The sequence below is a fragment of the Muscardinus avellanarius genome, assembly GCF_963383645.1.
Source record: "Muscardinus avellanarius genome assembly, chromosome: 6".
Taxonomy (NCBI): domain Eukaryota; kingdom Metazoa; phylum Chordata; class Mammalia; order Rodentia; family Gliridae; genus Muscardinus; species Muscardinus avellanarius.
Window position 1 is genome coordinate 8,512,617 of NC_137791.1, and position 144,179 is coordinate 8,656,795.

Here is a 144,179-nt window from a genome sequence, read left to right on the forward strand (position 1 = left end):
AAAATAGTGAGAAACAGAGTGAAGATACAAGTTTGCTTCAAGAGACAGTGGTAGGCATAAAACTACAGTCATGTCAGAAAAAATGCCAAGTCCTATCCCAAGAGGACATAACCTGGCATTGTCTAAGGAGGCCACCCCATCAGCCAGCCAGCTTCTAGAAACCTAAGGTATAAATTAACTGCACATTGGCTACCCTTTGATAAGAAAGACAACAACAAACAAACAAACAAACATAAAACATCCAGAAAGGTCTATGGATGTCTACAAAAAGCTACATCCAATGGCCAGCTGTGATACCGCTTTACCCCATCCCTTGCAGCTCATTGTAGACCTGCCTTGATGATTTGTGGGGAAGACTTGGAATAAGGTAAGCTTCCTGAGTCCTGGTGTACCTTAATGACAACATACCAACAATACCAAATCCCACATATACGGTGGGTTTTTTTTCCCGATGCATAGATACCTTTGTAGGCACAATACAATGCAAACATCTGTTCTATTTTGTTAGAGCCAAATGATTATTCAACAGTGTTCATAATTGTCTAATTTGTATCATCTTTCCCAGATTTTAAAATCTGCTATAGAGTTGGACATGGTGGCTCACACTTGTAATCCCAGTACTGGGGAGGCTGAGACAGGAGGATCTGGTTTCAAGGCCATCCTCAGCTATTAGTGAGGCACTCCAAAACTTAGTGAAACCCTCTCTCAAAATAAAGAATAAAAATCAGGGCTGGGGTTGTAGCTCAGAGGTAAAATGGCCCTGGGTTCAATCCCCAGCACACACACACACACACACACACACACACACACACACACACACACACAATCTGCTCTAGGTATACTTAAAGTGGACCATTTTTGGTTGTGAAATGTATTGTTTTCCCACCAATTATTCTAAAGAGAAGCTGTGAATCTTTATGTTAGTGAACTGTGGATTTTCCCCTCGATTTCCTAAAAAAAAAACAACAATCCTTGAAGATGGTTTTTAAGTGTAAGATCTGCCTATTCCGAAAGCAGGAGTAAGTTTGTACTGTTAAAAAATAAAGTCCTAGCCGGGCATGGTGGTGCACGCTTGTAATCTCTGCGCTTAGGAGGCAGAGACAGGAGGATCATGCAGGTTCAAAGCCAGCCTATCTGGCTCAAGTGACCCTGTTTCCAAATAAAAATATAAAATAGTTCTGGGAGTGTATCCCAGAGGTAGAAGGGTTTCCAGGAACGCCAGTACCACCAATAAATAAATAAATAAATAAATAAATAAATAAATAAATAAATAAATCCCCAATAAAACTTGAAATTTTCTTTTAAAAAAGGAGGTCTCTCGAAAGGAATGCAAGGAAAAAAATCAAAAGAAAGAACCCAAAATGGATGCTCAGCAGAGTCACCAGCCAAGAACACATGGACTCCACTGAAAATGATCTACAAAAATTTCTCCTAAATAGACTCTTTCTGTCTTATTGATGACCGACATATTCCAAGACCCCTAGTAAATGATGGAAACCACCAAGCCTTATCTATACGGCGGGTTTTTCTGTGCGTACATACCTATGACAAGGTTTCATTTATAAATTACAGGAAAAGATTATCCGATTATATGATAATATAATCGGAAATAGGATTGTTGTCACATTGTACCTTAACAAAAGTTATGTAAATGTGCTCTCTTTCTCAAAATATCTTACTGTACCGCACCCCTCCTTCTTGGGCTGGTGTAAGATGGGACCTTGCCTATGTGGTGAAATAAATCAAGGTGACTGATGTAGGCGTTTTGATGTAATGCTGGGTAAATTCTGAAGGCTTTTGTCTCTGTATCTCTTTAGTTCCTCATCTGCACTCTTTCCATAACCCACAAAAATCTGACTTAAAAATCAGGATTTTTAATATACTTGTTATGGTTCATATACATCTACAATTTAAAATGAAGTCTGTTTGCCAGTGATTTAACTTATACCTGCCAAGTATATTATCCATCCTCCATCCCTCTCATTTTTATCTTAGAAAGTCAGATTTTAGCCTTTTATGTTACCACAAACAATAGAAGACTACATTTCTAGAGCCTCTTTGTAATTTGGTGGGATATGACTAAATTCTTACCAGAGAGACCAAAACCGATGGTGCTAGAGGTTGCCAAGTCCCATTAGACCTCAAGGCTGTGGTTTCTTCTTGTCTTCCTTCATTTTACTACAGAGAACACCATTGTGTTGACCCATTTACATCAGAGCTTTTGGACCTTGTGGAAGGGAGCCCTCACCTCTAGAAAGCAGAGAGGACATCTAGAAGGAGCTGGATTATTCTGATTATTCTGGTGGCCCTCCACCAGCCTTCTGCTACTAAAGTAAAATGAACTTTTATTTCATTTAAGCTCTTGTGACAGGGTGTGTGTGTGTTCCATGTATCTGACCTGACCTGACCGTTTATATATGATTGGCCCAGGTATCTCTGATGAGCTCCTGTCCTGTATTACAGGCTGCTATCACATACCTCAAAAGAACCTCAAGTTGACCATGTCTGAAACCAAACTCAACATCTGTCTCCCCTTCACTTCCCTTTCTTACATTTCTCATATTAAATAAAAATGAGGGTATCTATCCACTTACTCAAAAATTCCATTGTCCTAGATTTTTTTTCACTTGTAACACAATAGGCAAAGATCTTGTGAATTCCTGTCCTCTTTGAGTCTACCCCCATTTCAATAGTTCGTTCTTTTATAATCTCAGTTTCAACTTTATGTTATATATTGATATGCTTACTGAATTTTATCTATTTGAGTAAAATATTTTATAATATTGGTCATTGACATCAGTGTTTTGAGAGGCATTAATTCTCTCTGTAACTCAGTCATTAATAGTGGAAATAATTCTACTAATAGACTTAAACACAACGTGTCAAGCTATTGATAGGCTATGTATCCAATTGACTCTACAGGAGACATGTATTCTGGTATATTTGTTGATATTTATTTATTGGCTAAGGAAATTCAATCAGGTATAGATATGTTCATTTTGAAATTCATTTTATCTCAGAGGAGAAAATATCAAATATGAATCCCATAACTAGCACATAATCACACAAGAATATTTTGCTATCTTAATTAATGAAAAGTGTCATTAATACAAAGAACCCAAAATACAATAATAAGAATTTGAATTATAGAACACGTCTACAAGCTGGGTGTGGTGGTGCATGCCTATAATCCCAGCGCTTGGGAGGCTGAAACAGGAAGATCGCACAGGTTTGAAGGCAGCCTCAGCTACTTAGAGAGGCTCTTAGCAACATAGAGAGATCCTGTTTTCAAATAAAGTATAAAATAGGTCTGGGAGTATAGCCTGGAGGTAGAAAAGCCCCTGGGTTCCAACTCCAGTGCCATAAATAAACAAACATACAAAGTCTACAAAACTGGAATTGTGTTCATTGAGATCTGGCTGAATATGGGTTTTCTCTGTTATTTCCCCAAACTGCATTCAAAGAGAAATTGAATGAATACGAAATAAACCTCCCCACTATTATCACACACACATGAGAAGGAGAAGAAGCTACAACAGATGAGAGAACTAAGGAAAATTTTTAGTTAAAAGAAAGTAGGTGGCCACTTGATTACCAGTACAATGCAGCAAAGAAAGTCACTGCAGGAGCATCCCCAAAGGAAAACAACAGCAGGCATCCCAGCCTTCCCTTGCTGATCACTGCATTACTCAGAAACTGGACTTTCTAGTCCTTTTGAAGAACTAAAGCATAATGGATACGACTGAAGAAATGTGTTGAAAGGCAGGATGCTGCTCTGATCTCTTTTAACCTTCCCACCAATCCTAAATGTATTCCTCCCTCCTAAAATCCATTAATTCTATGGAGATGTTAAGAAAAAGAGGGCTTTAACTCTAGGAAATGACACGGTTGGCAAAGTTGAAGGAGGCAAAGTAGCCAAATAAAAACAGAAGACCTCATGGGAAGAGCTCTAGAGCTAAAAGTGGAATTCCAGGCCTCTTTTTTCCTTTTTTTTTTTTTTTCCCAGTACTGGGGATGGAACCCAGGGGCATTCTACATCCCAGCTACACTTCCACTTCCATCCCAATTATTTTATTATTATTATTATTATTATTATTATTATCATTATTATTATTATTTATTTGTGTGTGTGTGTGTGTGTGTGTGTGTGTGTGTGTGTGTGTGTGTGTGTGTTACTGGGGATTGAACTCAGGAACATTCTACCTCCGAGCTATACCCCCAGCCCCATTTTTTATTCTGCTTTTGAAACAGGGTCTCACTGAGTTGCATAGGGCCTACGTAGCTGAGGCTGTCCACAAACTGTTATCCTCCTATCTCAGCCTCCCAAGTGCTGGGATTACAAGTGTAAGCCACCACGCCTGGCTTCCAGGTCCATTTTCTATATTCATCTACAGGAGATTAGAAAACTCTTCCCTATGGAAATTGGGCCAGATAAGTTAACTCTAGAAAATGGTACTAAAGAAACCTCCATTATGTGACTCCCTATTCAGAAGAAGAATAACTCAAGAGAAAATGTTAGTTATTTTAAAACACAACAAAGAATGCCTCTGTTTAAAAAGCACAATAGATTAGTAACAGAGTAAAACAAAAAACTCTCAGAATGCAAATATATCATAACACACATAAAAATATCCAATAGAAAATTTGGAAAAGCAAATTGAGAAAAAAAAAAACTTTAGAAATGCAATTCTGTAACGTACATGATGTACATATACTAACATATCAAAGCCAATCACTAAGCCAAACATGAGAAGGAGGGAGGGGGAGGGATGGGGTGGGAATTAGGAAGGGCTAAATGAGTGATGTGTGCACGTATGTCTCCACCATCTTGTACTCCATTAAGGTGTATGACTACACTGCACCAATAAAAACTTTTTTTAAATCACAGGGATGGAAAATAAATAGAAAAAGGTAATAAAAATAGGTCAATGATTTAATTAAAGAAGCTTCAAGGAGAAATATGAGGAAAACAGAAAGAAAAGAGATTATAAAAATCAATATATTTCCAAAAAATTGGGAGATATTTATTTTTCAGGATGCACAAAGATATGCTGAGTATCCAACCACACCCCCCCAAAAATGTGTTTGTTTTGTGTTTTGTGTGAGTGCCTCAGGTATGCTGTATTATCTTGAAGTTTAAGCATAATAAAGGTAAGGAGATGATCCTAAGATCTTCTAGGTCCAATTGTACAGCTCTTTTAGGACATCACAGGTCACACGATGCAGTTCTGGATTTAGGAAGGGAATATCATCAGATCATCCAAGGGACCCAGGAGAGGTGGAAATAGGAGACCATCAACCTTGAGAGGAATAGCAAATCCTAAGCTAGGAATCTATGCTCAGCTAACTGTGAGGTTCAGGACTGCATCCAGAGTAGAATTCTTAGAGCTCCTCCTCATAGCCTTCAGGAGAACACATGCAACTAAACTAAGGAATGACTTAGAGGAAACACAGAAGAAAACACAGAAGACTGGGGAGAGACGAATCCGTTAGGATGCTCGTGGAGTCCTGGGTTGGCAGCTGTGTGGTTGACCTGGAGATCCGCTGGTGCAGTAAAGAAGCTGACAAGAGGAAAAAATGAATGAGACAGGAGGATCGCAGGTTAAGGCCAGCCTCAGCAACTGAGTGAGAGCCTGTTTCAAAATAAAAAATAAGATAGGTAGAGCGGGGGTGTGGGGAGAGGTAACATAGAGGTAGAATCCTGCTGGGTTCAACCTCCAGTACCAAAACCAAAACAAAAATTTTAAAAAATGGAAAAAAGAGTCCTCATTACCTATGTGATGTAAAGTCTCCATCATCTATATGATGAAGAAACACATAAATGTAAACAAACACATGAGGCCTCCTATTCTGCTTGAGCATCCTCAGGAAACTTCCTACTGCTGTCCATATTCCTATTGCGTGAATTTTAAGAAAAGCGACTCTTCTTCACTCTTTCCCTCTGGAGAGAGGGAAATGAAAACATCATGGGATCGGTGTGGTGTAGTGCATCTGTAAAGGTGAAACCTTAAAGTGAAATCAAACGGGACACAGGAAATCAAATGAGCTTAAGGTTTTAACTCTAACTGTGGCATAAAAGGTTAGTCGGTTTCGCACATTCAAAGCAGTCTCCGAGGAGTCTAATTAATGAATGAAATTCTTGTTTCTTTTACAATAGACCTTTAAACTATTTCTACTCAGCAGTCTCAAAATGATTTCACTAGGAGGTACCGGAGTTACTGAGCTGAAATAGCAACCGCTGTTTTTCTTGGTTTTCTGTACGCCGTAAAAGGATTGGTAACTTACATTTGGCTCAGAAAACACTTCTCCTCTGGCTACTCCCCTCTGCTTTGTTTCTCCCCAGAAAAGTTTAATCTAATTTAGAGTATTCAAAGAGGCAAGATTAGGTTCTTTTTTTAAAGTAATTAAAAGCATGATGCCTTTTATTCCCTGGCTTTCCAAATTGGGATTTGCCTTTCAAAGAATTATTAAACTGAGAAGGTAAAGTTCATTTTAGTAAAGACTCCAATTATAAGGGGAATAAAGCATCCACATGTAAATCAAGATCCTTAAGCCTACACTTTAGAGAAGTTCACCAGAAAGGAAGAATAGGCAGATTTGGGGGGGGGGGTTACCAGTGATTGAACCCAAGGGCATGCTTTCTCCAAGCTATACTCCCAACCCCCCCCACTTTTTAAAAATTACTTCTTCATTGTTCTTGTTTTGTTTTGTTTTGAAACATGGTCATACTACATTGCTGAGACTTTCTGGGAATCTGAGATCATCCTGTCTCAGCCTCCCAAATACTAGGATGACAGGAAGGTACCACCACCCCTGGATGATTGAACAGCTCAATCATCCAGGACTGGTGGTACTTCCAATTTTAAAATGTTCCATGGGTGTCCCCTACATCAAATCCCTTCCTCTTAGAGATCATCACAAAACATCTTCATATTTGAATTTGCCTTTGTTGTAAAAACATATCTAGTGTTTTTAGTTTATTCTTTTTTTTTTTGTCTGCTTATTTTTGTTCTGTAACAAAACAGAGTTGAGATGACCATAGATTTGAACACAGATATTTAAGTTTCAACACAATACTACTTCTTCATAAGTGTAGTCTGGGGTTTTGGTGAGTCATTTTGAAGTGAACAAAGTTAAATCAAATACATAGGGAGAAATGTAAATGAGTAAAAAAAGAAGAAAAAAACTGTGATTCAATTAGCCAAGGGGAGTTCTCTCTCATTTTCCTCTACTGAGGATTCTTCTGAGGATACAAATAGGCTAATTAAATAGGTAACACTGTGCTTTAATTACTTTCATTTCTCCCAGAAAGATATTATAAGAAATTTAACAATCTTCCTATAGAAACTAAGACATATAATTCCAACTTGATGTGGTGAAATTAAGTTAGAAACATAACATTTACAGGTTACTGTACAAAAGTAATTCTCTATATATTCTACCGACACACAGCTCATTATATAGAAAGGAAAGAATGATTTAAATATGATTCCTCAAAAATTTAGAACATAATTATATATACATTCATTGCATTGTGAATCTATAAACAATAAAGTCTTTATTTAAAAATGTAGTATATTGGGAAATGTCACTCTCATTTAAATGTATATAAAGTACATTTTAGAAAAGATAAAAAATGTTATGATATAAATGTATCCATCAAAGTCTAAAAATTAGGTAATGCATAGAAATTAATTTTTCATAAAAACTTTAAAAATGATTGAGAATTGTGTCACCTACTGAAATTAATATGACCATTAACGTGAATTGTTTTTAACTTTATATAAATGTGGGCCACTGTGTTGAAACTATCCTAAAATTCATTAAAAATGCCTTTCCCCTATTAAAAGGACTATAGACAGCCGGGTATAGACAGCCGGGTATACTGACACATTCCTGTAATCCTAATTCTTGGGAGAATAAGACAAGAGGATCGCAGGTTCAAAACCAGCCTCAGCAAATGGGTGAGACTTTCAGCAACTTAGTGAGACCCTGTTTCAAAATGAAAAATAAAAGGGGCCAGGGGGAAAGCTCAATGGTAGAATTCCCTTGGGTTGAATCCCCAATACCACACACATGCAAAAAACAAATAAGTACATAAATAAATAAATACACAAATGCATAAATAATATAAGCCACATGATTTAATTTTTTCTTACTGTCATCATTATAAACATCATATATCATTGTATATGTCACGCTTCGCTGAATTTATCCAGATTTCTGCTTGATACCACACCTATTGACAGCGCACCTTATATTCTCAACATCTTTTCTAACCTAAGTTGAGCTGCAATCAAGGAAGAACAAAATTGCAGTTCAGAGATGGGATGCCCAGTTCCTTGTTTCATCTGACACTTTTCCTAGAATTTTTTGGGGGGAAGCAAAAAAAAAATCTGAAAACATCTAATACGATGTCTCACATATATGGGTGCTTATTTCGTTTTTTTTTTTAAATAAGTATATAATTACATGCATGAAGAGAGTAAGCCAATAGATAAGTAAGCTTGTTTGATAAGCATGCTGGTAAAATAATAAAGTTTCAGCCGGACGAAATTTTCCAGAGCACTTCATATAGTGAGCAATCTCTAAGTCTAGATTTTGAATGCACAGAGACTGACTTGTTCTAAGAGTATGGCTTATCTAACCACCTAACTGAATGGGTGGATCGAAATCTCATAAAGCAGGTATGGAGAGCACATCTGTAGGTAAAGCACGTTCCAGCAGTGTCCAGCACAGGGACATCTGGCATCTTGGGCATCTTTAAGCATCCCCACTACCACTTGATGACAAGTCTATGAGTTTTGCAAGGCCTACCAGTGCGGCCTACCAGTGCGGGCATGCTCTTAGAGTTGTCAGGTTGGACCCAATTTACTGCCATCAGTTTCTACGTGACATTTATTTGTGCAAATGACAATAACTAGACTTTTCTTAGTTTTACATGGTGTACTTTTATTTTATCCTTTAGCTACTCCTGAAGGATGAGAAGGGTGTTGTTATGGTAAACAAGAAATTCCTGGAAGATCTCCTGCGGGGAACTTAACATCCTAAACCATTGTTTTGCCTCTGCTTGACACCTTCTTAAATACTACTTACATTTCTGCCAAAGATAAAAGGCGACTATCAAAAAAGTGGAAACCTACTCTATATCCAGACATGCCTTTTCTTTAAAAGCCAGAGTTGTTTTAGTGGTTGTCCCACTAATTTAGTGTTTGGGGCAAATTGCCTTGTGGGAAAACATTCAATTTAGTGGCTAATGAGAAATCAACTTTAAAGCAACTCCTGGAGGAAACCTTAGAAAAGAACAGCCAAATTTTTGTCTTTTCAGGCTTTCTTTCTCCTCCTTTAGTATTAAAACCGTTATTTAATAATAAACAACTCAACCTGATAACTGAATTCTGAAACCCTCCCAAATTTAGAGAGAAAAAGTACTTAATTTTAAATTAAAATATATCCCCTAAGGGGATACATTTATGTTCTTAATTTTTCTATTCTTTATGGCATATTCAACTTGCTAGTACACTAGGTGATGTATTTAGTTAATACACTTATTTCTTACTGCCTGTCTGCACACACACGCACAGACACACACATGAATGAGGTCAAGAGTACAGTTGATTAGTACATCTTAAGCCCGTTGAAGGTGCCCATTACATAGTTACTGAATAAATCATTTAACTAATCAAGCAATAAAAATTCCTTGCAATTATTCATTTCAAATTGCAGTCACAAGTTATTAATTTCTTTATTATATAAACATAAAATCATAAAAATAAAGGATCAATATTAGAATGTTACATAAGTCCATGCAAATACAATATAAATAAATTATTATTTTCCTAGGCATAGCCAAATATGTGGGCGCACACACACACACACACATACACACACACACACACACACACACACACACACACACACACACCGATCAGGTTGAATTATATTACAATATCTGTATTTCCTTGAAGATTTTTTTTCTAATTAGACCTAGGCAAGAGTGATGAAAAGGATTAAAAGTTCAACCAGTATAGTCATAAATCCATTCCAGAGCCATATTCAGTGAGAATCTGGTAGCTTTGGTTATTATATTTGTTTCAAATGAAAAAAAAATGTACATTCTCAATTTACTATTTGACCCAAAAGCTATCCAGGAATGTAAATTATTCCAAACTAGGGAAGATAAAACCTGGGCCCATGTCATGATTTCCAACCCAAATAGGAAAGTTTTGAGTTGATCTCCTTTTTTAAAAAATTTTTATGGCTTTACTTTATTTCTAAGGTGAACTCATCTCAACATATTTGTCTTCTTAGGTCTCTACAAGGCTGTAACTCTTTCAAACTCCAAACACTGAAGACTTCCAAATGCTACAAAAGTGTATCTTCTTACAAAAAAAAAAAAAAAAATGTATTGAAAGTACCTAAGAAAGCTATGATTTGAGAATCTAGCTTTAATGTCCTTGAAAACGAGCAGGAAATAAATTTGAAGAAACAATTTCAATCTGGACTTTAAAATATCTTTTTTAACATTAGAATCAATAAGGTTTATGTATCTGCTTGTGTTAATAACAAATAGCCCAGAATAATTGATCAGTATGAAAAAGAGCATACGCAAACAGAAATAACACTAATGTACTGCAATTTTCTTTTTTTGGTGGTATTCTACCTCCGAGCTACACTCCCAGACCTATTTTATATTTTTATTTGGAAAGAGGGTCTCTTAAGCCAGGGAGCTGGCTTCGAACCTGCACCATCCTCCTGTCTCTGCCTCCCAAGCGTAGGGATTACAATCGTTCCATGCCCGGCAATGTACTGCAATGTTCAAGCAGCCAGAATCAAGGATTTTGAATGTTTTCACCACAAAGAAATGATAACTATTTGAGGAAATTGATGTATTTAACTTGATTTCAGCACTACAGAATGAAGACATGTACTGTCTTCATACAGTGTCCTATAAACACGTTCAATGTTTACTTTTTATGTTATATAGGTACCAGCTAAAATATAAATTTAAATTAAAAAAAATGATATTTGAAAGTTGTAAGCTGTATCGGAGCCCAAAATGTATTTCACTGAGTGCGTTAAAATTAATAAGTAAATTATGGTGGAATTATGGTGGGGGAGGAGTCAAAGAAAACAGAATGAAAACCCATAGTCACAAAAACTAAGTATTAGGGAGATATCCTGTAATGACAGCTTTACACTAATAATACTCGGGTTTCAATTTCCTTCTCAAGGAAATTGGACTAGAGTTTGGACTAGATGAAAGGATTTCAGCTTGTAAGGGAAAACGGATGAGACATTTCCCCCAGTTAAGTATTAAAACAACATAACAGGAACGCTGTAAGGGGTGGAGTTTGACCTGTTTGTCTGGTTGGTTCTTACCTGGCCCCTCTGGCCCCATGCTCTCAGCCCATGTCTCCCCAAACGCTCCAGAGAATCTTTAGGTGCTCTCTAGAATCCATGGAAGAAATAGTGTCAATGGATTCTCTAATGCCTGAAAGTCTTACACTCCAGGAGATGCCTCTGAGCAGCTATCAATCACCAACTTAAAGTTTATTCTGTTTCTTTATACCATAGTTAATGTTATCAGCGTTCTCATAAGTAGAATGCTTCATGGATGCGTATCAGGTATAAAGAAGAGTGGTTTTGTATTTGACTATCTCAAAAATGGATATCACAGCTCAGGATAGTAAATCAGGGAGGTAATGCATTATTACAAATGAGCAATCTGAGCACATTTGTTTATAACCTTTAAACAGAAAGTAAAATAATAAAAAAATTGTCACTACCTTGATTCACAGTTCTACGGCTCTGTTTTACTTGAAATGCTCACATTATGATTAAGTTAACTGGTTTGAATATGACGCTCTTTCTACTACATCTTTATTTGCTAAACTAAAGTAACTACTTCTTAAATACCTTTCAAAATAAACTTGAGATTTAAAATACCTCCCAGAAGCACACTCTCATCTGTTGGAGGATTTTTGAAGTTCTTATATTAACAACAAGAGGGAAGACTGAAAAGAAGGCTAGAATTGTCATAAGCATAGGTACTAAATAGTTACCAGGGTTGAGGATGTAGCTCACTGGTTCAGCATGTGTTTAGCACATATGAGGCCCGGGGTTCAATCTCTAGGACCAAGAAAAATAAAGCAAAATCATATAAACATTAACCAGCTGAACAATCTTGCATCTACCTGCTGTAACACATAGAATTTAGCTGTGTATACTGCCACCTACAATTCACTGAAATATAACACTTTCTTCTCAGCTAAAAAAAGAAAATTTCACGAATGTTCCTGAACAGAATACAAATTACACAAGGATGAGGTGAGCATTAGCAATTTAAGACAACAGCACCATATTATTAAATAGCTGTCTTTAATTATCATCTCCCTTATTGTTTCTTTATTTAAGTCATTTAAAGTTATGAAACTCAGTAAAACTGTACGGCATGGTCTCAGCTTTTGGCATGCAAAATTCTTTTGCACATGAACGAATCCAATTCATTTACTATTTATTTATTTATTTATTTATTTATTTATTTATTTACTTATTACTGGGGATTAAACCCAGTGGCATTTTACCTTCAAGCTACATCCCCACCCCAGATCTACTTTTTATTCTTTATTTTCAAACAGGGTCTCACTAAGCTGCAGAGGGCCTCACTAAGTGCTGAGTCTGGCCACGAACCTATGATCCTCCTGTCTTCAAACTCCCAGCTACCAGAATTAAAAGCATGCACCACCAAGCCAGGCCTACGGATCCAATTTAAGAGCAAGGAAATAGAAGTGTCCCTGCAATTTGCAGCCTAAGAATCAAATCTCATGCTTCTGAGCAGGCTCTCATTTAAAATATACACATATTATATAAATCATGAGAATGCCAGCGAAACTCAAATTGCTAACTCTAAGGGGAAAGAGGAAGACATTTTTATTTTTTGTAAAGAAGCATTCATTCTAAATTTATAATGAGTTTTTTTTTTCCATTTCAGCATAGCTTAATCCTGACATGCTATTAAAAAGAGTAGTGATAAAGATCCACACACTTTTAAAAATAAACAAATCATGTTTTCTAGGCTGAATATGCACTCTTTCTTTGCTCTTCTGAGATAAACATAATCTTATATATTTTATTTCTGGTTAAAAGACCCATATAGTAATAAACAAGCAAAGCTTTTTAGAAAAATTGCAATGTGGATTTCAATGAGAAATAAGTAACCGGTAAACAGTAACTGTAGGGGATGGAGATGGTGTTTGCCTAAAATCCCAGTGATTAAGAGGCTGAGACAGGAAAATCACAGGTTCAAGGACAGGCTCAGAGAGACTCTTCGCAATCTAGCAATACTTTGTTCCAAAACAAAAACAAGAACAGGCTTGGTGGCCGTGCTTGCAATCCCAGTACTTGGGAGACTAAGACAGGAGGGTCCAGGTAATTGGCCACCCTCAGCTACTTAGTGAGGCCTTTTGCAACTTAGTCAAACCATGTTTCAAAATAAAGAATAAAAAATAGAGCTGGGAGTGTAGCTCAGAGGTAGAATGCCCCTGGGTTCAATCCCCAGCACCACACAGGAAAAAAGAAAAAAGGAAATTGATTTTTAAACTTATTAATTAATGTCATGATACATATTATTTTATGTAAGTTGTATTTCAAAATAAAAAATATCAGAGGTAGAAAAGAAATGACAAAAATAATATATTTTAAAATAATGTAATATACATAAAAATATAATGAAAGTGGCCCTGGAAAAAAAAAAGCCAAAAGTAAGAATTTTGACTCTGACACTAGCTGTTAGCCTTAAGCTCAAGTCTGTATGCTTAAGAAAAATGTCCATCTTAAAAAGTACTGATGGAAGCTGTGCATGGTGAAGAATGCTTGCAATCCCAGCATTTGGGAGGCTGAGACCAGAGGATCATGGTTCACGGACAGCCTCAGCTACTTAGTGAGGCCCGTTGCAACTTAGTGAGACCCTGTTTCTGGATGAGGTATCTAATTTTGTATATTTTATTCTGTTTCACAGATCTGATTCAGTTTTCTTATGTCAAAGGCAGAGTTTAACTACAATGCGTCTGTCTGTCTGTCTGTCTGTCTGTCTGTCTCTCTCTCTCTCTCTCTCTCCTCTCCCTCTCCCTCTCTTTCTGTGTGTGTGTGTGTGTGTGTGTGTGTGTGTGTGTGTGTGTGTTGACATTTGTACTTAGACCTTTTCTTTTTTGTCAACTATCTGAGACAACTTGGAGAAATCCTCCCAAGATTACCTAGTCTTGCCTCCATGAAAGAAGCACTAGTTTAATTACAGAGGTGAGTATTTCCAAACTCCGTAACATCTAAACTACAAAGAACATGTTTCTGTCAGTTATGGAACAAAGAACCTGGGTTATCCATCAACACAAGGGAGAGAAGCTGAAAATACCCGATGGTAGCCAACAGCCCCCTTGTGAACTGAAATATCTCCATTTCAGAAAGAAGAACAGAGAACATAGAAGTTCGACTGTATCCCTTCTGGCTTGCAATTCGGGCTTTGCTTTGAATCTACCAAATCAATCAGGCTTTCTTTTAACTCAGCCCTGAAATATAATTCAAAATTATAACATCTTCTGATTCCGCCTAAGACATCTCCTATCTCAGCCAGATTTAACATCTAACACTCTAATCCTAGGAGACTTGTTCTTGGCATGTTATCGTGGTTTTGTGAGAAGAATAAAATAGTAAGAATAGTGGGCATTGTGTTCTGCCTCCTTTATTTATGTTTAAATATCCAGCATAGCAAAAAAGTAAGAAAAAACTTAAAAAAGGAAAGTATACTATAAGATGGTATGTTGCTTTTGAGTAGTGATAATTTGGAGAGATTTATTAGTTGTGAAAGGAAAGCAAGTGTTTTTAAGAAATTTGTAATAAAGTCTCGCGAAATTTTAACTTAGCTAAGGTTTCAAGGAAATAACCAACTCAAAAAAGACCTTTCCTGCATACAAATTATTAAAAACATAGATTATGGGGTGTATTCATTTCGAGTCACCCTTTCATGCCATTTTGGCATGGGGCTGTATTTCTATTTTCTGTATTTCTATCTTTCTAATAAACTTCTTTAAATCTTCAAAAAAAAAACATAGATTATGGAATTGAGTATGACATCCTAGAAATATATTTTACAATCCACAATATTAGAAAGTTAAAAAGCCAAGCATTCATTTTCCTGGCGCATCTTTATTAAATATTAATTATGTGGCCTACAAATCCTTAAGGAGTGTGACCATAAGGAGTGGAGCTAGCTAGATTCCCCGGGTTTAAACAATACATTTATCTCTTGTCCTGTCCAGCAGAATATAAACGAGTTCTTGCTCAATTATATATTTAAGTAGTAGGACTAGGTGAGGGTGAAAAATTTTTTAGAAAATCAGCAATCATCACCCTACTATCACATTAAAAGCAGCCAACTTTCTCAAATATGTTAATGAGCATGCAACAATATCAATTTTTTGTGGTACTGGCGATGGAACCCAGTTTTACCTCCGAGCTCCAACCTCAGCCCTGTGTTTTTAATCTTTTTATTTTTGAAACAGAGTCTCACTGAGTTGCAAAGAGCTGAGGCTGTCCTCGAACCATGATCGATCGTCATGTCTCAACCTCCCAAATGCTGGGATTACAAGGATGCGCCACCACGTCCAGCTGGGTGCATGCTTTTAAAGTCTTTCACTTTTAAGTTGTAAAGAGTTTCTAAAAGAAATTGAGATAAATTGAGATGTGGGCGGAAAGTTAAATACAATTAAGGTTTAGGTAGAGGTCTTATAGGACACATCTGTAATCTCTGTACTTGGGAGGCTAAGACAAGAGGATTGCAAGATCAAGGTCAGCCTCAGCAACTTATCCAGACCCTGTTTCAAAATAAAAATAAAAAGGGCAGGGGGTGTTGCTTAGAGGTAGGACACCTTTGGGATCAACTGCCAGAATAAACAGAAATTTAAAAAAAAAAGTACAATTGAGGCTTGAAATTCAGAATTGAAAAATGCAATAAGCTCGTTCTATTTTCAGTGACTGATTTTTCCTCCACTTTTTTTTTAAAGTGGAGAATTTTAGTGCTAATAAGCATGAATAGAGTATTAAATGCTAAGATATTACATTAAAAATTGGAAGAAAAATGACTATTGTAAGAGTCCTTTAGTCTTAAAATTTCAAGAGAAATAAGAAAATAGTATTTTGACAGTAAAGAACTATCTTACTCTCAAAATGATTTTAAAGCTGCATCTCCGTGTCAGTTTTATTGTGTAAATTGTAACTTAAAGAGAATTTAAATTTGGTAGAGAGCAATTAGAATTGTTAAGGAAGCATGATCATGGAAAAAATTCATAACTGATTTTTATGGTTTGAAACTTACATTAATTAATGTAATCTTCATTTATTACTTATATCTGGTCTTCAGAATTGTATCATAAATTTCCATAAAATAGAGATGATATAAACTTTTTTTGTACCTGCTCAGTAAATAGTTTTTATTTGATACAGGAAATAAAATCTCCATGAAAATCAATGTCAATTATTCTCAATAAATATCTATTTAAGGACCACCCCACTGAAAACACCTTGGTGGTAGTGAACATTTACTGAGAGTCTACTGTGGCCCAAGAATTTCATGTCTACCATTGCGTTTTAAGCCTCACAATGACTAAACAAGGCCATCATATTTTAACAGATGCTTAGAACATCCAACACACTTTAGCATGGTTTCAAGAAGGGAATTCGGCCAGATTCAAGTATTTGGAGAAGTAACAAACTGAGTCCAATTTGGTTTAATTCTCAAGGTTAACACCTTCATAATTTACCATATCTACTTCTGACACAGTTGTGTTCCATCAGAAATTATATATATATATATATATATATATATATATACAATCCATATTACATATACTCTGAATTACTGAGTATACTTTAAAAAATATATTTTGTATCAAAATATTGATACAATTTTTACTTATGGTAAATATGATGTTATAACAACTTTTCAATTATTTCTTTACAAATTTAAAATTATTTGTTTTTTTCTTCCAATTTTCTCTCCCATCACAAAATAAATTGAGTAATTGAAGCAATTTTTCCAAAAAGCATTGAAAAGGTAATTAGTATAAAGTAATACAAGGATTTCTCTTAACAAAACACATTTCCATTTTTGAAGACCAGTTTAGAAAGTTAGACAAAACAAACACCTATATTTGCACCGCCTAGTGGGTACATGTCTTGTTTTTCCCTCGCTCTAATGGCCAGCGAACTAGGAAAACAAGTGAATAATTGAGGGACCTTTGATCACCACAGTGACCTTAAAGAATAAATAACACAGAAGTGCTTTTTTTGGACCTGATTATTTTTAATCAACGTTCATGTTCCTTCATTAGAATCTATCATTAAGAAGTCACACACTTCTGCAAGAGAAAGAAATGGCTGATTATTGCATCACTTTCTTGTAAGGAAATATACTCAACATTTAGTGGAGAGAGGAAGGAAGAAAGGAAACCAACCAGCCTCAACTGTGTCCATAAATTCCTCCATGGCTCCACACAATGTGGTAGAAGCCATTCTTGAGTAGGATGAAACCAATACTCCTGTCAGTCCAAAATGGGGATGAACCACATCTCTAAATTAAATCACATTTTGTTATATGTTCTAAATAAATCTAATCCAAATAACCAGAAGAAATAGCATAGCGTAGTAAAAATAAGTCTAGACATAAACATCCAAATACCTTAATACAAATTCTGTAGGAATCTGGGGAGTCATTTAAATTCTGAATGTTCTTTGTGGCTTATCAGTAACGTTGGGATAATAACACCTATAGAGATGGAGAAGATCAAATATTATAACATAAAATAATTCTTATCACCCAATCGCTATTTTAAAATATTAGTTTCTTTCATTTAAAATACAAAAAATTGAAATAAAATACAGAATTTTTGAGTATGGTATTACAAGATCATTTAAGTAAAATAACATGGCAATCAAGTTAGTTGTCCTATACAATGATTTATACTAACCAGGCAGTAAAACTGAGAGTGGTATTTTTATTGTAGTATCCATTTTATTATTTGTTCTGGTTAAGTATCCTAGTTTTAATGTAATTCTAATTATAGATGCAATTCTCAAGCTCTGTTTGGTATTCTTTCCAAGTGCCTGTCTTCAATAATATTTTAAAACTCTTCAGAATATAGCTGTATGGCTCATAACTTCAATCACAATTTGGACAATCTCGTCTTGCTTATCTTTATAAAATCAAGAGGCTTCCCTTAAGAAAACAATTTACACTTGCCCGACAGACACTACCACTAAACCAGTTTTGTATCACTGTCAAATAAGAAGTAAAACTGCTGCTGCTGAAGACAGAACAGAGCTCTTTCTGGACTTCTTGCTTAATCATATAAACTTAATCAGGACTCGCAATTAATTTTTGAAATTGTTCTATATCGACCTCAATGTTTGAAGCTTCACCTTCTGTCTCTGGGCACCATCAGTAAAACTCACACATCTCCCCGTTAGCAAGGCAGCTGGTTTTTTAAAAGTGATGTCTCTTGTAGCTCTTATTTACAATCCTAATCACATCATTGATTTTTAGTAATCTTCCAGTAAGAGTGGTTATTAATGCTGTCAAAAGCAGAAGCTGGGATTCAATGTTTTTATTCTTTATTTTTATAAAAGTGAATAATTAAAATTACGTCTAATAGAGTGACTCTAAAGGCCTTTGGGTCTAGAGTAAGCCACAGGTAAGCCACAGAGTAAAGGCACTACCTTCACTTAAAAGTGTATGCATCTCCCAAACATCCAATAAACAAATGGCTACAAACAGTTAAATAAAAGTGCTAGAAGTAGTCACTCTTCATAACTCAAAGGTAACTAGATATTTTTTATTTTTACAACTCAAAACAGAGGCATCACATAAAATTTTATTTGATTGATTTTCTTTCTGTAATTTAAGACAGCCCATAGTTTCTATTTTGTCCACTAAGGCAAAAAGAAAAAAGAAGAAAGAAAATGAAAATAAGGTACATGATCTTTTTATTAATTCAAGTATGTCTCTAATACACTACAGAATAAAACAGTGTTCTGAAAAACTTAGAATGAAACAAATATAAAGAGGTTAAGAGACACATTGGAGAAATGCAATTTTTCAATATCCAAAAACAATGGAAGAAAAGAGTAAGATGAGGTAATACGTTTTGATTTTCAGGAAAAGAGGTCATGAGGCAATAAAGATTGTCTTTCCAAATCAGATCTATTTATTTGCATTCTGAAAGATGATGTGGAATAGCATAAGTTTTCAAAAGACTTTTTTACTACCAAAGTCTTCTTGGCAAAAATGCTTTTTGGGCAGGACAGAATTGAAAAAGAAGGTATGTTCCATGTTCATTACTCACCCCCAACCCCTATACCCAGGGCAAATATTTGTATATATACATATGTGTTCATGAGAGGATATATATATATATATATATATATATATATATATATATATCAGTATCAAAAGCCACTGCCTAATTTTAAAATATTCTTATTGATCCATGTCTTTTATAGAAAGGAGGAGAGTCTAGTATCTGAACTAAAATGGTATTATTAGAAAATGATACCATGACCATTAGGATGTATAATTCATGTGGCTTTCATTTGCTCAGGCCATTGTAAAAATCCATAAATCATTTTCTTGTTCATGTATTGCTTAAGTGCAATTTGTCATTCTGCATTAGAGGGATGCTCCAGCTCATTCAGTGCTTTTAATTCACTGTTTAGAGTTTAACAAAACGCTGGCCCTGTTTGATAACTGGAAAGACACTGAGATGTGAGTCCTCACCAATGTCAGCTGGGCTGACCCCAACGGAGGAACACATTTCTACTTTGACTATCAAGATGAGAGTACTTAGTGGAATACCTCGCATTCTCAGCCCCCCAAAACAAGGACTGACTGGTTTGTTCTTCTGGGCTCAAAGCATTTTAACGCAGTAACCAGACAAACCTGAGTGTTTATAATAATATAAGCTATAAATATGTTCCAGAAATTCCACTCAATACTCAACTCTTTACTATAAACAGAAACGAACATGGTGTCTGTAACACTGGACTCAAAGCCTTCCCTTCCCTTCTCCAAGTAGGGTTAGACTTCAACAAACCTAATTCATGGATACCCATAAGAGATGTAATGCAGTCTGGGTCCAGAAAATCTGTTGCTGCATTTTCTGGGAACGCCAAGTGGCAGCGACCATCTAGCTTAATCCGGGTCCAGCCTGACTTCTGAAATTCTCCTTATTGATAAATTGTATTTTTTTTCTTTCAACTCCAGGAAGGAAGGAAAAATAGACAATTTCTCTCTTAAAGCCCTGGTGACCCCTCAATAATAAGAGGATTTCGAAACAAATTGCTTTCTAGTCATGTTAAATCAGTGCAAACACTCATTTATCCAAATGCTGGCTAATAAACATGTTTCTCGCCCACCCTTTCCAGCAAAGGATAGGAAAGAAGACAACCCACTTACCTAGCTTCAAAGTTTGTTAAACGCCCTTGAGGGATCCCTAGCGCCCCCTTATTTCCGCGGCACTTAGATTCCAGTGAAACAGACAATTATGCGTTATCACACTCACATATAAACCGACTTGCATGAAAATTGATGTTTATAATCCCCCTCCAAAGGATGAAGACAACTTCTCCCCCTCGTCCTGGGATGCAGTTCCTCCCGGCGCAGATAGCGGGCCCCCCTGGGGAGCTGGGAGCGAGGGCCGGTGGGTTAGTGAGCTAGGTTTGCAGCATCTCTTCTCAATCCGGTAGCAGGGCGTGGAAAACACAGAAAAATGTGTCCTCCGCTCTGCAAAGAGGTCGTAGCCCTCACCATCGAAGCTGCTGACTATGTAATCACGACTTCACTACATTCTGGGGTCCAAGAGAGGGAAAGACCCCACCCCCCAAAAAAAAGAAAGAAAAAGAAAAAAAAAGAAAAAGAAAAGAAAAAAAAGCTAAGGGGGGAGTGCATAATAGAAGGAAACCTGTTACATTTAAAAGGTATTTTGTAAAAGGCAGATTCAGCGGGGCGTGGTGGAGCACGCTGGTAGCCCCAGCATTTGGGAGGTTGAGAAAAGAGGATCCCAGTTCACAGACAGCCTGTTACTTAGTGAGGCCCTTTGCAACTCAGTGAGACCCTGTTTCAAAATAAAGGATTAAAAAAAATAGCGCTGGGGTGTCATTTGGCGACAGAATGCCCCTGGGTTCCATCCCTAATACCACAAAAAATAAAAATTAAAAATTAAAATAAAAAGGCAGATTCAAAATATTGCTTTGTTTCTTGGGTGGGATAATTTTAACAGCTCCAGAGTAAGGAGGAATAGACGGCTATTAATGCGAGTATACAAATTTTGGCTCCGAACAAAATGCCCCTGCAATCATCCTTGGCTGGAGTTACCTCGCGGAGGGAGGGCTCGGTTCGGTTTTGCCCAAAAGAACCTGTCATCGCCCCTTTGATCCCCAGCCGACGCTGCAGAGGCTAGAAGCCAGAGGGGTTGGACCTATGGTCGCCCGAAACCTCACGCCGCTGGCGGGGACTCGGGCCTGGGTGACCCAAGATATCTGGCAAATCCCCCAATAGGCAAGCTAAGCCAAACCTGGGCTCCCAAGCAAAATTATGTATAGCTTGCCCTGTGCTGCGTTCGCCGCTAGGAGACGCCTCTAACCCACGTTTGCAAAGAGAGTTTCCATTCAAATACATCTGCTACCAAAAAAAAAAAAAAAAAAAAAAAAAAAAAAAAAAAGCAGCTCAAGTGTTACAGTGGATGCAGTGATTATTTACAGGGAAATCTGGCCATCTCTCCTCGCCCCCATCGCCACCTCTGGAAGCTCCCTGGTTTTCAGCAAACGCCCTAAGTCCGCTCAAAGTTACTGTGCATTTCGAGAAGCCCTCTTCCCCAAATTCTGGATCTGCACCGTCATTCAGCCGCAGGTCTCACACAAAAACACGCGCGCGCACGCACATGCACACTCACACATACACAAACACGTTTCCATCCGTACAAATGAACACATTAGAAAATTAGCATCGATTTTTACAAGACTCCAAAATTCTGATGAGTCAGCTTGGGAAGCTCAAAACATTTCATCCCAACCCTGCAGACCCGAAGAAAAAGAGAGGGAGCGGAGGGGGAGGGAGTAGGGATGCGATGCCGTATTAATATTCAGATACGCTCTAATCTCCTCATTGATCCACAGGTCCTTCGCTACACTGCCGCTCCGGTCTCAGCCGCAGACCTGATGCTAAAATCTATTTTAACTGCAGCGGTTTTCGCTCGGCTTGGGCCGGTCGTCAATTTACTGCAGCTGGAGAAGGATTAGCCATTTTTACCGCCATCCCTTCCCTCTACCCGCTCAAAGGCAGGACCCATCTCCCTGAAAGAGCCAGCTGGAGAGGGGGCGGGGAGCAGAGCGGCAGGCGCCGACTCGCCCGACCCGCTGGAGCGCGTCTCGGGCTACACTCGCGGTCCTCGCATCCCTGCCCCGAGGGAATGGCAACCTACCTCGGGGTCGGAAGGGATTCTCCTTTCCCCGCAGCTGGTGGTGGTGGTGGTGGTACCCTTGGGTCATTCATTAGCAGAAAAGCCGCTAGGGAATCTTCCTATCCTGTAGCTGGAGAAGGAAACCGAATGGGGGCTGCTTTGGTGGATCTACAGCCACCTGGTTCCTTGCGAACGGCCCCCTCATTATTATCACATATATGTTTATCTATCTTCCGCGGGCGAATTGGCATTCGATCCACTCGCCAGCACTGAAGAGTTCGCGCTGTATTTTAACTTCCCTAGAATGGGGGTGTGGGCGCGCCGCGTCGCCCCTGCCTGGGGAGTGAGCACTCCGCGCAGCTGGTCGAGCGCATCCCTCGGAACCCGGTAGGGGCTGCCGCGGACAGAGCTGAGCACCTGGCCAGGAAGGATGGGGATGGGTGCGGGCACCGTGGGTGTGCAAACGTGTTCTCAAATACCCGCAGCGGTGCACACTCGGGGCCCGGAGTGTGCACCGCCCCAGCTCACCGCCCTCCCGCCTTTGCGGTCCTCACCGGGCCAGCTGAGCCGGAATCCGTACCCCAATCTAGCTCGGGGGTAGGGTGGGACCTCCAATTGTCGGGCAAAAAGGGGAAAAAAATAGAAGAAAAAAAATCAAAAAATAGCCCGCGCTCGCGGCCGCTGCGTGGCACTGGGCCAGGCGAGGCGCAGGGATACCGTGAGCGCCTGGCAGCGCTGGCTGGTGCTCGGGCACCAGGCTGGGAGCCCGCTCTAGGATGGCGGGCTTGCAGGCTGCAGCGCAGATGCAACTCTTCGATCTTTGGTGAGTGCACTCACGGCTTAAAGCCTTGTCACACCTACCAAAAAAAAAAAAAAAAAAAAAAAAAAAAAAAAAAAGGATCGATCTGTTTGGGAAGAATTCTATGGACATATTTCGGGAGGGGAGACGCACGTCTAACGCGGAGGCACGTCTATAGGAGCTGTCAGTCCCAAATCCCTCCGCTTCTCAGGACCCACCTCCGCCCCCAGCCCAACAGGCCAGCTCTTTTCCTCGCCGCCCCTTCAGACCCTCAGGCTTTGATTGACGCACGCCATATTACATCTACTTTTTTTTTTTTTTTAATGTCCTGCCCATCTCTGCTACGAGTTTCTTATTTGGGTGAACCCTGACAATTAGTGGCCCCGGTGCAACTTTTTCCCCTCCTCGACGATATTTCTCTCCTTGATCCGCAGCTGGGAAAATACCTTAAAGGAGAAAGGAATGTTTGTGTCACTGGAAATCCCGCTCCTTGGAGAGGATGCCGCAGCTGTTGCTATTATGTTTTCGCAACTGCTGATGCAAACAGGGGAACCTCTCTCTTCCCTCCCCGTCACCTGCGGCAGGGGACTGGGAACTTTCCGCGGCAGAGTCCCCAGTCGGTGCCTCGGGACCTGCCGGGCTCTTCTCGCTCTCACACTCGCACTCACCCGGGCAGCCCGGGCGCGGGTTCGGTCCCGCCCCGCCCGGCTGCCGCGTGACGTGTTGCTTGACGGCCGGATAGACCAATGAGCAGCTGCTCAGTGGGTGGTGCTCCTCGGCGATTGGTTGGCAGAACGAGGGCGCTGCGCAAAAACAGAGCAGCAGAGCGCTCGGAGCTCAGAAACTGCCAGCCAGATCACAGGCTTGGAGGCTGAAGCAGGAGGAAGGAAGGACTGGAAGGAAAAGAGACAGGTTAGAGGGAAAGAGGCTTGGGAAGGAAATAGCAGGAAAGAAACTGCTCGTTGCTCTAACAGAGAGGCAAGTAACGGTGGAGTTGAGGACAGAAGGGGACCAGACTATGAAAATCAAAAAATACAAATAGAGAGAGAAAAAAAAAAAAAAAAAAGAAAAAAGATGTCAAGAAGAACATCCAGCCGGAGAAATGAAGAGGATGAAAGTTTTATGCTCCAGAGCCGTTCTGTGTTTTTCCGGCACAAGATTCTCTCGCTGCTTTTAAGCCCTGTCGCCTTTGCCAGCCGTTGAGATTAAGAAGAGGCATGCTCAGCGGTGCCGGCAGCAGCTCCTCTTCCTTCTCCTCTTCCTCTTCTTCATCTTCCTCCTCCTCCTCCTCCTCCTTTTCCTCCTCCTCATTCTCCTCCCATCAGCAGGAAGACAAACCGAGGACAGTCTTGAAAGATCGAAATTTCCTCCTTGGGATTTGCCAGCGCCGCGTTGCGCCAAGACTGTCGGAATAAAGGACGCTGACTATTGTATTATCATTATTTTATTAATTGGTCAGTAGGAAGATTACAGATGAAGAAAGGGGGCATCTGTCACCCTCCCTGCGCCAAGATTGGAAAATGAGGCTGGATCGGAGAAAGCTCTAGCATGAAGCAAAAAGAATAAGATTTTTCAAGACCGAAAGCCCCAGGAGCCCCCCACGTAGCACACTTTTATTTTTATTTTTATTTTAGATTTTTTTTTTTCGTGGTGGTGGGGGAGGTGATTGGGTGGCTGACTGGCTCGGGGAAGCTGCTTCCTTTCCTTTTGGAGATGATTGTGTTATTATTCTTTGCCTTGCTCTGGATGGTGGAAGGAGTCTTTTCCCAGCTTCACTACACCGTGCAGGAGGAGCAGGAACATGGCACTTTCGTGGGGAATATCGCCGAAGATCTGGGCTTGGACATTACAAAACTTTCAGCTCGCAGGTTTCAGACGGTGCCCAACTCACGGACCCCTTACTTAGACCTCAACCTGGAGACCGGGGTGCTCTACGTGAACGAGAAGATCGACCGCGAGCAGATCTGCAAGCAGAGCCCCTCCTGCGTCCTGCACCTGGAGGTCTTCCTGGAGAACCCCCTGGAGCTTTTCCGGGTGGAGATCGAGGTGCTGGACATAAATGACAACCCCCCCTCCTTCCCGGAGCCAGACCTGACCGTGGAAATCTCGGAGAGCGCCACGCCTGGTACCCGCTTCCCCTTGGAGAGCGCGTTCGACCCGGACGTGGGCACCAACTCCTTGCGCGACTATGAGATCACCCCCAACAGCTACTTCTCCCTGGACGTGCAGACCCAAGGGGATGGCAACCGCTTCGCCGAGCTGGTGCTGGAGAAGCCGCTGGACCGCGAGCAGCAGGCGGTGCACCGCTACGTGCTGACCGCGGTGGACGGGGGCGGAGGGGGAGGAGGAGGAGGGGAAGGAGGCGGCGGCGGCGTGGGGGGAGCCGGCCTGCCCCCCCAGCAGCAGCAGCAGCGCACCGGCACGGCCCTCCTCACCATCCGAGTGCTGGACTCCAACGACAATGTGCCCGCTTTCGATCAGCCGGTCTACACTGTGTCCCTACCAGAAAACTCGCCCCCGGGCACGCTGGTGATCCAGCTCAACGCCACGGACCCGGACGAGGGCCAGAACGGGGAGGTGGTGTACTCCTTCAGCAGCCACATCTCGCCCCGGGCTCGGGAGCTCTTCGGACTGTCCCCGCGCACCGGCCGGCTGGAGGTGAGCGGCGAGCTGGACTACGAAGAGAGCCCGGTGTACCAGGTGTACGTCCAGGCCAAGGACCTGGGCCCCAACGCCGTGCCCGCGCACTGCAAGGTGCTGGTGCGGGTGCTGGACGCCAACGACAACGCGCCCGAGATCAGCTTCAGCACCGTGAAGGAGGCGGTGAGCGAGGGCGCGGCGCCCGGCACCGTGGTGGCCCTGTTCAGCGTGACCGACCGCGACTCGGAGGAGAACGGGCAGGTGCAGTGCGAGCTCCTGGGCGACGTGCCGTTCCGCCTCAAGTCATCCTTTAAGAATTACTACACCATCGTGACCGAGGCCCCCCTGGACCGGGAGGCGGGGGACTCCTACACCCTGACGGTGGTGGCCCGGGACCGGGGCGAGCCCGCGCTCTCCACCAGCAAGTCCATCCAGGTGCAGGTGTCCGACGTGAACGACAACGCGCCGCGCTTCAGCCAGCCGGTGTACGACGTGTACGTGACCGAAAACAACGTGCCGGGCGCCTACATCTACGCGGTGAGCGCCACGGACCGCGACGAGGGGGCCAATGCCCAGCTCGCCTACTCCATCCTCGAGTGCCAGATCCAGGGCATGAGCGTCTTCACCTACGTGTCCATCAACTCCGAGAACGGCTACCTGTACGCCCTGCGGTCCTTCGACTACGAGCAGCTCAAGGACTTCAGCTTTCAGGTGGAGGCGCGGGACGCCGGCAGCCCCCAGGCGCTGGCGGGCAACGCCACCGTCAACATCCTCATCGTGGACCAGAACGACAACGCCCCGGCCATCGTGGCGCCCCTGCCGGGGCGCAACGGGACTCCAGCCCGCGAAGTGCTGCCCCGCTCGGCCGAGCCCGGCTACCTGCTCACCCGCGTGGCCGCGGTGGATGCGGACGACGGCGAAAACGCGCGGCTCACCTACAGCATCGTGCGCGGGAACGAGATGAACCTGTTCCGCATGGACTGGCGCACCGGGGAGCTGCGCACGGCGCGCAGGGTCCCGGCCAAGCGCGACCCCCAGCGGCCTTACGAGCTGGTGATCGAGGTGCGCGACCACGGGCAGCCGCCCCTGTCCTCCACCGCCACCCTGGTGGTCCAGCTGGTGGACGGCGCCGTGGAGCCCCAGGGCGGGGGCGGGGGCGGAGGCGCAGGGTCCGGGGAGCACCAGCGCCCCAGCCGCTCGGGCGGCGGGGAAACCTCGCTCGACCTCACGCTCATCCTCATCATCGCGCTGGGCTCCGTGTCCTTCATCTTCCTGCTGGCCATGATCGTGCTGGCCGTGCGTTGCCAAAAAGAGAAAAAGCTCAACATCTACACGTGTCTGGCCAGCGACTGCTGCCTCTGCTGCTGCTGCTGCGGCGGTGGGAGTTCGACCTGCTGCGGCCGCCAAGCCCGGGCGCGCAAGAAGAAACTCAGTAAGTCGGACATCATGCTGGTGCAGAGCTCCAACGTGCCCAGCAACCCGGCCCAGGTGCCGGTGGAGGAGTCCGGGGGCTTCGGCTCCCACCACCACAATCAGAATTACTGCTACCAGGTCTGCCTGACCCCAGAGTCTGCCAAGACCGACCTGATGTTCCTTAAGCCCTGCAGCCCTTCGCGGAGTACGGACACTGAGCACAATCCCTGTGGGGCCATCGTCACGGGTTACACCGACCAGCAGCCCGACATCATCTCCAACGGAAGCATTTTGTCCAACGAGGTAAGGCTGAAGCGAAAGGACCACCATCTCTCATCTCCTCCATCCGAAAGCCTCCTCTAGCCCGGCCCTTGTAATCTCGGGTGTGCTCTGTATTTATTTTTAGAATATTAGCTTATTTGTATTGTTGTGGGGGGGGGCGGGGACGTGGGAGTCACCTTCTCTCTCCCACCCCTTCGTGTGTGTAACCTAACTTTCCCGCGGTTCCTAATTCTCTGCGCTCCTCTTCCCATTGATTTTCATTTCCTCCTGTTTTTGCCACCTTGGAGCTATTCTTTCTCCTCCTGCTCCCCGGATTTCTTTTAAAATCTTAATTAACCCTCTGTGGGCCTCTTCCCTTCTCTGAAACCTGGGGCTTGGAGAGAGAGAAAAAAAAAAAAAAAATTCGCGGAGGGAGAGGGAAATGTGGGGGAGGGGCTTTCTAGTGTGGCAAAGGTCTTTTCTCTTTGCCTCTTGTCGCAGGCATCAATAAAAATAAAATGATTCTATTTTGCTCTGTTGATCGCTGCTTTCAGTCGCGTGTACAAGTGAGCTACAGATTGTTTAACTCTACACAGTTGTCTAAACTCGAATGCATGTTTTAGTGAACAAGTTATCAGATCTTTATCCTCTGAACTCGGGTTGCAGGAAAAAAAAAAAAGCCTTCAGTTCTGCTCTGGACAGCATTCACAGAGGCTCTTGAAGCTGAACGCCCACACAGTGTGAATTTGAATGAAGTTGCTTTGGCATCGACCCCTGTTAAGAGTAAACTAAAGAATGAAGAGCTTAAACAACTATTGTCTTAAACATATCTCTTTGGCTAATGATCACCTTCTTGCCACTGTTTTTGATAAATCACTGCGGTTGGCTTTCTTCATCAAAGAATTTGCCCTGTCGATTCGAATTTCTTTTGAAAAGATGGGAAAGTGGCAAAGTTGGAAAAGAGGGGTGGTGGGGAGAAAGGAGTTGGTTTATGTAGACCAAAGTTTGGACCTGAAAAGGTGTGTGGGTTGTAGAGTCTGGGAGAAGAAAGCAGAGGGCCTTTGGAGGGGGCAGAGATTGGGGCAGTGGGCAGCAATATCAACTCCTTTCCTGGCAGCTCCTTCTTTTCTTTGAGTCTTAGATATTACTTACGCATTGACTTTCATGGATATTTGTACAGTTCATTTGTATCTCCAGCACATTTTGAAAATAAACAACAATATAATTCCACAAAATATCCAAACTTTTTGCTTATTGAGCGTGCCGGTTTTGTTTTTGTTTTTCCCCCTCTTCTTCTCTGTGTCAACCAGTATGCACCTAAACACTTTTTCAAGCCACTGAAGGAAAGACTGGAGAGTATAACTAGGTTGACTCCATTAGAGACGTCATTTATGAGCCCTAGAGCTAATGAGGTCCTTTGCATTCTCTTAAAAAATAAAAATAAAAACCCAACACACCTAAAGCTGGCTAATATTTTTGAAACCTGACAGAAAGATAAAACGTCTCCACATCATCTCCCTGACTGCCCTCACCAAGCAATCACTAGGCCGAGGTCCTAGGAAAGCTTGGAAGTTCATTAAAAGGTACACAATTTCTTAACCTAGACATAGTTCCTAACCTCAAAAACAGACTAAGTAAAACCCTCAGCATCCAAATGCTCTTGATTTATTTACTTTTTTTTCCTAGACTAAACACCAGAGAGCGGAGCTCAGCTATCTTGTTGACAGACCTCGCCGAGTTAACAGGTATGGACCTTCTCCCAAGCCCCAGTGTGGTGTGTGGACCATTTACTTACTAATAAGAATAGGAAGTAGATATATTATTCGATATTAAATCATAAAATGAATCAAGTAGTGTAAATCAAGGAAGGACACAAATGCTGATCATATGGTATTTTCTATACAATACATTTTAAAGGAACTATTTCATTTATATCCAAATCACAAAGTATTTTTGCCAGTGTACACTCCTACCTACATGGCTCATGGCAATTTTCCGGACTCTTAAATGTCTATGTATATCTGTTTATGAATGCATTATAAACACATTCTGAGTTCCAAACATAGAACTGTGCCTCAACTGTACATGTCTTAAGTGCTCAAATTGACTGGGATCAGTTTCCAAAGAGTTAGACTTAGGGTTATGAAAACTAGCTTTCTGCAGAAATAAAGCCAACCAAGAGGTCTATGAGTCTGCAGCGCACATCTGCGACCATGTGGTGGCAGAAGAATGTTTTCTGTGTTTCTTCCCCTTTTTGATTCTAATATTCGCATTTTTGTACTTGTAGTTCTGCATTCCAGGAAGCCGACATAGTAAGTTCTAAGGACAGTGGTCACGGAGACAGTGAACAGGGAGATAGTGACCATGATGCCACCAACCGCGGCCAGTCAGCTGGTAAGTGTGACCCAAGGCAATCTAAGTGCTACAGCTTATGCTTAATGACGGAATCTAGAAAAGATGATGTCCTAGGTGACATTTTGCCAGTTTAATGCTAGCAACTTCACGAAAAGTTAGGGTCATCCTATGTTGATCGCTGTATACTCCAAAAGGACTACAAAAATGTAAAATTCCTTTGGAGAGTTAAAGTTAGAAGATAATTGTGGAATGCATTAAAATACTAAATATATCTTCAGTAATGGGATTATATGACATTAATCTTCCTTCAGTACCTTTCTTTAGTTTAAGTATATTGCATAAGAAAGCCATAGACCTCTCACCTGGTCCAGTGCTCAGTCTGCAGTTAATTTGACTGTTATTAAACTTATTTATAATTAAGGTAACTGAAGGTTTGTTGACATATATACGGTTACAGGAGGGTAAGTGGATGATTGGGGTCTAGAATCAAAATGTCTTGCTTTCTAGAGCAATGCATTGTGCATACCACCAAATATTGAAGGAATGGAGGCCCCAAGTGATGCGTGGGTTCAAAACAGGCTTCCCAGTCTTGGGTCTTTCAGTTTCAGGACATTGGGAAACATGTGATAAATGTGTATTCTCTAAAGTGTCCTAAGTTTCTTCATATTTTAGACAGAGCTTGTCTTCCATCAAAACTTGAATCTTGAGTATATTTGAATGTGTGCTTACTGCTATTCAAGGATGGGAATTGCAGTGTAACATGATATATATATATATATATACATATGTGTGTGTGTGTCTTCAAATTTCCTCTATATAAGTTCAACCTTTGAGTTTTCTGATATCTCTGAATTCTTGCTAATTCTAAAATAAATAAAATATGTACCTTAAATTGAAAAAAATAGCTCCATAAGCTTCTAGTTTACTCTCTGCTTCATCTGGATTTCTCCTAGAAGGGTGCTTATGGACTTTTTTTTTTTTTTTTTTTACTTTTTCCTCCATGTTTTCTGTTTGACACAGGAGGTAAAGGAAAGGCTAGTCAACCATTGTAACTTCAGAAAAATGCCCAATCACTGGGCTACCTCTGGGTGCCCCTCTGCTGTTTTGAGATTTGGCCTTTATTTCGGGTCACACTATTAGCAGAGAGTCCTGTGGTCCTTGTTTCAAGATAATCTTAGTCCTGGACAGCATTCATTCCTTAACACACTTGGTAGCGCTCCCAGCGGTGCTGAGGCAGTGTGTCAAAGGGCAGGGTGTACCCATGCTGGCCTGCCTAATGTGTGCCATGTCTGAGGCTGCCTTAGCCTTGGGAAATCCAGGCAGAAGGAAGGGAAAAAAGGCTGCTCAAGGGTCTCTTTATATTGCTGTAAGTCATTAATATGCAGACCTAATGAGACTTGAGAACTGCCAAGAATCCCGGGAGGTCCCTGCCCCTTGCGGGCCTTCACGCTAAGTGAACAGAGCATCTATTTAGTGTCTGGGAACCTGAGAACAAATCAGATCTTGCCAGAAGTTTATATGTGAGTACAAAGTCCCTTTCATTTTTGCCCTATATATGGTATATGATTTATTGTCATCTTTAAAAGAAAAAAAAAACCCTATACATTTAGAATGGTTCACTTCTACTCTTTGTTTGGTCGGGGGTTCCAGTTTAACAACCAGCCCTTTTGGAACTCTTTAGAACAAAACGTTTGATTGAAAGAAAAGAATATTCGCTACATGTTTCTTTGGGCGCATTTATTCTTTCTCCTCCCATCTCTCATTTGTTTTTGCCGGGACTACAGCTTCAATCTCATTGGACATTTCAATTGCCTTAGTACCTTGGACATAATGAACCGTGATAACCTGACCAAAGGAAAAGGATACACATCTGCAGAAAGGGTTAAGTTTGAAAGATAAATGGGAATAGATTCTCACCACTGTCCCTTTCAACCAGTTCTTTTACTTCACAGGCGCTTGCTATTTCCATTTTGGTAATGTTTCTTTCAAATTCCTTGAGATGTTAAAGCATTCAAAGGAATATTAAAGCGTTGAGATGTGGCACTGGAAAACATTTTTGAAAACCAAGGCAGTTTTTATTCTTCTTTATGAAAATGGTGAAATTTGTTCCTATCTCCAAGTCCTTTAACATCTAAAAGCACTACAGAGTTACCAATCCATTTGTATATTTCAGTAGTCCTTGCGGGGCAACCACAACATATTGGGCACATTAATAGCTGTTTTAGGATGATAATAAAACACTTCCAGTAAGAAGTAATTGCACCTTTGTGTGTTGAATAGCGATCAGATTTAATATATTTAACTTTCGTGTAAGAATGATTTTAAGTGGTTTCTTTTCAAAGGAAGAACCCTAAATGCAGAGAATTAAAATGCAGCTTCTTGACGATGTGTTTCAGTCCATGTACACGTTGTGTAGTGTAAGCCTTCCAGCAGGTGGCTAGGAGATTTCAAGAAAGTGGAGCCTGCTTCAAATAATCTGTTTCATTTCTTGGTAAGGCCAGGTACTAGTGATATCCCAAGTGTATTGCAGATTACATAGTATTATTCATAGCATATCTATTTCTAGGATGGACATACGGGGGGGGGGGAAATCATCCTAATAAGAAAATCCCACTTAACTGTGATTCAAAAGAAGGAAAGCTAAATTATAAAAGAAAATAATATTAGAAAAATAGAAATCACAAATTCTGTTTTCTCAGCTTATAACGCATTCCCCACTGCAGTAAAAACACCATTCAGCCCACTGCTTCACCTGTTTAAACTTCCCAACATTTATTTTCCCACTTTCTGTGTTCGCGTTACTTGACACTTATTTATCTGGATATGCCTTCTGTGGATTCTTTCTGAATAGCATTCTTTTCTGTTCTCTCTCTCCTGTCTTTCTTTTCTCCTTGCTAAGGCATTCGCAGTCACCCATCTTGTTCACAGGAGGGCTTTAAACACTCAGGCAGCTGCACAGAGAACCACATAAGCTTCTTCAGTTTCCACTGCACCTGGCTCCATGTGTGAAATTCTCCAGCTTAACCACTGCTCTGGGCCACTGTTTTTTTTCTATAGCCGTGTCAAGGTGCTTTCCGTTTTTTGTTTTTTTTTTTTCAGTGCACTATTGATGTATCGGTCAGCTATGGCAGCAGTCCAAGGAGATGTGGTAAATGCATACATAAACTGTCACAAGAGGAAAAACTGATTAATCACAGCTTACGAAACCAAGAAAGTAGATTTTTAAGGAAATATATTTTCAGTCTTACTAAATCATTAGATTAAATTTTTTTTGTTTTGGAATATATATATATACACACACTGTTTACTTTTCTATTCTTAAACATTTTTAATACTATTGGTAGTATGTATTAGAAGATCTGTTAGTACTAAACAGTCTTTTTTCTAATTTGTAAATGCCTATATTGTATATAATACTAGAATGAATTAAGAATGTATACTTTTTAAAAAATATATTGAAGAATAGAACCTTAATAAGTGATTTAATTACTTGTTACACTTTGCCTGAAAATTGTCAAATTTCTCTTGTAAATTTTTCTCTCAGTAATAGGGAATTTATCATCTAAATGTGCTTAGTACTTAACCAATTATGAGATTGATACATTAAGCATGGTCAAAATTTGGCTATAAACTTAAAAAATAAAGTGATTTGAATTCTCAGTATTTTTAAATTAATTGATAAAATATATCAACCCATATTAAAGCTATTATATTACTATAATACCGGCAAGAACATTCTTGGTTTATTGTTGAATACATATATTCCTTTTCCAATACCAATAAGAACGTACCTATTGGCAAGTTGGCTTTTGCTTTATAAATAAAAAGCATTTACACCAGTTGTTTGCAAAAGCTTATTTAGATTTCTGGTGAATCTCTGAGCTACAACTTGATAATGTGGAAAGATATATTAATGGGAAAAATATATAAGTCCAAGTATTGAGAAAAAATGAGATACTATAAGTATCTTATAAGATAACTAGGGATAACATTTTGATGTGCATTTTTTCATGAGTGAATTATATTGATAAATATCTGTGCCAAACAATATTTTTTAAAAATTATGGCAGTTTTATATTATAATTAATATCTCCTAGCTGCCCATTATTGAGTATTTAAAAGAATACTGAAAACTTTCACTTTTTCAAAAAAGAGTGTTTTTTAAAATTGACTTATCATATTTTAATGAAGGTTTATTGCATCAGAAAGAAACATATATAATTTTGTATTATTACTTTCCTCAGAAACTAGCACAAATTGAATATAATTTTAACATATTTGAAATTGCAATTTATCGTCAATGGAACTATCCACTGTCTGACTATAAGGGACAAGTTTTAAAATATGTACTTTAAAATTTATCTAAATATATCTTTGCATAACAGGCAGTCTATCACATCAGCTGTCAGGCCTCGCAGAACAGATTATTTCTGAGAACTGGAAAAAAATAAATAAGTAGAAAATGAGATCGAAGTAAAATATATATGTTGAGACAGTCTTTGGATATTACTTAAATTTCAAATACAAGGCTTGGCCTGCATTTTTCCTGTTGTAAAAATCTCAGTCTCAATAGTAATTGCACTTAAATAAAGAAAAAAATCAAGGTAAACATTCATTCTTAAACCTGCAATTTGGGTCACTAAAACATTGTAAAATCAATGAGAAGGTATGTATTTTAATGTGTTATAAATACTACAAGAGCTGGTATCCCAACCTATCATGTAATCATTTTTCAAACCCAAATTTAAATATACCCCTACATATTTGGTAATTAAAATAATATATTTAATGAGATTAGTGATAGATGATAAAATAATATTAATAATATTAATCATACAAGAGCTCCCTGCGGTGAGGATCCGTAAGGTGATGATGTATTTATTCGGTTCTCCAACTCTATCTAAAAAAAATCCATAACAAGTGAAAAAAACAATTTCAATTAGTTTTTCTGCTATTTGTTTGAAGTTTATTGATTGTGTTGTTTCTTATTTTCATTTCTATGTCTGATTTTTCCTCATGAGAAATAGACCCACTTGTTTTATCAATAAAACTCGTGAGACCTTCAGGCATAATTTTAACTACCTAACCTTTCAATCTAGTTACATAAAGCTATATCAATATTATCAGTAAGGTACTTCTCTAAAAGAATTCATAAATGTACTAAAAACTTTATTTGAAAGTTTTTCCCTTTTGTGAAGCGACATTCTTCAGGCAGCAAAATGCTTTTTATATTACTCACTGGTTTGTTATTGACATGCTACTTTATGTTATATCGCCGGGTATTAAAACCAGCCTCTAATAATTAAGAGAAATAGAAAACCATATGCTTGCAAGAGAAAAACAAAACATGTGCATAGTTGAGTTTAAACTACCCCACAAACATTATTTCTGCCTCAGATTCCATCTGATGTCACCAAGCAATATTTAAATGTTGGCATACTAGTTTAAAATGTTCTGATTGTAACACTCAGAGTTAGTAGAGTACTTGGGTATGAGTTCTGGAAAGGAATGAAAAGACTGGTCCATGGTCTTAATGGGAGTATTTAAAATGATATGTATCAGTCATTCACCAGGAGCCAGTAGAACTATCTTAAGTGTGACTGCAGTTGAATCAGCTTGGCAGATTTAAGATCCCAAATTTATTTTTATAATGATTAAATATTTGCTCATACTGATTTTATTCTCCCAGATATTTTAAATATCGTCTTTCTCCCATCGCATTATTAAATAGGCAACATTTATAGTGTAGTATGTCAAAATATAAATCTCTTCCCTGGGTCTCTACCCATGTTCGATGCAATTTGTATGGAGGACATCCTTCTTCCGGTTCCCTTTTTCTTTCTACCTATTTTCTTACAAAAATAGAATAAATGACAGAGCTTCTCTGGTGTTTGGTGAAACACTCACAGGTTTTACCTGCTGTTCTCAGGCAGACTCCTGAATCCCTGCTTCAGCTCACAACATTACTGTTACTTCAACAGGTCTCTGATCAGAATTTATTTCCAGGCTTATTCATGGCAATTATCAATGGATTTTTATAATCTAAGTCAGACTTGGCATTATATGCAGTTTAATTTAAAACAAAAAGTCATTATAGTGAGACTAATACATGATAAGAGACTTGGTGTTATTTCCTTAAAAAATTTACGTAATTAACTATTCTTAACTCAAATATTGGTAGATAATTTAGAAGGCTCATAATTTTGAAAAATTATTTTCTTTTATGTCTAAACATTAATACATACTCACAGACACTTATAAACCAATAGATAACAGAATACTCAACAGGAGATTAAAAACTAAAACTTGCTGAAGAGCTCCAATCATTCATTATGTTTATAGGAATAATATTGAAGTATGTTTATTAAGTAAATATTATTCATTGGTTAAAATATTCCCTTTTTTTCTAATTCGGCATACATTCAAGAGTTTCTTCTGCAGAGATTAATTATACTTTGCTTATTTCAAATTAATCTTGTTTTAAAACACTTTTGATAAATATGTTACTATGCTTAGGAACACATTAAACTTCTATTTTTATTTATGTCCTATTCTTCGTGGTGCTATATATCCAATGAATATCAAGTAATAGTATGGGGCGCTCAGAAATTCTATGCCTGCTTACGGAACCGGATGAGCTTGCTTGATCAGTTCTTTAATAGTTCTTGTGAGTCCAAGGAAGACAATTAAATTTGAAGGTGTCATTCCAAATCTTGGTAGTACGGGGTTAGTAAGCAGTTTTGTGTTGACCAGGACAAGTATTTACAATATAGAACAAGTAATCAGGTATTTGTCAATAGTATCTTCCGCTGATTCACACTGCATTCAGTTACCTTGCTTTCGCTAATTACAGCCATTTGTTCTGGGTTTGTCGAAGTGGTAAATAATAAGTGATTTGTAGTAATAGGGACTACCAGAGTGTCAATGAGAGAAATACCCTTGGCAAATCATTTCCCAGGAACCTGAAAAAAAGCGTGCATCTAGCCACTCATGGGGTCTCGTTTCATATTTGTTATTTACTGATTTATCCACCTATCTGCTGTATTTTTGTTGATTTTCACTCTCCATTTCATGTCTAGGTACTGTCATCTAAATATCATTTTTGAACCATGTATGGTGGCACATACTTATAATCCCAGTATTTGGGAGGCTGAGAAAGGGGATTGCAGGTTCAAGGCCAGACTCAGAGACTTAGCGAGTTGCTTAGCAAGACCCTGTTTGAAAAAAAAAAAAAATCAACAGAGCTAAGAGTTAGCTTACCCCTGACTTCAATCTCCAGCAACCCGCGTGTGCACGCGCGCGCGCACACACGCACACACGCACACGCACGCACACGCACACACGCACACACACAATCATTTTTAGCATTTGGCATCTTTCCTTTCTGTCTTTAAGAAAAAACAATCAGATGATTCATGATGTGAGGAATAATGGCTCCTGGACCTTTTACACACCTGGATTGTTTCTTTGCTATGAACTTCACAAGAGATTTTTTTAAAATATGTTCATTTTTTTTAATTTTTCTTTTTTACTTGCTATCTCCTAGTGGTTTAAAGTGTTAAGAGCCAGCACTTCCCCCCTGGATATCCTGAGTAAGTTTAGAAACATCTATTGCAGAGACATCTTTGCCAGCAGAGTCTTACCCTTTATCTTTCCAGATCATCTGTCTTTTTAAAGGATGAGGACGATGATACCAAGAAATTCTGGTTCCTATCAGTTTAAGGCAAGCAAGATTTGTAAAGATACCTTCACCCATCTCTCTCTCTGCTCCCTGTAATCTTTCACTGCTAAGCAGCTGGTCATGTCGCTGAAGGCTGCACCTGTAAGCTACTTTCTCTCTCCTTTCTTTACTCACAGGTATGGACCTCTTCTCCAACTGCACTGAGGAATGTAAAGCCCTGGGCCATTCGGATCGGTGCTGGATGCCTTCTTTTGTCCCCTCTGATGGACGCCAGGCTGCTGACTACCGTAGCAACCTGCACGTTCCCGGCATGGACTCTGTCCCGGACACTGAGGTGTTTGAAACTCCAGAAGCCCAACCCGGTGCAGAGCGCTCCTTCTCCACCTTTGGCAAAGAGAAGGCCCTTCACAGCACTCTGGAGAGGAAGGAGCTGGATGGTCTGCTGTCTAATACACGAGCGCCTTACAAACCACCGTATTTGAGTAAGTATCAAACCAAAGGCTGTAGCAAAATATTCCCTTTGAGGAAGTGAAGTTCGGCATTCTTCTTAGTAGAAAGAGAGTTCAGGTTGTGTTTAGAAATGAAGATAAAAGTGACTTTTGGATGCAGGCAGCACTATAGTATGGAGAAATGGATATGATTAAGAGGAAGAGGTGTTCCTATATTAGGACATTTGTGGGAAACTGGCACACAATGCTTACTTTCATTGAAAACATTTCGGATGTTCTAGTTTTCATAGGGTATGGAGCTACTCACTTGATTGCTGTGTACTTTGAAGGGTTAAACAGAGGTGTAAAAACTTATCTTTGATGCTCGGGTCACTGAGAGTTCTTCTTTTATCTTATTAAGGATAGAATTTTCACCGAATCATCCTTTTACCATAATGATACCACACGCTTAAGGGTAAATCTAGAAAGCAGTGTAGGCATGATTTAGACCGTGTGACATGATTTTATATTAGGTTGGTATGGATTCAAATGTCTGGTCACAACCAGAGGAGCTCTGATGGGAGAATATCAATGCAGCAATATTCTTTACTAATTTTCAACCATAGGTTCTTCTAACATTGGGACATTGATAATGGCATTCAGCTCTTTCCATATTGGGGCCATATTCTCTAAGTGAATTACTTTATGCAGCCATTAGGAACAATAAAATGCATTGATATTCTGTAGTATAATTCCTTTGAGGATCTTGATTATGAAATCATCCCATTTATTCTCTGCTATGTAGAAATACTTTCTTTTTAGTTAATGGATAAATACTACTGGTAGTTCAATGTCTTGGTCAAACCACATAAATAATAATTGATGGAGGTGAAACTCATAACAACTTAATCAAAAGATGATTTTTATCTTGTATTGAAAATCTATCCTACTTGATGTGTTCCTTCATTTTGAGTGCAAACACCCAGATACTCATAAGCGAGAAAGAGAAGAGGGAACAGGTTGTAGATGTAGTGTATCTTTTATGACTGATGAAGTGGGATGGAAAAAATTTAAAAACACAAAAAGATATCACAATATTTTAGCCCCTTATAAGTTTATAAGGTAAAAGGTACAGACTGAATGTGGCTGGGTCATGGCTACCCTTAGTACTGAGAATAGACAAGTGACATATGATTAAAAATGATGAGCCTTCTGTCAGATACATAAATGGTGATGGCAACAGTGACCATATGGTGTTTTTTGAAGGACTATGTTCAGATTTTTCAAATGATTTAGAAGCATCATTTACCTTATGATGATGTAGTACTTCAACACTTCAGAACCAAAAAATAAAAGAAAATAATTATGCCTTTTTATATACCATTGGTATGAGTTTAGCTTTATTTTTTAATGTTATAATACATAAAGAGAGCACAAATACATTATTGAGATATCTATGATGTAATTTATTTTATTTTATTTTATTTTTTCTATGATGTAATTTAGATGTTAAAATCCTAAAGTTAAACTCAGACATTCACACATATCAGTGGATGAATATAGCCTAAAATAAAATTTTAATATGTGAAGACTCTGATATGGTCTTGGCCCTTCAAATTAAATTCTGGGCTTAAATTTTTATTTGTTATTGAAAATAAATTTTTTCTAATATTATCTACCTCTTCCACTATTTTTTTTTTCTTAAGAAAGAATATATATTAAGCTGGGCCTGGTGGTACATGCTTGTAATCCCCATGCTTGGGAGGTGGAGATAGGAGGATCACGCAGGTTCGAAGCCAGTCGTGCTGGCTTAAGAGACCCTGTTTCCAAAATAAAAAGTATTAAAAAAATAGGTCTGGGAGTGTAGCCCGAAGGTAGAAGGGTTTCCAGGAACCCCAATACCACCAAAAAGAAGAAGAAGAAGAAAAAAAAATATATATATATATATTATAGTATATATTATAGAAACACATTACCAATACTTGCAAGGCAAAAAGTAAAAGGACATAAAGTTTATAAAAATCAAACTTTGTATTTTCAAATAAATATAAATATTTGCTTTCAATATTTATAATCAGAGAAATCTACTTCAAATACAGCAAAAAATCAGCTTCCCCCCTTTTGCTTTGAGTGAGTACTGATCTTGGTAAATTACACTTACGTGAACAAATTGGAATTTTAAAATTCCAATTTTCTATACTGACTTTTTTCTTCAAAAAATCATACTACAAATATTTATCAATGAAATGACAATGATACACATTGGTTAGTGTGAATTTCTCTCCTTTTTTAGAATCCAGCATTTTTATTTAGGACACTCACTTCAGGGATTATGAAATTTGTCAGCATATATGTGTCATTAGAAATCAAAGATGCATCTATTTTTATCAGGAAAATTTAATTTGTTTTTATATGGTCCAGATATATGTAGAATAAATTCATTTTTAATAACTAAATCTTTCTATCCATTTTAGCAAGCTCACAGTTGCTCAAAATTTAGGGTTTGGGTTGAAGTGTAATCAGAATGGAAATTAGCAGAAAAATATCTGAATCTACACTACCTTTGGTTCTTCATACAATTTTAATCATGCTTTTTAAAATATAATCTTTTTAAAATATAGTGTCATCCTAGTCTCAAGCAATTATCCTTAAAATTATATCTTGTCTCTATCTTAATAGCCATAGTCAATTTTAACCTAATTAGTTAATCTAATAATACAAACTATAATCCCAAACTATTCCTGTCCATTTTCTACCCACTGATTCAAATGGTACTAGGTTTTAATACTTGTGTCATTTATCATCAGGGATGGAAATATTCTCATCTACTAAATTAAAAAGCTTGTCCCTTATGTAATTAAAGAAGCTAAAAATTGACACTCATTACTTGCTTTTAATCAGAATGTTTAAATAATTATTGAGGTTGCTGTTTTCCCTTTTCTAAACATGTATTTCATTTTAAAATGAACATCATATACATTTTGACATTCAGAAAAGTAGGTGTACATTTAATTATTTTTTTTAAGCTCTGAAACGGCCTAATAAGACTGTCACTGTCGTTTACACAAAGATGACAAGGAAATGGCGATATAGCTAAAAATATAAATGAGATTATTGTCCATACTATTAACTTTCAATTTCTATACCTCAGTGATAGCTGAAAACTATAAGAAATGAACTTTTAGATTAAACCCAGTACACTTGCACATTTAAAACATGTACCTTATGTTTAAACATGTTTAAGTACAGTAAAAATATCCATGGAGAGTGTACATGATGCATTTAATTAAATGAAACATTCTTTAAAATTAGGAGTCTTTTTGAACACTTCCATCAGACTTTTCTGAGTTAGTCATAGGCTGGCAGTCCTCTTATTTTTGTTACAATGTCATAGTGTTCATAGCAGTTAGCAAGAGAATACACAGACAGACCAAGGAAGTAAATTTAAATATCTAGACTATCATAATACATTGCAAACACTGATGTTTATATATACCTAAAAATGTTATTTTAGCTTAGTTTTACCTCTATTTTTATTAGTGTAATAAAAATACTAAACCACTACATTAACTTTGAAGTAAAATAATCATTCTTTGACCACTTTAAGTAATAATTTTAAAGGAAAACAATATTCTCTGGAGTTTTATATTAACACTGGATTTTCATCAGGAAGTTCCCAAGGATTTGTTCAGAATTATAGGCATCTTATTTAAAATAATTTAGTCTTTCAAATCACACAATACATTACATGTAAAATAATCTAAAGAGTCTCAGCAAATAAGAAACATAAAAATTGCTTACATTGAGGTCTGTAATTGATAACAGGTATGTTATTTATGTAACCTAGAATAACCCCAATAATTAAAAAAATACTAAAATACTTTATAATTATTTTCTCACATAATTTGGCTTTGAGTTGCAAAGGGCCTCGCTAAGTAGCTGAGGCTGTCTGCGAACCTTGATCCTCAAGTCTCGGCCTCCGGAATGCTGGGATTACAAGTGTGTGCCACCATACCTGGCTTTGGCTTTATATTTGAACATAATTTCTTAAAAATCTTGTCTATAAATTATCATGTTCAGTTTCAGTAAGCCTAAATAATGTAGTAAAGGCAGAAAGGTCTGTTATCTGAAACTTGTTGACTTCTTGCCAACAAACATAATCAGTTCCTCGATATAGAAGATAATCCTGAAATAACCAACAAAATTTCTTTTCGAATACATTTGTGAAAAATTTCAATTTCTTAAAATAATAAATCGTATTGAATAAAGTAAAAAAATTGACATGATTTTTAAAAAATTTCTAAATCCATAGAATTTTCTAGAATCATAGGACGAGAGGGAACCACTTACTGAAAAGTTTCTATAGTCCATTCTGCCTTTACATCACACAATATTTAGACTAACCCATTTATACCAAAATATCAATCTATCGGTCTGAACTTTATTTTTGCTAATTTGCGAGCACTTTCAAAATTTTATCACTCACGCATATCATGACAAAACAATGTGTATAATTTTTGCAACAGTGCCGGTAAAATATTCCTGATAATTTCCCTAGATGTCTTCGGTAAATCTCACTCTGTGAAAAGTCTTTTAGGCATCTATCTGTATTATGTCTAGGAGCACTTCAAGCCTTTGGTTGATTGGAATTGTAGAACATGTTTTGTTTGGTAACATTTCTTCCAATCTCTTCATTATCTCAGTCTGCCTTCTGTGAGTTTTCATAATTTGTTGAACTCAATCGTGTGACAGGAACATATATAGAACTCAAAGTGTAATGACTTTTCTTATTGATACGCATGACTCTCCTCTCTGTACCCTCCCTTGGAGTCTGTCTCTGGGATGTGTCTACTCTCTAGTGTTATAAATACAGCATTACCACACAGTGTTAAAGCCCACAAACTATTTAACATCTTTTTAACATAGGCTCATAAAATCAAAAGAAACGGACATCCTTTTGGAGAGTTTTTTTTTTTTTTCTTTTCAACTAGATAAGTTAATTTATTTATGCTCACTTGACCTCCAGTTTTACCACTTACTTACAATCTCCTCTTTCTGGGAGTGTTCCGTCATTCTCCTCCTTCTCTGGCTCTTCCTTATAGACCCCTAAATTCATGGACCTCATTTTCTCATTCTTTTAGTTTATCTCTTTGTGACAAATCCCAGGTCTTAGAATCATAGTAGTCATTCTGTTTTTCCATTAACTTCCTTTATTCGGGGATTATGAGTAAGTCTCTCATAATCAAAAGAGTTTGCGCAACTCACTCTGTGAAAAGGAAACAAATGGTAATGAAGGAGAAGTCAAAACACCCGGACCCGGTTCATCTTCTCTGTATTTCTGCTGTTAGAATATAATCTTCACTGAATTGTATTTTCTTTGAAAAATGGTAATCTATTCTCAGTTGATGACTTCAGTTAACTGTTAACAGCAGCTGCCTGGAGCTTCCCTATAACTCTAGATAAATGAGATATCATAATATTATTTTGTTTCTTCTTTAGTTGTTGGGTAATGATCTATCTCACCTAATACAATTTCAAGTGACAGCTATAAATAGTCTTCTGAGATACAGAATGAAACAGAGCCTTTTATTGCCTATCCCGATTTCCATCCATCTCTGTAGGAGTTTATTTTTCCTAATTTAAACACTGGAGCTTCCCTGTAACTTATGTCATTTAAAATTTGTAGCTTTAAATGATTTAGAACTAGTTCTGTTCCTTTTTCTGAAAAAACATTTTTACAGTTTCTTCTATCAAGATGCTTATTATCTTAATATTACTCTGCTGTATTTTTATCACCTTAATATGACATCAAATTGAATTGGCATTATTTTGAAAATTAGCCCTGTGGTTTATTTACTCAAGCCTTCACATTCATTTTTATACTTTTATTGGTCCTTCATAGCCTCACATCGGAATGTAGTTTCTAGTGAGGGTCACATACATGCACACAGTACTTGGCAGGCTTTTCCCCAACTCCTTCCAAGTCCTTAATGTCCTGTGTGTGGAAGTTAAGGACATTAAGACTGACATTGGTTTTCTCAATGTCAATCATTATCTGCCCATCTTGTGAAAGGAAGCCCAGTCTTTCCTTGATCCTCAACCACCTCCCTGGCTCCACTGGAGTTTCTCCTCCATTATCTGAAGTTTTTTGGTATTTCAGTTATTCTTCATAAGACCCTTCAGTTTCTGTGACTGGCAAATTTTACTTAGCATAATATTCTCCAGGTCCAACCATTTTCCTGCAAATGACACAAGCCTTCATATTCTAAAAACAAAATCATTGCCTCTCTTCCTCCTCCTCCTCCTCCTCCTCCTCCTCCTCCTCCTCCTCTTCCTCTTCCTCCTCCTTCTCTTCCTCTTCCTCTTCCTCTTCCTCCTCCTTCTCTTCCTCCTCCTCCTTCTCTTCCTCCTCCTCCTCCTCTTCCTCCTCCTCCTCCTCCTCCTCCTCCTCCTCCTCCTTCTCTTCTTCCTCCTCCTCCTCTTCCTCCTCCTCCTCCTCCTCCTCCTCCTCTTCTTCCTCCTCCTCCTCTTCCTCCTCCTCCTCCTCCTCCTCCTCTTCCTCCTCCTCCTCCTCTTCCTCCTCCTCCTCCTCTTCCTCCTCCTCCTCCTCCTCTTCCTCCTCCTCCTCCTCTTCCTCCTCCTCCTCTTCCTCCTCCTCCTCCTCTTCCTCCTCCTCCTCCTCTTCCTCCTCCTCCTCCTCTTCCTCCTCCTCCTCCTCTTCCTCCTTCTCCTCCTCTTCCTCCTCCTCCTCCTCTTCCTCCTCCTCCTTCTCTTCCTCCTCCTCCTCCTCTTCCTCCTCCTCCTCCTCCTCCTCCTCAGTCTCCTCTTCCTTATCTCCTTCTTTTTCTGTGGCACCTGGGGACTGAATCTAGAAACATTCTCAACTACACCCTTTCAGTCCTTTTTACTTTTTTTTTACTTTTTGTTGTGAACTAGAGTTTTATTAGGTTGCTGAGAGTCTCACTGGATTGCTGAGACTGGTCTCAAATCTGCCATCCTCCTGTTTCAGCTTCCCAAGTACTGGGATTACAGGTGTGCATCACCATGCCTGACCCATTATTTTTTAAGAACTATTTTTTACAAGTATTTTTGCAAGTGTATCCTCACAAATTATTCTCAGCCTCCCAAGTGCTGAGATTACAAGCGTGTGCCACCACGCCCGGCAGAACAAAATCTTTTAAAAATATGTTTTAAGTGAGTTGCATTCTTCTACAGCAGAACCTATAGGTTTTATAAAGGAAAATATAATTTGGACTAATTCAGGGATTGAAATGCACCCAACCTAAGTGTTTAAAATATGATATGCTTTTTCAATACCTTGAGATTTAAAATTGTTTTGATTTGTTTTGAGAACTTTTACATTCTAGGAAGGGGCTAAATTTGTTCATATTTCTTAAGGGTCATAGGATTTTAATTACTTCCCTCTCTTGCCTGGTCTATATGGCCATCTTTCATTTGCATATTTTATTTATCATTAATTTCATAGATGAGCTCTCATCTTTCAACTTTTTATGAAGTTAACTGATATATATGCTTTACTTTGTTTAGTCATTTTTTATTCTAGCTTAATTCCCATGCAGGAATTATTCATCTGCATAGTTCTTACTTACATTTTTGAGTTCACAGATGGTTAAATAAAATACTGTCAAATAAAAAATAGATTAAAGTCATATTTTATGTAACATGTTGTACTTGTGTTTATCTGTTTTATCTACAGCAGGTGATTTCATGAATGCTTTTCATTTTAGTGAGTTACCACTTAGCATATTAACATTTTATATACCTCATTTTATATTACAGATCACTTCCATCCTCTTTCTTATTTTGTACATTGGAAGTAAACTCATGTAAGCATTTGTCCATCACATGAGCCTATCAAAAGAAGACTGTCAATTAAGATAGAAATAGAATTATTCAATGAAAAGGAATGTCTACATGGGGATTTTTTTCCTGTCTCATCATACTGAAGATTTATGAGTCAAAATTTAAATGCATTAAGTTATAAAGCTATTGTAAATAAGTCTGGATTATACAAATTGAATTGCCTACAAATACCATTAAATATTATTCAATACTCACTGGGCTAGACTTTTTTTGAGTGAGTCTGTGTCTTCCGAAATCCATTTTATAGCAATTAAATAGCACCGTTTAAATCATAGAGCTAAGAAACTGATTTGAACTGTGATATCTGTTTTTTGAGATTAAATAATACTATCAAAGGAAAACTATAATCAGCCTGTGAGTCATTTTAATGTTATATACAGAATATAAAATCTTTATACTGAGGCCCAGTAATATTTTCTATTCTTTCACTGGAAAGTTTGAACTATGCCAGTGTAGAGGAGGAGAGTGCAGGAGACTGAAAAACATTGGTAGAGAAATTTTACAGATTGAAATCAATTTTATATCTGATTCTATAATTGTTATATCACCCTATGTCGTGAACAGATAGCATGTACATTTAACAGCAAAGCACTGTATTTGAGAGAAAGAATACACTGGCTGTGTATTCTGTCTTTTGCAGGTACATTTCTTTAATGTATAAGTTTAAGAGACAACATTTGACATTAATTTTTACAAAGTTTCTTTAAAAATATATAATAGAGTGTAAACTTAACTGACCAGTGAAAGCTTAAAGTTATTAATTTCAATGAGTGATTTTAAATATATTTGTATGTTCTTGTTTAATGATTCTGTTGTATGGATACTTTCACATACAGATACATCCCATAGGGAAGTATCCTGTTTTAACCCATTATATTTAATTTTTAATTATACCCATCAATTCCTAGAGGAAAATAACAGACTGTGATTTTTGACAAAAAAATATATTTATTTCAGTAGTGACCACTTTGTCGTCAGAAGTTGTTAACATGCCAATATGGTGCTGGTTGAGAAAACGACATGGAATACAGTTCATTTTAGTCTGTTCCCTTATTTTTTAAGATCTGGGTTGTAATTTTTGAGGACCAGTTCACAACGATTAAGGGCAGCAAAGTTGCCATGGCCCTAAAGAAGAAATAGGTTTCAGGTCCCAGTACTTACATATTACAAGGAAGACATTATTTTGAGTAGCTAGTATAAATGTTATAGTCAGCAGGGAGTTTTCTGCATTTTAAGGTTTTCACTAGCCAGAACCTTACACCACATTGCAGTTATTACCTGTGTTGGATATTTAATTATCATACATTTTATATAAATTAGAATATTGACATATTTATACTCATATATGTAGGCTGAAAGTAGATACTACTTTATTTCATAAAAGTGTATTTGTAAATGTTTTTGTCATGATTTTTTGATAAATGTCTTTTAAAAACATGTAGTCATGAAAGGAATACACAGGTAAAATCAAATGTTGCAAATGTATATTTTTGTGGATTAAAATTTGAAGCTCCTTAGATAAGGAAATAGGACAGTGGGATCCTTCTAAAAATAAACTAAACGCATCATGAGGCTGTTGTTTCTTCAAGTGTAGCACATCATAAACTCTCAAGCCAACAGTGGCATCAGGAGACAAAGTAGATATAATGAAGTTATTTCAATGATTCATCCAATTGTGTATGCAAACTCAAATGTTTCATAAATAGGTTTAATCTAAATGGTGGAAGTTTAATCTAAATGGTAGATCCATAGTCATGAGAGTTAATGTGATAGTTTGGCAGTTCCCATTCACGACATCATTAGAAAATGTATAGAAAACCTAATAGTGTAAAATGCTAATCATGCCATTTTGAGATTTATTTTCTTTTGAATTATACATCCGATTGTTATATTAGAGGTCATACAGGAGAAGTATGTTTTGTTAACTCTACCTTAATTCTTGATTTATCTTAATCTCTTAAAAATCAATGTTCATACTTTTAGACAATATTATGCAGAATCTATAGAGCTCTGCCAAGTTATATTTTTATGTTTTAAACATTAGGTAGTTCAATCATATACAAAAGGAGAGAATAGGGGACTAAACTTCCCATGATCTTGTTTCATACAAACAGCAACAAAATAGCCCATTCATCTAGTTATTTCAAAGTAATTCAGATATTCTCTTGTTTACTACTATTTTAGTGCTTTTTTTTACAGTTTACTTCTAAAACAATTAGCTTAAGTATGAATTTATTTAGTATCATTGATTTTCTGTTGTTAAAATTTCCATAATTTTCTTCTAGAAAATTAGATGTATTTTATAGAAAATAGATGTTACTTAAATTTACAGTGAATATACTTGATCCTTAATTGAAATAAGCCTGACAGCAAGCAATATTTATTGTTCATTTTAAAACTTTTTATAAGGGTATCATGCTTTCAGCAAATGACAAAAATCATGCATCTATAGCTCAAGAAATGTCTACAGAACCAGAAAGCTTGTGTAATCAGTAACCAAAACAAAAAACTTGTAGACACTCTGTCCAATAGGAAAAACTTAGAATTATGTAAAAAAAAATCCATTCTTCCAAATTCCAGTTCAGATCATTACAGGGTTAGTACTGCTCTGAACTCTAATGTTTAATTTGCCATTATTTTAAGCTTTATATTATTGGGATAAATTAGATAATAGCATATGTTTTAGTTCCACTAAATGGATAATAATTTATCTCTCTGACAATATTAGGAAAACGGAGCCTAATATATGCAGATGTATAAGCTAAAAAGATAAATTAGTATGTTTCTTCTATGGGTCTTATCAATGTTGTTTTTTTTTTTAGTATCTTTGGCGCTGTCTTCAGGATTAGTCCATCAGAAATGCTTGATGGTTGCCTTTACATTTTATTGATTGAAACATAATCTTCTTTTAACTTATTAGTTGTAGAAGCAATATTTAAATATGTTAACTTGAATGCTGGATTCGAGTAGAAAAGAGTAGGAAGAATTGAGCCCAAGGTAGAGAGTTTTGGTAAATCATGAGTTTGGTGTTTAAAGGAGACTTTTAGAGATTATCATTTTGGTAAATAGCTCATCTAAAGAGACTTTAATGGGATTGAGGAAGTATGGATTAAGGAAGGAAAGGAGAGGAGACCCAATGAATATTAAGTATTAAAACAAATGCTACACAGATAAGAGAGTGTTCAGTTAATTTGACCTTGAAGGAAAGCAGAAAAGAGGAGAAGAATCTACTCAGCATCATGAAAAATTAAAGTTACACACTATAGAAACTATACTCACCCTGTTACTGGTATTTGGTCTCAAAGGAGAAGGAAGCATTTTGTTAGAAAGCTTTACAAAGTGCATAGGCATGCAGATGCCGACTGTGATCTGGTGGAACACACTTTCCTGCCCTTGGATGTTGCATTTCTTACAAAGCGCACTTCTCAAGCTCTACCTTGAGAAGTGAAGAGGCTCAGTGGACCAGAGGATGCAGGCAGAGAACTGAGAAAGGGTGGATTCTGTCTCTGCCATCTTTCCTATGGTTCCCTAGATGACGTCTTGTATTACTTTCTTTAGAAATGTGAAGAGGAAACATTTTGGTTGTCTTTAAGCCTGTTTTTTCTTCTCTACCTTTCTCATTGAATTGCGATGAAGAATGAAGTGTCCAGAAACAAAAATTAAGAAATCATAGTTCCAGATAAAGATTTGAAGAGTTGTGCAGAGTGCAAAAGCTGAGTGTGCTGATGCCAGTTATATACAGAGGCAATAGATAATATTAAAGTATGCACCAGAATTTGGAGGATTAGGATATAATATTATATAAAAATCATCGATGAAATGAAAACAGATGAATAGAGATTTTAAAAATATTACTTTGTCAAATATTTAGCCCTATCTTTGTTATGTTTATTATGACACTTATTTATCATGAGTATTTTCCACTGTTGGTGTCATTTTATCTTCTTTTGAATTTTAAGAAAAATTCCTGGTGGCAGTGTGAAATGACATGCAATTAAAAAAATGAAAATCATTTATTAATGTTCAAGGTCAAGATTCAAGGACAAGTTGGCTGGTATTCTTAAACCTAGTAGAAAGACATGCTTTTCTCATTATTTTGAAAGTTATAAAACAAGCCATATATGCCATATATGTCCATTAGGTTTGGGTTCATATTTTGGAGAATCAGTTGAAATGTAGTTATATCTTGATAATGTGGGAGCTTGAATTAATTGTGTGTTTAAGAAAATAAAAGTGACAAAAATCAAATGAGGAATCGTGTTAGCTAAACTTCAATGATAAATTTAACAATAAGAGTAGTAGTTACCTATTGAGTGCCCATTTTAGAAGTTTAAATAGATAAATATAAGGTGTAATAAAAAACTAATTTCATAAATTATTATAAAGTGATAGTCTAATCAGTTAAGGATCATGGAATAAGACCTAGAACAATCAGTCTATAGCAAATAATTTTGAAATCAGATATATGAATATTTTATGTAATTATCTGTTTGTGCATAATTATATAAATACCATGTTATATAGATAAAATAATTATTTAGAATAAACAATATAGAATTTCCATTAATTGATAAGGTAGAGTGAATTATAATTCCTTAGACTTTTCATTAAGCTAAGGATTTGGGAAATTTGCACTTTTAAATTATGTTATGAAGTGGTATGAAACTAATTATTTATGAAGTCATAAAAATTAACTCACAAATCTACTAGGAAATTTTTTAAATTTGTGCTTGTCTTAGAATAATTTTTAGGAAGTGCCTGAATTGAAAAATTTAATTGTCATCTCTTAGGTAAAATTGAGCTTGAGATCTTGATAGTTTTAATTGCTCACTTTGGAATAACTCTTCATAGAAAATTATGTTTCTATAATGTGTATAGAAATTGTGATAACATATCTAATATGTAGGAAGATTACCTTCTCTTTTAATGAAACAGGTAAAGTAGTGACATAGAGCTCTAAAAGTTAAGTCATTGTCATTTTTTCTTATACTATCAAGTTCTTTTTAACTTGCCTTCCTATTTCAGAGGATATCAATAGATACTTTAATTTTTAGTACTGTTATTTATCACGAAGGAGCCTCATAATAGCTATAAACTGTAAAAATTAATATAAACTGTTTCAGGGAGGTCTTTCCAAGATGCTGCCAAGAGCAAAGTGACTCTTATTCAGAACATCTTAGTGTCGGACACTACCGTATTCTAGGTTCTGTGATCTTTTGTTTTGTTTGACCTAGAACTACGTTATATAATTGTTCTCAAGACCTGGTATATAGGAAAATAATCAAGACTCACGAATTCGCCATGGTCTGATGTGTAAATAAGAAAATCAACAACTTGATTTAGGATACAAATGTCATAAATAAATGGACTGAAATACTTCCTAGAGATCCCTAGGGGAAAATTAAGAATACTGTCAACACTTTGGTTGAGAATGTACAGGGACTTTGATGCATTGAATTTCTAGTGGTCAGGCAGAAGGCCAGGGCATTCCCATTCTGTGTGAGCTAGCAGTTCTGACTGTACAGTTCAAACTGCCCATACTCGGGGAGGTCATCCTAAAAACATGTTAAAATGTCTTTTAATATCTGTATTGCCTTCCTCTCTCCAAGACCTTATGCAAAACATCAGTCTTCCTTTGGGATCATTTTTTAAAAATTAATAAATCAACTTTTTTGCATATTATAGTACTAGTGAAGTTTTCATATTTCTTTACAATGTACCTAAAGCATGATCTCCTCACCTGGTTGGAGTGGGCATCCTTCGTAAGCGCTTGATGATACTTTAGTATTATTTTCAGAATAGATTTTCCTAAGCATCACTACTTATATCCATCTTAACGTTATTATGACTTGGAACCTTTAATATTAGAATATAATATTTTAATTTTTTTCAAGTGCGCATTTAATTTCTTTGGACTTGCAGCCTGTTGTGTATTTCTAAGAGTGGTCTTTGCACAAGTTCTATTAGAAGGTTGTGTGGTGCTTTGAGAACTCTTGTTACGGAGGCAGTCTGCCAGGGTTTGGACCCAGCCCATTAGCAGCTGCATGACCTCTAATTTCTTTAGCCTCCCTGTAACTCATTTTCCTATTTGTGACACAGATCCTCAAAAGCTCATTGTAGAGATTAAATTATTTAACATATTTAAAACAGTGAGTGTCTGGCCCAAAGGAAATACTCATTAGGTGCTGAAGACAACCATATATTCATTTTAAAATTGGAACAATGATATCAGCCTGAGTATGGACAAATTAAAATTCTAGGCTTAAATAGAACTAATTATGTTCCCTTTTACTCCCCAAGTAACATCAGGCTCCAAATGATTTTTTTTCACAATATATTCTTATTTTGCATCAGTAAGAGATGTATTCCTTAATATATCACATTTTTAAAAAATACAGTTTCCCTATTTATTCTTTTTATGCATTGAGCCAATGGAATAAATTTTATGGCTTCAAATACATCATAATAAATAGGCAAATATTAAGCTCTATTTGTTTATGATGATGATAGTCACAGAGAATGACTATAACTTAAAAGTTCAGTCATTATTTTTCTTTATTTGTATATTTACATTGAATGAAGTTATTTGATTATGTAAACAAACAGCAAAAAATAATCTGACAAAGAATATTAATTTTTGGAACAACATATTTTTAATTGCAGTATACAGAGTTGCATATTATATTTGATGATTCTAGAAGCAGAAAGGATTTTGTTTTTTCCAGGCCAAACAAGTTTAAGCAGTGATACAAATCAGTGTCTTCACACAATGTGATTCATTTATATTTTGACAATTGTACTTGTCCATTAATGTAAATTCTGGCCTCAGGCAGGATAATCTTAGAGCAAAGAGTTCTGGCATCCCTGTGTAAGAGACACAGGTGCCTTAAAATGATCAAAGTAAAGGAAAATAGATTGCAAGTGTGGAACATCGTGTCACTCTGTGAGATATACCGAGGATACCTGTGTCTACCTAAATCAATATTTGAACATATAAAAGCCAAGGGATGTTTTTTGACCCCACTTTTCTTCACTAAATTCTTATTATCTAACAAACTTGTTTCTTGCAGCCTTATTATCAATGTTTGTGTGTCTTTGTCTTTCAAAATCAGACAGAACTAGGAAAAGTTGCTGCCACAGCCCCTTTTGAAAAACCCAAAGAAAATGCCCAGACTTCACCTTCTTCTTATGGTTTATTCATTTGTGGTTTATTCATTTATGGTTTATTCATTCGGTTTTCTGTGTAATTCTCATGATTTTATGATTCTGTGGCTTCTCTCTCCTACTTTTGACATCAATTTTGCATATAGATCGCTATTTTGTCCAAATAACAAAAGAGCTAACAACTGAATTTCAGTGCCCGATTTCTTTTCAGAAATCCTAATATTCTTTTGTTTTCTTATTTACATTCATTTTTCATATGAAAACAAAAACTTTCCATTTTCAATAAAATGGTGAAACTTTCCACTTTTAATAAAATGATGAAGCGTCCTGCATTTAATAATCCTGCTTCCAAGCATGGAAGAAATGCAATATAGTGCACATGTAATTGTTTTTAAATTTAATATGCTTTCCAGAGAAATTGCTGTAGTCAACTGCAATTAAGAGTTTCTTTTTGTCACAAAATGCACTAGTTTTCAATGATTCTGTCTTGTTTTAGATTTCTCATCGAGTCAACAGAGGAGAAAATACTAACTTTATTAAGATAATATGTACTTGTTGATCTACGGGAAAGACTTTTTACAGTATAGTCACGGAAAAATTTATAGAGCTATACTTTTGTGCCAGCATACAATTATTTGATAGAGACAGAGGCCATTTGCGGTCTAGGCAACTGTGTGAAGAATAGTGCAGAACTGGAGAAGAAATAATAAATATGTAGATGTGGATATTCCCAGTTGCCTACTCTATATGATAAATCCATAGGTATCATGAAAATTCAGGTTTGAAAGTTGCGTTTCATATACATTGAAGCATGTCTTAAATGAGAATACCAATGGAAATAATAGCTTCCAGTTATTGAGAATTTATCAGCCTGACACTTTTTATGCACATTTCTGATATAAACCCATCTTACCCTATGAGTTAGAAAATCCTACTGTCCTGATCATCTAATTCAAGAGTGTATGTCTGCAGTCAGTTTAGTCCTTGAATTCCATGCTTGCAAAATTGGGTGCTATTTAGGTAGAGCTCAGCAAGGTCATGTTATTAGGGTGCGCGTGTTTGTCTGGACTGAAATAAGCATGATCACAGTTATTAATCTTTGAGGCAGTAAGACATGAGCAAGAATGTGGAGAATAAGAAGGAAGAAGGGGGAAGGAGAGGAGAGAGGGAGAGGAAAAACGGGTTGGGAGGAGAAGAAGAAAAGGATTAGAAAACTAGCAACACAAAAGTATTGTTCTCTAGTCTGGTACTTGATTGAGAGAAAATTGCATCAATAACAATAATAACAACAACAACAATACTAAGAAGGGTGGTGTGCTGGTAAGAAGCCAATTTTGATAATAATTGAGGAACATATTTGGAAGTACATTTCAGTAAAATGGAAATGATAAGATGCCAAATTATATCTAACTCTTTTTTTTTTGGTGAGATAGCGTTAAAAGCAAATGTACTTTATTTAAAATCAAGATATTTGAAAGTGAGAGGTGGGCATGAGCAAGGATTATAACTGAAAATACTAGTAGACTGAGATATAGCAGAGATCGCTTTTGGAAAGATTTCATCCGATGCACATGATGATTGTAATCTCTTAAAATATGTTATTTGAAATGTTGGAATCAAACAGTTCCTGTGTCTTCACTAATCTGAGTTACAGACCAGAACTGCACAGGGTAATATATACTTGTGTCTCTCAGAAAGGATAAACCCAGAAGCAATCTTTTATGAGAGAAAAAGGTTCTGTCTCACAGTTAGAAAGTGAATTTAATATTAGTCTGTGATCATTATCTGCCTTATTTTTCTTCATTAAAACTTATGGGGAAAAATACCCAGTGCTTTTCCAGTAGGCTTCTGGCTTTTATTGCTGCTGACATTACTCAGGGTTCCAAAAAGTGGAATGGAATCCCTTTTTAAGTAACTCATTTCAGTATTATTTTTTTCACAATTATCCTTCAAATTAAGCTAGCCACAACCTCACCTCCCCCCACGGCAATGTTTTGAGGAAAGAGTGTTTTGTTTTGTTTTGAAGATTTGGTGGTTGAAAATCAAATTGTTTTTAGATATGATAAATATAAACCCTGAGTTTTCTTCTGGGTGCAGGGATACCTTCTTACACGTATTCCAATCCCAGTCCTTTCTGTTTGAAATCTTTCACTGAAATTAATGAAGACCTCTCTACTTTTCCACCTAGCTGGTCCTGTCAGAAAATTCAAGTGTTGCTCTAAGTTGTTAGACTCCAACATCTAGTTTTTGAGAGGGTCTGTGTGATAGCCACAATGATATTCCTATCCACACTGTTTTTTAAAGCCTTTAATATATTCGCCATGCCTACATTTTTTCCATTCATGTCACTTAATGATTTTTATTGAACATCATTTTTTCTCAAGCTCTTGTATGTTTGTGTTTGACTTCTGGAAGGAACACTGTTATTTCCAAAACCGCTTCTTTTCTCATCTGCCTAAGCATCTTCCCTTCATCAATTAAGAAGAAAGTCATTCTGCCTTTTGAGGAAGTCCTCCTATTGAAAGGGCTATGCCCATTCTCTCTGTAACTCTTTACAGATCCTTATACATAATTGCTGTCTTTAAAATGGTCTGTAAAAAAGCATTCGTCTACTGGACTATAAAACCTTTAAGAGCAGAATCCATGGACATTTATTTTAGAGTCCTTTGTCTAGAGCGAAGTGAATTCCCATAGATGTGTCAAGGCTGTGTAGTGAGTCAATAAATGAAGTGTTTAGAAAGAGCAAGATGCTTTTCTTTTTAAACTAGGATCCCTAGGCATCTACCTGATTTAGATGCGTTCTGTTATTAGCGTATTCTATGAATTCCAACAAGCAAGCAAGCAAGCAAACAAACAAACAAACAAAGCGTGCCATTTCTGATCCTAAATACTCTATCCTGAATTTCATTGTCTTTCATATTTCCTAGATTTTCATGTTTTGATTCTGACCTTAACTACACTAGTGATTTTTTTTTTTTCCTGTACTAGTACTGGAGATTGACCCCAGGGCAGTCTACCTTTGAGCTACATTCCCATTTCCCACCTTTCTTTAAAACAACAAACAAACAACAACAACAACAACAACAACAACAACAACAACAACAACAACAACAAACAGGGTCTTGCTAGGTTGTTGATAATCTCCCTAGGCTGCTAAGGCTGTCATCAAACCTGCCATCCTCCTGAATCAGTCTCCTGAGCATTGGGATTATAGGCAGGTGCCACCAAGTCTGGCTACACTATTTTTTAAAATTCCTTTTGTTTTCCGGATACGTCCTTTTCTCTTTCGTAGATCCTCAGATTTCATTTCAACATTATCAACTGCTAATTTTGCGAATGTATTTCTCTTTATTATCCATAGCATATCATTTACAAACATGCATGCATGTAAGGTAGAGTTTAACATGTGGAGAGTTGTGGTCTGTGGGAAATAGTTATGAGGAGGAGATTGTAGAAAGTGCTAGATAACCGTGGCTGGAGGCAATTCACCTAACTTGAAGTGTGTGAGAGTTTCATGTAAGAGTTTTTAAGTTTATAGTATTTTTATCATTACTGAATATTCAATTTTTCTTAGATTTTTTTGTGACAAGATAACTACTGGGCATTTTTAGATGCATATTCATTTAAAATAACATTACAAAACATTGATCTTTTGCAAAACTATCATAAAATGAGCATATGGTTTTGTACATTTTTCATACTTTAATAATGATGTTGATTTTGTATATCAATACACGTTACCAATACTGTTTAACCAAAATTCTTTCTGGCCCTGTAGAAATCGATTACTTAAAACTCCAACATTTTCTTGAATTTATTGTGATAAGTTACATAGCCAGTAAATATATAATGGCATTTTCACTTTGTTATGTAGTGTAATATTTTCAATAATTAAAATGAACCCTATTTCAACACAGAGTTTAAGGTTACGGAAAGTAATGTAATCACTTAGAGATCTAAATCTTGGCATCAATTAGAATGTAACTGAAATGAATTTTAATCTTTAAGGGGCATTGTATAATCTCATTTCAACAATTTAGCATTTGTAGATGTTTTATAGCATCTTGTCTTAATGCCTATCCGTTCTAATCTCTTATTGCCTAATGCAATTTAAATGAAAGGGGAGAAGGAGGTCGTTTAATGAATGTAGGCTAAAGCTAAACCTAAATGTATACTGAGGCCCGGAATTCAGAATAGATAATTAAAAACTCTATTTGTTATGCAAAGAAGAAAGCATTTTATTGAATACGCTGTAACTTCCTCCCCAAAGCCAAGATTTCACTCTAAAACTAGGTTAAAATTTTAATTGTGACACATAGAAATAACTTACTTTTTCTTCCAGGCTTATACACTTTAAAAAAAATTAACATTAATTTAGAAAACAGAATTGACCTAATACACAACTGAAAGTAAAGACTAGATTTCTTGAAATGCAAGAGCTAAAAAAGAAATCGTGGCTACTTATTGTGAAACACAGACATACTAAATGGTCTGACTGGGGATATTCACAGTTTTAAAATAGGCAAGCTGTTGATACACACTGTTCTAGAAATGATTTAAATACCGATTAAGATTATATTCTTAGGAGATAATCAGCCAATTGGTCATTAAATACAAGTTTACATTCTGGATAACAATTGTCTTTCTTTATCTCCTCTGAACTCTGATACCGTAGATTTACGTTGTTTTGGATATAAATACAAGGGCAGAGGGCCCCTTCATACACAAACTTTTTTTTTTTTTTTTTCCGATATTGGGGATGGAACCCAGGGTCATTCTACCTCCAGGCTACACCCTAACCCTATTTTTCATTCTTTATTTTGAAACAGGATCTCACTGAGTTGCAAAGGGCCTCACTTAGTAGCTAAGGCTGCCTGCGAACCATGATCCTCCTGTGTCAGCCTTCCAAATGCGGAGATGACAAGCATGTGCCAGAACACCTGCACTTGTTTAAAAACATTTTAAATATATCATAATTAGGTTCAAAGTAATACAAACAAGCATCCACACAAATCTGGCTGCATTTCCCTTCAGGTCACAGCCCACTAGTCACCTCTCCCCATATATAACAGTGAGATGGGTAATGGTGATACCTTTGGTATCCTTCCAGAAGAATTAAAGTCAGAGCACTATAGTGACCCATGTATGTCTATGCTTACAGCATAAGACGCAATACATACTGTTTCTAAGTTGTGTCTCTTGCATGTCTTTTTAAAATATGTTTACATATACTGTTAAAGATGTTTTATTTACTAACCCAAGAGATTTTTCAGTTATTTTCGTTGGTTAATTTACTGTTATGGTTGAATTATTTTAAAGACTTAGTCCTATTTAAGCAAGCTGTTAGTGGTTATTAAAATAGGTACATGGCTATATATTTTTAAAAAGTCTTACTTTTTGTTTTCCCCATCTTACGTTGCTAGAAATTGTGCTTGTTTTTTATATGAAGATGAAGTTGTGCACTTTTTGAGGAGTTGATGTATAGATATTCTGAAATTCTGTTGTTAGGCTCAGATAGGTCATTACAGAGACCAAATCTCTATGTTTACAGGAATGACCAATCATGTTATGACAGTTTTCATTCCTTCTGCTTTGAAATTTAATGCTAATTCAACTTTACCAAATAAATTACTAATTTTCTTTTTTGTTTTGAAGGAACTACTTGAAATATAAGTGTCTAAATGACAGTACATATTAACAGCTCCATCATTTTTTAAAGGAAAAGTATTTTTAAAGGAACATTATGGTATCTAGTTAGAATCTTACATATTAAAAAACTTGTGTTTGTCTGACTTAAATGAATTTTTTCTTGGGGTTATTAAAGCAAGATACACAGTGTGGATTTTTTTCAGAAGACATTATAAAGGAGTTTTTTAAAATTGTCAGTGCAAAGGATGTGATCTTCAAATATTTCTAGAACAAATCAGTTTTTATATTTTATTGCAGGATGAAAACATGGCCCTCCCCCCCAAAATTTTCACTTTTAAATGAACAGCAATATATGCTACATTTTCATTTTCTAAGATATTTGCCAATATGTGGTCAGAATATATAAAAAATAATTCCATCTCCACTCTTGACTTTAAGATAGAACCCTGAGTAGGGTCCTGTCTTTATATCACCCCATTACCTGGGAAATAAAGTTCCTGAGGCAAAATTTTTTATATTTTTTTATAGAAATGTGAATTAGATCTCTGCCTATAAAATGCCCTATAAGCACCATGTCTTGGAGATTTTTAGAAATATTATTTTTGTTCAAATGTTTAATACTTTTAGTATTTAGTAAATAGACCTTTAGAATATTGGCAATTATTATTTCTGGATGGGAAAGTTATAAATGATTACTGTGTGTTTTTAGATATTATGTTCAGATCAATTTAGATGATCGTATTCAGAGGGAATTGTCTTATGTAGAGTAGTATACCATTGCTACTCTTTTACTCATAGTTTAAAGCACTCCTTGTCAATATGACTAACTAGATATAAGTAGTTTTAAAGCAAATACATGGAGTTGTTGTTGTGGTATCTATCCTGTTATTATTAACATTAGAGGTGGCTGTGTTGTGGCAGTAACTCACAAAGTAGACATTTTCTAGCAAACCAATTGCACATGTGCTATCACTGCCTTTGTGAGAAGGTAATTTTTACGTGCACACAGACTGCAGGGGAATTTCTCATGGATCTTCTGGAAGGAATCCAGATATGTCAAGGACCACTTCTTCATGCAGAGATACATGAGGATAATGGTATAGCTTTGTATTTCTGCACTACACCAGCAGACCAACAGAAACCTCTATTTTTAAGGTTGTTAAGTTATTTTTGTAGCAATAACATTCAGGTTAAAAATAGGTACCAAGACATACTAAATTCTGAAGTTTTTTCCTGGTACTAAATTCAGAACCTTGCGCAGTTTATCAGTTCTACTTGATTTGGGGAGAATCTTAAAAGAGATTGCCAAGTAAATTCCTCCATTGCACATATCCAGGGAGACCAGAAAACAGAAAACAAAGCCCCACTCACTTTTAACCCTTATCATTAAATTGTCAGAAGGTTCTATCACAACAGTGTGATTGCAAATTTAGGAGAAATGCCTGAGTGTAGCTAGAACTAGAATATCTATAAAGAGAATATTCTGCTCAGCATGCTTTTTTCTTCCCTTAGAAATTATCTATTTTTTCTCATTCCTTGTTTTACATTTCTGTTTTACAAAATTCGACTTACCAAATTTGTTATTTTTACTATCATTGGGTATTTATTTCAATTTGACAAATATTAACAGTAAACTATGCTATTTTTAAATTTGTTAAATTCTTTTTGTAGCAATAACATTCAATTTATACTTCACACACATTTGGTAAACATTGCAGACACACATTAATAGAATAAAAACTAAGGTCAAACAACTTTATTATATACATATTTCTTATATAAGTGGTGGAGAGATTACCAAATTTATTGGGCTTACCACACCCTTTTCAGAAAATAAATTTGCACCCCTCTCTACTGTAGGGAAATCTGGCTTAAGTGAATAAATGCAGTAACAAATGTGTATTTTTTATGTATCTGTAATTGGTTCCAGGGCCAAAATTGCATATGACCATCACCTCTAATCTCCTGTTTTACATATATATTAGATAATCCCTTAACTTTTTCAAGGTAGCATAAAAAGGCATGCTACTTGATGAAAGAGAAAAAAAGCAAATTTTGCATGAAAATAGAGTGAATATTACAAATTAAGAACTCAAGTTCACACTTCATTGATACATTAATATTGCACATATCCAGTAAGACATTATACTGAGAGAAGGCTTTAGGTTTTTATAGTTCCGAGTAAGCCACACTATATAATTAAGCATCTTAAATTATATAGGCATGTACTTAAAAATGTAAATATATATTTTTAAATTTTGTATTGGTGCATTGTAGCCATGCATCTTAATAGAGTACAAGATGGTGGAGGCAGACATGCACACATCACCCAATTATCCCTTCCCCAATTCCCGCCCCGTTCCCTCCCCCCCTTCTTCTCACATTTAGCTTGGTGATTGACTTTGATATGTTTGTGAATGTACATCATGTGCATTAGAGAGTTTCCCTCTTCCCCCTCCCATCCCCTCAGTCAGGTGCCTTATCTGCTCATCTTTAGTATCTCCTTCTTCATCTATAGTTTTTCCTATAACCCATGTTCTCCCTAGCTTAAAATGTAAATATATTTTTATTTAAAATCTACTTGAATATTTTTTTTGTGAGAGGCAAAAAAATGGTTTTCTTTCTGAACAGTATATCGATTGTTAAAAATAAAAGTAAATATGCTGGGCGTGGTGGCTCACACTTGTAATACCCACGCCTGGGAGGCAGAGACAAGAGACCCTGTTTTCAAATAAAAAATATAAAATAGGTCTGGGAGTGTAGCCCGGAGATAGAAGGGTTCCATCCCCAGTATCACCAAAAAAAAAAAAAAAAAAAAAAAAGGAAATATAAAAGTATTCAAATGTGAGGGTAAAAAAAAAAATTCAGTAGTTATTCTCTGAATGTATAACACTACTCTGCTTATTTCAGGATATAGGGATTTAAAAAAGTATTTTTAAAGATATTTTAAAGAGTATACTTAAAAGTTGTTCAAGAAAAAGGCAGAGGAAAGTGTCACTGCCTAACTCACTGTTATGTACAGGAGGGTTGGGTGGAGGGCTGGGACCAGAGGGAATCACACGAAGACCCGTGGGCATATTCCATTCCTTTGTATGTCTGTGAACCTCATTATAATGTATGTCTACAGTGCCCCAACACATGCATCCGAAACAAGAACAGGACAGAGGAAAATTGAAAGAACGGATTATTCCACTGGACAAATCTCTAACTGGAAGATTACTTTTAAACTGTCTTTAAGTCTATGACACACACCTTTCCACAGAGGATGGAGAGCGGGTATTTCAGATTTCCACAGCCAGCAGGAAATAGGCTGGGATTCTTATTTGCTAGATTCATCTCCTGTAAAACGTATAATGACCCTGAGGCCCATTAAACATGTGAATGAGCTCTGCAGTATCCTACTGATCCCTGCCTCTGGAACATTTTACTGTAATGGAGTCTCAATCATTTGAGATATCTGAAGCCTCCTCTTTTTTCAGTTGCAGAAATAGATTTGCATTTATTGCTTTAGCTTCTATGGTTTCTACCATCATAAGTGTTTTGTGTTTCTTGCTATGGACATATGGGAACGTGAATATTTGGGTTATAAATGACCACTTTAATGTATTATACAAAATTATGTTTTCACCGGGCGCTTACACATCAATACTGACGCATCAACAGTAAGTTTCTTACATACCTGTTACATTCATTCTTCATGAGTCACTAGTAACTAGTTTTATGGGAATTTTAATTCTCTTAAATATTTTAATTTTCCTGCAGTTTAATATCATACCTTGCAAATAATTAAAGACAACAGGATCTCACAACATAAAGAATACACGTCATTGAACACTCACTAAAATTATATGCCAAATTATAAGAAAATCAATATTTGAGCATATTTTCCCATGGAGGGTAGATTTTTGCTGCTTCAGAATTAAAACAAGTGCTTTAAGTCTGACATTTCTACAGCCCGCTCTGAAAATAAATAAATGCAGTGAGTGCATTATTAAAAATAATAATTTTTAATTATTATTTTTATTAGCAGTTAAAAATTATTAGCAGTTAAAAAGAAATACAAACGGTCCTTCTCCTATCACTTTTCATTAGACAGTAAAGAAACCCCTTCTCTTATATAAAGTTGATCGGTTCCTGACACATGGGTGTGCCTAGCTAGAAGCAAATGCTTTACGAAAGGAAAAGAAAAAGCAAAAATTCTTCAAGCATGCTGTGAAGATTCTATGTATACATCAGAAAGCTTGGAAGTTCAATGTATTTGATTCACTCTTCCCAGCATAAAATGCACAAGGAAATGTATAGCCGCGATAATACTGATAATTTAACTTTATCCTCGGTGTTAATCCTAAAGTGCGATTACCTTCCTGTTCTATGATATTTGCTTGTTACCTGTCCAGTATTAACCCTTGCAGCATAGTGATGGCTCACTCTTTTAACTTCCCTCTTAGAAACTTGGAAATTAAGTGTGAGTATCACATGAGTAAGAGTGTAACATGTTTCTAGCTTGGGAGCACTTCATAGGCGTGAGATCCTCTCTGACATGGAGGCCATCTTCCCCCTCTACCCAGTTGTTCATAACTTCTTCTTCAGTCCTTCTACGCCTCCTGTTCAGATCCATGTTTGAATTATAGATAGGTGGGAGGGGGTAAATTTGATAAAAGTGATTATATTATTCAGACAACTTTCCCAATATTTAGACATTAAAAAAGCAATGTCCATGTAACTCTAAGCAGCAATTAAATTGTGTCCATTAAGAGCAAGGCTTGGTGGCACACACTTGTAATCCCTGAATTTGGGAGGCTGAGACAGGAGGATCTCTGTTTGAGGACAGACACAGCTGCTGAGTGAGGCCCTTTGCAATTTAGTGAGACTCCGTTTCAAAATAAAGAATAAAAAATAGGACTGGGGTGTAGCTTGAAGGTAGAATGTTCCTGGATTCCATCACTAGTACCACAAAAGATAAAGAAAAAAAAGTGTCTATTAAGCTTGAGTTAATATTTAAGACATTTAGTACAACTTATGTGTTAAACTTTTGTGTTAACTGTGAACCTTTTTAATAGCACAATTTCTTTTTGTGTCCTGATTAAATCAAGTGAACATAAAATATGTATTCCAACAGATTTTTTTTTACCCTAAGTTATTTTTTTTTTTTTTGTTTGTTTTTGTTTTGTTTTGTTTTTTTGGTGGTACTGGGGATGGAACCCTTCTACCTCCGGGATATACACCCAGACCTATTTTTGTATTTTTACTTGGAAACAGGGTCTCATAAGCCAGCGAGGCTGGCTTCGAACCTGTGTGATCCTCCTGTCTCTGCCTCCCAAGCGTGGGGATTACAAACGTTCCCCACCACGCCCAGCCTAAGTTATCTCTTAATCTAATAAGAAATAATATTATACTAATTTAATTGTATTAAAAGAACAGTTTTTATTTGCTTTTAAAATATTCTCTCTAATATTATGACCAGATAAGTTATAATAGCTACCTTGTTATCCAGTGACATAACTGACTTATTTTATAATTCATTTGCAACTTAGTGAGTTACAATTCATCTAATGCCATAAAACATAATACTTCATTCCTTCTGATACTAATTACTACACAATAACATAAATATTCATTTCACTTTATTTTCTGTTAATAGAAGTGCCTGATTTTTACAGTTCAAACTGATGTGCTTGTTAAGAGAAAGATTAGTGAAGGATCATTTTGGTGGCCACAAACTGAATTTTGAGAAAAATTTTGAGATGGGCAACTCAGGCAACTCAGGGAAAATAAAGTAGGAAAAGTAGATAATTAGATAATCTGCTTAAAATCAGTGGATTCAACTGACCAGTATATTCTTACCTTTATTAAAAAAATAACTACATGTGTGTGGGGGGTATGGTGCTGGGGATTGAACCTGGGGACTTTCTAACATAGAGCTATGCTCCCAGTGCTACCTATTTTATTTCTTATTTGGAAATAGGGGCTCAGTTGCTGAGGGCATTGCTAAATTGTTGGGGCTGGCTTCAAAACTGTAATCCTCCTGTTTCAGCCTCCCAAGTATTCTCATTACAGGTGTCCGACACCATGCCCCACTTTCATTTTTCATTTTTAATGAGATATTCACATATGTGATTTTTTTTGTCATTTGAACTGTCTTAATTTCCATCACATTTTTATTATATACCTATTTATATGTCAGATGCTGATCTAGTAGGAACAGTTTCTGTTCTCTTGGTGCTCATGGTCAAATATTATGAAGATTATGTTGAAGTGGGAAGTAATGCCCTTATGTTTTAAATAATAAAATATTTAAATTATAAGTCTGAACAGCTGGACTTGGGTATTCTACTTCACTTCATAATCTAGTATGTTTTTTAAGACTGGATCACAAATATAATGTTTTTCTTTTCTTTGTTTTTAATCTCTTTGGGAGAAAATAATTCCTTCTTGGATATAAAATTACTTTAAAACAATTATAAGCCATAAAATAGTTTTTATACTTTTAAATATGAAGTTTTATACTTTTAAATATGAAGACGTTTTATACTTTTAAATATAGTCAGAAGTCATCTTTGAATTTTTGAACTACCCGAATACTTTCTGGCATAGTTTTCACTAATATTTATTGCTATATGTATACGTATATAATTTAAAGTTTAAATTAAATTTATATCAAGTCACTCATACATTTTCCAAAGGATTATTCTTGAAATATAGGAATCACATGCTTTTTTTCTCATACAATCACCGTGCCTAAGTAGTAAAGTAGGGATTGCTTTGTAGACACTTTGTAGATAACTTTAAAAGGCGATTGTTTTGTAGATAAATCTGTAGATAACTTCAAGATGTTATTCTCCACAAAAAATGGTGATTGTTACACCAAATAGGTACTTCCCATGCAAAACTGCTGTGTAAAAATGGCGAAATTGCAAGTTTCAGAAAACAAACAGACAGCATGGCTGCGACTACAAGTAAGCTGCCATCTGGGTCTGGCGTGGGGATACAACTAGCTTCCGATTGATATCGTGTGCAATACTGTGCGATTCTAAACTCCAAAAGTCAACCGCCTTCTCTTAGAGTATTTTTCTTTCTTTTTCACAGCACGGAAAAGGATATGCTAGTCAATTCTACAGAACTTACCTGAAGCAGCATGATTTGCACAAAGTCGACCAACAAAAGCTCCAACTTTTCAACTTCATTATCTTGGCCATCCCGTTAGTTGTGTGTAACTGAGTATTAGATTTCCAGCGGAGTCATCGTGGCCAATTATAGGACCCAATTGCTCTCAGCAGGCCTGAGAAATGAGTTGAAACGTGCAGAACTGTAGAAACTTTAGAGGCAGCTGACTTTGCCTCTCCGATCAGTGTGTGCCTGTTTACAGCACTATACAGTATATCTTTCTCTCTCCAAATGTCACTGAGCCCTTTAGATGTTTATATTCACCACGAGAAGCCAGTCATAAAGATAAAGGAGATTCGTGCATTATAAATGCAATATCACTGTTTTAAACTTGACTGTTTTATATTATTTTTGTGTGATCAAGTGTTCCGCAAACTATTCCAACTTTACAAGAGAGATTGTAATTATGTTCTTTTCACCTGTGGGTTATTAAAAAATATGTTGTATTCTGAAGACCCACAAGATATCAAAGACATTCTGTAGTTTATACACCGTGTTGCAAAGTGTTTACTGTACTATTTCAAAGCTTCTAAATAAATATAAAATATATATATTATATTATATAATTTTCCTAAAATGTGGTACAAATCAGTTGGTTTTTAAATGGAATCACACAGTCCACACCGTACAATAAAGTAAAAGGTAATTCAGGGTCCCAAAGATAAACTTACTAAGAAAAAAGTCATTAATAGCCTCCTCCCAGTTTTCATGTTTTATTCCACTCTGTTATTTCTTGTTTAAAAGAACAATGAAGCTCTAAGCTACAAAATTTTTTCAAGAACTCATACTGAATTTTCAATGCCAAAGATGTAGCTATTAATGTTATCAGACAGAGCACTGAATATGGACTATCAAAATACCTAACAACCTAAATGTTTCGAATCCCACGTCTATGGATTTGAGTTTAGGATCACTTAAAGCTTTTATAAAACAAATCTATAAATTCACCTGTATTTGTTGTTAGAAAAAAACCCGGGTGTCTGTACATTTTTGTGGTATAAAATATGTAATTGAAGATTACTATTTTAAGATGTCCTCCTTCATTATGACTCAGAAAACACATTTGTTTTACATAGTTTTATGTAGTTTTGTGACTCAATTACACATGAATATAACTATATTTATAACTCTATATGAACATATAGAGATACGTAAATATTTGAACTGGTAAATAATAGCGATAACATATACAGGATCTCTAAATTTAAAACAAACTAAATAAATTTGGAGATAGAAACATGGTACATCATTGTTTCAGTATTATGTGTGAAAATTTTATCTTAAATGTAGTCAGCGTTTTATTAATGGGAAAATTCTTCCTGAGTCAGCCTTGAAAAGTTGAGCTTGCCTTTTACATTTGTGTCAACAAGGTTAAGTATTAAATTCAATAAGATGCAATTTTCTATCTTTTACATATGTTTTTCTACTGTGGCTTATTGTTTCTTGAAACACAAACAGAGGGTAGCAATCAGACAATGGTAGGTAATCTTTCAAGCAAACAGATTAGCCACAGCTCCCCTCTAAAAAAGTCTTCAGAATTATACTGAGACGTTTGCCCAGTTCAAATTACAGACCAATTTTGAAAAACTACCCTGCCTTTTTAACTGATCTTATGTTTGGCAATAGTTTGAGCTGCACGGGGTTATTTAAGAATAGTCTAGAGCTTAGCAGACTTCAATATTCTTCATCTAATTTTATGTAATTTAAGTGAAAACTTTGCCTTAGATTGAACATTAAAATGCATACAAAAATTCATAGGTTCTGGATGTTTATGCTTAGAGTGACATCTTACTGTCACTCATTTGACTGTTATCAAATTAGATAATAACACGTCATAATCCCAGCTTATATATCAACATAATGTCTGAAATGTTCCCATCTTTTGGGGACCCTTTAAATATAACGTTAATCCATCACGTGTAATACAAAAAAGCACATACATTCACCAAGTGCAGCGGTAACTTTTCCTCAAACTTTTTGCATTTATTGCATTAATATTTTGAATATAGACTATTTTAGCAAGAATGTGTATGTGTAATTTAGCTGGAAAAAGTCTGTTCTAATTGATTTTTAAACAAGAAGATTATTTTTCTTGTTGAATCACCCTGCTTTAATTAAAACCTTTCATGCATCGTTTTATAATCATGGGGAGAAATCCACATCTATCTTTTTTATTACCTATATGAAAAAGGTGATACTTCATATATAATAGGTAATATCAATTCATCTGAAGTATTTTAAATTATTTAACCCTTTATCTAACTGTGTACCACCTCCCTTTAACTCTGTATGCCCTCTATTTGCATATTATCTAAGTTTTGTACAACACAGTAACTTTTCAGAGTAATTTGCACAGTTCTTAAATTCTATCATCATTCTATCAAAACACAACAAAAATTTTACCCAATTTGAAGGACCAAATTATTCAAATGCACAACACTAACTGATTGGGCTACTAGTTAACTATTGCATCCAGAATAAATCAGAAATCACAATAGACTAAAAACATGGCATTAGTAGATTGGCTAAATAGTATAAAGTCATCAGGGGACTGTAAAATGGAAAGTGCATTCAGTAAATAATATTTTCCAAATAAGCACTTAGTTAGTATGTCAAGAGACTGTAGTATAGGCTTTTTATTTAATGGTCATAAAATTGCCAATCTTTTCAAAATTTTATACACATAAGGATGATCTCTGGATCATCAGACACTGTTGCATTGACACATTATTTCAGAAAATAATAATCATGACATTTACTCTCTGTGAACATTGTTAGTTTTAGAACAGTAAAAGTCAAACAATTTTCCTGTGGAAACCGTGTCTTAATGTTTCAATGGTATGTCAAATGACAATTTTTAGAAATATTTCATCTACATGTAAAATTCTAATTTTTAACTTATGGACATAATTTTTGAAATCATCTTAAATCACATATTTAAATATTGCATTGGAATTACTTTGAAGATATAATGATGTGAATAACATAAATGTATCATCTCTTCTTGAAAAATATGAAGGAAATATTGTGTATTTTTTGGAAGATATTAAATGCAATGCCTTTATTGAACATTGCAAATTAAGAATGCCAGGAGAACGTATACTATTCCATGTCTTTTTTTAGTTGTACTTTGCTTAGCCATCAGGCATTCTGTAATGTAGAAAGCCTCTTGCTCCCCCAATAAGAGGAAGAAAAATTTCCTCAGATCCTTGACATACACTTTTATCACCGTGCATGGATTGTACCATTTTACCTTCCAACGATTAATGGACTTCAGTTGATCTCTATTAATCAGAATGTGGCAAATGTTGAACAGGACAGAGGACATATTTATGTCGCTGAAAACAGTGGAGCTTTTGTCCTTGCTTGTGTTTCCTGATCACATTTCTATGTGTGCTATAAATACCCGAGGAACTAAAAAAAAAAAAAAAAAAAAAATCCTTCCTTCCAACACTAGAATACTTGATGGTTTTTCTGAAAATCTTCTATTTTTCATATTCCAGTTTCTTGGGTTCTTTCTCTTTTTCAAGTCTAATTTTGTAGTGGTAAAGGCTTTGCACTTAACATCATTTTTATGTTCCTTCTTAACAAGGAAAAACAAAAAATGACAAAATTCCATATTTTTTACACCATGGAGTAGTCAAATTATTTTATATAGCATTAGTACTTCAAGGAATATCCCTCTGCTAAGTCAAATGAAACCCTTAGACAGTAATTTGTGAAACTGTTTAGTAGAGTATTTTTTCTTCCAGAACTTGGCATAGGTTTTAGATGACAGCATTCTGTAAGGGTGCTAGTAGGTGAGTGCCGCCAGAGTATTGAAGGCAATAATATGACTAAAATTCTATTACCTTTAGTGTGCATGCCTGTGTTTCTAATCACTGTTATTTTTTAAGTCTTTGTACAATTAGAAACAAATGACTCTTATTTCTTGAAAACGTGTCACACGCTCAGTTTGACGTTTTACTCTCCAGATATTTTTGAGTTGCGTGAAAATATTGCATTCAGGATGCAAAAAAAAAAAAAAAATAGTACATTTTCACATGAGACTCAAAAATCTCTGAATGCTAGAACTCAGACTTCCAATACATCCACACATCTATAAGCTGAAAGTAAGCAGGGAGTTTTCAGCTCTGAACACATTTTTGAAACATTTATCTGTGAGTAAAAACAGGGTATTATAACAAAAGATGAGTTTCAGTCTTAACTATAGTGTTTGTTACTGTGAATGCTATAATAATACATAAGTAAAATGAGTGTAAATGTAATATATTATTTTATACTGCTGTATACATATGGAATAAATAAAACTAGGATACATATCACACCATTTTCCATGCATGGATCTTCCACTGACGTCGGTGGGAGACTTGAATGAAAATCAGTGGCAAAAATATGGCCCTAGGTTTAAAAATGACAAATGCTGATATAGGAATTTTAGTCTTAATATAACAGGTCTAAGGGGACATCTGTTCAAACCTGATTCTCATTTGATGCAACATATGTTAGGTTTTAAAGAATTTCACTATATTTAGAGTTTTGAAAGTAGGAATTTAGTTCTGTATGATTCTCATGAGACCCGCAATGAGTCTTTTAAGTATATATATTTTCTTCACCTGGTGTTGTCTTTCTTTTTAACTTTTTAAACATTTTTTTTAGTAATACCAAGGGTCCACAAGGATTAATATAGTGGTTGTAGATAAGGTACAAATGCCTTCAAGCAATAAAAAAAAAAACACTTGGTCTGATATTTTAGAAACATACTTTGTATTTAAGTTGATAGAGACATAAGAAAAACAAAACCCCCGCAGATATTATTTTAAAGAAAAAATTGAATTAAAGTGTATATATATATATATATATATATATATATTCCGGTATTAAAATAATCTGAATTAATGCTATTGAAAATTAAGTTCTGCAGTAGCTAAACAATAATAGAAGAAAAAACACTGTACTTCTTAACCTCATGTATAGTTCGTGTAAATCACTTTCTTAGTTCAAATTACACTAATTGCACATACAAGTTTTGTTTGACGAGGAGAAAAAGAGAATTAGGCATTTATCTTCCTTAAAACACCTAGTAGTTTTCGACCTCGTGGTGGAAAACCACTGACTACGATAGACAGGAAAGATAGTTCTTTATGAAATGGCATCAGCGAAAATTACAGGTTGTTTTCCCCAATTGATCTCTACTCCCTATCACTTACTTTTAGTCTTTACGGAAATTATATCATGAACTCTCATTAAACCAAGATTATGAATTTTTAGAGGTAAAATCAAGCTTTATTAGCTACAGATTGAAGTTTTGACAATGAGAGAATGTAATAACGTGTGGTAATATCTGACTTCAAGAACATTCTAGGTGGCTTTAGAGACCAGAATAATTGCAGAAAAATATTAAATAGTTAGATGGCCAAATAAGTAAGTTTTCAAAAATTGCATTAAATTTATCATTGGGTTATGAAATTAATTTATACAGATAAAATCAAAGTAAAGTAGAAAAATATAGATAAAAAAGTATCAAAACGCACCATGCGTAGCCGGGCGTGGTAGCGCACGTTTGTAATCCCAGTACTTGGGAGGCTGAGACAGGAGGATCACAGCTGTGCAGTCAGCCTCAGCTACTTGTGAGGCCCTCTGCAATACAGTGAGACCCTGTTTCAAATAAAAGAACAAAAAGTGCGACTGGCAGTATAACTCGGAAGTAGACTGAGTACTGCAAAAATGAATAAATAAAAAAATACAAAATACACCATTCGTGTAAAAGTAAATAGTTCTTTGCGAAACTTTTCCCAGATACGTGTGTGAAATAGGTCACAATGTGAAATGCAATTCTTACTGTGAATCGTTTCCCAAAATGTTTGAAAAGCACGGCACCATATGATCTCCATTTCAAATTTAAACTTATTTAATGCTGTGGAAAGTCAAGGAAGATATTTTTAAAGAGTTACTTCACTGCTGAATCTTCATCTCCACCCTTTGTAAAATAGGGATAAGTTCGCTAGTTGCAGGATTTTTTCTGAGAATTAGGTGAACTGACGTATGTAAAATGCGTAGTGTAACTCCTCCACTCGAGTGGTATATATTATTACTAATATTATTTCCCATCACTTGACTACTCTTCTTAGCTACCAAAAACACACAGTACACTCTCCCAATGAAAAGAATCCTTTCTCTCAATTTTCAACTGCTGGAGACTAGCATCTAAGTAGTACCAGTTTCGAAACCTCAAGATGAAAGTAGGCTCTGGCTCTGCTCACCTCGTCCTCTCAGTTCCCAGTTGTCTAGAGTCCAGGAAATAAAACTCACGTCTGACTGGGTTCCAGTCTTCTCCCTCGGTTTCTTTTTTTCCCCCCACTTTTTGAAATATACACATGCTGCTGCACTAGAACTTATTTACCTGATTTATATTCCCCCTTGATGCCAATGCCCTTTTTGAATATCTATTTCCATGCATGTTAAGATTTGGTGGAAACACTGCATATTTGGAGAGTAATGTGTTTTTGGCATTTGATTATTATTTTTGTATATGTCAACTTTTCATTATAGAAACCACTTTGGGCAATATTCAGTATCTGCTCAATAATAGAGGATTGTTTAAATGATTCTAACAGTGTTCTTGGTGTGGGGAATCCTTAGCTCGACTCAGCAGACCCTGTTATCTAGGGCTGTCCCTTGAGTTGTTTGAAACAATTCTAAAATTTCCTCATTTATTTTAAATAGATTGAAGTTCTATTTCTTTATCATTAAAACTCATTTTTGGATTTTTCAATTAAAACAAGGTAGTTAATATTAATCTATAATTAAGTTAATATTTCTAAAGAAACATTTTTATTTGAGAGAGAATTTCTTAATTCCTGGAGAATCTCCTAATAAGAATTTTGTGCAGGTGAAGGTAGAGAAACATTTTTATTTGAGGGAGAATCTCTTAATGTCTGTAGAATCTCCTAATAAGAACATTGTGCAGATGAAGCTACCTTTATTGTTTTACTTATTTATATTCCTTTGAGAACAGTTAATAAACATTGGGCAAGTGCTCAACCAATCTGGGAATGAGGAACATTTAATTAACAATGCGATTATTGAATCAGGAATACAACAATCTCTGTCGCCTTCTTCCCCTTAAAATTGTGCATAAATAACTTTCTCCTGATTGGGAAAAATGGAAGAACAAAAGTGTCGACCTGGTGAACTACAAGATCCTAGAACTCTGAATTTTATTCTCAAGGTGTACTTTCCATTCCCTTATTCTTAGTTGTCTTATTTTTATTACTAATAATGGATTGAATGACTAATTTCAAAGTTTTCTGGCAGTATATTTCACTCAAAGTTGCTGTGTGTGTGTGTGTGTGTGTGTGTGTGTGTGAGAGAGAGAGAGAGAGAGAGAGAGAGAGAGAGAGAGATCTCAACATAAGTTCAAATAAGGAGAAAAACAATTAAGCAGATTCTATTTGAATCTGACAAGGAATCAAAATACTACAATATCCCTAAAAAACATATGAAAGAGAAGAGGCATATTAAATTGTCTTTAAAAATAAAGTAATATCCAATTACCTCCTTGGGATGCCTTCATAAATGCTCACTTTGTTTCAATTGCTGATTTGGTAGAGATGTATAAACTCACACAAAAATGCACTCAGGGTTGGGGTACAGCTCGGTGGTAGAGCCCTTGACTCTTAGGCCTTTGCGCTGTGTGCCAAGGTCCTGGATTTGGTCCCCAGAACTGAAAAAAAAAAAAAAAAAAACCTTGCAAATATTACTCAGTTCAAAGATGTCGCATGGATCTTAAAATAATGTACTTGAAATTTTCGGGGCTGAACACGGGGAACTGGCAATGCTACTAGGAAGCCATGCAGAGGCCTGTGGCTCTAGAATAATGTATCATAAAGTCAGAGTCAAGGTGGCAGCAGCGTAATTACTGGCTACGGGTCTTGCTGCTGAGATGCTAAGCAACTTTCCAGCTATCGGACAGTTTGTGCAGTGAAAACGCCATGCATTAGGTAATTTTTAGAGTTCGGATATTAGCACAGAGCTTTAGGTTATGATGTCAAATTTCCTTCTGAGAAATTATTTCCATATGCTATAGAACAATCTATCCCAATACTAGGTATGATAACCAAATTTTAAAAATGAAGATAAATGCTGCAAATAGATAAGCATTTTCTAATTTATAATTAGCAAGACAACTGGGGGTGGTGGTATATGCTTGTAATCTGTGTACTTAGACAGCTGAGTCAGGAGGGTTGCAGGTTTGAGACCAGCCTCAACATCTTAAAAGAGCCTTAGGAACTTAGAGAGACTGTCTTTTAAAATAAAAAATAAGCCAGGTGTGGAGGCGCAAGCTTGTAATCCCCACAATTGGGAGGCGGAGACAGGAGGATCGCGCAGGTTTGAAGCCAGCCGCACTGGTTTAAGAGACCCTGGTTCCAATTTTTTTTAAAAAAAAGTATAAAATAGGTCTGGGAGCGTAGCCCAGAGGTAGAAGGGTTTCCAGGAACCCCAGTACCACCAAATAAATAAATAAATAAATAAATAAATAAATAAATAAATAAAGAAAGCTGGGAGTGTAGCTTGGAGGTAGAATGCCTCTGGGTTCAATTTATAGTACCACAAACATATATCTATAAGTAATCTAATTTAAAAAATATACCCCACTGAGGTCAACTTACTTCAACTAATTTAGCCAAATGCTGCAAGAAAAATAGGAAGGTCCAAAAGTATGTACCTTTTTTTTTAAATTTGCCAACTGTTCATGCCATCTTCCTCTTCCTCTTCTTCATCTCCTTCTCCTCCTTCCTCTTCCTCCTCTTCTTCTTCTCCTTCTCCTTCTCCTTCTCCTTCTGTACTGGGGGTGGAACCCACGACCTTTTCTACCTCCGGGCTATACTCCCAGACCTATTTTACACTTCATTTGGAAACAGGGTCTCACTAAGTTGCTGAGAGCCTCACTCAGTAGCTGAGGCTGGCTTCGAACCTGTGTGATCCTTCTGTCTCAGCCTCCCAAGCGCGGGGATTACAAGCGTGCGCCACCACGCCCGGCTGAATGAAAAACTTCTTAGTCACATATTCTTCAGGCCTGGTGGAGATCATCACTCAACATGTACGGATGCACTTACTGTACTTAGTGACAGCGAGAATAGCCTTCCTGGGGCTCAGACACCCCCTTAAAAGATGTGATTGCTTTATCTGTGCAGTTATATGGGGCCCAGTAAGAACAGAAGCCTCACTTTTGGGGAGTAAAAAGGAACTAGACCTTCTGCTAAGAGAAACTGTTTGTCTAGGGATCTGATCTTTGCGAGCAGAGCAAGTAGGGCGTGTGGGCCTATTGGAGACCATCCTCACTGGAGGTCCGATATCAAGGCAGGACATAATGTCAGTTCTTCATGGCAGTCCTTACTTACATCACAAATGTCTCCTTGAAATCCTGACATTGATATATGTCTTCAAGATGACCGAGACTTCTTGGAAGTAGGAAAGCCTCTTGAGGATGTCAAACAGGTACACGAGGGGAGGAAAGAAGACCACGTGGTTAAGTAGTCTTCAAACATGAGAACTTTAGAGGTATCCTTTTCTATAGACAATAAAGGAAACAGAGAAACCTGGATGCCATGGTTGTAGAGATTGGTAGTCTAGGAGGATGTGGCTTTAGACTACCTCATGCCTGTGGCTATCACAGGGATCTATTTGCCACTTTAAAACTTGAATTGAAGCCAGGCATGGTGGCGCACGCTTGTAATTCCAGCATTCCGGAGGCTGAGATAGCAGGATCCTGGTTTGCGGCCAGCCTCAGCTATTTAGTGAGGCCCTTTGTAACTCAGTGAAATAAAGTTTCAAAATAAAGATTCAAAAATAGTGCTGGGGTGTACCTTGGAGGTAGAATGTCCTGGGTTCCATCTCCACTACTAAAAAAAAAAAAAAAAGGCACCGAGGAATTTTGCAAATCTTGTAATTTCTACTTCCATGACCCAATGCATAACACGCAGCTTGATACATTGGGCCAGAAGCTTTGCCTCTGTGAGATCTTATTTCCAGAAGAGCCCAGTACCTGGCCAACAATAGCAACTGCATCAGAAGTTTACGAGCAATGTGCAGGCAACATTGAGATCCACAGAGTCCAGGAGCCACGAGAAGAATCAGGCGCATGCTTTCTTTTCAATATTTTTCCTCCTCTTATATCCAATATTGCTTCTTTTTTCATTCTTTTCTTTAAAAAAATATTGTTTACTTAATTTTGTTGTCACTGGAAATACATTTTAGGGAAGGAATTTCCCTACTCTGCCCATATTTATAACGTTTCCATTCTAGAAAGCCTGGAATCATCATTATCTGTGTGAGGGGTCTCCATCAAGGCTCTGGTTGCATTACAAGGTTTCAAGATTACAGGCTTAAACTGGATTTGAATTAGCACCTTTGCCATGCCACAGAGGTGCCATGGGTGTTTTTCCTGATACTCCAACAGTCAGGATATTTGTTGCAATAGAGAAATAGACAGTAGTACTGGGGAAGTATTCTTGGCTCCTAACCTAGAGATGTATTGCTCAAAACCATACTCTGTTATAGTGATTTAGGCTTTCTCTTCCCCACTGTCCTCTCTTTTTCCTTTAACACTTTATCTCTGTGCAAGTTACCTCAGGATATTTTGGATTTCTCTACATGTAAAGTATTCATAATTTTCCATCTGTCTCCTGATCACTCTTGGTGCAGACGTTCTGGTGGCTGAGGGTAACAAGTTCAGGAGCTAGGTGCCTACCTGCCAACAGCTGTCTCCTCCAGCCATTCTATTCAGAATCAGGTCCACATTAATAAATTCTCTCCACCTGTAGTGTAGGCAGGTAGGAAAGCCCTGTGATCAGATTCCCCCCTTGGCAGGCTTGAATGCAGCAGTGCTGAGGGGCTACCCATGGAAAAGCTGTAAGTAAAACAGAAGCACAAGAATGGCCAAGGTCAGGTTATTACCCTAGCTTGAATAGTGACTTTTGTTAGGGAACCTGGGTAGCACACCTGTGTTCCAGGCTTAATTCTCACTAGGATATCTGTGTGCTTACTCTTTGGAAGACTCACAAGAGCCATCCTCAGTTCTTTCTGGGAATGATCACAATTAATATACTGTCCCAAGCAGCTAATGATCCTCACACTGTTAGATGTAGTAACCAGAGAGCTCTCCTTTAGAGAGGTAAGGTGCTGCAACTCAACCAACATACCCTTTAGGTGCTGCCTTATAAGTACTTTATGAACAGGAATCTCCCTTGCAAAAAACAGATCAAACCCAACAGTAACTTATGAAGAGACATAGTCAATTAACAATTCTCCATTTGGGGACTAGAACCATTCAGGGAAGAAAAGAGAGAGCTACAAGGCAAAACTGTAAATCCACTGGTGATTGGTAGTTGGGTCGTGGGCTGCCTTCCCTATATCATGAAACCACTTAGCTATCCAAAAGAAGTTAGATACAGCTAATCAGGTATCCTCAGTCATACTATGCTATAAATGGTTATTTTACTTGCATTCTATTAATCATTCTGCTGGTGAGGGAGATTCCTACCCTTTCTCCCTTTCTCCCCTGGGGTTATGGGGCTGAAGAATATGGTCACTGGGTACTGGACAGATGAAATCGATAACAGTTGATTAGTATTCCTCAAAACCTGGAGGAGGAAGAGAGCACTGCACTCTGCATTGGGCCACACAGAGGCTGGGAAGAGGCAGAACAGCTGGGAACCACAGGAGGCAGGCTTTGTGGAATTAAGAGTGAAAGGGGCCAGCACACTTGTAATCTCAGAATTCCGGAAGCTGAGACAGGAGGATCACAGGTTGTGGACAGCCTCAACTAGTTAGTGAGGCCGTCATCAACTTTGTGAGACCCTGTTTCAAAATAAAGAATAAAAAAGCAGGTTTGGGGGTGTGGTTTGGAGGTAGAATGCCCCTGGGTTAACATCTCGAGTACTGCAAAAAATAAAAACAAAACAAAAACAAACAGAGTGAGATATGTCCCTTGCTCTCATGGTTGTTGGTTGATGAGATTCTCTTATTTGAATAGCTCTCTGTGTCACCAGGGACTAATGCCCACTATTCAAGATAACAGGATTTGCACTGATTCCTTTCTGAGGAGGGTTGTTTGGCTGGGGCTCTAGAAATTTCTGGAGCAGGAGACCTGAAGTGAGGTTCTTTGAGGTTAGATGCGGAGGCAGGACACGACATTGGGCTTTAATTTCAGGCTCTATCACTCAAGGGTGAGCAATGTATAGTATAAATTATCTAAACTTTCTGAAACACTTAAGATATTTTTAAAATGTAAAACTTTTTGTGAAGCTTCACTCAAGCCAAGTTTTCCTGGTAAGCTTAGATTGTCCGAAAGGGATTTCCATATTGTCTTTCAAAGTAGAAAGAACATTGTCATAAATAAATTTTCCAGGAAGGTCTCCTCAACTCCTTTCTAAACTCCTGGAAAGAGTTCTTTGTTCTCAAGTCTTGGCAATTCATAATATCATATGATTTGGTGTATCTCTATTTTCATCCATGCATCAGGTTCTTAGTAAACTCTTTGAACCTAAGACTTTCAGTTCTAGAAAATTTACATGAATTACTACTTTCACCTCTTTTAACTTTATTTTTCTTCATCTTCTTGAATCTCTTATTTTTTGGGTGTAGAATCTCCTCTATTGACCTATCTTATTATTTTCAGTATTTCTCAATCTATTTATTGCGAGTTATTTTATGTTTTTAACATCTTTATCTTTCATCCTTTTATTGTGCTTTTTACATTTCAGGGTGCTTATTTCTCAACCTGCCATTGGGTTATTAATAATAATAATAATAATAATAATAATAATAATAATTTAATTTCCCAATTTTCCATTGGACTATTTATCTTATTATTATTATTTTATTCCTAAGTGTTCCTTTTGAATATTCCTTTTATTAAATATATTTTGGAGGCCGGGCGTGGTGGCACACGCTTGTAATCCCCGCGCTTCGGAGGCAGAGACAGGAGGATTGCGCAGGTTCGAAGCCAGCCTCACGCGCTGGCTTAGGAGACCCTGTTTCCAAATAAAATGTAAAAATAGGTCTGGGAGTGTAGCCCGGAGGTAGAAGGGCTTCCAGGAACCCCAGTACCACCAAAAGAAATAAATAAATTTTGAATTTAAATTTTTAATCAACATAATATATGGATAGTAGTTTATTTTCTATTTTATTTCTTATGAATGATGTCATTTTCCTGGAATTATAGTAAAGACTTTTGAAGTGTAGCTCTGGGGATGTAACTCAGGGGGTAGAACTCTTGCCTAGCATGCATAAAACCCTGAGTTTGATCCTCAGCACTGTAAAAAAAAAAAAAAGAAATAAAGAAATGTGATGCTTGGCTGTCCACATAATTAATAACCTAAAGCTAAGAAATGCTAAGGTGATCTTTGCTGAGAATGGCTTACGTGTTTTTTTTTTTTTTTTTTTTTTTTTCTGTAGCATCCCTGGGTGAACCTTTGGAGAACTTCTAGTATTGTATTTAGTCATACACTTTTCTTGAGCAAGACAGACATTCCAGAGACATATTTCAGAATTTCTGCCTAGAAGTATAAGCCTGGGAACTTATATTCTGAAAACTAACTAGAGAATAAATCAGGATGGCTCAAAATCCAAACCTTTCTTGTAATGATGATTACTCATTAAACTGCACCTGCTGTCTTTAAGTCTCTGCTTTCCCCATCTTTTCCTCCCTCCTTTTCTTCCTAAAGAATAAATCTCTGTCTTCTCATAGATGATCATGAACCTGAACATAGAAAGTAGATAAAGACTTCTGGAAGGGCCAATCATTTCTTAATAACATTTATATCGATGTTTTCTTTTTTTTTTTTTTTTTTTTTTGTGGTACTGGGGGTGGAACCCAGAGGCTTTCTACCTCCCGGCTATCCTCCCAGACCTTTTTTATATTTTATTTGGAAACAGGGTCTCATTAAGTTGCTGAGAGTCTCAATAAGTAGCTGAGGCTGGCTTCGAACCCGTGCGATCCTCCTGTCTCAGCCTCCCAAGTGCGGGGATTACAAGCGTGCGCCACCACGCCCAGCTATATCGATGTTTTCTTTTATGTTTACTCTTACTTCAAAACTAATTTGTCTTATCAATTCCTAATCTTTGCAAATTTTCTGTGAAATTAATTATATTTTTTTCTTCACACTCTTTCTTCATACTATATGGCTTAAAATTTTTCAATTGTGTTGTTTTCCTCACTTCCTTATCTTTTTTGCTTCTTGTAGGTTGTGCCTTCAAAGCTTTCTTTTCATTTTAGTAAACTTTTAGGAGGGAGAAAGATTAGAGTATGGATTTTCCTCTTCTGTCTCTTTAAGTAGAAGCTTGAAGATAAACTTTGGATGTAATAAAAAAAAATCTTAGAGAATGCTATGAGAAAATATGGCCTTACAGTACTGGAAATTTGGGTGTGAGAGTCTTGTATCTTTATATATCTTTATATAAATATAGATAATATTATTTGTAGTTGTTAAAAGTCTGTTAAAAAGCACTGAAGTCTTTGATATTGAATCATGTTTTGGAGTTGATCAAAATGTGAAATTAAGTAATCTATTTCTTTTATTTATTATATCTCAATAAATAAAAACACAATACACAATTCAAGTTTCTCCAAATGCCACTATTACAGTAAATCATTTTTCACTATTGTCTACTAACAATTTTATCTACATCTTGAAATATAAAGAAATTTTAGATCAATCATATTAGATTCAATGTATAATAGGCCTTGTTATGATTATTATAGATACTAGAATATTCAATTATATTTAAGATCAAAATTATACATGAAAATACAATTTAAAAACCAATATAATTTTTTTCTTATTATTCTGGTTTATTCATCATAACCCTCCAATTTTAGTAGTGCCTGAAATTAATGTCCAAATAGTATCAGGCAAACTAGCAAGCTTCAGTTCTCGAGGTCAATTTAATTACACTGTGCATGACAGAAACTAGGCCATTTGGGTATTGCCTTTGCCACCAGCAATTGACACCTGAGTGTTAATGAGCTGGTAATTAAGAATTGGCACATACAGACACATTTTACTGTTTGGGACTAGGATAACCATATGCTACATAACTTCTGTGCTAAGTACTTTGTTAGCTCCAGAATTTACACAATTATGTTTGTGAGGTTTATTTTCAGTGCCAATTTTCCATATAAAAAGATTAAAAATCTTCCAGAGTAACTTTCTCATCACTTTAAAGTTATGGAAATTTCTAAAGCTACTGAGATATTTGGAGAGCAATATAATTGGGTTATAAAAAAAAAAAAGAAAACCGAGGAATTTGTGTAGTGGCCTCCCTTTCAGTGTAAACCTTTCATTTATAAGACATTTTGAAATGTCTTTTGTCATCTAAAAAAGGGACCCAAAGCAATTTAACATCAATATTTATAGGTAGAGTAGACATACTGTTAAGGTCTTCACAGCTATAATGCCCATACTTTCTCTCGAATGCAAATGGGATACAATAAACCACTTCTAAGAAGTTGGGGCAGTAGAAGAGAGAAGATATTCCATCTGACCTCAAGTTATATAAAAGATCATGCTTTCCATTTTGAGAAATGTCTTATGCACTTGCTTGTTTTTTTTTTTTTTTTTTTTTGATTGCTTGCAGAAATATTGTGGAGGCAGCTGCGTGGAGAGGCCCACTTGGAAAGGGATGGAGGCCAGTCAACAAACTCTTGAATGAACTTAGAAGCCGTCTCCCCAGTTGAGCATTCAGATAAGACTGTGGCCCCATCAAGGGCTCCATCACAACGTTATGAGACCTTGGCTGGATTCACCTTGCCAATCTACACTGGAATTTCTGAACCCCATCAGTGGTGACATAAATACTTGTGGATTAAGCTGCTCTGTTTTGAAAAATATTGTCTTGCTGCAATAGATAACTAATACAGTATGCAAGTGAGAATTCTGTTGTCCGTGGCAGTAATATAAAGAAATAATTTTGGGGTGTATGTGATGTGGCCATTTTCCCCAAACAATATGTCTTAATATGTGCTCACCATGTCTTTGCTTTCCGCTTCAATGTTTAGTTTATCTTTATTCCTCTTTCCCCAAAAAGAAAATTCTCTGCCATTTTCTGGATTAATCTATTAGCTTTAAAAAAATAAAAAGTGTTCTCATCAGATGAAAAGATGTATTAACTTTAGTGAATTTTGGTTGTGGGAATTACTTCTAATTTTCTTCTTTGAAAGAGTTTGCGTTTCCATCCAGCCCTCGGTAGGACATATAGCCTTTTATATGCAGATTGGTATAATTACACTTTGAAATAGCTTTGAATTCCCAGTAGCTTCAGCTGAGAACATGAAAGGCCAAATGTTATATTGAACGGAAGGATATAAAAGTGCACAGACATCAATCCAAAATGAGATATAGAAATGAGCAGCACTTTACGCAGTGATGTCAGTTTTTGACAGATTATTCGAGGATCTTTATAATTGCACAGCCTGCCTCGGGAAACATGAAGATTCTGCCTGGGGATGGCCTTATCAGTTTGTATATATATATATATATATTTTTTTTTTCTATTCTTTTAATACCAAAGGGTGAGTACCTGTTAAATGAAACAAGAGAGATGCTCTTCAACAAAAGCTTCCCTCTCCTCCCCCAAGATGACAACTCTCCCCAAATGGTAAAAATCATGTGGTTTCATGATGGAATCATCCACAATGCCTGTCACACCGGAGATGCCCGTAGAGATGAGCAGGTTACACTTAGGAAGTCAATAGAAAGCCCACATAGTAATCTTCACTTCAGAGGAGATCCCAGTGATGGACAGGGGCCTCTTCCTCCCAGGACAGGAGTTCCTGTGTCAATGACAGACACATCAAGAGTGCTTAGAGCACCCACAGTCCCTCTTATCACCGGTGGGAAGATAAAAGGAGCAAAACAGGCCTTTGTATGTTCAAAACTTGAAATCAATACTATGCCTATTTAAAAAACAGAACATAAAAAATTCAACTTTATTTTGAAGGCATGTACTATTAAGTTTTAATATCCTGCAATTATCCTGACTGCTTTGAATTAAGTAAAAGCATATTTCATATTTTTTTCTTTTTCATCACTTATGCACGATATATTTTTTCTAATTTAAGGGTGTATCCTCTCCTGAAATTACATTTCATACAAATGAATGGACTATCCACCTCAATTGGGCTTGCTAATAAAGAGAAATATGTTTTAAAATTTAGAGCAAAAATGTCCTAGATTCTGTTCTTTCTGGAATACACAGGTATTAAGTAGGTACAATTGAAATCAGAGGAGGAGAGTAAACAGTTTTGAACAAAATATGCCTTTTAAAGCAAATGCTGATTCAGGAAGAATTGAGTAGGTAATGAATGCAATACTTTTGCATTCAGTCTCGGTTAGCAAATTTCACCATGTTTGCATTTTGCAAAGCTTGCCACTTATTAATCTGAAAAATACATGGGGAAGAAAGTGACGATAATTCAAGAAGGAGTTGAGAAAAACATAATTATTAATTAGCTCAGACACTATGCATTTCTAAAATGTACCAATTTACTAAAATGCATTTTTCAAAAATTGCCATACATTTGCATTATGGTCAGATATAAAATGTCCCCTAAAGAGCTCATTTTATTAATTTTCGGGGTTGATATAATTGAGTCATGAGGGTTGTTATCCCAGAAATGGATGAATCCATTGTAATGGATCTGCCTGGGTGGTACTTGGGAGGTCAGTAAAGTGTGTCTGGAAGAGGTAGAGCCCTGAGGATTCAGCTTTGGAGATTTTATATATATAAATATATGGCTCCTTCCACTCTGTGATGTAAAGAACACAGCTCATATGCTCTTCCTCTCCTTCTGCACCATACCCTGATCCCTGGTCCCCAGCCTCACATGGACTGAACCCACAACCTTAAGAAAATAAACCTTCTTCCCTCTGTGTTATGTGGTTAATTTTCAGTTTATACCTGCACCAATGCTGCTGGTTACAATTCGAAAGCAATTCAAAGGCTAGGCCCACTCTTTATTTAACTGATATTATTGGAAATGTATAGACAATGTATAATGGATGTCATGATAACTGAAATTATTCCAAACTGGATTATACTTTGAAAGATTTAATATTTAAAATCATGTAACCTTAGTAAAATCTTGTAGTTAATACAATGATTCAAATTAGCTTTCTACCTAATTTTGGTCATGGTTTGAATTTTAGTTGGGATGATTTAGACAAAATAATTACTATTTTATTTTATTTTATTTATTTATTTTTGCAGTACTGGGAATGGAATCCAGAGGCATTCTACCTCCAAGCTACACTCCCAGCCCTATTTTTTATTCTTTATTTTGAAACAAGTTCTCACTGAGTTGAAAAGCGCCTAACTAAGTAGCTAAGGCTGACTGAGAGCTGTGATCCTCATGTCCCCGCCTCCCGAATGCTACGATTACAAGTATGAGCCACCACATCCTGCTAACAATTACCGTTTTATGGTGAGAATCTTCTATAATCTGATCTTCTGGATAGAAATAATAAAATGCCAAAAAAATTAAAAAGAAAGAAAAAGGAAAAGGAAAAACATAATACTCAGTGACTCTCAGACTTCTAGTTAATATTAGCTAAAGAATAGTTACTCCTAGTAATTCTGGCATTGTCCCAAGTAATCTTGTTAAACATAATGAAAGATTATCTTTATCATCTCTATCATGAAGTGTGTGTGTGTGTGTGTGTGTGTGTGTGTGTGTGTGTGTGTGTGTTACTGGGGATCTAACCCTACCTATGAGCTACACCCCCAGCCCTTTATATTTTGTCTTGAAACAGGATCTCAGGAAGATTCTGAGTCTTGTTACATGACTGATGCTGGCGGGGAACCTAAGATTCCCATCTCAGCCTCCCAAGTCCTGGGATTCATCTTAAGATCAAAATTAAAGTAATTCTAAAGTTCCATTGAAAGCTGATATTAATTGGTTGGTCCATCTGCAACAAGTACAATAGTCATTTCCTCAACCTACCTGAAGAAGATGACACTTTGCCACTTTTTCTTCTTTTTTAAATACTTTTAAGGCATGCTATCCTCTCACATCAGAATGTAGTTTATAGTGACAGTGATATAAGCTAATTTAAGTATATTAATCTCCCCTACATTTAAATCACATGGCTGTGAGATTTAAGTAGAGTTGATGGTGCAAGTAATCCTAGTGATAAAAAGAGCTTAAGGCCCAAGTTGTTGGTTTTATGAGTTTTTATTTTCACAGGTCCAAACTATGACAGTATTCTCCACACTGTGCTAAGCATCTGTGTAAAACAAGGCCGGAATTGATGAAATAATACTGAGGATATATTGAGTTGTACAGAATAAGGTAGAGTACATTGTAGTAAAATGAGATTTAGAAATATTTTCTAAAATTCTCCAACATATGTTCCCTAAGACCTTACTTCCACTGGATAGAGGGTAGAGTGTGGGAAGGAGAGGCATAAGAATTGTCATTTTTTTAGCATGTTATATTCATTTCTGAAATATTTACAATTCTTAAGCATGTCAAAAGCATTTTGGAAGTCCTTCTATTAAAATACATCCTTGATTTTTTACCTAGTATTATAAACTACTGACCATGGATTTTTTCATAAAATTGAACATCCCTAATATGGGACACATATTTTGGGAAATGTTGATTAACTCTTCTATATATTTTGCAAAAAAAAAAAAATAGAATATAGTCCCCAATAAGCAAGACTTAAATTTGTGTTTCAAAAAATAGCAGATTTTGAAATGGAATAAAAAAGGCACTAAACCTTAAATACATGTCAATCCCAAGATATGAAATCAGATTACTTTGCTTAAGTATTTATTCTTTTAGAGTATTTAAGCCTTAGTGACTTTTGAAAAATTATCTGCCAGATTGTGCCTTAGTTTTATTGTCTGCAGTTTGTAAACAATACCTTAGCTTTTCTTTTTAGATTATTGATACATTCCATGGAACAATAAATGTAAACTTTACATTGGACATGACCTATAGTAATGGCAGTATATTATTATTTTGGGTCATTATAGGCATGCGACACTGTATTATAGGCATGCGACACTGCACCTGGCTCTATTTTTGTTTTTTAGAAAAATATTGCTTATCTTTTACATGTTCCCACATCATACCAGAGTACAGATTTGATATGAACTATGGACACCTTTCTATGAATAAGCGCCATAGTTGAAGTTTATTCACCTGTGCATCAAATACCCATAGAAGAGGAGCTTTAGATAGGTACTTAAACTATTTGTAACAATATTGACTTTTCTAAAATTATTTTTTGTTATTGGCATAATGCAATTTCAACTACTTGTAGAACAAATAGCCTTTATGTGGTACCCAGGGAACTTCAGAACAGATTTGTAGTATTACATCCATAGAAAAATGAGTACCATGAGCTACAAATTCATCTTATAAATTAACTTTCAGGAAAGAAATTACTTGTAAGGTTTTCAACATTGTTTTGAATAGCTCAGAAAAAAATAACAAATATCAAACAAATGACTTTTATCCCATGTATAGATAAAATACTTTTTATTGATTTTACCTTTCTAGAAAACTATTTTTAAGTAATTTATTTTACATGAAGCTCAATGAATACAAGTAAAGAAATTACTTTTCCTGCATCTTCAATATGTTTTAACTGTCCTGATTTACACAATCAGAAAATAAAGTATTGCATGAAAAATACACTTAAAAAAGTTGTATTTTCTGGGCGTGGTGGTGCATACCTGTAATCTCAGCCTTTGGTAGGGTGAGATAGGAGGATCATGGTTTGAGGACAGCCTCAGCTACTTAGTGAGGCCCTTTGCAACACAGTGAGACCCTGTTTCAAAATGAAGAATAAAAAATATGTGTATATTTATTTGTTACTTAATATACATTTCACCTAATCATCTAAAAGCATAGTCTATCTACCTTCGTTTGGATAATGTGATAAGCAATCATCTTTTAAGAACAGATTATTAGTAATCAATTTTCACATAACCATGACAAAGCAGAACACTTAAAGACACAGAAATTTTAATCATCACTTGCTCTTAATTACAAAGGGACAGAAAGGATATCCTTATGGGAAGAAGGGAATTGATATAAGTATTGGAGGAAATCATATCTTCCTTTTTACAGAAAGTCTTCTAAAATGACTTACCTCAGTAATAGTTGTCTGTGTACAATTAACAGTTATGACAGATCATGTCCCAACATTTTCAAATTTAAATAGTTCTAGTATGGGTATATCTTCTCATTTCAAGAAACAAGGGGTATGAAACTAACAGAAAATTAGATTTAAAAATGGTTATGGGAGAGATCATTTTAAGGACATTTAATAGTCCAACTGATATTTTCTCCCAGATTTAGTTATACTTCATCAACTCTGTTATCTCACTGACTAAGCATTGCTCTGCAATCATACTTTATAGTGTTCTCTTTCTCTCTTTTTTTGCACTAGGTAATTCTCCTTTTCCTCAAGCCTGAAATCCAGGCCTGCTGAATCCACAGCTTTCAGAAGATCATCTTACTTCTCTAGTGCGGAAAAGTAACTCAGCATCTTCTAAGAGGCTCCTAAACTCATCATCATCTATGTCCTTCTTTACTTCATAAAAGAAAAAAATGTTGACACTCTCAATTAGTCAAGACTCTCTGTGATTGCAAGTAACAGACATTGCCCACACTGGTTATAGTATTTGGGACACTATCTCGGGTCACAAAAAGCCCTCTGTGTTTTGCCTTCAAGGATCCCAAGAAGAAGATTACGTCTTAAAGTCCAAGGCTGGCCTATGCTGCAGAGCAACATTTTTGCAAATACAATTATTTAGCTTGGTGTCAGAAAAAACATATAACTTCAAGCAGAATGTTCCTCAGGAACTTTTATTTTTTCTTTAATGCAGAGGGAAACCTTGATCTGGCACAACTGTGGCTGTGATAGAGGGTCCGGAATTCCCACTTGTCCAGCTGATAGAAACGATAGATAGGGAAGGGAAATAGTGGAACATCTCTGGACATACCTTAGGAAAAATAACATTTCAGAGCTGAGAAAGCAGCTCACTGGTAGACACTTGCATAGCTCTGAAGTGCTATCCCCACCCAGCACTTCAGAAAGGAAAAAATACAGAGTAAGCTGTAGTCAAACCTGTCTCAGTGTGCTTGGCCTTATCGCCTTCGCTCTTGGCAACCAAGAGTCATTTCTCTGGCATCAGACCTCCTGGGTCTTTTTTGACCCTTCCTCAAGCACTGTCTGTGAACAAATTAAAAACGACAATAATTGGCAGGCATTTCGCTGCTGCTGTCCTGTTGAAAATGCTAACAATGGACTCCTGTGAGCTACCACCGCAGGCCCTTGGAGCCCAGGACACCGGAGGAGGATAGAAGCAGTTGTGACATTTCAGAACCTCCTATTCTATTTCTCTTTGGCACATGGCTGCCATAGTTGTTAAGAACACTAGAACTCGAATGAAGTGATATTGAATTATCCTCGTTGAGCCTGGAAATAACACTGTCTTTTTCAGGTCAAAACTTAGGTAAATAAACTTGTAGAATCTCCAAAGAGAAATTGTATTCCTTCATTCACTCATCGAGTTTATCTTATGTTCTGTGCTCTGTTTGAAAGCCAGTGACTGTAAGTGAGGTTTTTTTTTTATATTTTCTGAATAATAAGTTAGGAGGAGTGGCTTCGGACACTTTGCCAGTAAAGATCATAACAAAGTGAATATCACTAGATTAAAGAAAATTGCGAATGATGATTTAATTGCAATTGACAATTTAATTGCAATTGACACAATTGCAATTTAATATTGTAAATCACAATTTACAATAAGGAGAAATTGTAAAATAGCCAATAATATCTCAAAATTGCCGGACACTTACGTTGCTTTAACTCTTGCTCAAAACTGTATCTCATCTACCTTTACTTAGCTATTGTTCAGAACTCACACAGTGTGAAGACTTCTCCCTAATCATGATGTCCATTAACCTTTGATGAACACTGGGTATATCCTGGTCACTCTGTTAAACAATTTACATGACATGAAATTTTTTCAGCCAACACTCCTAGTCAAACCACAATTGGAAGGGAAAGAATTCTTTCTAGTTATTTTAATCACCAAGGAATTCAAACCACAATTGGCAGGGAAAAAATTCTCTCGTTATTTTAATCACCAAGGAATTCATCAGAGATTATCAAATGGATCTCTTAATTCTGTATGGGTTAAATAGAGAAAAGCTTTTTGCTGAGAATCCCTTTCAAAGTCATGCTGCCAGATTAAGTTTTTAAGAGAACTACTATCATACTATAGTCAGCAGGTATATATTCTCTTTGTCCCTAACACAGTCAGGAAACTTCCATGATCAGGAAACCACCAGGACACTGTCATTAGAAAGTTTTTTTATTGTGATTCCATCTAACTCCAATCAGAATGACAATATACATCAATTTAATGATAAATACTGGTGAGGTTGTGGGGAGTAGGAACTCTTCTACACTGCTGGTAGGATTGCAAACTAGTTTAGCTGCTGTGCAGATCAGTATGGAGATTCCTCTGAAAGCTGGGAATGGACCCAACAGATGATCTGGCTATACCACTCCTGGGTATCTTTCCGAAGGGCCTGAAATCAGAGGACTATAGTAATATATGCATACCCATGTTTGAAGCAAGACAATTTACAATTGCAAAAGTATAGAACCAATCCAGGTGTCCATCAACAGATGAATGGATTAATATTATGGGAAATACACACAAGTAATTCTACTCATCAGTAAAGAAGAATAAAACTATGCCATTCACAACAAAATGGGAGGACTCGAGGAATGTTATGTTAAGTGAAATTAACAGAAAGTAGAGTCACAGAAAGTGAAGGGTCATATTTTTTCTCTAATATGCTCGAGCTACGGAGTAATTGGGATACCAGAGAAACTCCAGATAATAGAGAGATCGTTAGTGAAACAAGAGAGGTGATCTAAGGAAAGGAGAGGGGGAAGACTGAGGTTCATTAATGGAAATACTACTTTCGACTATGCGTACATAGGTGAATATACCAGTGTCAACCTTAGTAATCTGTACTGGGGAAAGAAAAAATGGGGAGACTAGAGGAAGCACCAAGTGCTGTGTTCCTAGGCAACATGATTTACGTTATAATGTGAGACAATAATGCACCAATAAAAGTACATCATGAAAAAAGAAAAGTTTTTATTGTGTACAACAAAGTAAAGCTCTCTAAACTATTGACTTCCAGGTAACAGAATGACACAGCACCTGTATTTACAATATACTTGCAAACATTGTATCCCCTAAAGAAAAACTTCTCTCTACAGCATAGTGCACTGATTGTTTCTTATACCCCCCAAAATGGTGGAAGAGATTCTTGAGTAAATGCTTGGATTGAGGTTTGCTTCGAGCTTCATCATAGTCAATCTACTTTTCAAGTTTGAAGTCAAGTCTAAAATGGAGAAAATATGAATAACCCGATAAAATGATTATTAAATTATATAGGCGACAAATGCCGATTTTCTTTTTTCATCAAAGAAAGTGGAACATCAGTTTTAATTGATCTGTATACTAAAATGTTAAAAAAGAAAGCTCTGATAAGCTCATTGCTTCCTTTAATAGTTAACTGTGGGCATTCAGAGAGTTTTTTTTTTAAAGAATCTATTTCCCTTTTATGCATTTATATGTTGCAGATGATTTAAACCATCAATGTTATTTAGCTTACATAAAAAGCAAGATAACTTTGATGTCTTTCATTAATTTTCTATAAAAATCTCCTGGGCCATTAAATGAATTATAGACCAGTTTATCTGTTGGAAAAGAGTTCCTGATGAAATTTCTTATGCATAACCATTCCTGACATCATATTTGTTATTTCATATGCACTACATTTCTTTATATTTTCAGGCATTGTGTATTTGACTACCCATCTTTTGTAAACAAATATGGCAAAGTATATATATTACAAGGGCTGTCCACCCCTAGGTGGACAGCCCAGCCACACAGACCTTCGTCCATCTACCCTCCGGCTGCCTCTGTGGTCCGGCCACTAGGCATGCCTCGGCGCCCCCGGGCTCACATGGACACCTCCAGCAGTGTTGGGCAGGTCTCCGGCCACCTGCCTCACCCAGCGTCCCACACCCAGAGAGTGGTCAACATGGCAAAGTATATATATTACAAGGGCTATATAAAGTGACTTCACTTCATGAAGCAAAATCCTTTATGTATAAGGACTTAAAAGGGAAATAGGGTTGCTATATTAGAATAATTACTTTGTGTTCATGATATAGTATGCTTCATTTCTTGTGAACAATCTGACTAAATATATCTCTTTTATATATCTCTCCGCTGTGCCTTCCCACTTCTGTGTCTGTCTTCCTCCATGCCTAAGTGTTTTCTGAGTAAGTTTCCCTGAGATCTGTATAATGGCCATGAAGATTTAGTATGTGATCTTCGATGTCCCTGGTGGCTAGCTCTTTGTAGTAGACTTCAGGATGGTCTTGCTTATTGCAATATTATTTTCTTTGGTAGATTGGTTAAAAAAGTTTCAAAGGTTTAAGTTTGGGTTTTCAAATAATGGTTTCTATACTATATGGCTTTAGAATAATATCCATTTATGTTATAAAAGTAAAGCAAAAATAAGTAGGATTGACTGGACATTAATTTATATAGACTTGTGTCTGTAAACTTTTAAGTTGCACCACACACAAAAATCACTTACAGATAAACTGAATAATTTAGAAAGAATTGATGCATTTTCATGACTTTGTTTTTTTTTTTTTTTTTTTTTTTTTGGTGGTACTGGGGTTCCTGGAAGCCCTCCTTCCTCCGGGCTACACTCCCAGACCTATTTTATATTTTTGAAACAGGGTCTCTTACGCCAGCGCGGCTGGCTTCGAACCTGCGCGATCCTCCTGTCTCCGCCTCCCAAGCGCGGGGATTACAAGCGTGCGCCACCACGCCCGGCTTTCATGACTTTGGAATAGATAAAATTTCTTAAAGGAAACTAATGATAACTGAAAATAACAATTTAGAATGCATTACATATAAGAACTTACATTATTCAAAAGAAACTTTACATAGAATGAAAAAGAAACTCACTGCGTGGGAAAAGATTTCACAGTAAATGGAGTAAAAGAATTTGTATTTCAAACAAAAGAGGAACACTTACAAGTTTACACTAAAAAGACATAAACCTAATTAGAACTATAGAAAAAATATATAAATATAGAACAAATATATAAATATATTTTGAACTATCTAAATCATCAGAGAAATGTGAGATCACACTGAAACCCACTATGGACTCACTACACTGGCTAAGATTAAAAACAGAAAATACAAATTCTTGAGCAGAGCCGGTGTGGTGGTGTAGACTTGTAATCCCAGCATTGGGGAGGCTGAGACAGGAGTATCGCAGTTCAGGGCCAGCCTCAGCTACTTAGTGAGGCCCTTTGCAACTCAGTGAGACCCTGTTTCAAAATAAAGAATAAAAAGTAGGGTTGGGGGTATAGCTTGGAGGTAGAATGCCCCCTGGGTTTCATCCCCAGTACTACAAAAAAAAAAAAAAGAGATTCCTGGGCAGGATTGGGAGCAATGGGGATATCTCATTCAATGTGAAAAAATAGGCAATAAGACAAGATCAACATATGCATATTTCAAGGACTAATCATTTCAAAACGATGTTACATAAGTTCACCTAAGCCCATGTTTAAGAATATTGCTAGAATCTCTAGCTGTAGTAATACATAGAAATAGAAATAAAAACATACATAAAAACACATACATAGAAATAGCACATGCATAGAAATAAACAGGCGTTGTAAAAACACATATATAGAAAGAAACACGAGTTGAATGAACTAATCTAAAAATAAAAGTGACTTCTATAAAAGAGAAAAAAACATAGGAAAAATCCAACTCGACTCAAATTTCTAGCAAATATAGGTGGATAAATAGACTTCAGTTATAGATACATAAAGGAATATGGTACAGCAATGAACTCAATCATAATTATCTATTAGACCGTGATTTAATATCACAATTATGGTGTTGAGCAAGTGTGGTGTGAAAGTATGTTTGTATCACTTTGAATGTCACTATGGTATATAATTATGTTGCACCAATAAAAGTATTAAAAACCCAATATAGTGTTAATTTAATTCAATGATTCAAAAGAGCATGCAACGTAAAATTCTCTTTGTGTCAAGAACAAAATGACGTAGAATTATACATGGTTTTTAATTAAAAATAATCATCACCCTTTGTTGATTGATAGCTGAAAGGAAATTGGGAGGGATTCCAGGACACTGGCCTGATTCCATTGACTGATCTGAGTGTGATTATTCAGCAAGCCCCATCTGATTATATGCTCAGTCTTCTATATACATTTTATTTTATTTTACTTATTTATTTTTACTTAAAAGTGCCTCATATCTACAGCTATTACACTGTGATCTTTATATACGTTTTAAATTTCAACAAAAATTTAAATAAATTTTAAAGAACACAGTTCTTCCAAAGGCTTGTCTCAGAAATATTGAAAGAACCTACTGTGATTTGTTTAGTTTAATATGCGACTAAGGCAGGAACAGGAAGTAGCCAAGAGTAAACAAACAAGCATAGATGGTAGAGATCGATCATCATTTCTGCCTGAAATATGCTCTTTTGTGGAGGTAGAAAATCACCTGGGACTGTGTAACTCTAAGAAATATTGGTCACTCCACACAGGGGTATTTTCCCAATCCTAAGAGAGTGATGTGAGCCACTTCTCCAAGCTCCATATTATTCACTACTAGTAAGTGATTACTTTAGGTTTTTAAATCAACTGGAAATGGTAACTTGAGAATGGGTAAGATGTTCTCGATCAATTAAGATGCCCCAACAAGTTATATTTTATTTTATACTCTGTGATCATATTCATTTACAGGTGATAATTTATTAGTGTGGATATAATCTGTTCTGTTAAAAGTGTTCCTTCTTGTGGAATATTGATATGAAATTATTAATGATTTTCTATAATTTGTCATAAGCCTTTTTAATGTTTCTGTACTTCAGTCTCATAATCCATCTAAAATAAGTGAGGCTTCCATTATGCTTTTCAAACCTCACTGCAGTATTTTTTCCCACTTCTGTTTAAAGCAGGACAAAGCATACAATAATCACATCTGTTATCCGTTTTGGGGGGTAGCAAAAGCTATCTCAGAAAATTACCCAACAGATTTCTTCTTAATTTGCATCTTCACAACTGGAAAATATATATGCTTTAATGGCAAAGGAATTTAAGAAATCATAGACTTCTATTATTCTATTGGCTTGCAACAAGCATGATATCCCCTTCCCTCCAAAAAATTTAAGCAAAACAGACAAGAGATAGATTTACTCAATAGGAGCTAGCAGTGACCGTCAAAACCTGAAGGCTGAAAAGTAGTGAGTCAGGTCAAGTCCCAGGAAGGGGGAAGTTTATTTAAAATCACCAAGAGCATGAAAGTCCTTCATACACCTGACATTGGAGGAAGGTACATTGCCATCACCTGATAGGAGCCAGCAAGAAGGCTACGATTGATGGTGGATTCTGAGATACAAAAGCGAGATGATAACATCAGTGATCTGTGATTCCAACTCTTCCCCACCCTTTTCTAGTTTAAAACCGTATTTTAAGGAAAATATGTTAAGAGGTCAAAGCTGTATCATAACTAATAACTGTCTTAATCAACATAGAATTCTCTACAATTAATACTTGTATTTGAAACCATATAGACTTATTTTAGTTGTCAATTGCATTAATTCCAAAATATCTCTTTTACATATTATTGTTTTGCAAAAAAAATCATACGAATACATATACTGAGTCGGGCGTGGTGGCACGTGCTTGTAATTCCAGCATTTGGGAGGCTGAGACGGGAGGATTGCGGTTCGAGGACAGCCTCAGCTACTTAGTAAGGACCTCTGGAACTCAGTGAGACCTGTTTCAGAATAAAGAATAAGAAATAGGGCTAGGGGTGTCTCTTGGAGGTAGAATGCCCCTCTGTTTCATCCTCAGTACCGAAAAAAAAAGGAAAGAAAAAAGAACAAAACGAATATATATATTGGGTTGTTCAGTTATCTACAAAATAATTGAAAAATGTTTCATTTTTATGTGTCTGTGTGCTTCTGTGTGTGATACTGGGATTGAAGCCAGGGCTGTTCTATGACAGAGGTTCATTCCTGGACTTTTGTCCAGTTGTGATCCTCTTGACTCAGTCTTCCAGGTTGTTGGGATTAAAGGCATGAGGTTGCACAAGGTTCTATTTTATTTTTTATTTCTATTTATTTATTTATTTATTTTGTGGTACTAGGGGTTGGGCCTAGTGTCATTCTATTTCCAAGCTATACCTCCAGCCCTAGTTTTTATTCTTTATTTTGAAACAGGGTCTCACTAAATTGCAGATGGCCTCATTAAGTAGCTGGGGCTGGTAGCAAACCTGTGATCCTCCTGTCTCCGCCTCCCAAGTACGGGGATTACAAGCGTGCGCCACCACGCCCAGCAAATTTGGGCAAATTGACTGAACACATTAAGGGTGCAGTAACCCTAGTTGAGATGGTGTGTAATTTCTATCAAATTTAATTGAGAAAAAATGATTGATCTCATATTCAAAATCAATATACAAATTGAGCCTCATATCAGGTACTGAGGATTTTTTTCTTGCAATCATTTTTTGAAGTTCTTTTTAAATAGAAAGTTCAAGAGCCAGTGAGAAAATATTAGTTATACTAATACTGTACTACATGGTTAAAAAAAAAACTATAACAAAGTTGACTAAATTCTATACTGAACTATGTGTTATAACCTTAAAAAAGTTTTCATTTATGTTTTACAAGGTCTACAAAACACTCAATTATTTCCATTTTCTGTTTCATTACATTTAGATCAATATATCTAAAAGGTATAGATAGACATAGATTTAGACATACTGATATACATTATATAAATATATATATTTTGTAATATATATGTAAGTTTATATAAATACTCATACTTTGATTTTTTCCATGCAAACAGTAAAGAAACAGATCTTTGGCCAATTTTTTATAATTAACAATAAATATTTATAGAGCATAGATTTAGTTTTCATGTTCCATTATACCTTATACTGAATTATTCTGAAGTGTAAATTGTGTTTCCCGTGTTTTTCATCTGATCTTCTTACATTCTCATATGATTTATTTCCAAAATAATGCTGGGAAACGGAGTGTTGATTTTTTCTTTACTAAAATATATTTTCATTATTTTTGAAGTAATGAAAACATTTCTATTTTTATTGAGTTAGCTGACAACACCTTTTTCTATTATTTTATTTTTAGCTGGCTAAGTTTAAACTTGACTGTGTGCCTTTTAAAATTCAAAGTGAAATAATCAGACCATTTTACTTCCATTTGACATCAGCTGAAGGATTAGTTACTTCAACTAGAGCATAATATAATCAATAATGGCTAAATTTATACCTAAGAGGACCATCCTTGAAGATATTCGTTTCCTTTTGGAAACATCATAAATTGGCCAGTAAGGAGACCCTCCATTCCTTTTAAGTATCTGTCATTTTCTTACAGTCCGTTTTTATGGAAAGAGGTAAAATAATAAATCAAAAACCATTAGATATGAAAGGTCAATAATATCTTCCTAAAATACACTATTCTACCACTCGAAATCTAGAGTGTTTTTATGGATAGCTAAGCGATTTTTTCCATTTTCATAGTAATGGGATCAATAAAAATGAATAAGAAGACAGAATTATCAGCATGATTTAGATTTACATTATTGTCTTTGATTACAAAACTAATTTAGCAAATTTATTCTTACTTTTGCTACTGAATTAAAGCTTCAAACTTCATCTTCTCCCTGAGAAGTTGTAGCACCTAATAAATATCAAGTAAGGAGTCTAGTCCTTACAGTACCTTCCCGGTTCAGATGCCATAAAAGGTGAGATTTGACTATGCATACCACACTCCTTCCAAAAGCTTAAAACTCTCTCATCAATTGAAACTTCAAGAAAATATTAAAATTAGTATTATCGTTTCAACTTGAGTGAAAACCTATTTCACCTCTGTAAAATACTATCTTTGAATTGTCTGCAAACACAATAATGCATATTTATTTTTCTCAAAATAAAACCTGCAAAGATTCTTCACTTCGAGCATCACTTTTTTTTTTTTAGTTAAACATCTGTGTTCCCTTAGGTACCGTCATTTATACCTATATGATCCATATCTCACGCTTCCTACCCCAAACAAACATGGCTGTTTATAACAAACTCGTTCTATTCTTCTGAGCCAGAGAGACAGCATTTCCCAGTGAAATATATCAGCCTCAACTTCTAGATTCCAAGGGCTTGTTCCAAGGGAAACTCTCCATTTGAGAGTCCTTCATTTAAAGAAGTACTTGAGGAACTCCATTAAGTCATCCTTTCTATAGACTGAAGACCTCTACTTTCCTTAATATCTTTTTGCTGTGCTTTCAATTTCTGAAAGCAATTTGACTTTCTTTCAATCTTTCTCCAAAGAGCTCTCTCTTGAATGACATCATTGAGAAATCTACGCACTGTGTTCTCAAAATCCAGCACGTTACTCAGAATGATAGCCGAGAAATTACTGTATGTTTTCCCTTCATTTACCTCACTGTATCAAAATTTGTTCAAAACATTCCACTTTTGCTTGCTTATTATTTATTTATTTATTTGTTTATTTATTTAATTTTTTGAGGTACTGGGGATGGAACCCAAGGACGTTCTACCTCCAAGCTACACCATCAGCCCTATTTTTTATTCTGTATTTTGAAACAGAGCCTCACTGAGTTGCAAAGGGCCTCACTAAGTAGCTGAGGCTGGCTGCAAACCTCGATCCTCCTGTGTCAGCTTCCCGAAGGCTGTGATTAAAAGTGTGCACTATCATGCCCAGCTAAAACATTACACTTTTTAAATTTACACGTGTCATTCTGTTTCTGTGAAACTCCATCCCCTCCTTTCCATCTTTGTATCTATTTTTCAGTCTACTTATCCCCTTACATAGGCTCTTTGTTATGTATTTTTTTCTTTAGAATTCGCCTCTCCATTAATCTCTCTTTTGGCCCATTATCATATTCATTGTTGTATTTTAAACACTCTCTGGCATGGTGCTTTAACTCTTATATTTCAATCTTTCGGATCTGTGCATACTACTAGGATGTTGCCTCTTGAAATTTCCAGGCCCCCTCCCATCTTCCCCTTAGCACTTCCAATGAATGACACTTGTCTGTCCCCTAGTTTCAATTCTACAATTTGGAAACCGTTCCTTATCCCAGGTGTCACTATCCCAGTTTAGCAGGTTCACTGGGATTACCCAAAATATCCTATTTTCTCTTTCTATTTTCTTCTCTTTCACTTCCACCACCCTCCAGTTTAGCCGTAAGACTGTTACTATGATATATTTTACAATATTTGAATTAGAATACATGCTCCTCCTTTGCCTAAATTAACTTTTCTCACCTATTCCAAATACACACACACACACATACACACACACACACACACACACACACACACACACAATTTATGTAAGGAGATTTCAGATAATAAGATATTTAAAATTCCTGATTATTCCATGCTTATTTCTTATCTGGAGTAATATTAGAAAATAATTAATATTGAAGGAATTAATTGAATTAATTAGCAGACTACAATAAGAATAAAAATCAAGAATAAGGAAAATAAATGCTTCATTCATTTATTTTTTCAGTAAATATTCATTGAATGTGTATGATCACTCAGGAACTGTTATTTTGCAGGTTCACAGCAGAGACAATACAACCCTTCACGTTTCTCTAGAATGACAGACTTTTTAAAACATCATATTGCTTACTCAAAATCGAACTTTCATTTTGATGTCTGATACAAAACTCAGACTTAGCATGTCCAAAACCAAGCTCTTGAGTTTTTTGTTTGGTTTAGTTTTTGTTTGTTTTTTCTCCCAGCACTGCTTGCTATCCGATTCTATCACATCTCAATGAAAGCACCACTCATGCAGCTTCTTGGGGTCAAATAACTGGACGTCATTCATCTTTTATGGGTTGTGGATCCATTTCCCAGCTCCAAGCCATCAGCCAGTCCATGAGCTCCACCATCAAACGTGGGTCTGTTTGGATCACGCTTTGCCAGCCCAATTCACCTCCTATTTCAGCATTCGCCTCCTATTTCAGCATTCGCCTACTGGCTGTTCCCCAACTCCCATGGCTGTTCACTCAATGCTGGTATCCACGCAGAGACTTTATAAATTACATTTGGATCACATCCATTCCTCCCAACTGCCTTTATTCCCCATTCCACTTAAAACTTCATTTTTTTTTCATTGTATACAATTTAAAATGAGTTTGTTGGGGAGTATAAAGTGCTGGCCTTGTAAGTACACCTCCTGGGTTTGATCCCCAGTTCAAAAAGACAAAAAAAAAAAAAAACCCGTTTAAGTATAATATTACAAACAAACAAACAAACATAACAAATTCAAAAGAAAGTGAATCAATAGTTTCTCTATATATTACATTAGCAACATGAAGATATTTAAAATCATCATTGACTTAGAATAAATTTTTAATTGTGTCCTTGAATACGTTACTCAACTTAATTCCTGATTCAGCTTTCGGATCATAGAAATGACCTTTATCTTATTTCCATGATACCTAATACTAATGACATTTTACTAATTTGTGATATAATACTGGAGAAATATTATTAATTTATTTAACATTTTCTCAAACTTGTAAGTATAACTTCATGTCAGCAGTAACACATGAACCAGGTTGATTTTATTTTGGAAATTATTCTCTTATGCTAAAATTAATTCTAAAAAAATCTATGAATCAAATAAAAACACCAGTAAGCTTAATAATTACATTCTGATATTCTCTTTAAGATATCATTTATTCTCTCACTCAAAATGATCATTAATTTTTTTAGTCTCAATGACCTGAAAAGAAAAGAGAATGAGTGTATCTGCTTTTTAAAAAAAATTATAGCATAAAATTTAAAATTATAAAGCACAAAAATTTTTATTTTCCTGTCCTTTAACACCCTAAATTTATTATTTTGTTAGGACAGTGTTTGAAACCTTTGTTTTTTAACCTCTATGTCTTAAACCTTTTGAGTTATCTGTAGTTTATAAGACCTCCTTCAACTGTTGATCTTTATTAGTTATGTATTTAAATCTTTATTTTGTATTAAATTCTTTCACTCATTAATACTAGTTCAGACTATGTAATCTATACAGTGGATCTTTATCTTCCAACAAATGTTTCCAACTATTTATAGGTACTGAGCTATTTTTTCTCAGCTTAACTTCACATATAATCTGGTTTTCAAGAAGTTTCACATGTAATCCTCCTCTAAATAAAGTTAATTTGTCCATATCTTTTTATATCTTTAACTTCCAAACTCTACGTAAAGTTCCAAACATGTTCTGGATGGTGTAAGATGCCATGATTTATATGACAAAAATGCATTTGAATTAAAATGTGAAGAAAAATATTTTATTTCTGAATATAGGTCTTGGAATTACTATTAAACCAAGAAACATAATTTGAAAGTTTTAAGTGGATATAACAATTTTGAAAATGTTATCATTTTCTAAATATATATTTAGTTAGGTATTTTTATAACAAAAATAGGGTTATAAACACCTACTGAGAGAGAAGTACATTAACTTTATGTACATTACAGAAGGCCGTAGGGATGGAGGGAAGAGAAGTTGTAAACACCTTGGCTTAAAATGATGTTTTAGACTGTGTTTTTCTCCTTTTCTTTCTTTCTTTCTTTCTTTCTTTCTTTCTTTCTTTCAATCTTTCTTATTTTTTTATTTTCTTCTTTTCTTCTTCCCTTCTCTCCTTCCCTCCCACTCTTCTTGTATCACTGCATCCCTTCCTTTCTTTCTTTATATATGATTTTCAATTTCCATTCTTGTAAAAAAATACAAACTTTGCCATGTTTTTTTTATAGATAACTTCTTCTACCTATAATTCAGATGGAATCTTAGACCTGGAACGAAGGCTTATAATCCAATTGCTTCAGCATGCAGAATTTAGGTTATCAAGAGTAAGGCTTCTGGAAGTGTCCCTTTCCCAGCAAGGAGAGACCATGAAACACAAACAGTCCACAAAGGTAAGCACTGTACAAATAAAAGAGAAAGAGAGCTGATAGTATTATTTGTTTGATTTTAGATTACAGGTGAGATCATTCTTTTATTATATTTTAACTTACGATGGTAGTCTATTTTTGCAATCAAATATATTCTGTTTTATATAGAAAGTAACTAATAATTATTCTTTAATTACATATTGCATAAACTGTGTATATAACATTTTTAAAAATTATTTATTTTGGAAATTCTTCTTCCTCTATATAAAATTTGAGTATCTAACACAAATAATATGGAGGAGATAATGAAAAGGGACTTCGTGCACAATTCAATTTTTGAAATGCTATATAAAATGGCTGTCTTTTACAAGTCATTTTCTGTATCTCTCTTTTTGAAAAGTGGATACCATATTTTGTCATTTTATTCAATATTTGATTTATAGCTTTCCCTAAATGTATTTTATGTGACATAATTCTGCCAGAATAATTAAGAGTAGGAGTGAAGAACAATGTCTGAGAGTTAATAAATTGCTTTTCAATTTCTAAAAATATTTAATATTTTGTCTCTATTAAGATTTGGCTACAAAGTTGGCAATTAGTTCTACGCTTTTCAAAAATAGATTATGTGGATAATGAGCATTTACCTTAAAATTGGCAACTTTACCTAGCTGTTAGTCCTGAAAATAAAATTTTCTGTGTTCTACTGGTGGATTCTAAAGGAAATTAGAAGTTTATTTTAAATAAGTTTCTGTATAATGAGACATTAATGGGTGTCACTTTATACATTAATATTACTTGCAATAGATTGTGTGAGGTATAAATTTTAGGAATAAATGTACCTATGTAGTATCTGCAGGTTTGCTAGGCAGTGACTTAACTTTTAGAATAAGCAGAATGTGTTATGAGGAATATTTATATGTGTATTAGAGGTTTCTAGTGGAGCATGGTGATTAAATAATTTAATTTAAAACTGTTTATTTAGAAAATACTTTAGTAGGAAAATCCAAGTTTAGCTATGTAAAATCCTTTTCTTTAAAGTATAACCAATTATGCTAGGGAGAAGGTCTTTACTACATTCTCCTCTGATAAAGCACTAATATCGAGATAGACAAAGAATTTAAAATACTTAACACTATAAGACAAATAACCCAATCAGAAATGGGCAACTGAACTGAATAGACACTTCTCAAAAGAAGAAACACAAATGGTCAATAAATATATGAAAAAAATATTCAAACTCTTTAGCAATGAGGAAAATACAAATCAAAACCACACTGAGAATTCATCTCACCCAGTTAGAATGACCATCATCAAGAACACAAGCAATAAGTTCTGGGAAGGATATGGGAGAAACAGAAGCTCTAATACACTGTCGGTGGACTGTAAACTCCTACAGCCACTGTGGAGATCAATGTGGAGGCTTCTCAGAAGACTGGGAATGGAACTACTAAATATGACCAGGCGATAGCACTCCTGGACATGTTTACAAAGAAATTGAAATCAGAATATTATAGAGATACCTGCATATCTATGTTCATAGCAGCACAATTTACAATAGTCAAATTATGCAACCAGCCTAAATGTACATTAACAGATGAAGGAATCACAAGACTATGGTATCACACTGGAATTTACTCAGCCATAAAAAAAAGAACAAAGTCATGTCATTTGCAGGAAAATGGATGGAACTCCAGAATATTATGCCAAACAACGTTAGCAAGTCCTCAAAATGAATAAATATATGTTTTCTCTTATATGTGGAACTTAGAAGTTTGGGAATAAGGGTAACATCAGGTAGAAGAGTAGAAACTCCAACATAGTGACTGAGGGGGGGGTGGAGGAAAGAAGGAAGGTAGAAAAAAGAGTGTAAGAGTTGAAATAATATTAATTACGTATATAATAGAAGAGAGGGAGGCTGGTGGGTCCGGAGGGAAGTGCTCTAATAGTAGTTATGCATATGTGTTTGCATTACTCTATATTCCAATATGATGTATAATTACAATGCACAAATGAATAAATGAATAAATAAATAAATTTATGTGGTAAAGATAATTTTTTTCAGGTAGAGTTATTCAATTTTTGCATTTACAGCTAATGGTTTTGTTTAGCTTAAAAATTTATTTTTAGCCCAAGATTTGGAGAATTTCTATTATCTTTGTCCAATATCTGTCAATGTGTGTTTTATGTTTACGTTCATAAGCCTTTATGTGTTAAACTTTCCATGACTTGGGAGCATCATCACTGTCTCCAGAAGCTTCTGACCTCGGATACCTGGAGGGGAGTCACTAGAGCTCTCACTTGGGGACTTAGTGTCAATCAGGAGCTTATTTCTGGTACTATAAAAGCAAGGGGACCTCAGCCCTTATGTATCAATCCCTTGAAAAAAGTCCCTCCTTTTAGTTATTGGCCAAACTCTGGAGCCACTCAGGGTGTCTAGTTCATTTCCTTCTTCCATTAAAAGGGTTAAAATTATGTCATTTGTAAGAAAATGGAAAGCGTTGGAGAACCTTATGTTAAGTGAGATTAGCCAAGCACAGAAAGAGAAGGGACATATGTTTTCTCTACTATGCTCAAGCTAGGGAGTATTAGGGATTCCAGAGGACCCCAGATGATGGAGGGGATCCTCAGTGGAGCCAGGGAGGAAGGGTGGGGAGGAAGAAGGCTGGGGTTCATTAATGGAAATGCTACCTGTGACTAAGTACGTGAATATAACATTGTTAGCCTGGACACTCAGTATTGGGAGGGAGGAGATGGGGAGGCAGAGAGGGCTGAAGAGCACCAGGTGCTGTGAATATATGGCACTGTCAACATGATCTACATTATGATGTTAGACTATAGTGCACCAATGATATTGGTCTAATTGACAAGACCTTCCTTGAAAGGGAGTCTGGGGAAAAAATAGACTTAGCTTTCTGATTCTGGAAATAGACCAATGACGTCGACGATATTTTGCAAAAATAAAATCGATTTTTTTTACCAAAATATCCCTGCAATGCTTTTTCCATACAGCTGCTTGAGTGATACTGTTTTATTACATAAATCCAAAGCCTTGCCGCTGTATACAGAATATAAACCAAAATTCTTCTTATGGCTTAAAGTTTGCTCCATGATAGGGTTCTTTTCTTACCCATTCTCTTCTTTTCCCCCTTCTCTTCAATATACTTTATCTACACATTTTTCTTCTCTGCAAACTCTAGACTTTTTTTCTTCTTATGCTTGAAAAAATTCTTCTTAAAATTTACCATAAGAAATTTATATGATAAAATAATTGTACTGATTTTAGCTGCAATAATACTCCTTGTGAAGGGGTTTTCTTTTCACTTGCCAGTCGAAACTATAGTTCCCCTCCACAATACCTGTCACTGCTCAGAATACCATTTGCCTTTATTTTATTGATAGCAATTTGTTACAGGAATGACAGCACTTGATTGTAGGAAGCCAATGAAAAAAATGAAAAATTCAGTAGGTGGAGCCTGGAGGATCCTGGTTCATGGACAGCCTCAGCTACTTAGTAAGACTCTGTTTCAAAAATAAAAAAGACAAAAAATAGGACTGGGGGTGTAGCTTCAGAGGTACAATGGTCCTGTTTTTTATCCCTGGTACTGAACAACAACAAAAAAAGAAGTTCCCTTAATGTCCAACTAGGCGTGGTGATGCACATACATCCTATGTGCATCATTGGAAGGCTGAAACAAGAGGATTGCAGGTTTGAGACCAGCCTGAGCAACTTAGGCAGGTCCTGTCTCAAAACAAAATAATGATCTGGGGATGTAGCTCAGTGGTGGTGCACTTGCCTTGCATGTGAAAAGCCTGAGTTAAATTTTTAGTACTGCCACACACAAAAAAAATTTAATGTACAGTTTATTTTTTTTACTATTGCTTAACTTCCTAACATATTTTGTCTATGAATTTTACAATAATGAACAACATTCACTAACTGGGTTAGAAACACATTCTTTTAATTAAGCAATAATTCCGATAATTTTTTGTTTCCTCCAGTTAAACATTGACTCATATACTAACACGAGATTCATCTTGGCATGGTGGTGCATGCCTATGCTTGGAAAGCTAATACAGAAGGATCACAGGTTCACTGCCAACCTCAGCAACTAAGCAAGGCTTTCAGCCACAGGATTAGACTCTGTCTCAAAATAAATAGTGAAAAAATAGTCTGCATATATAGTTTAGAAGTAGAACACCTCTGAATTCAATCCTCAGTCATACACACACACACACACACACACACACACACACACACACACACGCACACACACACACAAACTTTACTCAAGAGATTCAGTGGCTATTGAATAATCTTGCTTTTTTTTGGTTATCTTAACTCTTGGTGGTGCATATTACCCTATTTCTTGTGGCCAGTCTTGTCTTACTCTCATGACAATATTAAAAAAAAAGTCCTTTCTCAGCAGCAGATCATTGTTTTCAATTTACATTTTCTTTTATTGTCTTTTCCATAAACATTTGTGCACTATAAATCATATCGCCAAGAACAGCCATATGTTCAAAGTGCATTCCTGAGACTGTCCTCAGATTCCGAAGTCTCCCTTCTCTCCCTCTTGTTTCTCCCCCTGAATGCTCAGTGTTGAAACCAGTTCTGCGTGGTGCTTGCTCAGATGGCCCATCATCCCCTCACTGATGTAAAGCAAACAGGACTTACATATTAATAGTAGGAAACAGCTGGGCATGTTTGTATTTCTACATCATTCCTCACTCCAGTTTGGATCTTTCCTTCATCGCTACACAATATACACTCAAGAGCCAACATCTGCAGGTCTCTTGGTTGCTTGTGGTTGTTCTCGGGTCTCGGACATTCCTTCTTCTCTGCGGCATCTTTCTCTGCAGTCTATTTGAACATCTGCCTTACAAGCACAAATGTGCATCACCACATCTGGCGGACACATTGATTTTTATCTGGATTCCAGTGAATTGTATCATGAAGTAGATATTTTGATAGAAGCAGTCTTCTGATCAAATTAGTTTCTGAGAAATATCATTTTAAAATAACAAAGATATTTGCAGCTGAATAAGGGTGACATGTTGAATGAAGCTGCATTTTCAATGTTTAATATTTGCCTGATCTTCAGGCCTAGCGTTCCAGAGCATTGATCACTGAATGATGTTTGTTCCTCTTATTGTAAGTAGACAAGACACTTTGCCTCCTCTTTCTCATTATCTTTGGGCACCATAGCTGCAGGTGAACACACATGTTAAGATACTGATTTTGTGGTCAAACAAGAACAATTCTCAGAGAAAAGGGATGAAGATGGAAGGGTTTATTGAGATTTATTAACCCAAACTCACAGACAATAGGGAAAGGTAGGTGCCAGTAATGTAAATAGTTCACCAGAGGAACACGCTATCTATAATACATCATATACATCAGTATGGAAAAAAGACACAAGTCTATGATGCACACAGGATGTTTCCATTAACATACAACTTAAAATACTCATAATGAGACAGCCACCGTTTAGGGATCATATATGAGTCATATTATCTCTAAAATAAGAGGCTAATTAACTTAATATTCACATCAGTAACTATACCTTTGTTTTTTTTTAAAGAACAAGGAAATATAATTTTATTTTTAAGCACTTTAAAAATATTTTTATTTGTGTATTGTAGTCATACATTTCAATGAGATAAAAGACTTGTGTAGACATACATGCACACATCGTCCAGTTAGCCCTTACCCGATCCCCACTCCACTCCCTCCCCATCCCTTCGTCCTATTCTTAGCTTAGTGACTGACTTTGATATGTTTAAGTACATCATGTGCTTTAGAGAATTTTCCTCTTTCCCCCTCCATCCCCTCAGTTAGGTCACCTTATTTGCTGCTCTATAGGATTTCCTTCTTCATCTAGAGTTCCTCCTGTTACCCATTTCTCCTTAGCATTTGCATATTAGGGAAACCATCCAACTTCCTTTTTTTGTGACTGACTAATCTCACTTAGCATAAAGTCCTCCAGTTCCATCCATTTCCCTGTAAATGATGTAATTAAACTACACCTTTGTTGATGGTGAGGGAAGAGGAGTCTGAAATTATTTGCTTTCTTAACCTTAATGGAGAATACAGAGATTTTTATCTATCATCCTTTAAACTGTATGGATACATTTTCTGCAGCTTTTTATGCATATAACATACTTCATACACAAAAATATACCCTTATTCTCTTGGCCACAATTCAGTGTGATAAAGGTCACTAAAAATAATAAATTCTGACTTAGTAGACAAATGTATACTAAGATACTAGGAGAATAGAATCCATACAACTTCCAGCGTAGAAACAGTAGTATGCTAGAACTCACACCTAGGACAGAATGCAAATAGAAATTAAGGAATAGAATAAGCATTACATGATTTCATCTGGAGAGTTAAAGGGCAACAATAACACCAAAATTTTAAAACTATGACCGCCACCGTCCTCATTGACTTGAAAGTCTGAGTGCATAGAGCATTTTTAAAAGCATAGATATAATAAAATTCCATTGAAGCTGGGCTTAGAAGTGCACATCAGTACCTGGAAGCTGAGATAGGAGAATCACAGATTCAAGGCCAGTCTCAGCAAGTTAGCAAGAACATAAAAAATTTGGTGAGAACCTGTTTCAAAATGAAATATAAAATAGGGGCAAGGCATGATGTCACATGCCCTTAATTCCAGTACTTTGGAGATTGAGACATGAGAATCCCAGATTTGAGGCCAGGCTACGCAACTTAGTGAGGCCCTATTTTCAAATAAAAAATTAAAATAGGGCTAGTGTGTCACTTGAAGGCTGAATGTCTCTGAGTTCCTTAGTCTGTCTCTCTCTCTCTCTCTCTCTCTCTCTCTCTCTCTCTCTCTCTCACACACACACACACACACACACACACACATGCACACACACACACTCCATTTAACACAACTAGATTAGATAGCTAACATAGCCACAACAGTTTAGCTATTATAGAAAATAGAAAATAGTTTTCCAAATAAAATATAAAGTTTATCTCATGTGTATATTTAAGTTTGTATTGTAATGAGCCAATTCTTTTATTATGATTGCCCACAAAGATATCTCACTTTAAGTAATTTCCATTTATTTTTCTCTTTTTTTTAACTCCAGATGTAATTGTGTTCTTTTTTCAAACCAACACGGGTATTTGTATCACCAGCATAATGAGTGTTGAAGCTTCCAGTAAGAAAAATAAAAGATGATAAATTAATGTGTATTTTAAAAATTAGATATTTTTATCAATGCTTTTAAACAGTTTCATTTTATCTTCTAATTCAGTGTGTCTCAAGATTTTTTAAGGACAAACTTTTGTAAGAATTTATTTATTTATTTATTTATTTATTTTTGCGGTACTAGAAGATGGAACCCAGGAGCTTTCTAACTCGGGCTATACCCTCAGCCCCATTTTATAATTTTATTTGGAAACAGGGTCTCACTAAGTTGCTGAGAGCCTCACTAAGTAGCTGAGGCTGGCTTCGAACCTGTGTGATCCTCCTGTCTCAGACTCCCAAGTGCGGGTATTACAAGCATGCGCTACCATGCCCGGAGTAAGAATTTAAATTTACATTACAACCTAGTAAATATAAATAACTTATAGAAACAGAAATAAGCATAAGTAAAACACAATTTTCATGAAAATAAATCTTGGATCTACTGTGTATGATATACTATTTATTGAAACATTTTCTGTTTTATATTCTTTTGTGTTGGCTAAAACCTAGAGAAAATATGCCAAATACACCATTTTGAAAACATAAATTCAGTATGAAAATGTAAAACTCTTGGCCAAAGCTGCATTTGTACTTTTATTATTAATTGCAATATTCACCCAAAGGGTGGACAATTTTTTTGAAGAAATAATTTTTTCATAAATAATATCTACTTTGTTCAGAGTAGAATGGAATATTGGGCTTTAGCTATTAAGTAGGTAATAGTTAATAAATTTCAGTTGGTTTTAGTGAGATTCACCTATTTTTTTTTTGTTTGTTTGTTTGTATTGCGATTGAACCTAGAGCATTCTATCTCTGAGCTATCCCTAGCTCAATTTTTAATTTCTTATTTGGAAACAGGGTTTCACTAGGTTGCTGAGAACCTTGCTCAATTACCTCGATTGGTTTTGAATCTGTGATCTTCCTGTCTCAGCCTCCCAAGTACTAGAGTCACAAGCACGTGCCATCACACCCAGCCGAGATTCACTTTTAAACAATAAAGATTATACAAAAAGATAGTTCTATTTTCTTTGGGGTAACAAGACTTTTCTCCATGAAGTTGCAAACACAGAAACCAAAATCTGTCATTCTTTTAGAATCCTACCTTCACTTGGAAATAGTTGCCTCTTCATTTATCATAGTCTCCTTACCCAATTATTAAACTTTTAGTGTTATTTGATCATATTAAAGATCCAATTGTATATTAGAGAATAGGTATTTGCATTAATTTGTACTTAAAATTAAGAATATTATAAAAGATGTGCCACAAGCTTTCAAATGAGAAAAATAGTCTTGAAAATGCTTGAATCAGTTTCAGTGGTATTGATGTTAAGATCCTTATCTTTCAAAGGGTTTATCACCATTATATTGGTTTCTTTTTATGCAGACATATAATTAATGCAAAAATATAATGTATTAATGCTAAAAGTATGAACCTTCTTTTCATGCAACTATGCCTGGCATATACTATGCTCTCAAAATAGCTTCAATTAACTCAACTGTACTACATAGTTCTTTATAATCATATTTTTTGTAAATTATGACATACATTAAATGTTATATTGACCAAGAGGAAATAGCCTTACAAGAAAGTAAAAACTTTAAGAAACAAACAGTGCTATTTTAATGAGTTATTGATGAATTGCTCCAGGATAGCAGAAAAGCATTTATATACTGTAGCTTGTTTAAAGACAGGTGACCTTTTAAGAGATTAGTTAACCTTTCAGCAATTTTGGAGAGTTACTGTTTGAAAGATAAAGGTCAGAATAGAACTCAAAATGCAGTTATTGTCTTCCCTGTGTTTTTTGCCATGCCTTTAATTTCCAATAAATTAGTTCCAACTGTGGTCTGAACAAAAGTAGACTTATTTTTTCGAAAAAAAGAACAAGTCTGCTTTCAAGTATTTTTCAGGTATCATGTATGAATAATAAAATGTGAAAACTCAAAATTTACCTTACTTCTAAATTTCATCTTCAATCTCATTTTGTGCTAAAAGATGTCAAGACAAATATGTATGAAGAAACTGCATGGCGTTTGTGAGTATTTGGTTCTGGGATGTCTTTCCAAGTCTCAGTCTCATGTGTTCAGAGGTGGATCTTTTGGGGTCACAAGGGTATTGAGGATCATAAAGTTACCTCATTGGTGACTTCTCTGGACCACAGGGAGGTTGGACTCTAGTTGGAAGAGATAATACACAGTGTGAAAACCCTGGAAGAATTTATCTCCTCTCTGTTCTTTCGCTCTCTGTCTCTGTCTCTCTGTTTCCAAACTGCTATGAGCTGAGCAACTTTCCTTCACCGTCCTCTTCCACCATGGTGATTTTGCAATGGAGCTGGGAATATTGAGTAAACCAACAGAAAACTCAAGCTATAATAAATCTTCCCTCCTTCTAAGTTGTATTTGTTAGGCATTTTGGTTGCAGTGATGCAAAGTCGACTAACACAATGTTTATGGTTATTTTTTTGTCTTTGCAACTTCATTTCATTTATTTTCTTCCCCCCATAAGATCTGTTTTCCACCAGAATTAATCATTCTAATTCTCTTCCTCCAAACCCCTGCAGTATTTACATATTTCGTCATAAGTGTTAACACTAAAGAGAAAACTGGGCTGTGTTTAGAAAAACAATAGTGTAAAATAACATTTTTGTGCCAGTCTTTCAAATGGTTGAAAATTATGTGAAGCAAGTAGGCTAAAAGTATTTTAACATTCATAGATTTTCATCAGTGTGTGATAAGCTCAGTATCATGACCCTGGATTACTATGTTATTTCTTTTCTTGTAGTTTCCTATATTCATATTTTAAAATGTATATAATTTACTTCTTGACCTAGTCATATCTAAAGAAATTACCCTCTGGTTTGTAAATAAAGAAAACATGTTTTCCTCTTAGATTTGAAGATAATTACAAAGAGGTCAAGCTGTTTTTATATTACCTGGACATTTAACCTATGTTTTTGTTTTATTCATGTTCAGCCATGAACTAGATAATACAAGGCCCAGAGTCAGAAAAGCATGAAAAAGACCAAAAGGTAAAAATTATGCTGTAACAACTGTACTCCAATTTGCATGAACTAGTACTATTTTGGAGATGATAATACACAGCCAGACACATGTTTCACCTATTCAAAAACCTGTCAGTATTTTCACAGTAAATTTCACTTTACAGGGTAAGTATAATTCATCAGTTTTTATCAGTTCAACATCAGTGGAGTCTTAAGAGTGAAAGAAACCTTGAGTGGCATTTGAATGGTGTGGTCATTCACCAAGCAAGCAAAGACAGCAAGAGAGGAGCAAATTGAGGCAAGGTAAAGGATATTTTTAATAAATAAGACAGAATGTCGTCCGTGGAATTTATTATTGATTTTATCACTGTCGTATGTGAAAGTCTTTTTGTATGTATGTATAGCAATAAAAATTACCATACTTATTATACATATATAGTTCTGTAATAGGGCTATATGGAAAACAACCCCCAGATATCATCTTCTATGTTAAGTCAAGCATAGTGTCTGGTTTGGTAGTAAGATTTTTTTCTGTTCCACTTTCTATTATCCTTTTGTTTTTGTGCTTCGCATTTGGAGATGACCGTTCTAGGTTCCCCATGTTCAGTGCATGCCAGCCAACTGCATATAGGAATGGATCAGATAAAAGGGCAAATAATTTGAGCCGGGCGTGGTGGTGCACACTTGTAATCCCAGCATTTGGGGGCTGAGGCCTGAGGATTGCGGTTCGTGGACAGCCTCAGCTATTTAGTGAGGCCCTCCGTATCGCAGTGAGACCCTGTTTCAAAATAAAGAACAAAAAACTGCAGGAGGTGTAGCTTGGAGGTCAAATGCCCCTGGGTTCCATCCCCAGACCCCCCTCCCCACACACACACAAAGGGCAAATAATTGACACCACATATTTTTAAGCCTCGTTACACTATTACTAAGGATTGTGCTTAGTTTTTGAGTCTACCTAACCATTTATAATGGTTAATATTTCATGACTCTCAGGTTCTCCAGTGACTATTGAAGGCAACACTCATCTTTTAAATGTAATTGAATAAAGCTTATTATATCTTGGCATTGTTCTTTAAGTCGATTGGCTATTCTTACATATCTCAGATACATTATAGGTGATTTTCTTATTTTTGCTGTCTTGAAACTCTTTTCCATTATATCATCTTAGGAACTATTTTATCACTCATTGATTATTCCATATACCATCTCATAAACTATGTTTAAAAACACAAAGAAGATATAAAAAGATGCTATAAAATACAGAATCATCCTCAGTAATTCCATTGAAGTGCTCAAGATATTGCATGATTATTTCATGAAGGTTCAAAGGAAGCCAATCTACATAGCCAGCTTTTAGATTTATTGACTAGATTTGAGATTTTAGAGGCATGCTGTTTGAATTCTACCCATACGGAAAAAGGAGAAAAAAATAATAAAATTGAAAATACTATAAGATAAGTACAAAGAAACATCAATTAACTATCTAAAGCTATAGTCACCCAAATGACAGCCACTAGTAGTCACAGATAGCATTTGAGAATTTGAAATGTTGTCAAATGAAAATATAATATAAGCGTATTCTATACAGAGTATTTTGAAAATTCAGTATAAAAGTGAAATCCTCATAGTGTATATTGATTTAATGCTGACATATTATTGAAATTAAATTTACCTTGTTTTTACATTTTCAGTTTGGCTGAGGAGATGTTCAGGCGGTTCTACTGTAGATTTTTTTAATGATGATGAAGCTGATTGTGTAAGAAGAATCTCAGACAGCAAGATCCAATTGAGAATATTCTAGTTGGCTTTGGCTAAACTCAAGGATCAATCTGTTAAACTGATAAAATTTTTAGTAAATTAAAAAGTTCATGGGAATCTCATCTATCTAGTGATCTTGTATACTATATTTCTAAAATAATTTGGATCATTTTCTTTGGCTACAAAGCAGAATGGTAGTATCCTTTCAGCTTTTATAGTATTTGTGCTCCAAAATTTACCCAGTATAAAGAAGCTTATTATAGTAATTTTATTAGAATTTTCAATGAAGATGTTTTACTATGATCTATTATTCATAAAATGACTTAAAATTTAAAGACCAATTGGAGCCAAATGATGACACATGATAATGACCATGTTTCCTAGTGTGTTGAGAGTCAAGTATATTTTTTTACAGAAAATTTCACTCAACAATTTGTATGTTTTACTGTCCAGAAATGAAGTCACTTCTATTAACTACCCAATTTGCCAGAAATTGTACTATTTATTTTAAATGAATATAAGATTAGTTAATAGTTTTCCATTTTTTCTATAGAATTTGAAGAGACCAGATATGGAGTAGACATGCACTATTCTCACAAAAGGTCTAGTTACATTTTTTTCTGTCCAATTTGAGATTAGAACCTTTAACAAAAACGTTTAAAATACTTCTCTTTTACAGATAAGATCTAAGTGTCAGGAGGATCTAAACTTTAGTAGTCTTTACTTCAAAGAAAAGGAAAACTTACTTTTCATTTTTTATTCTAAAGTTCCTCTCAAGAATTCCCCCTTTCTGGTCATTGAAGTGAAGGGGCTCAAACTTTCCCGTTTAGGGATTTTGATCTGCTCTTGAGATTTTCTCTGTTTTATCCAGTCTCTTTGAAGCTACATTGTTCTCCCATTCATGGCCCCCAAAAGGTATTTGAACATGAGGACGTGTCTGTGGTCTTCAATTATGGAAGAGGATGCTGGCAAATGCAGAGCTTTCTTTCTCCTTTGACCTTGAGATGTGGACTTGAGTGGTTTGTAAATTGTTTGTGCTTATACTGTAGAGAAGATCTCTGAAGAAAATCTCCACTCCCTTACTTTGTGGGTGTCCAGTGTTTCTCCCTGCCAAGCCTAGTTTGAATCCTGCAGACTCTGTGGACTTCTTGAATCCTGGTCATGTCTTCCACCTGAAGCCAGGCTGGTGCTACCCATCCACCATCTTCTGCAGCAAGGGTATCTCTCACTTCTCAGGACAGTCCTGTGGATCTAATGTAACCTTGAGGAGTGCCATAAATTTGAGGGACATTAATAGTTCTGCGTTTTTTTCAGCCTGTTATACCATGCTGCCATTTTTAGTTTACTTTAGCTTGTGTGGCTTGATATGGGAACCTGTCACTCCCAGAACTCCAAAGTGAATTGGGATGAAATTTCTTGAATTTTCATCCAAACTATGTAACATTACAGTTCCAAATATTTTATGAAGGAAGGAAAAACTCACAGCACATTTTTTCTGATTATATCAGTTCTCTTGAACTATTCCTTACATTCCATCATCTATTTTTTCAGTGATAGAAGTACTTTATTTTACTTTTCCTTTTGATCTAGTAGAGATATCCCCTGTGCAATCATAACCTTTCTTTCTCCTGGCTGCATTCATGTCTTTTATTCCTTACAATATATAAAAATTATACATATACACACCATTACATAAAACTGGCAAATGGTAAATATTCAGTAAAACACTTAAATTATTAATTGAGAATATTTTATTTTATTTTTAAATCACCTAAAATTTAAGTCAGGCTCATGCTTGTAATCCAAGTACTTGGGAGGCTGAGACAAGAGGATGTCAGGTTCATGGCCAGCCTCAGCTACTTAGTATGCCCTCCACAACTTAGTGAGACTGTTTCAAAATAAAGAATAAACAATAGGGCTGAGAGTGTAGTTCAGAGGTAGAATGCCTCTATGTTCAATCCCTAGCGCTGTAAAAAAAAAAGAGTAAGTAAGTAAGTAAGTAAATAAATAAATAAAGTCATTTTAAACATCATAAGCACTTAAGAGAAATAAGTCCTAATTTGTGGTGCTAATATTAATTACAAATTTGGCTTCATACAGCTAATCTCCACCACATCAGTGGAAGTGCTTTATAATACTATGAGACTATAAGCATAATCTAAAATCTTAAGTAAAGAAATTAAGACAGAGGTCATTTAGAAATAAATTTGGACTCTCTAAAGCAGATGGGCAAGTGATAACTGATTTAATAGACCCAAGAAAATTATTCTCAAACTTTCACTGAGAAACTTATAATATCCACTCAGCTCAGGCCAAGAAGAGACAAAGCCTTAAGCTCAGGTGTCATGAGTCGGTTCAGAAGACTGGGTGAAGATGGTTGCAACTAGGCAGCACATTGAAAGTGCTGTAGAAGGAGTTAGATCTACCTTCTCTCCACAAGGCTGGCGAATGCCCAGCCTCTCTTCTATACATTTATTTTCTGAAATTTAAGAAGTGGGAAACATGTTTAAAAGACTGACATGAATTAAACCTTTGAATCTGACATGAATTAAAGTCTTCGTCTTGATCAATAAGACCTTTTTGCATATATAATTTTTTTAACTCAACTCCTGGAATTTTGGCAGCTTCAGAATACATAGAATAGTCAGGTGTTTAGAAGCTCAGTGTGATAGATAAGAAGAAATGCATATGGGTAATGACTCAGGTCTTCACAATTAAATACAGCCTGTGTGTTATTCTACAGTAAAGATCACATTGGACCAATGTAATTCCTTGAGCACAGGTTTGCAAACTGCTTGGAAGTTCACCATTCCATAAAATGAGCTGAAACCAGCACTCACCAGATATTTGAGAAAAATCCTGAAGAAGAAAAGCTGAGACCAAAATAATGAAACAAAGTAAATAAAAAAGAGCATATAGAATTTAAAGAAAACAGAGGTTTTAAAAAGAAAATATGTAATGTAAAGACATTATTAATATAATTAGTGGTAGGAAAAGGTGATTCAAACAAAATAAGAACAGTATCTTATCAAAGATAATATTGAAAAATTAAAAAGATTTGAGAACTAAAAAATCTAACTTAAGAAACCCAGTAGTCAGATAAGAAGAAAAACTTGAGAAAGCTCACAGAAGGTCAAAGGAAAGGGTACAATATAAAAAATGGAGAAAAAGAGATTTTAAGAAAGAGTTTAGGTAATTTAATAACCATAAAGGAATAGCAAAAGAAGAAGAGATCAGTACATCATCAAAGAAATCACTGAGAAACTTTTTCAGAACATATAGACATGTGTTTCCTGAATAAAAAGTTCATGAATTGTCCCCAAACTTCAAAAAAATAACCTATATTGATATGTTAATTCCAAACTTCTGGACTTTCATTAGTTATATAAAGGATCAAGAATCAGAATGGAACTCACTTCTTAGCTTATATGCTGAAAGTTATAAGGTGCAATGCTGCTATGGTTTGAATCTTAAATGTTCCCCAACAGCCCACAATTTAAAGGACTGGTCCCAACTGATGGAACCAATGGAGGTGGAGGGACTTTTAAGAGGTGGGACCTGGTGACATAAAGTAGGTCATGGAGGTAGGTCAGTGGAGAAGCCATGAAGGATACGTTCTCCTCTCTCTTGGCTTCCTGAGCACCAAGCACTCACAGCCGTGAAGTACCACCACTGCCTTGACATGGTCCCCAAAGTAACGGGATGATGTCATCACAGATTGAAACCTCTGAATCTGGGAGCAAAAAGAAGTCTTTCCTCCTTTTAATTTGTCTGTCTTAGGCATTTTTTCCCATCTTGAGAAAGCTGATTATCGTAAATATTCTCACAATTCTGAAGAAAGTTTTGTTATAACTTTCTATCAGCCAGGCATAGTAGTTCACACGTGTAATTCCAGTACATAGGAGGCTGAGAAAGGAAGATTGCAGGTTTGAGGCCAGCCTGAGCTATTTAGTTGTATTTTCAGTAACCCAGTGAGACCCTGTTTCCCAATAAAAAATAAAATAGGCCTGAGAGTGTAACTCAGAAGTAGAATATCTCCGAGTCCAATCCCCAGTATCCCAAACAAAACAAATGCACAAATAGTAAAAGTGAAAGTATTCTATTAAAGTTGTTACTTAAATTTGAATAAATATATAGATGTCCTAATATATGTGAGGTTCCAGAAATTCTCTCCCTTATCATCTTTTTTCTACAAACTACTCGATGAGGTCCACTTCAAAATTAATAGAAGTGAATTATGAGTGTTCAAAACAGGAAGATGTCAGGATGATGGCTATAATTGTCCCTGAATGAAATCGACTTAGCTTAGAACAGTTGAAACATCTGTGAAACAGACTTCTTCAAGAACTGAAAGACATAATGCTGAGATTAGTCAGTCACAAAAAATAAGAAATCAGATACTCTCCCTAATATGTGAAAGCAAGGGAGAGAATGAGTCATAGGAGGAACTCTAAACAAAGAAGGAGATACTATAGATGAGAAATAAGGTGACCTAACAGAAGGGATAGGGTGAAGAGGAAAATTCTCTGATGTTCATGATGTACATTAACAAACATATCAAAATCAGTCACTAAGCCATACATGGGAAGGAGGGGGGAGGGAATGGGGTGGGCATTGGGGAAGGGCTAATTGGGTGATGTGCGCATGTATGCCTCCACCATCTTGTGCTCCATTAAGATGTATAACTACAATGCACTAATAAAACATTTTAAAAATAACTTCAAATGTATGTGCTGAGCTATAGTTTACATCTTAAGCATTCCCCAGTGGTCTTTGTGATAAATGTCTGGCAGAGGAGCATTTAGCAGGTGGGATCTAGGGGAAGGTCCTGAGGCCAGTGAGAATTCATTGATGGGGCATATGCCATTCATGGTGGGATTCTGTCCTCTTCCTCTTTGTCTGTTGTTTGCTCCTTTGCCATAGGCAATCGGGTATGCTCCACCACACACGCCAGCCATGATGGGCCACCAGAGCAACAGGGTCAACCGGACATCGACTGAAACCTCCAAAGTCCAGAGTCCAAGTAAACCCAAAGTTAACTCGGGCCTGAAAGACTATTGAAAAATAACTCCAGAAGTAAACAATTGACATGTTTTAAACTACATCCCATTATGAGAGTGCCTTAAACACACGCAGTCGTCAGTCTGATAACTGAGATGGGGAGGAAGTGACTAACGGGGTGGCGGGTAGTCCATGTACCACGGCATGATCAAGTCCTGGGCAGGGGGAAGTGAGCAGGCAGGAGGTTGTACTGTGCTGCTCGGGGTGCCTTCCTGGGGATCAAGGGGGGCAGGAGTAGTAGTGAGTGCTGTCACAACGTCACATCGTTCACCTTACTTCTTCACATCATGTTGGTAGTGGATCAACTCCTAACATCACAAGAGGAGAGGGCACAGTACAATAAAATATTTTTCAAAGCGAGACGGACCATGTACACCCACCTTTTATTACACAGCACTCTTATAATCGATCTAGTTACTAATTTATTGTTGTTCAATCTCTTACTATGCCTCATTTATAAATTAAAATTTATCATAGGTATGTATGTACAGGAAAGAAAAACACAGTTCACAGAGTTCTGTGTTATCTGAATTAAGGAGAGATCTGAGGAAGAAAACAGACTTAACATGATGCCTAAACATTAGGCAGTGGAGTTTGTGCTAACAGTGGTCTACACGATAGCGATGGATGTAACAAGTATTTGAGCCAGGCTTGGCAGTGCATGGGGCTGCAAGCCCATTACTTGGGAGGCTGGCACAGGAGGATCACAGATTCAAGGCCAGCCTTAGCAACTTAATGAGGCCCTGCTTCATAAAAAGGAAATGAAATAGGGATTAGGGATGTGGGTATATATAGCTCAGAGGATAAATGACTGTGGTTTATTCCCTAGAATCAATGAAGAAAGGAAGGAAAGAAGGAAGGAAGGAAAAAAAGAAAGAAAACGAAAGAAAGAAGAGAAGAAAATGGAAGAGAAGAAAAGGAATTTGAAAGCCACGGCTAATGAAATAAAAGGAACACTCTACGCGGTCAGTAATCGCTGTATGGGAAACTCAAACCTTTCCTAGTTATGAGCTCCTGAACAACTTCTTTAAACATTTCTTCCTTATTTTCTTAGCTCGAAAATGAGAATATAATTGGCATGCTTATTGTAATGGTAAAGAAAAAGTATATGAGAAAATGCGAACATAAACCTAGAAAATTATAAATACCCACATGTTTTAAATACTGATAATTTTAGGTGATTGGACGAGGGTGGAAAATAGACCATTTGCAGACCCAAAATTTCAGCACCAGGAGAATATTGACATCACCGTGAGTCGTCAAGAGTAAATAAACTTTTGAGATGGGAGAGGGCAAACCAACTGGCAGCCGTAACATCCATTACTTCTCTCTGGGCTAAACCCCAGACCAGAAATGGGTTTGCGAGGCATTGTGCCATGAACCAGCCTTTTTATACGCTTTCGCTCTCTCACCAGAACAGGGATAAACATGGCCTTTCTCCGTTTGAGTACATGTAGCTCCCTATCTATGCCAGAAAATAAATTTGCCAAAGTCTAATAGTTTGTTGTCAGGCAAAAGGAGCTCAGAAAGTAGAAAAAGGCAGATGCAGCTCTTAAGGAAAGCTTTAAATGGATGTATTGACTAACTCTTGTTAATTTTAGATCACTCCACCGAGGAATAGCCTTGGTTTGTCCCTGGATATATTGACATTGTTAGACACCTTTGGAGGATATCCCTCAGGAAAATGTCACAGATTCTTCTGTGTCTTTTCATGCATTGCTATTCTTTGTTACTGCTGTTCTCATTATGTTTAGATACCCCCCATACGTGTGCATTCTACATGAGCTTTTTTTTTCTTATTCAGATTTGATCTAGGCCCAAACACCTTGTGAAAAACTGTCTGTAGTTTTCCTTGACAGAAATAGCGTTCCCTGTGTCTGAAAATTTCTCCCAACTATGTTGTTCGAGTAGGAGACTTTTACCCTCTTAGAATTCTGTCTTAGGGGTAAGTGCTGGATCTGAGAGACGTGCTCAGTAAGGCTTGGACCTCTCACTCACAGGGCGTGAATTTCTTCCTAGGATAGTTACCTGTTCATTCTTTCTGGGAGCAGAGAGAAAAGATGTGAGGGATTTTGTTGTTCTGGGCCTTGCCATGTTGAGCAAGCTAGTCTGGTATATATAAAAAACGAAGGGACATGCAAAATGAGAGATAAAGGAACAGTGGAAGGAAAATTTGGTGGGAAAGAGGAAAAGAGATGAAGGAGTGAGAGACAGACAGATGGACAGAATGATGAAGAGAAAGTGGAAAGAGTAAAGGATGGAACAAGGACATAATTGAATGAAATCTTTTTTTTTTTGCCTAATTCTCCAGTTAGGGTTATCCAATTTGTAATCAAATAGGTTTGCACAATCACATCTCAGTTTTCTGAAATTTATATTGAGAATCTCATAGGGCCTTTAATGATTTGATGTGTTAGTTTTGCTAACATGTCGTTTTTTGAGATATTTACATATTTTTTCAAATTGAATTCACACTTTAGCCACAAATAAACACTAAGTGGCAATCTCAAGCATTTTCCATCTTCAGACAGATTCAATATTTTTATTATGTGAATATAGAATTATTCACTCACCTAAAACCAAAGACCTAGAAATGACCATTTGAAAACAAGTTAGAATAATAAAGCTTCTCAAAATTTTCTCTCTACTTTCATAAGTCACAGCCTTTTAATATTTTCTTATTATAGCCTTTCCATACTTTGATTCTTATATTAACACTAATTTCTTCTAAATTTTATATTAGCAAGGTAATTTAACTTTTGTGTTTATACAGGCTATCATCACTTTCTCTGAGACTTTCAAATTAAATAGTGTTCTAATGAATCATGAAGTGAATTAGTAACTTACATAGGAGTCTCATTGAATTAGTAAAGTACTGCGCAAATGAGCGGGTATATTACATGTTTTAATATTTTGCCCAGTTCTGTTCAATTAAGTCCCCGACTATGGCTCTCAAAATGTCAGTTTCAAAAATGTTAAAACATTGTAGCATTAATGAAAAATACATGAAATAAACTATTTTCTATTTTTATGTTATGATTTCGATTTTTATCATAGCAATTTTTTTTGAGAAATTATGCCTGGCTTAACATACAGTGATTTTTTGAAATGAACACCAGAAATAAATAGGAGAAATCTGTGTACAATTTTCAGACAAAGAAAAATGTAATTAGTGATCATTCCTGGTATGATATATAGGGGTAGATGACAATGTTTATTATATTAAAGGTGATACTATTGGCATGAGAGATGGGCTAAATTTCTAAAAATGAGACATAGGTTGATACGTAAGCTATATATTTTTAAGTGATCAAAACATTACTATTTTCTTGATTTAGTTTTTTTTTTTTTGTGTGTGTGTGTGTGTGTGTGTGTGTGTGTGTGGTACTGAGGATGGAACCCAGGGGCATTCTACCTCTCAGTGCCACTCCTAGCCCTATATTTTTTCTTTTTATTCTTTATTTTGAAACAGGGTCTCACTGAGTTGCAAGGGCCTCACTAAATAGCTGAGGCTGGCCGTGAACACCGATCCTCCCGTCTCAGCCTCCCAAATGCTGAGATTACAAGCATGTGCCACCAAGCCCGGCTTATATTCTTGATTTAGCACATCTTTTTCCCTTCCTTCCTTCTTTTGTTCCTTTCTTCTTTCCTTCTTCCCTTTCTTCCTCCCCTTCCTTCCTCCCTGTCCTTTATTATTTTTTATTTTCTTCCACAAATTAACTCTATTAGGAGTCTTATCTACTAAGAGATTCATATATTAAGAAATTTCAAAATAGTTAATATTATCTTATAAAGTAAGGACTTGGTGCCAAGGTTGAATAAATCCCTAGAAGAAAGCTTCCAAGTTGAGTGCACTACAGATTAAAAAAAAGAGAGGAAAAAAGTAAACAAAATGAGTCTGGAGGGAAAATATTCCCAAGAAAGTAAACAGCCTCATTGAGGGTAACAAGAATATAACAAACTCGAAACTTCAGTGATACTGGAAATTACTCAGAAATGTACTTTGAATACCAAACTAGCTTTATTACAAAAATTTTAAGGAATATTAAGACATTTTCAGCTAAATCGAGACAATTTAATTTTATTTTTTTTTTAATGGTACTGGGGATGGAACCCTTTTAACTCCGGGCTACACTCCCAGACCTATTTTATATTTTATTTGGAAACAGGGTCTTTTCAGCCAGTGAGCCTGGCTTCAAACCTGCATGATCCTCCTGTCTCTGCCTCCCAAGCGCAGGATTGTAAGCATGTGCCCCCACACCCGGCCAATTTAATCTTTTAATCAAGAGACTACTACAATCAAACTTTTAGTTAATAGTAAATTTTTGGCTACTGCGTAAAGGATGGATTTAATGTTTGGTTTGAGAAATATACTGAGTCTAAATGCACCAGATTGGAGTTTGTTGCTGTAAATAAGAGATTAGTTTGCACAATAATAAACATTAAGAAAGAAAAAACAGTATGGAGAGAATTTTTAGAGGCAAAATTGATCAAAATTAATAATTGTGTAAGAAGAAGTTAACATAAAAACAGCAATAAGTTCAGAATTTACTTTTTAGCTTTTATATTTTTATTTGGGTCATTGTAATGATATGCCATAGTAAGTTTCAAACTTACTATGGCATATCATAGTAAGTTTGTAAGTAACTATTAAAGAGTATCTCTTTAATGTGTGGTCCATGCTGCTCCAAATCATGATGCAAGTTCCAACTTTTCATAAACTTTCATTTATAACAGTTAATACTTATAAGCAGAGATGTATTTCTATTTCAAAGTGATGCATAAATGCACGTATCACATAGTGTAACTGTACCACTGCCCATCCTAAGGAGTGCTGAGCAAAAAGCAACACAAAAGCTGAAGTGTATGGAGGGACATAGTATTAGATATTTCATGAGATTTGAGCAGAAGATAAGCATTTTACAGCACATAAAAATAACTAAGAATCCCACATATATCTGATAACAGCAATTAGAAAACCTAACAACCGGTGCCTAAACCGAGACAAGATAGAAGGGTTCAACGATATCCTCAATAAAGACTTCATCACACAATTTGTCTCTATCATGGCGTTTACTTCTAGAGTTAGGTAAAAAGTCCAGATTCTATTATTAGTCCTTGTCAGACAACATAGATGAAAAACAAAATACATTATAACATGCAAGGGAAAAGAGGAACCACACAGTTAATTTCCCGAACTGGAATCCTCTCACTGAAGGAGTGTTGAGACCATGGCAGGTCTTGTCCCAACACAAGATGAAACTGCTGCACAGTACTGGAAGAAGATGTGGTCCTAGGTTGCTATGATCAAGGGTTGAAGCCAACCCTTGATCCAGTGCCAGAATCTCTAGAGAATCCTGTTAAATAGTGAAGACAGGACATGTTTTATTTATAGGAAACAAGACCCTTTACATACAAGCTTCCTCCTGATTAAAAAAAAATAGGAATTCCATTTAAAGTGAAAGTGAAAATAATTTGGTAAAAGTTGTGTCTGTTAAGCTCATGTGGAGTATTGGATCCATTTAGAAAGGACTGGAATTATGATGAAACAGAGAAAAGAGAATAAATTATCAACACAATACAGACTTCTCTTGAGAATGCAAACGTAACTCCATTAATATTTTAATGAAGCATAATGAAAATTAGATTTTATATTTACTTTTAATCTAGTCTATGCAGAGTACTGAGTATTATATGCTTTACACATAAAATATTGAATGCTTGATTATTACAGAACTGTATGTACTACTTAAAGAGCCCATATATATTATGCTTAAATTTGTGTTGCTATATTCATATTTAAATACATTTAAAAACTTAATCTTTTGACATGTAATTTAACAGGAAGTGATATTATCAGATTATATTCGAGGGAATATAATTATTATATTACTAAAGAAACCCATCATGAAATATATGGTCCTTCAAAGGAAATAGCCTTAAGCTTAGGGTCCACAGATAGCATTATAACTAGTCTCCACAAACATGCATCTTTTAATATAAGTGTTTTAAAAATAAATGTATACAACCTATTCTCTGGTTATTGGACTAACATTAAAGGTGGCTTAAGTTTCTATCCAAATTAATTGTTTTTGGTAGCATTTATACTGTGGTCAAAATTCCTTCAACTCTCAACCTCTCTAGCATTCTAGCACACATTTTTGAACTGTCTTAGTAAACAGCTGTTGATAGATCATTTATCTGATTGGAAAACTTCAAGCAGCTTACAAAGAACCATAACAAAGAATAGCTGAACAACAAGAACTAATTCACCAGAGTCATCACCCAATCAAATGTTAAATGCTAATAAATAAAGCTGAGAACCATGAAAAGGTTTAAAAGCACAAACATTTTAAGAGTCTAGAATTAATTCTAACCTTAAACCAAGGGTTTTTATTTTAAAGAAGTAAATTTTTTAATGATTAGGGTCTACTTTGAAAGAAATAATAATCACTTATTTCTGTGTGACTGTTGACGAATTACCGAAGCACTTGACCCTCAATTTATTCATGTACACAATAGTAATAATAATAATATCAACTCCCTTGATGAAGATTAAAAGGCAGTTTTTAGAATTCTGAGTACTCTTTGGGATTTGTTTTTATTATCATATACCAAACCAGAAAAGTTATGGAATAAAATAATACAAAAAGGTAAGAGGTAACAGATTTTATACACCGCGATATGAAACGATAGGACACAATGAAATTTTGCCATCAATAAGCATCTTGAGTTTCACCACTCTGCCTTGGAGTTTCTCTTTAATGCATGGTCCATGCTGCTCCAAATCATGATGCAAGTTCCAACTTTTCATAAACTTTCATTTATAACAGTTAATACTTATAAGTAGAGATGTGTTTCTATAGACTCTCACTCTCTGCTTGTATGAATATAAGTATAAACTCATGGTCATCTCTCTCTCTCTCTCTCTCTCCCTCTCTCTTCTCTCTCTGTCTCTTCCTCTCTGTGTCTCTGTCTCTGTCTCTCTCTTTCTATCCCTCCCTCCCTCTCTCTTCTCTCTCTGTCTCTGTCTCTCTCTCTGTCTCTCTCTCTCTCTCTCTCACTCCCTCTCTCTTCTCTCACTGTCTCTTCCTCTCTGTCTCTCTGTCTCTCTGTCTCTCTGTCTCTCTGTCTCTCTCTCTCTCTCTCTCTGGTTGGCAGCATTAGAAGTTTCAGAAATGGATCTGCCTTTTCACAAGATATAAGGAGATTATAGTTTGAGTAGTACCTGGAAAGTTTCTACCATGACCTAAAATACCATAGTAATGCAAAATCATTCATTTAAGAATTTAATATTTAAACAATTTCGAATCCCACCTGAATAAATTACAAATAATTTTTATTATAACACATATTAATATAAAAATCGAGAGTTTTATAAATTTAATAGCTTTCATTTAAATATTGCAGAACTGAAAAAGCTCCAAAGAAACTGTTTTTAAAGATTTTGTTATTTTTAAAGCTTTAAATATTTATATAATTTCCATTATTGGAATCAATAACATTCAGAATTAATGAAATTTATAGAGAATGGTACTGAAATCATTAAGAAATTAGTAATGTATATTTAATAAATAGACTTAATGAATTTACATCATTGTGACATAGTCCTTTCTTTGAGACTCCCAAATTGACTTATAAAAAAATTACATAAAATTTTTGAATTCGTCAGATGTTAAATTCATGGCCTTTTAAAAATTCTGTCTTGTACTCACTCAAATTTATTCTAAATCACTTCTTCAGATCAAACATCTTCCCTAAGATCTTGAAAAAAAAAGATTAAGCAAGTAACAGTGAAAAGCCTAATTAATGTTTTCACCTTCTTTATCAAACATGAGTGAAGAAGTGATCAAAACCTTCTAATGGTCAGAAGCGGGCAAGTTTCAGGGCATTATCTTTCATCTAAAATAACTCTTTTTTGCATTATTTCTGAAGGTTGGTTTGTTGGCCTTGTTTGAAAGAGGTTCAAATATTTTATATTCAAAAGGAAATTATGGAATGATATTTTAAAACCTTACTTCATGCATACATTTTTCACCATTTGATGTATCTGAAAAGGCTTCAGAAGTAAAATAAATTAATTCTTCAATTTTTTAAAAAGACATAATCTGAAATTTATTGCTAAATTACCCACCATGTGTGTATCTCTATAGTTATTCATTCTTTTGCTTTTATGTTATATTATTTTTAATTTTTTGAAAGAGAATAACAAAAATTATATCTTCAAATGAGAAAATGTGGCTGTTGAAATAAAATTATACTAACTTTAAAATTTTAAATTTGTAAAAGTTTAAAATAAGATGAAGGAAATCATGGCCAAATTAAGATATGGAATTTTATTTTATTTTATTTTATTTTTTGGTGGTACTGGAGGTGGAACCCAGAGACTTTCTACCTCCGGGCTATACTCCCAGACCTTTTTTATATTTTATTTGGAAACAGAGCCTCATTAAGTAGCTGAGGCTGGCTTAGAACCCGTGTGATCCTCCTGTCTCAGCCTCCCAAGCGCGGGGATTATGAGCGTGCGCCACCACGCCCGGCAGATATGGAAATTTTTAAAGACAGAAGACTTAGTAGTAAAGACTTTCTGATGACATCAACCACTTTATTCACTGATTACTTAGTAAAGTCTAGGCATTTTCATTTACATAAAATAATTCATATAGTTATCAGAGTATTGCCATTTTCTATATGAATAAGAAAATTAAATCAAAGTATAGATATGTGACTGATCCAAGATAGTCACCAAAGCCCATTTTTAAATGGGTGTTGGTGCTGTGTGCAAAGTGCTATCAGGACATTATAGAGATGGTATCTTCATGTGGAGCCAGAATGTACAGAAATGGTAAATTTACTTAGGGTTTTTGACTGGTCCAAGTCTACTTCTTTGGAATTATTTATTTATTTATTTATTTATTTATTTATTTATTTATTTGGTGGTACTGGGGTTCCTGGAAGCCCTTCTACCTCCAGGCTACACTCCCAGACCTATTTTATTTTTGGAAACAGGGTCTCTTACGCCAGCGCGGCTGGCTTCGAACTTGCATGATCCTCCTGTCTCTGCCTCCCAAGTGCGGGGATTACAAGCGTGCGCCACCACGCCCGGCTTCTTTGGAGTTTAAAATTTTAAATTAGTATATGAAACCATAGCTCTCATACTGCTAGTTTGAAATGATATATGCTGAAGAATTTTTAAAATGAAATGTCAATTGATGGAAAAACTCTTTGCCCCAAATATTAATACCAAACCAAATGCCCAACTAGCATGTAACAAATGTTTACAAGCTCATTCTCAGAACTCCTTATGAAGGTGAAATGACTACTATTTCCTAGATCAGAAAATAAAAAGAAAACTTGTTTTAAGAAATATGTATCCTGGTGTGGTTGTACATACCTGTAATCCCAGGACTTGGGAGGCTGAGACAGAAGAGTCACAGATGAAAAGCCAGCCTCAGCAATTTACCGAGAACCTCATAATCTAGAGAGACCCTATTTCTAAATAAAAAAAAATAAAGTAAAATAGGGCTAGTGGTGTAATTCAAAGGTAGAATGCCCTTCGGGTCAATACCCAGTACCACGAAAAGAAGGAAGGAAGGAAGGAAGGAAGGAAGGAAGGAAGGAAGGAAGGAAGGAAGGAAGGAAGGAAGGATTGAAATCTAATCTAGGAGAAGAAATAAACTCGAGCATAAACTGAACATATATTTATTATATATTTTATTATATATTTATGTACCTCTCTTCTATATTTATATTATACAAGTAGCTGACAACTGGGTAGAAATATCATTATTTCCTGGATCTTAGAGCTTAAATTTAGCATTTTCCTAATGGTAAAAATTCCTAACACTACAGGGTATTCTTTTTTTAAAATATTTTTATTAGTGCACTGTAGTCATACATCTTAATTGGATAAAAAGACTTGTGTAGACAAACATGCACACATCACCCAATCAGCCCTTACCCGATCCTCACCCCCTTCCCCCCCCCATCCCTCCTTCCCATGCTTGGCTTAGTGACTGACTTTGATATGTTTGTATAAGTACTTCATGTGTTTTAGAGAGTTTCCCTCTTCCCTCCTTCCATCCCCTCAGTTAGGTGCCTTATTTGCTCCTCTATAGGATCTCCTTCCTCATTTAAAGTTCTTCCTGTTACACATATTAGGGAAAGCATCCGATTTCTTCTTTTTTTTTTTTTTGACTGACTAATCTCACGTAGCATAATGTCCTCCAGTTCCATCCATTTCCCTGTAAATGTTGTAATTGTGTTTTTCTATATGGCTGACTTAAATTCCATTGTGTACATATCCCAGTTTTGTAATCCATTCATCTGTTGATGGACAGACATCTTGGCTGGTTCTATTCTTAACATTTCAAAGTGCTAGAAATTCTCTTCAAACACCCATAGACCTTGCTATTTTTGAGAAATACCAATTCAGAATTTCTTGAATGCATTTATTTGCATGTTTCAAAAGTTCCTATAAAAATTTGAGAAACTTCAGAAATTCCTTTTATGAATAAGAGCTGACCAACTTCATTCTATGGAGTATCTTATTTCACCCTCATTATTGAATTCTTTCTTTCCTTCCTTCTTTCTTTCTTTCTTTCTTTCTTTCTTTCTTTCTTTCTTTCTTTCTTTCTTTCTTTCTTTCTTTCTTTCTTTTTTTGGTGGTACTGGGGTTCCTGGAAGCCCTTCTACCTCCGGGCTACACTTCCAGACCTATTTTATACTTTTTTTATTTTTGGAAACAGGGTCTCTTAAGCCAGCATGGCTGGCTTCGAATCTGTGTGATCTTCCTGTCTCCGCCTCCCAAGCGCAGGGATTAAAAGCATGCACCAACACACCCGGCCTAGTTGGGCATAAAATTCTTGATGGACATCTATTTTCTTCAAGTCCTCTAAAGATACTTAGCTGTATTGATGTTTTGATTCTTTAGTAGAAAACATATTTCATATCACTGATTGTTTTTACATCTCAAAAGCATTTTATTGAAACATATTAAATACACAGAAAGGCACACATATTACAAGATTACGGCTCTATGGGTTCCAGAAAATTGAACTGATATTACCAACCTTCGCCTGTGAAGAACAGGGCATTCAAAACACTCCAAAATCCTTCTGTTAATCTTCCTTGGAATCACCAAGCCCTTCCTTGAAATGGTCCAAATTATTCATTTTTTGAATACTTTTATTGGTGGAATACAATTTTACATTCTAGTGAGATTCGAGGTGATACATACACACATGTGCACATCACTTGCAATATTCCCTCGACTAAACTGTATTTCCCTCTGACTGCTTTTGGACTTATGGGAGTGATATAGTACGCACTCTTCCATCATCTGTCTTCTTTTGTGCAACATTGTGTTTGTGACATTTTTGCCTGTTGACCCATGCTGCCAACGTGTGTTTATTCTTGCTGCTATGTAGAAACGCATTGTGCGCCTTTATTGAAGTTTATTTTTCACTGTACTTTTGACGGCATGTGGGCCCCCAATAGCAGTTATGAATATCCTAGAACATGCTTTATTAGTTTGGTGAATGTACATTCTCAGTTCTGTTGGGTTTTATTTTAGGATGAGTCAAATGTGCTGAGAAGTAGTTTTGACAAATTACTTATAACTAAGTACTTTACAAACGTTTCCTAAAAGAGTCGTATCACCTGACACTCTCACTCGATGTTGTATGGGTTCCAGGGGCTTCCTACATCACCCAAACTTGGCATTTTTCACCCTTTTTATTTTATTCCTTAGAATTTGGCGAGTTGTATCATATGTAGCCGTTATTTGCCTCTTCAGTGACTAATGTGTCATTTTTTTTTTACCCTAAACTGTTCTCTTAAGTGAGTTTGCAAGGCTTTTGTCCATTTTCTCCTGTCAGGTGTGTACATTTTTCCCTGCATATTCTTGGTACAGTTTTCTAATTAATATATAAATAGCAAATTATTTAGCTGATTTTCAATATTTCATCTTTTTCATCTTTTTCATCTTTTTCAATATTTCATCTTTTTTTATTATTCTTCAGGTTTGTGTTCTGTTTAACATTATTGTAAAATTCAAATTTACTAGCATAAAGCATCAGTTCTGGATGCTTACCCGAATTGTTGGACCAAGAATTCACATCAAGAATTCAGCTTTTCTGGGCAGGGAAATATCTTGAGCTATACACCAAGGCATTCTCCAAGAACTGGGGCTGGGTCACCCGGGGCTCTTCACATAATGTCTGGCCCCTTAGGCTGAGCCTAGGCTGAGCATTTGAGCAGAACACCTCTATTAGTGGACCTAAGGCTTCCTCTTGGGCTTCTCACGTGATGTGGCTAGGTTGCCAAAGAAAGATTTCTGAGGGGGAACTTCCCAGAGGATGTGAAGAGGAGAGGAGGCAATGGCCTTTTCTGACGAAACTGTACAATCATGTAGCATCATCACATAGATTGTACATTTTGTGGGTTACAAATAAGGCCAGCCCAGGCCTACAGGGAAGAGAATTAGGATGTTTATTTGTTGATTTCTCAATTCTGGATTGTTCTCAGTTATTATATTTTAATAAACTTATTCTCTTTTTTCTTCTCTTTGAAATACAATAAGGCAAAAAGGATCTTCAATTTATCCTCTATTATTTTTACCATCTATTGTTTCTATTTCTTGTAAAAGATAAGCTTCGGGTCTAAGTTACTTGTTCATTTGCATCTGGCACCATTAGTAGTCTCATCTTTGGCATCTACATGACTGTTTAATTTAGCACCGGGTACTTATCACTTTTTATCAAGTCTGGAAAGTGCTTTTGATTCTTTGCCAAAATATATTTGAAATTGTTTGGTAACAACTTGTTCTTAAATTATGACTATGTGTCTCTATTATTTCTTTTAAGCCTTCGCATATTGCTAATTTGTATTCTACATCTGAATACTTAATACCTTAATTTTTAGCAAATTAATTCTGCTGTGTGTTGTTTCTACTAATTCTCGCTCATGGTTGCCTCCCTGTGTGTTTGGTGATTTAGGATTATGAGCTTTATTAACAGGATGTTATGTGTAGAAATCCCATGAAGGCTCTTCAAAGAAAAGTTGCATTTTCAGGTGAATCGAGATGTTAATATCTCAAATATCTCAATGCAATGGAAGACTAACTTGGGGGTTTGTGGTTTCTTACGACATACATATATGTTAAACTCCAAAGCCACAGGAAGTTGAGACAGAGGACTCAAGTTTTCACAGTGCTGTGGTTAAAATATGTCTTCCCATGTCCATGCTTTGTGAACCTAATGGGATTAAGGTTAACAAGTGAAACTACCTGTAAAAGGTGACTAGGTCATGAGGGTTTGCCCTCAAGAATGGACTTAGTGTTTGCAGGGAGGTCTTCTTACATAGACATTAATTAGATTTATTAGGCGAGTTTAGCTCACTTGTTTATTTTCTCTCTGTCTTTTGCAGTGCCGAGGATTGAACTGGGGGCCTTGTGCATGCCAGGACATGTGCTCTACCACTGAGCTGCCTCCCAGGCCCCTCTCTTTTCTTCTGACCCACACTTTATCACCCACCCACATTCCACTGTGGCATGATGGAAGAAGACGATCTCATCTGGGGATAGTTCCTCAATTTTGGTCTTCCCAGCCTTCTGAAATATCAGACCTACATTTCTTTTTTGTAGCTGCACACAGTGGACAAAGAGACTTGGACCGTGTTCAGAGCCAAACAGCATAGTCCCAGTTATATCCCTCTACAGGTGCACAGATTTTTCCTAGTACCCTTGTTTGGTAACTAACATCTGCTTTGCGTGGGTCTCAGTTTTAACCTCATATCTTTGTGGACCCAAGGTATTTCTCAAATTTTTGGAAAAGTAACTAAACTGTGAGCCTTTGGGTTCTGATATTGAAAAATTCTCCACAGATCAGCTGCAATTCAGGCACACTTTACCTATGTGTCTTTTAGTATCCTCACCATGTTGAAGTCCAGATGACTGATTGATGGGTTGGTTTTACTTAATGTAGACATTCAACTGCGTAGGTTTTATTTTTAAATTTTGTCACTTTCAGTCCAGATTTTTCCTACTTTGAATCAGGATAATTGTGAATGCCAAATGTATTTATTATGAGAAAATCCTCCTGAGGTGTGTTTTTTCCAAATATTTCATAAATATATAATTTACCTATGTTATCTATATAAGACCGAGGCTGCCTGATTTTTTTTATCATTGCTATTAAAGATTCAGTATAACAAGATTGTCTTTAAAAATTAATCCTGCCTGTGACCTTTAATCATTAATTTAGGCATTTTGAGATTAAAAAAAACTTAAAATATGACCGTGTTTTGAATTTCTGCGAGGACTATTTGAATATGTTCCAGTATGAATCATTATGTAGTTAATTATAGATTATTTATTAAGAAAGATGGAATTCAATTATGATCCTCCTAGCTCTTATGTAACTGAAAAATAGTGTAGGTGGTACTGTTTTTATTTTTATGTTTTTTTACCATGTGTGCTGGACTAACCACAGTAGCCTTCAGGAGGACCTATATGTTATTTCTCCTGATGATAGCTCGTATTGCAATACCCTAGCCCTGACCCTTTCATAATAGATTTACAAATATTGCCCTTTGAGCAATCTGCTGTTTTCGATATCTGGGAATCAGACAGGGCATTTTTGATGGTGGATACTGCCTGAGGAAATTGTTCACCCGCCCTCTTTAACAAACCCATTGACTTTTTGAACCCAGGGCAGTACTAATCCTTCTGGTCTGACATTTCTTAGCAGAAATTCATGAAAATTTCTTCTTCCTAGAAAAGGTTAGCTGGTAAAATCCTCAGAAATGCTGAACTCGAATTTTTTTTTATGTGTATGAAGAAATCTTAGAGAAATTAATAAATACTTAAAATAAACTTAACAGTTTGCTTCTCACATGGGTAAGAACAAGTCCTATGGAGAGAAACCTTTTGTGTCCTGCCTTAATGTGGGACTATAAAAAATTCATGGAAACCATGGAGTCTGCTTTTCAATGGAAGGTTAACATTTTTAATAACTAAGATTTTAAGAACAGAGTGAACACAAATACCCTTGAATTTCAATATGTGAACAATTGTTATAATAAGAGTGGTTCTTTGCACTGACTGCAGGCTGGGGCTCTGGCTCAGTAGTAGAGTTTTATCTTATCATGTGTGAGGTCCCGAGTCTAGTCTTCTACACACCACACACACACACACACACACACACACACACAATCCACTTGCCCATCTAGTTCTTTCTTGAAGAATCCCTGCTGTTAATCTCTTTGGGAAGTACAATAAAACACACTATTAAAAATAGTACAGACCCCAAATTATATTTGGCAGACACCATAGCCAAATCTACAAATAGTTGTACTTTGGAAGATCATAGGTAACAACTGTTGTATGCTGTACTGCCTGGGTCATACACAAAGATTTTGCAGTTAATTTGAGGTTGTGCATACTGATTTCAAAAGGGGAGAATCAGAGCTTAGTTATTTTCTTTCTGAGAGCTTGGCTTTCTTGTACATTCTATTGTATGTGAGGGGGGATCTCTTTTTAAAATGATGTTATAATTTATGCTCATTTCCACTGCATATTTAAAGTAATATTTTTCATGACTAAGGTCAAGAAAAAATTGGGCTCTGTGATGTTTTTTAGCATAATAGTTTATCTGGTGAATATTCTTAATGTTTTTAAAGGGTAATTTACCTGTCAATCCAGCACTACACTGGCATGCAAATTGGTGCCTGTAAAGAAAATATTTAAGTGTAGAAACAGCAGGAAAATTGAAGAAACGTAGGCTGTCTCCAGAAAATGGTGCTACTGCCTCTTATCACTAAGTTGATACATTTATTGAGTAAAGAGATGCCCTAAGCCGAGCGTGGTGGCACGCAGTTGTAATCCTAGCATGTGGGCGGCTGAGACCTGAGGACCACAGTTTGTGGACAGTCTCAGCTACTTAGTGAGGCCCTTTGCAATTCAGTGAGATGCTGTTTAAAGAATAAAAAGGACTAACAAAAAAGGCAAAGGGGTGTAGTTTGGAGGTAGAATGCCCCTGGATTCCATCCCTGGTATCACAAAAATAAATAAATAAATAAATAAATAAATAGTAAAAAGATGCCCTAATATCTGAGTCCTTTGATTTCAGTTTCATGATATAAATTGTTACCCCACAAATGAATTAAACCTATTAAACAAACATACTTCATGAATATCAATGAATTTTTAATAGTTAGTCATTTTACTCTCAGTTTGGCAAAGTTACTAACTCTAGCACATAGATCCCACTGTGTTTGTTTCCACCTAGTATCTTTTTCAGTCCTTTGACAAAGTAGTACTATTCAACATGCTTGTGTTAAACGTCACCCTCTTTTTTTTTTCTCCTGAAATTAATGGTGCAGTCTAGCTATCACACAAATTTAAAAAAAATTCAGAAAAATTTCAAGATCTCTAATAATCCAAATGCTGTCATAATCATGCATCGCTTTAAAAACATTTGGTAAAGTTGAAGGAGTTACGTTAAACAGAAAATTTAATTTAAATAAGCTTTCTTATTTCTTATCCTGTTGTTGAAGGTTTAAATATAGTAACAATATTTCAAGATGAGGCACGTTTCTAGGACAGAAGAATTAACCGGTGATGTTTTAAGCCAATAACAGCTAGTAGACAACTTAACTATACCTGTTGTCCTTACCCAGTAATGAAAGAATACATACAAGGCTAACATCTACATATCCAATAGCCCAAATAGCAAGCTCTCGTCTAGCTTTCCTCTTCAAACCATATTGCATTAAGACCGTTCATGGAAGGCAACTTTTCTTCACTACGTATTGGGCACAAATTATTCAGTCGTTGCCATTTAACTCATTAGCAACACAACATCTGTGTTTTCACAGGTCAGCACATAAAAAACACATCGCAACCTAATGCCTCTAAAGAGACCTCCTTTCCCCATTGTGTAATCACCAGCACTTTGGAGGGATCGGCCCACATCCATCCAGTGTGCAATACTAAGCATTTCAGGAATTTACTTGCAGCTGAAACAATTACAGAGAGCACCAGAGAGAAATGTGACAATAGAGATAATCAGTCTCTGAGGCCATAATGTGTTCTTTGTATGCATGGTTACAAGTCAGGGTGCCAGAGAAGAGCGCTGGGGCTAACACACAGGGCACCTGCCATTACAGACACATAAAAGGATGCGGGATTCTTTCAATGTGATCTAGTAAATGGATGGCACGGCCATTCCATCAAGTTTAGATCTAATTGCTTCAGTCCTTGTCGCACTAATGGCAGCACTGTCCCTGTTACTGCTGATTCGGAAACAATGCTGCTGTGTCCATTACAGCAGTCCTTCAATCTAAAATGAAACAGGATCTGCGTGCTATTATATGGTGGGCATGCAAAATGTAGCCAGTTAGAAAACACAGGGGAATCTGTTCCTCCATTTTACAGTGTATCTGAAGCACTAATAGGCCTTGAAAGTCAATGATACACAGGCAACACATACGGAAGGTAACGAATGTTTCAAAGGAAATGACATTCTGAATGAAGTACACTTTGGGAAAATATGTATGAAGGTTTGATTGATTTACTTATTTTGTTGTTAATGGATATAGCTTTCTCTCCATGGTCCGTTTTATCTCCTCACGAAAGTCAGTTTGACAAACGGATTGATTTAAGGAAAGTAGAAAGATTCTAAGTTCACAATAGTCTGTTTTCTATTCAGTGAGTTCAGGATTGTAGTTCTATTTCCTATGAGCCGAGCACAGTGGCACATGCTTGCATTACTCATACTTGGGAGGATGAGACAGGAGACTAGCAGATTCAAAACCAGCCCCAGGAGTTTAACAAGAACCTGTTTCAAAATAAAATATCAAAAGGAATATCCCTGGGTTCAATCCCCTTCACCAACAAAAAAGGATATTTTCTCAAAGAATGTATAGAAATTTAGAAAACCATCTGTTTTGGAAATGAAATCATTGATAACCAGAACCATTTAACACAAAAATGGTTTAAACTTTTAGAATTATTTTATGAGGATGGGATAAGGAGATATATTTCTAATGTCTTTAAAAAGGGTCATCAAATTCCTCCTCCACCCACCCACACCCATGGATATGAATTTACTTATAGATATATATATTTTTACTATTAGTTTTGGTTGCATGTTAAAAATATTTTGTAAATTGGTTTTAGTATACTGTCACCATTTCTGTAATTTCAAGCTTTCTGCATCCTAAATAATTGAATAGCAGAAGTTTTCAATGCAACTCTTTATAAACTGAGAATTATCTGTTTTTTATTGATATTGAGGAGCTGACCTTAAAAAAGCATGAAGTTATATAGAAGGAGATGCAATTCATCTATAGAAAGAAGAGATTTCACCATATTTTAAATGATAATTTTATTATATTTTCATAATAAAGCACACAATAACTTTTATAGAAAGCTAATAAAATATCTAGAAAGAAGTATACTGTAATATGGTAAGTTAAATTTAATAAAAAGGTTCTGAAATAGAAGACATTTTAATATCCATATACATAAATAATTATATTTTTATAGTCATAAGATGATATTTCCTGAAAACTTTTTATTATATTTGAACACTAATAGGATAAGGCGTTATTGGGAATAATGTGAGCCTCCGTTTCATTGCTTATGTCCTGGAATTTTTTGAAGTACTTATGATAAAGCATTGCTTTGCAATAATTAATTTAAAATGTATTTTATGTGTATTATACATGCTATGTCTCTATTATACTTTATTATAAAATGAATAGCATTACCTTGAGAATGATATGAAGAGCTCAATTGGAAATAAACCATAATTTTAAAGGATTTCAATGGAATAAATTAGAAAAGAAAAAGTGGTAATATTTTCTCTCTTACCAAATTCAAGATTTCAAATTTTCTTATCATCTAGATTCTCATGAGTTTAGGTCTTAAGACCTTACAATTTAATTGAAAAACTATTTAGAATGAAATTTGCAATTGCCCATTTCTCAAGATGAAAGTGTGAAATGCCGTGCACTTAAATGGACCAAAGGTTTTAATCTTGACAAACTGACTCACCATGGCTGATCTTTCTTGTATCTTGTAACTTAGGCCTATGGATGTCTTGGTTCTTCATCTCAATCACTGATAATAACTGTCTCCTTCCATTTATCAGCACTGGCGTTTATTTTAACAAGCCCAAGTTCTAGTCCACCCGCTTTCAGATTGGAGAAGAACAGAAGTGGACACTGTCCATGATCCTTTCCAGGTTGTCTCCTCCACATCCTTGATTCTAGAACTTGGTATCTCAGTTAAGGAGTTCTGTCCACCTGGCCGTTGGTTTATGTCCCTCTTATTTGGTGGCCACAACTTGTCAGCCATAACCTAAAGGGGACGTACACCTTCATACCAACTTTTCTTCAGTGCCGATATGTTGTTCTTTTGTTCAGATGGATCTTTCTTGTTTCAAGAATGCACTGTGGGCGATCAATCTGGTGTCTGTTTACAAAGCCGCATGGAAGGCCTAGAAACATAATGCTGGAGTTTTGAAGAAGGAAAACTACCTTCTAGGTAACTGCTTTGTGGAGTAGTAAACATTTGGGTCACATCTTGAAATATAGAGTTGGAATCAGTTTATCTGAAATTCTTTCTTTGCACAAGATATATATCTGTATCTATCTATCATCTCTGTCATTATCAATATATCTGTCATCTATATATCATCTATTATCTATCTATCATCTATTATGTGTATACAGATATAACATCTCTCATTAAAAATAAGATTGAGTAACGCTTTAGATGTCCATCCTAAGAAGCAGTGAAGAAGACATTCTTGAGAATAAATGGATACGCACTTCATGGATTTACTTTGCGCATAGTCATTTTTTTTTACTTCATATTGGATTTCTGTAACAAAGCACCTGAAGTTTCATGAAAAGGTTTATTTGGCCATGCCTTTGAAGGCTAGATTAGGAAACCACACCCAGTGAGGGCCTTTAATGCATCATTACATAGTGGATGGCATCAGAGTGAGAGAATGTTCAAGAAACCCTGTGCTGGATGCAGAACCAAGAGTGAGATGGGCCTCAGTCTTCTATAACAACCTGCCCTCAGTGGACCTAATCCATTTTTACAAGACCTCACTCACTCTGAAACACCCACTTTAACTCTTTCATAAGTTTCATCATGACGAGTCATTTCTCTCTTGGCCCCACCTCTTAAAAATCTTGCCTCTTAAAGACCACATGCTTTAAGCACGTGAACCTTTAGGAGACAAACCCTACCCAAACCACGATAGGCATTTAAATAGAGAATCAACTTGCATTTTCCAAGCAACAGTGAGGCTCTACATGTCACTCTTATTTTCAGGGAATACATTATATTTCCCTTTGAGGCTCCTTTTTCCCTATTTATCCAAATCTTTCTGTTTCAGGTAGAGGGAGAGAAAAAACTAATCCAATGAGTCTGAAACTGCACTATGCAAAAGTTTTATTTAGAATTCTGACACTTCCCAGACCCCCTGGCAGAGACGCAAGTTAGGTGGTGATTGCAATGCATCTGGCTTCTGGAACACGCAGTCAGTCACTCTCTAACATGCTGAACTTTTTGGTCTCTTACAAGTGCTACTAAAGCTTGGTCCCAACTTCACAAAGAACTTCTCAATTCCCATTGATACTGTCTCTTTTCTACATACAGACAATGCCGGTGCACATAGGAGGGCTTCTCTTGGAATCTAAAGTGTTCTTAACATATCTGCATATACGTGCAAACGTTAAATATCTTCAGAACTATTCAAAGCACCATGCTGATGGACCATAGAGGCATCTACATTTCTTTTTTAGAACTGCACACTGCTATGGTGAATTGTGCAGCTATAAACATAGATATGCATGCATTAGTTTGGTAGTTTGGCTTGCTTTCTTTTGGGTACATACCCAGAAAAAGGAAATCCTATAGAGGAGCAAATAAGGCAACCGAACTGAGGGGATGGGAGTGGGGAAGAAGGAAATTCTCTAAAGCGCATGATGTACTTAAACAAACATATGGCTGTCAACCACTAAACCAAGAATGGGAAGGAGGATTGGGGAGGAAATGGGGTGGGGATCGGGTAAGGTCTAACTGAGTGAAGTGTGCATGTATGTCTACACAAGTTTTTTATCCTATTATGATGTATGAATACAATTCACCAATAAAATATTTTAAAAAATAAAAGAAAGCTCTCATTTAAAAAAAAAAAGAATTGCACACTACTTTGTACCTTGATATATTTATTTCACTGAACTGTCTTGACCTGAAATTCAGAAACTTCTAATTTCCTCATGAATGTCTTTTTCAGGACCTTTATTACTCATAAAAATTATTTTAATTTTTCAGATACTCGATGATCTGCCCTGTTATATGTTATGGTTTGGATCTAGAATATCTCCTAAAACCTCATGTGTTAGGCAATGAAGAAATGTTTAGAGGTGAAAAGATTGAGTCATAAAGGTTCCAAACTTATCAGCGAATCACTCCACTTTAGTTTGAATAAACTTGCTGGGAGGTGGTAAAAACTACAGGCAGGTCAGGCATGCCTGAAGGAAATATGTCACCCGGGGAGAGGCCTCATGGAGGTCATGGTTTCCTGGCCCCTTCCTGGCTCCCCTCTGTTTCTCAGTTGTCAGGAGCTGAACAGCTTTCCTCTGCCACGTCTACTCACCATAATGTTTGAACTTCAGGGCTTGCTGATGGTGGACTGAACTTCTGAAGCTATGACCTAAATACATCTTTCCTCCTCTCAGTTGTTCTTTGCAAGTATTTTGATAACAGCTGATTAACACAGTATATAAAAATAATAATGAGGGCAAATCACTGAAAACAATGTTTATATACTAAAACTACTTTTAGCAAACATAACCACAACCACAGAGTTTGCCTTACAATTAGTGCCTATGCTAATTGTTTGCCACATTAACTGAGTGAGACCATTTAAGTGATTATCCAGCCAATAATATCAACTCTCATTTTTTTAAACCTTGTACCACATATTATGTGCATATAAATGTCAGAAATTATTTTTTAATTTGACAGGTTAGTCAAGGAAGAAACCAATCATTGTAGAGAAATAAATAAGATCCATCTTCTCTTCATTTCAACATTTGTTTCTTTCTTTTTTTATTTATTTATTTTATTGGTGCACTGTATTCATACATCATAGTGGGATACAAACTTTTGTAGACATACATGCACACATCGCCCAGTCAGCCCCCACCCGATCCCCACCCCATCCCTCCTTCCCATGCTTGGCTTAGTGGTTGACATCTAGTATTATAGCAATTTACCCAAACTTAAAAATGATAATCTCACATAACAGTTTAATTTGTCTGATACCAAGCTTTTGATGACTTAAGGATAACATTTCAATATTTCTTTTTGCTTTCTTTCTTACCAGAGAATATTTTTTTCTGTTTTTTTAGATGAAACTATCATATATTTATATATTTATTTTTCAGAAAAAAATCTATCCTAGTATGGAATATGGATTCTAGATACTCAAAACGATCTTGAAAAAGAACAAAGCTAGAAGATATATATTTTCTGATTTCAAACCATATAAAGCTACAATAATTAAAACAGTGTAGTACTGTTCTAAAGGCAGATATATAAACCATTGGAGTTAAATACAAGCCTAGAGCTAAATTCTTCCCTATATTATCAAGTTATTTTTGACAAGGTTTCCACGAACATTTGGTGGTGGAAATAATAATCTTTTAACTAAATATTGTTGAAAAATAATAGTTACATGGAAAAGAATAAAATTGGACCCTTACCTAATCCCATATACAAGTATTAACTCAAAATAGATAAAAGACCTAAATATAAATCTTAAGACTATAAACTTTTAGAAGAAAATCTGGGTCATAAAACCTCACAACATTGAAATTGGCAGTGATTTCTTGGATATGATTTCAATGACACAGGCAACAGAAGAGTATACAAACTCCCTAAAAAATAAAAAAATATTGTATATCCAAAGACAATGTAAACAGAGTTAACAGTTACTAATAGAATGGGATAAAATATTTCCAAATGCTATATGTGAAGGTATATTAATATTCCAACTAGAAATCCTAAAAATTAACAACAATAAAGGCAAACAATACCATTTAGAGATAGGTAAAAGACTAACATAAGTAATGAATCTCCACAGATAACCAATCTTAGTTGTCTATTGGATGGAAACTCTTGTTTCTCTAATTCTGGTGTGTGTTACCTATTTCTTTTTTGTAGTTAATCTCTTTGAGTATTTTCTCTAGTGCTGGTTTTGAAGACATAAATTCCTTCAGTTTCTGTTTGTCATGCAAGCTTCTTATTTCTCCATCTAATTTGATAGAAAGTTTTGCTGGGTAGGAAATTTTTGGCTGGAAGTTGTTTTCTTTCAGAGTTTGGAATATGTTATTCCAAGCCCTTCTGGCTCTCATGACTTGGTTTGGAAGTCTGGAGTGATTCTAATTGGTTTGCCTCTGGATGTCACTTGGCCCTTTGTTTTTGTTGCCTTTAAGATTCTCTGCTTGGCTTCCACATTGGTCATTTTGACAATTATGTGGCGTGGGGATCCTCTTCTCTGATCCTGTCTAAAGGGAGTTCTATAAGTTTCCTGGATCTGTGTATCAACCTCTTGCTCTATGTTTGGAAATTTTTCTGCTATTACTTCCTTGAAGAGATTGTTGATCCCTTTGGTTTCACTTTCTTTTCCCTCCTCTATTCCAATTATTCTTAGGTTAGCTCTCTTAAAATGGGCCCATATTTCTTCAATATCAGATTCCTGCTGTCGGATATTTTTTCCTAGATTAGAAACTATGTGTTCATTTTTGGAATGATCATCTTCTAAGAGTGAGATTCTGTTCTCCATGTGGTCTAATCGGTTGTTTGTGCTTTGAATTGAGGCCTTTACTTCATTAATTGCATCCTTTATCTCTTTTTGGCTCTCTCTGAGTTCTTTTTGAAGCACATCTATTATTTCTACAGTTATTTTCCTGATTTGATCTTCTAGAAATCTCTGATTTTCTGTTTTATCGGGTTCTGATGTTGTGGGGTTGTGGGCATTCATTGCTCCAGTGTTATTCCTCTTTCCCATGATTTCGGAAGTTTGTGCCTTCTCTGGGTTCTTCCCTTGGGTCACAATGACTTCACTTAAGGTGCTCTGGATCTCGAGTCTGTAGTAAAGATCTGTAGATCTCAGACCCCACTACTCCTTTACTGGGTTGTATCACAGAGTCTCCGACCCAGGGGGTCGATAGAGGCTGCTTTAAACTATGGGGGGTGCCAGGTTGCACGTTCTCCTATGGTGTGATATCTCTGCCACCGCCCCTCCCCCACTGGGTCAAGTCCCAGGAAGTACAGTACTGGGATTTCTCCTCTGTGGCCCGCAATTTGACTCACTGTTCTTGAGTTCGCAGATGTAGCTGTACTGGACTTGTTGAATTCTCTGCTGCTGCCGCCGGTGGCAATATGGCGCCGCTGCTACACCCTCGGCCATGAGGCTGGCTTATTTCTTCTTGGTTTTGAATTCCACTCTGAGTTCTTGCAGCGTGTGCTGAGCTCAGCCACTGGGAGCTTTAGATGTTCCCTGCGCTGAAAAATCCCGCCTGGCTGTTCCGAAGCGGCTCACCTCGGCTTGCTGTAGCCGTCCGGTGAAATCACCGCTGCCGCCGGCAGTATGGCGCTGCTGCCGCATCCTCGGGCGTGAGGCCAGTGTATCTCCTCTGTGGCTCTGAGCTCTGTTCTCAGTCTGCTTTCTCTCTGGAACCTGGTGATTTTTTTGTTTCTCTGGTGATGGTGTTTTCTGGCTATGAAAGGCGTTGATTTTGTGGTAATGGAGATTGGTTGTTAGCGGGGCTCTTAAGCCCTGCTTTTCTCGGTCGCCATCTTCCCGGAAGCCTTTTCAACATTTGTTTCTAACTTGCAGAATTTGGCAATTAGTATTTGAAATGATTTGGGGAAATAATAAGCATTTATATATAATTTTTAGATTAATGCTTTATTATATTTCTGATAATTCATAGCTTTATCATAACACAGAGTTATGATAAACCCTTATGGTTGAGTCAGGCTCTGCCAATACCTTGTAGCTTATTTCAAGAGGAAGCTGGGATATATTGGCATAAAAATACTATCATGTAGAGATGCCCTTGTAATAACATCTGTATTATATAAAATATAATTTTACAAAATTGATGCTTGTCTTACTGTGATTGGAAAAAAGAAAAACCATTTATTTCTGAAATACTATGACTGTTCTATTGTAGTTTAGCTTTGTGGTCATTTGTAGTTTAGCTAAAAAGTTTTTATATGACCTTCTTAAAATATTTTAGAAGTGCTATATTCCTTAAGGGAAAAAGTTAGATTATGGAATTATTTTTACACGTATTTGTTGGCTTTTCAAATGCAATTATTATAGTACTTATTCTTTGGTAAGTAAACAAGGGGACTCTGTTTCTGGAAAAGCTTTTAAGGCGATTTCATGACAGTTCATGATTTTCAATGAATAAAACACTAAGTTTGCCTTTTACATGCTACAAATAATGTGTCCATTTGTGAATATATCCCATGGCTACTTTTCCCTGAAAGGTAGGTTATTTAAAGATTCAGAGTTTAGTTTCTCAGGAAAAGGAATTCTAAAGCCCTCATGCATTGTTTCTTTTAAGGAAATACTTTTATTAATGCCTAAAATAGCATCTAAGGATTTTTATAGAACTTATAAAAAATATATGGCTTTTGAACATCAATTGAATCAGACTCTTCTCTTTTGTCCTTGAGGAGTTTTTCTTCCTTAATATAGTAGTGCTGATCTTAAAAAACATGGCAAAAAAGATAAAGTCCTTTTTTCATTGCAGGCTCCATTATTTCATCTCTCTGTTTCTTTATCACATTCCAGAACTGAAATCTTTTTGGACCATGAGATTTCTCATTTTTCTGAAAAATTATTATAAGTCAAGAAAGCACCAAAACCCAGTACATCTCATATTCTATTTTTTAAGTTCATGAAATGAAAAAGCAAACAAATCTTTTTCTAAAAAAACAAGCTTTTCCT

General features: G+C 36.1%; 1 protein-coding gene across 2 annotated transcripts; it reads left to right on the forward strand.

Moving 5' to 3' along the window:
- Positions 1-25,017: 25,017 nt before the first annotated feature.
- Positions 25,018-81,656, forward strand: PCDH10 (protocadherin 10; the record flags this gene model as incomplete). Of its 2 annotated transcripts, none has more annotated exons than XM_080698048.1 (5): positions 25,018-27,660; positions 29,305-29,363; positions 29,906-30,012; positions 37,831-38,136; positions 81,586-81,656. In XM_080698048.1, the coding sequence occupies 5 exons, from the start codon at positions 25,018-25,020 to the stop codon at positions 81,654-81,656; spliced, it is 3,186 nt and encodes a 1,061-aa protein (XP_080554174.1). The 2 variants fall into 2 exon arrangements, with proteins under 2 accessions (XP_080554174.1, XP_080554175.1); XM_080698049.1 differs by lacking the exon at positions 81,586-81,656 and adding an exon at positions 45,883-45,923.
- Between the last annotated feature and the right edge of the window lie 62,523 nt (positions 81,657-144,179).